General features: G+C 37.5%; 3 protein-coding genes across 4 annotated transcripts; 1 reads left to right on the top strand and 2 right to left on the bottom strand.

Moving 5' to 3' along the window:
- Nucleotides 1-28,931: 28,931 nt before the first annotated feature.
- On the bottom strand, nt 28,932-67,032 carry VTA1 (vesicle trafficking 1). 2 transcript variants are annotated; one of them, XM_066546897.1, is made up of 8 exons: nt 66,884-67,032; nt 52,805-52,899; nt 49,671-49,798; nt 48,944-49,019; nt 45,470-45,581; nt 38,725-38,901; nt 38,216-38,296; nt 28,932-30,421 (listed from the first exon to the last, which is right to left on the bottom strand). In XM_066546897.1, the coding sequence occupies exons 1-8, from the start codon at nt 66,990-66,992 to the stop codon at nt 30,276-30,278; spliced, it is 924 nt and encodes a 307-aa protein (XP_066402994.1). In that variant the 5' UTR covers nt 66,993-67,032; the 3' UTR covers nt 28,932-30,275. The 2 variants fall into 2 exon arrangements, with proteins under 2 accessions (XP_066402994.1, XP_066402995.1); XM_066546898.1 differs by having other exon boundaries at nt 38,725-38,898.
- Nucleotides 67,033-69,942: 2,910 nt separating this feature from the next.
- Nucleotides 69,943-73,606, bottom strand: GJE1 (gap junction protein epsilon 1). The gene is made up of 3 exons (XM_066545699.1): nt 73,499-73,606; nt 72,724-72,906; nt 69,943-72,325 (listed from the first exon to the last, which is right to left on the bottom strand). Exons 1-3 carry the CDS (start codon nt 73,535-73,537, stop codon nt 71,930-71,932), a joined length of 618 nt encoding a protein of 205 aa, XP_066401796.1. The 5' UTR covers nt 73,538-73,606; the 3' UTR covers nt 69,943-71,929.
- Nucleotides 73,607-79,967: 6,361 nt separating this feature from the next.
- On the top strand, nt 79,968-97,571 carry NMBR (neuromedin B receptor). The gene is made up of 3 exons (XM_066545697.1): nt 79,968-80,422; nt 94,410-94,758; nt 97,066-97,571. Exons 1-3 carry the CDS (start codon nt 80,007-80,009, stop codon nt 97,465-97,467), a joined length of 1,167 nt encoding a protein of 388 aa, XP_066401794.1. The 5' UTR covers nt 79,968-80,006; the 3' UTR covers nt 97,468-97,571.
- The last annotated feature ends 46,608 nt before the right edge of the window (nt 97,572-144,179 follow it).

The raw sequence follows: 144,179 nt of genomic DNA, 5'->3' as shown, positions 1-144,179 counted from the left end.
CAACCAAACAAAACTACCCAAGTAGTTTCAGAAGTATGTGAAAATTTGACCTGCCTTCAAAACTTAAATTCCGTTTCCTGTGCATATGCATTATGATAAGTAACAGAAGCATGTACTATCTGTTCCACAAGACAAGGAAATGAGACAGTTGCTTGAGCCTGAAGAACATGGTGGAGTGATACAAGTAACACTTTGTCTGACAGACTTCAGCTCCTCAAACTAAATGATAAGGAATTCTTTAAAAGCTGAACAAAGTAGGACAGACTCCGGTGTGAATTTGGAGTAGTGATTAAATCCATGCTATGGACTTACAGGCCCCAGTCAGTTTGGGAACAGTTATTTGAAATTAAAAAGTGTTTTCCATTAAAAGAATGATCTGAGAAAAACAGTCCAGACCCTGAAATTTTCAATGTACCTTTTGAATTACCCTCACCATTATACCTGAATGGCTGATGACACAGTACCCTTGAGTGAATACATGAATTTACTGTAATGTTCCAAAAAGGGAGCTGACAGACAGAGAGATTAAGGGCAAAATTACAGAAAAGTACCCCCATAATAACTGTCCAGCCTAAAAGTCTTTGGGTAATATTTTCCCTTGTGGTTTTTGTGCTATATTTATAACATTTCTGAAAATTTTAAAATGCATTCCTGTAGAGCTCAGTCTTCCTCATAGTAAAAATTAATAGGGAGGTGGAAGTGCATCAGTAATGATTTTTTTTCAATCTAAAACACCATGGCAGCAGTAGGAACAAGGTCTTCATATCTTCCTTAAAATGGTTTTTCTCTGCCTTCAGTTCTTTTCTCATGTGTTGGTCCCTTTTTCTTACTGGTTGCAGGTATTGCATGCAATGAAGAGGCATCTCAAATTCTAAAAATAATCGTGATTCTTGTAGGTGCATGTATAGACTCCTATCAGTGCGCACAGCTGGAACCTGGAGGAGGGTGTGGTGAGAACTGAAAAGTTGTATCACAATATATATTGTTATATGGATACTTAACCACGTCCAGCTCACTGAGCTCCACTTGAAACTGGATTACCCACCTCCAGAACCTCCAGGTAAGCCACTATATCTTACTCCAAGTTGATCTGACACAAATACAACATTCTGCAACTACAGAAGAAAGCAGCTAATCTGAAACAGGTTATAGTTTATTTACTCAAAGGAATACCACTGAGATGAGCCAAAATGAGCTCAAAGTCACTAGACTAATGTTTATTTTTCTAAACCCAAACATGAATTTTTCCATATGATGATGTAGGAATCCACACCTCTGCTGACCTCCTGGCTATTTCTTCTTTGTGTCTTCTCTTTTCCTTTCACAAGCAGAATATAATTGAAAACTAAACAAAGGTAAGAGTCAATGAAAAAGTCCTGAAAAGCAAAGGCACAACCTCATTAGGAGAGTGCTACTGGAATAGGAGTATGTTTTTGTGATTGTGGGGGATGAGAGCTATGAATGGTTCCACAAACCAGCTGCAAAACAGGGAAAGGAAGTCAGCAGTGGAAGAACAGACACCAAAGCCTTATGGACAGCTTTAATTCAGAATTGTCATGGAAGACCTAGTCCAGCATCTGAACATGTTCAATTCATTGTGAAAATTGAGCTAGATACATGGTTTTTATTTATTTCTTCTTAAACACTGCTGTAAGTCTCATCATAGAAACAAGACTTCATCTATTTGTACTGCAATGTCAATGTTCAGTCCCCTGAATTTTTTATTTAGTAAGGGGTAATTAAGACTATGTTTGTAGGCTGTTCTTTTTACTTGTCATAGCCCAAGTCACACCTAATTTTCTCTTAAAATATTTTAAATCCTGTGTGAAATTTTATGCATTTTTTTCTGTTTTTACTGTATAGTAAGACATAGTAAAAGATCATACAATATAGTCTCAGCAACAGAATTAATGTAATATTATAGTGCTGTTTCTGTGGGGCTTGTGTTGGATGGTTATATCAATACTTTTTTCTTTAATTTAAGAGAGAGTGCATGAGAAAAAGAGTTGAGGTTCATGAGGAACATGCTTCTCATATTCCTATTTCTTCATGAGGAATAAATAAGTTCTGGAAAATTTTGTGGGGAAGGGGAAAGAAATAAAGAATGTCTACTTCCCTAATTCAAAGTTAGGGCTTGACAAGTCACAGGAAAATATACAAACAGAAAAGAACATATTTTCCATTTAAACCTGTGTGAAATGTTGGTGCTTTATTCTTACAACTATATTTTTTTTGAGCCCTCTTTCCCCCTTCTTTCTTTTCCACCCTGCTTTCCTCACTTCCCTGCCCCTTCTCTCTGCACCTTTCCTCTACAAATAGTTGATCTTCAATTAGAGATTCCAAAATAAATGTTATTCAACTTCACCCTATATTAAGACTTACTTAAATGAAAAAATATGACATAGCTTTTAAATCATCAAAAATCTGTATTTTGCATGTGTTTTGAAAAATAGTAAGATTAATATAAGTTTGAGGGGAAAAAAAAAACCTGAAAACACAAACTCCAAGCTTGTATTACCTAGGTATATTCAGTCATTTCCCTGAATTGTACTGAAACTTTCCAAACATCAGAGAAAGAACAAACTGTATTCCAGAACAGTCAGTCAAAGCCTCTATGTGAAAGAAAAAAAAATAAAAAGAAAGAAAAGAAAAAGAAAACAACTTACCTCTAACTTTTTCTTATTTTTTAAGTGCTGTTTGGGAAATATGGACCAGTCCTAGCCTCAGTAGAGGTGTCTCCTGTACTCTTTTCCTGGAACCTGGGGACTGTTTACTTCCCTAAACATTTGGGATATACGGCAGTATTAGGGATTATATGTACATACAAAAGAATCCTGCTGGCTGCAGCCCTGAGTGCCAGGAGGAGTTTCAGGGCAGGTGTAGCTGGCAGTGTAACCCTCCCCACACCACAGCCCTCTCCCAGAACTGAGGTTAGAAAGGCCCAGGACAACCCTCACCGGTGAAACAACTGCAGCAAGAGATGGAGGCTTTCCCAGAGCAAACTCCAGCCTGTGGAAGAAATCACCCATTTCTTCCTACTGAAACGAGGAACCAGCTTTGCCCACAGACCAGGACACAGAGGAGAGGACAGATGCCACAGCACAGGAATTAGGGATGCTTCAGTGTTCCTGTGGCTGCTTTGTATTTCAGATGTAAGATCTAGCTAATCATGAGAACTGCTATTTCTTACATGCTCCAAATCTCATATTATACCACTTATTAGGGTTATTGTACTTAAAAGGTAAAAAGAAATGAGCAAAATCTCTCTTAATAATATTAATTACTGATTACTTATATACGCTCTTAATCTCTGAAATCTATTACAAGGAACAGTTTGACAGAGAGAAACCACTACAAATAATGTAAACATAGGTACAAGTATAAATATTCAAGATTCAGAAAGATAAAGGTGTTTGAACATCATTCCCATTTAACTTTATTATTTTTCTGTTTTAAGTTATTTTCATTAGAAGTAGGCAATCATGAGAATGCAGAGGGTTAAAGAACAAATTCAAAAGAATTGCCTTGTATGAAACTATCTGAACTTAGTTTAATAATCTTTTTTGGATAAGTCACAAACATTAATTAAAAACCATACAGTAATTCTTTTGAAGTTCACCATTTTCATTATGATGTTGAAATGTCTTCCTGCAGCTAACCTTTGTCTAATGTATCCTGAACGTACTTATTTATTTTTTCAAATGGAAAAGGAAATTCAGGCAGTTGGATGTTAGTGCTGCTTATTAATTTCACAACACTAGTATGGACAGTAATTTATTAATCTAGAGGTATTTGGCGAACCAGTTTGAGTTAATGACTCAGCACCTCAAATATGTCCCTAAAGCAATGATTTCATATACAGGTTCTTTTATGTCCTCAGTTGTTGTAGTCCAGCTCTCAATGACTTGGTTTTACCATCATCACATCATAGCTCCAAACATCTGCCTTGGGATCTCTATTTAAAAATGGCTCAGTGGAGAGGTGAATGGGACTGCAGTAAGGGCCAATCTCTTTCCTATGGGAAGCATACACCACTCACCTCAGGGACAAGACATGTTAGCCCTGTGACTGGGAAAGCACCAGTGTCTGCCCCAAACTCCTTCAGACTCCACAAGGTCTGCAGTGCTGGAATCCCACTTTCAAATAACTCCCTTAGGACTTGGGATTTAAAGTAGTGTGCTAGAAATATTAATTAGAAGAGTTATTCTGTGTATCACTACATGATCCTACCATAAAAGACTGCATTTAGATATTGGGAGTGGGTGTTCCTCTGGGTGCTGCCCTTCCTCTCTTCTTGTGAAACATGCTTCCTCCCTGCCCCCTCTCTGCCCTTCCTCACGCCTTTTCGGAGGATGAAAAAGGAAGTTGCACTATGTCCATAGACTGCACAGAGGCTTCCCAATCATCCTTCTACCCCCTAAGCATGCAGCACTCCACCTCCACCTTCTCCTTGCTTAATAATAGGCGACTGGTTCCACCCTGCACTGGAATTTCCCACAGCATCTTAGCAATTAAGGGACATGTAAACAAAGGAGTGCAAACCCCTAACCACTACTGAGGAAAAAGGGTGAGTGTATTAGGTGGCACAAGAAAAACATCTGAGGGTGACAAGATACAGAAAGTCTCAGGAGGTAGGAATTTCAGAGACAAGGTGCAGGGAAAATGGTAGAAGCACTGAAAATGAATTGGTGGAAGAAGACTGGATGGGTAAACCAAATAGGTACAGAAGAAGCACAGGCAGGGCCAGGTAATGGAGAGACAATAAGTGGAAATACAGCTACAGGGTAATAAAAGGCAAGGGACATGGCACTGAGAAGAGATTGGAAGATGATTGAAGAAAGTACAGAAGGAGAAAAAATTAAACTGGAAAACCAGAAAAACTTGAAAAATATGAAATAAGCATTAAGTTTACTAAAATTAAAATTATGAGATAAAAATAAAATGTGTGCAAAAAAGATATGTAAAAACTTGGTCTTGAAGTTCATACACTGCAAGCAATTATTTTTGGAAATATTTTAACAATGTGACTGTAAATGTACTTTTCAGACCACTGTTCTTCAGTATCACACATGTTATGTGAGAATGTGTGTGTAGAGATAATGTCCAGTACAGTAACTATTGTAAAGATGAACTATCCAAATCATTAAAAGCCATGAATTTACAATCATTACATCCTTCCTTCATTTCTCATTCCTTTCTTTTTTTATGAACTTGAATGCAGACATCCATTAAGCTTGTGAGGAAAATGGAGCTGAATTTGCAGAAGTCTGTTTGGACTGGCTCCCAACACCACTCAATAGTCAGCAAGACCTTGAATGGGGCTTTTTGTAGAGTTTCCATAGATAGCCAGCTCAGATTCAGAAAGGTCTGAACACCCCAAATTCATATGAAGTCAGTAAGAAGACCATCTATTTAAGTTGCTCTCCATATTTTCCCTCTTTATCTTGTATCTGAAGAACTCCCTCTATCATTAAAAACAATTTCCAGACAAAAACTGAGGTCGGGATTTTTTTCCTGAGTTATAATAACTAAATAACTTTGTATTATTGACAGAGACATTTCAAAAGACAAGAAGAATCATTATGATGTCTCCAGTGATGGTTATTGATGACAGGCTCTTGAAGCTGTAACATTGTTCTTAATTTCTTTACTCTCAGTAAAGTAATTTATCTGTTGAGGATTTTTTTTTTCTGGCAGCTGTTACTACTTAAGCTTCTGAAAGCACAGCTAAAAGAGCATAATAGAATCTTAAGATGTCATCAGCTTAGCTGTAACGTTGGATCTCAGGACAGGTTAGTGATCTCAAACAGTACTTATATTGCAATCAGCAATGGAAATAATTTGAAACTGCTCTGCCTACACAAGCAGAATGATTTCCCCTGAGGTTAAGGGAAAGGTTCCCACTGACTTCAACAGGCTTTGGATTAAGCTGTGAATAAGGATCTGTGCAGGGTAAATACTGGTGACAGAATCTGGGGCTCTGCCAGATAAACACAGAAAGAGATGGGGAATTTCAGAATGCTTTGTTCCTGGAAGAGAGGAGATTTTCTATCCTTTGTTTTTTAGCTCTAATTATCCCCCTTACAAAAAAAAGGTCAGGAGGAAAGAAACAGGAGAAAAGAGTGAGTTTTTCTTTTGCTCTCAAATGTTCAACAGAATGTGAGTACACTTGTGAGAAATGTTTTATTTCAAACACTCTTCACTAACAGTGACAACAATCAAAACATATGATGATTGTTGAGTATGATCTACTCAGGGGTGTTAGAACCCATGGACAATTCTTATAAATAAGGTTTGGGTTAAATGTCAGAATGTACACTGGAGAATTCCCTTCCCCATCAGCATCTAGTCTGTACTTGCTTGGAAATATTCTGACAATAAGTACTGGGACATCCTCTTCAATACAGTATGCAATGTTACTCCTCCCTTTTATTCAGCTTGGGAATATTAAGGGCCAAGGAATATCCCTTTACTGAATGCTCCATTTAAATGAGATTATAGTAAGACACCCTTCTAAAAGCTGATTTTGTGTGGGGACACAGAAAAAAAATCCAATTTATATTGACTAATGTTTCTCTTAATTTTCCACTGGATTTCATATTTTTGAATAATCTAAGTGTTAATGTTTTCTGAATCATACTAGATTTAAAAATTGTTACAAAGAGGGGGCCAGCACCTTGAAAGCAATTTCTATACCAGACCAGAATGAAATACACTGCCTTATTTTCAAAAGCATGGAGGTATGGCACATGGACATGGTCTAGTCATGGGCATGGCAGCACTGGTTTAACAGCCGCATTTAATCTTAGAGGTCTTTTCCAATCAAAATGATTTTATGATTCTATAGGCTGGCTATGTATTGAAACCATCATATTAGGCACTCCAAGCTCTTAAATATTGTATTCTTTAGATCATAAATGAATTTTTGTCTTCAACCATTTTCCGCTCAAGCCAATTTGCAGTAAAGGCCAGCAAATGTGGGCACTACGTTAAATTTAAATTTATTATATTAATGTGACCTACTGGTGGTTTTAAGAAAAAACAAATAGATAATTTTTGCCAGAAAAAAAGGTTTCAACAAAAATTGGTACAGGGAAGCAAGTAAGTTCTTACAGACTGTGAATTTTTGGTGCAGAGGAAGGCATTTGTCCTTTTCTGAGCCAGAAAGCACATTCATCTTTCCCAGTGTCAGCAAATACGTGCAATTTACACATTACTGTCTAAGCTTCTGAAAAAAATGTGGCCCTTGAGGCTTTCTTCTTCAGAAAACACAGTTAAGCTTCCCACTAACTTTTTTTTTTTTTTTTTTTTAAATTTGGTGGGAATAACTTAAAAGCAGATAGGAAGCACAATTAGAAAATCCCTTGACTGTAACCCATTTGCCATATCCCAAGTCCAGACTTAGCAGGAAAATAATTTGGTAATACAGTAGGAATGCCTTATTATGGCATGCCTAAAAAAAGTCTCTACAATTAGATTATTAAAGAATGGGGCCAAATTCAGTTCAATTTTAGTTAATAATGGAAAAGTTGTTGCAGGTAAGTTAGATGCAGGTTTTTGTATCCTACTTCATGAAATGAGCCTTGATGACACTGAAGGTTCTCTGATTTGGGTTTCATTTAGCACAGATTAGGTTTTTACTTTAAATGCATAGTAGATTTGAATGCCTGAGCTTTTGGGTTTATTTTCTCTTGAGGTAATAACTCCTTGGCAACTCACCAAGCCTTTTCTACTTGCTTTGCATAAGAAACAGCAAGATCATATGAGTATTATATGTGTGTGTGTATAGGATAAATATATATATATCCTATACACACACACATTTTATAATGTGAATATATTTTGGTCATAAAACACATTTTCTCTGAAGAGAAACTCCTTTGTACTAACTACTCACACAAATATATATGTATGTGTGCATCAATTAATAACTAATAATAACTACTTAATCCTTTGTCTGCATAGGGACTAAAAGAAACTGAGAACTCAGATGCACATTATAAAAGTAGTGCTGTATTCTGATAATAATGAGGAAAAACAATCATCTTGCTAATGTGTGTTGCTCAAGTAAAATATTACCTTAATAAAGGAGTTAAGAATCCACTTGTGTCTGTAAATATATAAATGCATTCTAGTTTATTATTTTAGTTCTAGCTTATGATAGAATTACTAATTTAAATTACAGATGCAATAAAAATGAGTCTTGCGCAGCTGAGTCAATAAAATCACCAAGACAACTGTTAAGGTATGGAATCTGAGTGAGTAATACTGTCTAACCAATAATCTATGTTCCCTCAGTTAATGCTTTATCTATGTATCTCTCCTTGTATTTCAAGATGCCTGAACCATGGAAAATGTAGCCTTTTAATCATTCTTCTCACAGCCATGAAGCACTAGAATTTCAAAACTGTCTTCTGGTTGACAGATGCAGGACTTGCTCCCCACTGTGTTGATACCCAACAATGAAAGAAATGGTCTGGAAAAATTTTGATACCTACAGTATGGTCTTATCTCCAACACTCCTCTTGACAAACCTCTTCCTCCTGTGACCCTCACTGCACTGTGGAGACTCCAGTCCTGAAGCCTCCTTCACACCCCAATTTACAGCACTCTTCCCTGCAGTGCCTAGGGCAATGAAACCTTAAATCCTCTTTTTTTTCCCCCATTCTGCTCTCCTCTTTGTTGGAGCAAATGATTTCCCATACTGTTGTTTCTTTTTTTTTTCCAGACCCCAGCATCTCTTTTTCTTCACACACTTTCTGTCCCAGCCTGCCTCACTGCCTCCCCAGACTCCACAGTTAGATCTGTTAAATGCAGGAGGCAAGCTGTCAGAAAGAAAGGTAGCTGGCAGAACTTAACCAATCTGTGGGCTGTTTTAGAGAGAGTTGTATTCATCTGGTTTATTAAACCCACATTCACAACCCTTCATTCTGGCTCTGAAATTTGTGGGGTAACTCATTTCACAGCAATGCAAGGGAGCACTCAGCACCCATACTCAGACATTTAGGAGCAGTAACTGCTAGAGGAAGAAGGAAAAGAGGAAAAACTAGAAGGGGATGATACCTAGGACATGGCTGGAGATGCACTCTTGGGAGGAGGGGCTCCAACAATGAAGGAGTTATGGCTTTGAAGGATTTTAGCTATGGAAAACCCATGTCAGAGCAGGGACACCCCAGAGGGACTCACACTGGGGCAGAGGACAGCAAGTGGACTAGAGGAAAAAGAGTGAACAAGTAGTGTCAGAAAGTAACCATTATTCACCAATGCCAGTTTCATGCAGTACCTTGTTGTGGAGTCTGGGAGAGTATCAGGCAGTTAAAATAAGGAAAATTGAAACCAGGAAAAGTAGAGAAATGGCATTTGACCGAAGGTGAACCTAGGAAAGGGGAAGGAAAATCAATTGTTAAATCAATTATTAGACGCTTATGATAACAAGCAATAAAAAAAATAAAATTGAATGATTGAATGGTTTGGGTCAGAAGAGACCTTAAAGAGTGTGTAGTTCCAGCCCCATTGCCATGGGTAGGAACACCTTTCACCAGATCAAGTTGCTCAAAACCCCATCCAGCTTGACTTTGAACACTTACAGGGATTGGACATCCACAGCTTCACTGGGCAACCTGGCCCAGTGCCTCATCATTCTTACAGTAAAAAATTTCTTCCAAATATCTAACCTAAATCTACCTGCTTTCACTTTAAAGCCATCACCCCTTATCCTATGCTCTTGTAAAACTCTCCAGCTGTCTTCTAGCTCCCTTTAAGTATTTGAAGGTTTCTGTAAGGTCTCCCTAGAGCCTTCTCCAGGCAATCAGCAGTCAACAGTCTCAATTCTCTCAGAGTGTCTTCATAGGAGAGGTGCTCCAGCTCCTTGAGTATCTTCATTATCCTCCTTGGACTTGTGTCAACAGGTCCATGTCCTCCTTGTGTTGAGGGCCCCAGAGCTGAATGCAGCACTGCAGGTGGGGTCTCACCAGAGCAGAACAGAGGGGCAGAATCCCCTCCCTCACCCTGCTGCCCACGCTGCTTTGGATGCAGCCCAGGAGACAATTGGTTTTCTGGGCTGCAAGTGCAGCCAGTGCACATTGCAAGGTCACATTGAGCTTCTCATCCACCAACAAAGACCCTCTCAGAGCAGCTTTCAATCTGGCACTGTTTTGTCTGAGACAGCTTTGGAGTCCCCTTGTTTTATTTATAAGCCACTATAAGCATTTTCTTCCATCTTACCCTTCTACTTCTCATATGCAAGAATGCTCCTCCCTATTTCAAAATAAGCCCAAGCATTTTTAAAAAAGTTTCAGGTACAATTGTGACCTCAACTAAATCTACTAAATAGAAATTCCAGCAGTGGCTAAATCACTGCTGATTTTGTTAACTGTGTGCATGCCACTGACAAACGTTGAATTTCACATACTGAGAAAACACAGACAAAATCTTATTCCATGAAAACTGGGGCTTATTTTCATGAAAAGCCAGTTACATTTATATGTACGTACGTATAAAAGCATCTAAACCCAAATTCCTATTATGCAACTGGAATTATTATGTTTATTGGCCATTTTTCAAAATAATGAGGAGCATTTTTATCCAGTATAGCACTTTAATATAAGATGGTGAAATGTGAAGTGAATAATTAAATTCAGTACTAAAGAATTCAACACATAACTCTTGTCATACCCTGTTATGAGCTTTAAGATAGGAAAATGCAATTTCCTGGTGCAAACACTTATTTTAAGCTTAATCTAATCAGAATGATCGTAAACCAGTGATTCACAAGTTCTGTGTGTACACCCTTATTACGATATTGTTCTTAGTCACAGAGTTTATTGTTCTTAGAGTCACATATTTCCTTTTATTCCAGGAGAAACTGTTCTAAAGTGTTTGATAGTCTATGGTTTGCCAGTATTTTTTCAGAAGATCCTTTCAGTAGCCAAGGGCAGTTTATGTTGTCTGCACAGAAATAAAGTGACTAGATTTCCCTCAAATGGCCACCAAATGATCGAAGGAAAATCTACTTGTAATGGTTGTCATGACCATTTATAATATTTTTTTTTAGTTTGTCATCCACTTCTACTCTTTCCTTTAAAGAATTACCAAAAAAGAGACTAGACCACAACTTAATTCAATCACAGCAAGCAAAGGATGGAAACAGACCCCACACAATAGCTGTAGTTCCTTTCTCTCTTAAGAATGATACTGGCATCTAAACAAAGAAAATTTGAGGAGGAGAAGGAATCTGGTTTTCATTTTTGGAAAGTATAACAGTATGTCTACAGAGACAATAACATATCCATCTCCACAATGGCTTTGGCAGTCATCCTTTGGTCTCAATTTCCTATTACACAGTTTCAAAATTCAAGGTACAAATGCTCTCTCTTCCTCTTTCAATCTCCCTTCCCCTCTCCCCACCTAAACAGTGAGTGAAGTCTCAGCCTTCAAGAACACTATTCCCTAAAAGAAGTTATGCATTGTTCAGACTGAGCTCTTCTGGCTTCTTTCCCCTCACTGCTCCTAGGAATCTGAATGGTTTTCTGAGCTGATTTGTCATGATCAAACCCACTTGTTTTCATGTTAGCACAGCACCAGCTCACTTTGATGCCAAGTGGGTTTTCATTCTATCCTTCATGGAATTATATCCACCTTTCTGACTAAAGTCTGCTGCTGCAATGACATGAGGCAGGGGTTGCAACTGGGCTTAACTCTTCATCTTACCTCTCTTTCTGATACTGAATCTCAATTCCTTCAATTGAAATACATATTGCTTAATCTTTCTCTCTACCAAATACCTTTGAAACCTGTTGGTTGTATGTGCTTCACTGCATGCAGCAGTCCTACCACATTTACTGAAAGCTGCATAGGACATAGCTGTCGGATTCCATGAAGGGATCTCAGGACAGCCCAAACTTCCATGGTGGATCTGGGAATGAGTGTATTGAACGTCCCAATAATACCTTCTACCCACAGTGGCATTCGCAAACACAATCTACAACCTGATGACTCTGAAGACAGGTTGTTGGATCTTGTAGATAAATTAGAAAAAGAATAAAGCATTTGAAAATTCTTTGCCCTTGCTAAGGTTGCTTGCTTTGAGCAATGGTGCAATCTTCAATTTCTTCCTCCAGGTTTTCAGGCCTGAGATACCCTGGACAAGACAAGAAGCTAAGATGCTCCCTTTTCTGCCTTCCAGCCACATCCCCCTCAAGAAACCCCACGGCACAAAGCACTCTTGGGAAATCAGAGCATCTTTCTTTTATATATGCATCTCTATGATCAGAAATTCAGATTTTTTTTAATTTTTTTTTTTTTATTTTCAGTATCTGAAAGCATTAATGGGACACTGTCTTTACTCTCCATAGGTCTTTCCAAGGGAATGGGATGGCAGGCATGTGCATACAATCTTCCACTCTGTGGTTTAAGAAATTAGAGCTATTTCTTTTCAATGAAAATCTGTATTGCCCTTCCTTCTAGGCTAAACTATTGGTATTGTCTTTCTCTTGAGATTAATTTTCTTGACTGTTGCTCCAGTCTAGGTGACTTGCAGAAGAGCTTCTAGAACTTTTGGGCTTCCTTTCAAAATTTTTTACTTTGTCAGATGACAAATTAGCACATGGGAACAGAAAATGTACTTAACTTTATCCTGTCAGTGTAAGACATTATGTTTCTGTTTTCCCTGTTGTGTGCCAAGATTCTGCCTTCTATCTGGATGTATTTGTCAGCAGGACACAAAGTTTACAACACAACCCTCCCCTTAGTATGAGCGACAGAATGCATCTGAGTGTGGTATGGATGTCCATTTCTATCTTGTCTTTTACCCGCCATATCAGCAAGAACTCTCCCTCCAACTTTATTTGGAAATAAATTAATGATATAGCAGAGAAATATCTCAGGTTTCCATCATGCAAAATAAAAGCCTGTTAATAATCAGGTTTCCTGCTGAAGGATGGTGGAACCAACAGGCAAACACTTAGAGACCACATTTTCCTGCTGAGCAGACATACATCTAATAAAATGTGTGAAAAACAGCAAGGATGAGATGGCAAGATTTGTCTTTGAGGCCTTTTTGAGGACTATAAACTCATAACACAAATAGTTTTCTCAGGAATAAATGTAAATACCACTGAAAGACAGGGTGAGAATATGCCAGAATAAACCTAATTGGTTTTGATAGATACTTCCAGACTGTTTCCTCTCTGCTGTGTTGTATTTCCTGCAGACTTCTGGTAAGTTGAAGTCCTCAACTACCCCTCTGTACATAAAATAAAAAAAAAAATTGCCAATACATCACTGTTCAGAATTAGAATTTAAGTTTTTAATTCTCCCCTAAAATGGCCAAAATGTGATGGGCCATTTTTTTATTTACCGACATTACAGAGTCATGTGGAATAATTAATAAAGTGCACTTCATTAGTCAAGAATCAAGCTCTTAAAGGTGACAGTATCTAACTTTGCAATAGATTCAAATATTTTGTCAAATACAACTTTTTCAAGTAAGTAGCTATCATTTTCTGTCCATGTTTGGAGCCTTCCCTGACTTTCTTTCTCCTTATTGCTCCAAGTCAATCCTTTTGGTATTGGTGTGCTTTTCCCTGTTGCACATGAGAATTTTTCCACTATTGGGAATGCCTGGTGCAGTCTATTTCATAGATGCATGTACTGCTTGGCTTCCATTAGAAATATAATTTATGGAGGAGAGAGCAATATTTATGTTATTGATTTTATTGCACTCCACAGGACACACAGGATCCATGTGCACATCTTGGTTTTCATTTAGTTCTTTGTTTCATTGTAAAAGACATTTATTTTGGCTAGATGCAACAATCAATCTATACCAGTTCATTTATTTGGCAGCTGCAAATTTAAAATACTACACAGTATTATTCATTAAGATTTGATGGGAAAAAAAAAGAGGGAAATTAAATATAAGGATAATTTCAGAAATAAAGAATACTCAAAGGAAGAAAAAAAAAAAAAAAGAAAAAAAGATTGTTCCATGTTGTCAACTGAGACAACAGGTGAATCATACACCTGCTAATGCTGAAATAGTGTACGTCCACCTGGAGGGAAGGCTCCCTCCAGATGCTAGTAAAAAAGCCTATTGATGCTCCTAAAAGGTTATTGATGTAACTGCTTACATAGTTTTGCCAAAACCAGTAATCATATGGATACAACACTAAGGTGTCACTGAATGCTATTATCTAATACTCTCTCAACTACACACATCAGCTACTGAATTACTGGATTTGATGTAGCAATTAGTCAATAAAATCCAGAGCCAGGACAACAAATACACTGTTCCTCCCAATATTAAACTCTATGTAAAGCGAGGATACTTGAAAAGATGGCTGTGCTATTGTCTGTGGTTAACAAGGCCATGATTGTTAGAGCCCTTAGCACCAAGATTTAATTAAATGAATACAAACAGGCACTCCCACAATAGGAAGAGGCTTAAGGAGCAGCATAGAGGCAGTTTTAAGGAAGGACTTATTTTTCTTGCCTAATTTACTATTTCCAGTTACTGTTTACAAATCTTTTATTTCAGAGCACGGCCATTAATGAAAGTATTTGTGTTTACTGCTTTTTACAGTTTCCTCGGAAACTAACATGCTATTAATCTTCTCTAGAACTAATAACTATAGCACTAATGTCCTGGTTATAAAGAGATGGCTGGACTCTAGACAAAGCCAGTTTAAACTCAATTTTAGTTCCAAGGACAGCAAATAAAGGCTAACAGTGCAACTGAGAAAATTGGGTTATACTGAAAAGTAAAGCATGTCTTAACAAGTACTGCTAAGAAGTGTAACACCTAGCAGAAATATGTTTGTTTGTTTGTTTGGTTTGTTCTGTTGGGGTTTTTATTTTGGTAAAATCTTCTACCTTCCCCATTTCTTCAGGCAACAGTCAAATTATTATTCAAATTATTATTAATTAAAATCCACCTTTTTTCACTTAAAAAAAACAAAATAAGAATCTTTTGCACTAGAATTAATTACGTTCTATGCCTAACAGGTATTCAGGCACCTCTTTCAGAGTGGATACAGCTTCAGCAAAATTTCCAGATTCAAATTTCATTCCAGGCATATTACCTGGAACTGAAGATTAGAAATGTACTTTCAGAAGTTTCACCTTTCTCAGATAAAGCTAGCTGTGACAGATACGTTTCTACCTCTATATAGAGATGCAAACGAGACGGCAGTGAGGAAAATATGGTGCAGCTTGAGATGGGAATACATTGTGTGAAATTTGCTGCATTGGCTCACTTGGCTTCAGTGATTCTGTGTGGAATTTTGACTGCATTGTGTTTGAAAATTGTGTTTGCATTTAGCTATAGTGTATCTATATGATAAAGAAATTACATTTAATATAATTATTGGTTTAGCACAATACACAGTATTGAAACACAAAAGCTCATAAATTCTCTTCTTCCTTCAAGACACAGCTCTTTTAAAAGAACCTTATCTGAAGTGCAGGAAAATTCACAGGAAAATTTTACTTTTAAAATATCTTAATATAAAAAAACCCCACTTGTTTTTTGTTACATTTCTGCTAGAGAGATCTACTACAGAAGAATATCTGATACAGAATACTTCAGAATACAAATCATATGTACACTTCTCTACATATGATTTGTTAAAAATGTTTTTGCACACACTCTTTGAAAAACAGGAAACATTTGGGCAGCTAAATTGGATTTGGTATGGCTCCAAAGGTGCTTCAGTGCACATTAGTTTCAAAATTGAACAATTATTGTACAGCAGTAAAAATGCCATTTTGATCTGAAGGGAAAAAACAGAGCATGATCAGTGACTAAATTTCTTTGCTAGAAGAAAATGCAGATTTAGTGTAACAGAAATAATATTCCTAAAATAAGCTTTTCATCAGTAAAGAGCATCACCAAAATGCTTAAAGGAGTAATTGAGGACACTGTTACTTCACAGTTCAGAGAAACCCGTTTAATTTAATGATTTAAGCATAATCTGACTACTTAAACAGAAACACACAGATACCAGTATCTTCATAAACCCTGGTCGAGGAAGCACCAGAAATGACTTGCTGCAACCACTTGCAGTACGGCTGGCAGCGAGGCACCCCAACACTGGCTGCTGCTCTACTAACACTCATAACCCCAGGCCAGGAGGGATAACCAGCCATGCTGGAACCCAAGCTGCCAAAGTTGTATGTTAGAAGTATTCAAGTAAATTAGACCATGGCTACTTTTGCTGCAATAATGCCCCTTACTTGAAGCTAAACAGCCTTCAAAATACGCCCTTGCTTTGCACATGGAAACAAAGAGCTCTCTTCTGGCTTTATCAGTTGGTCTAAATATTTGGGATTTCAACAGCATGGGGAGTGGGAAAATGATATTTACACTACCCACCTTTAAGCACTTAACGTACTTCCTTCCCCCTCCTTGTCTCCAGTGTCTGCCAGGTTTACATTTGCTGCAGCTATAGCACCTCTGTCTCCTCTGGGAACAGAACACCAGAAATGGCGTATCGCCTCTAGCTTTGTGATAAGTGGCAAGGAAACAGGATGTAAATTCACATGACAAGTACTCACTTAATAATTTTTCATAAATGATAGTCCTATTATATTTGATACTAAACAGGGCAAATATGTATACAAACAGAGCCATTAATCTACTTCAAGTCATCTGTCAAGAAATACTGTAAGGATCAGGTTCTCATTTACTTAATTGACTTTTATTGTCCACATGCTTGTGCAAGATTATGGTATAAGATGACATCAACAGTTCTGGTGAAAGAACCAAAGAGGGATATCAGAGAATACCACTATGTAAGGAATTTATCTACAGAAAGATATCAGTGCCACCAAAACTATCATTGAGATAAGGAATGTTCATATCAAACCTGGAGGGTACCTTTGGAATGGACGATGTTTGATCAGTAACTATAAAGATGCCAGAGTTTACAAATACATTTCTTTCCCTAAATTCTACACACTTATAACTGCAGTTCTCATAGACCACCATAGCTAAGGCTTCCTCATTTTGTCCTAAGAGCTGTAGAACTATATGACATTTGGTCCACAGAACAACCTGGGCAGACAGGTAATTTAAACTGAACTGGAATCTGCCTGGTATTTTACAAACAGAGAAGCTTTAATTGTCCATACCACGGAAAAGCAAATGTTTTGCTTCTCTGTGGACATTTTAGAATGGATTATGATGATTCTAAAGTTTTATTCTATATTGTATCATATTTTCATATATGCAAAAATTAACACTTACTACTTGGATATAGGAAGAGGCAAAGATATGAACAGTGACAAAAACAAGTCTTTTATTCTTGGTGAAAACGTGCAATAAATTCCAAACTGTGTTCCATTACATGATGGCCTTACAATTTATCCTTTTCTTACACATGTAGTGAGTTTAATACAGTCTGACCTTATGACATGTCACTAAAGCTAATTCTCTCCAGTGAAAATAGTCATTAAATTCTCTAGTCATGGAAGAGAGAAACTGCAGGACAATTAAAACTCCCACTTCATTGGTTTGCTTTAAATAACTATTAAACTACCAGTTGTCATTCTCAGATTATGTTTCATTGTATCTGTCCAGATACACCAAAATGTTCCTATTACACTCATTTACTTGTTTACATACTCTTTATTTTTCATTGTGATAATTTCCACTGTGTATGGTAGCACATAGCCTTATTTTGTATCATCATCAAAGCACACCTAAAATTCAAAACAGAAGCATAGCCACAGTATGAAATTAGAAGAACGAACACTAATGAAGAGTTGGTTTAGGCTTTGAGGAATAAACATATTTATTTAATTCCAGGCATTGATTACTTAGTCTCTAATGCAGTTGTGCCAGGTTTATTAAAAAAAAAGAGATTTATAAAGCAACCTTTTAATTGGACACAAATCTCATGCTATGGCTGTTGCTTGAATGGTAAGGACATGGTTTAGTGCTGGACTTGGCAGTGCTAGGTTAATTATTCTATGATCTATGATTCTCTTCCTAACATTTAGATAACTCAAATGCCATATGGAACAAGATGTGCGTGTCCTGCATAGTCCCTGAGAAATTATGTGTTTTTAGATTAGTTTCTGTAAGGCTGAATACCCATGACAGGTTATGGAAAGTAGAATTTACCCAGATATCCTGCCCTCAAATAACTTGGAGTGAATATATTGTTCCCAGTTTGTTTCCCTTCTTCACTACTGACATAATTTGTGTCTAAATTACTGCATTAGTATACTGCAGAATCAAAGGTCCTGCATTTATATAAAACACATATTTGAACTAAAATATTTGTTATACTTGGTGATCCCTCTTTTCTGGAGACAAATTAACATAATCTTTTGTACACCAATGCCATGTTCCTATGACAATACAGTAAAATATACTAGAACTTCAGCATTAATAGATTTTATGATTAATCAATTGTATCAGGTGAAGCAAGAAGCACTTGATTGTTGAACCTTTTGTGAATTTGGTTCCCTTCAACAGAAACTTTTCTTGAAACTTACTAGTCTCATTAAGCTTGTGCTACAGAAAATAGAAAACATGCTTAATAGATGAAGGGTCAGAACACGAAAGAGAATTTGCCAGTAAAATAAGATAAAACTTTAAATATTATAATATAGATCCATCATAGAAACAAAATAAAGGGTAGATTTTTTCTTTTCTCCCCTTTGGCGCTAGTTCCATGTTAGTGATCATTTGTAAAGTAATCGCATAAAACGCACAGCTCTCTCTCCCTTTAGAAGTTCAGATCCTTTATGAAGGCAGGAAAGTCACAGCTCTGTCTGATCTTCTTCTCTGCATGCCTCCTAGTTTTGCCAAGGAAGCAGTACAGAATAACTGTTGACTCCAAATCGGCAAGGGTAGGAAGTCTAATTAGTCTGCAAAGGGATGGCCATTCCTTTGTAGTTTGACACTGGATACACTTCAACACATTTGTACACTCCCATTTTTAAAAATGGGAGCTTTGTAAAACTCTGGCATGCTTACATCCTGTTTCTTTTGCAATGCATCATACTGTGGCCAGAAGTGCTGCTATTGTATATCCATTAGAGCAACTTCCAAGATTAAACTAATACATACTCAAATCTTATTTTGTTTTCAAAACAGCACTCTAGTTTGAAAGAAATTAATCCAAACTAAAGATAAAAAAAGGCCAAAAAAAAACCAAACCCAACTTCCTCCTTGGTTAATGGGGTTTATAACCTCAGGTTTTGCTGTCCAAGAATCTTCTAAAAGAAAGCAGAACCCAATCAGAATGGAATCTGCACTGCAAAATACCAATTCTTGCCCTTTCCCCCTAAACTAGTCTTGGGTCACTGGAGTGTCATTTTGGCAAATCTAGTCAAGTTTCAAATCCCAAACTGTAATTACAGAAGATAAACAATGACATATCCTGTTAAGAAATAATATTCTCAAAATTCTAGTGGAAGGAACAACTGAAAAAATAGTATTGGCCAATGTGGAATAAGGCTATATTTAAAAAAAAAATCATATGCAGTGATGCAATTTTCTCCTGGCAGTTTATTAACTGCCTGTTTTGTATAAGATGCTCAAGAAAAATACAGTAAAGGGAAAAAAAAGAAAAATCACCTTTGGTTAGTCTGCTGACTTTTAATCACTCCAGCAAGAGCTAGGCTGCTTTGAGTAAGAATGCCAACCTGAAACAAAAAGTGAGAAGTTGTGGAAACCTGTATCCGATGAGAATAAAGGCAATTCTGGAGCATGCCAATGTCATGGCACAAGCAGAACAGTGCACTCTCCACAAGTGCCCAAGTAGGGCTATGTCAGCCCCTATCAATTACAGCTTCCATTCCCAAGCAAACCCCAGAAATGGCAAACACGGGTACAGGTACAAACATGACAGAGAAAAACCTTTTTAATATATACAGTTATTTTTATACCATGTGCCCCACAGATACCAGACCCTGATATTGTAAAGGAAATGGACAAAATCATGACAATCATTGACATTTGGTCTTTCTAGACTTTGAACCTGTCTTAAAAGATTTGGAAGCAGTTTTATATCTAAAGTCTTCACAACAAATTGTCTTGAAACTCTGAACTGATATTTAAGAGTATGTTTTTATCATCTTTGCTTCCACTTAAGCCAATCCAGATAGAAGTCCTCCAGCATCCCCAAATTATAGCTCCCCCCTATCTCCATCCTTTTCTTCTTTTCTTTTACATGCTCTGCAATCACATGTCACCAAAGAATATCTCTCTTCTCCATGAACCCATCATTCCTGTAGCAGTTAAAGGGGTTCAAGGAAATCATGCTTGCAGCAACTCATAAACCAGCACACATTTGTATGACCGTGATCCACCTCATGAGAATAAAGCCAGTTATTCACCAGCCAACTCACACAATCGTTACAACACAATGTTATTAAAAATCCCCTACTGACAAGTCTTAAGTACCTGCCATTCCTGTTGCCACATTGTAGGGGTGGGATTTGGTTGCTTTCAAATTGTTTATGACTTGTTCATGACACATGGCAACAAACACCCTGGCTACATGCATGGAACAGTATTTGAAAGCAGTCAGACAGTGGTAAACAGAATAGGAAGAATAATTTTTATTCCACATAAATACTCATATTGCATAATCTTTTCTGCAGAGAAGTCCACATATTTATGGAAAGTCCTGATTTTGCCCCTATGGAAGTGCTAATTTCATCATTCAAGTCAAAGATCCCTATGGCTCTAGCTTTCTCCTCCCATATGCAGAAAATTTGACACCTAGACACTAAATTAGATATGATAGAATCAGACATTACTAAGACAGGGACCAATGTTCATACATTGAACTTTATTAGTTTTCTTTTCATGTGGAATTGGACCAAATAATTTTCTTCTTTCCCTCCCTATTTTAATGACACTAATCAAAATCTGCGGTGCCGGGGAAGGGAATCTCTGAAGAAATACTTATTTGCCTTTAACAGCTGAACGCTTGCAACAAATTCCCGTGTGATCATTGGCTTGTTTGTGAATGCCATAACACAGGTTATGAACTTGCATTTGGTGGCAAGTGTAGCATTTAAAGAAATGCCAGATAGAAATGGATGTACTATGTTTGAATGTTTATGAACCAAATAAATTTGCATCAACACTTCCTAAATTTTTTACTTTGCCTCTATCTTAAAATACAATTTTAAGTACAACAGTAATTAGTTGAGCACATTAACTTAATAAAAACTGAATTAAAAAGGTGTGTGCAAATCTCTCATTCTGGAAAATCAAATGAATCAATGGTGTAATCCACTACGAAAATTATTTGAAGAATGAGCATATTGTGTTGGTACAGTTTTTCCTCCCACTTCCAGCCCATCTTATATTCTACTACTGTGAGACTTCAAATACATAAAATTTAAGTTTCAGCTAGACTTTGCCAGAGAGAAATATTAATTACATTAAAAACTCTAATTTCTTTTACACTTATAAGAATGAAGCATATATTCCCACACAGAATAAAACCAGAAGCTCACAATATTGCAATAAGCATACATGTCTCCCCAAACACTTGAAGCAATAAAGATGTAGGCAGTTACACTTTCTACATTTGTTTTATTTTAGAATATGGGCTAATTTTTCCTTTTTTCCATCCACTTCTGTGTGGAAATTCTTGTGTGAGATGTGCTTTCCATATAAAGTCCTTTTACTGGGCACTGCCAGAGCACAGCTGGAAAAAAAGGATGGCTATGAGTAGTCCCCCTAAATTTTCTATAATTTTATTTTTTGCATGTACTTTAAGTTTGTAATTTACATTGCATATTCATGAACAAGATCTACTGTGGTTGTTTTAGTAATGACATATGATAAGCCTGTGCTTTTGTTAGCAAGTCTAACAAGGGAATGGGAGTCTTGCAGGAGGAGTTCTAGAAGACAAAGAAAAAACTGTTTCATATTTTCAAACATATCTGAGGTTACCAGGTGTCAAACACTGGAGATAAATGGCATCCAAAGTGATATTACATTAAAGTCACAACACACAGAAAATAAACAATTTGAATTGCACTCAACAAAAACTTCAGATTTGGTATTTTTTAGAGTGAAGTCCCCTAGTGACAAAAAGTGTCAAGCAGCTATCCTTATCAAAATGACCACTTCACTATACAGATGCTAAAGATTTCTCACAGCATGATAAATTTTCTTCAGGAATAGGATGCACACAGAGTAGACATTAATGCATGTGCTCTGGTAATCTCCTGGGAAGCCCAAGGAGTCACATGACAATTGCTTTGTGCCAAATCCCAGAAGAAATTACTTAGTGAGTCTTCAAATGTTACCTAGTGGATGACAGGTCCTACTATAAACAAAGCCTCTCAGTTCAGCAGTCGACATGGTGGCTACTGTGTTTGATCACATGAACAAAACAAGCCTCTTCTGCACTCTTTTGCACTTTTTGCCAAAGTTCCTGGTTTTCTGAGTATTTTGAACCTAGCCACCCAGTGAGACCCAGTCAGCAGGACCTTTGCTTTGGAGTGATGATGAAGGAACCTACCAAGATACAGGCTGATAAAGCATACTATCCCTGCAAAGCACTTCTGCCACTTGAAGCCAAATTTTCGAGAAATTACTTTAAATCTAAGTCTTAATAGAGAGTTTCAGAAAAATGGCTGAAAAAAATTTCAGTATAAAGATGATGAGATTAGAACCTCCACTCTGGAGAGCTATCAGCATACCACACTTGGACCCATTTAATGCCATTGCTATTGTTCTTGTATTTTACTCAACAGCAAGCAAAGCTTTCTGAACACAGCAAACACTTATGTACATGAGCACTCTTACTGCCTCACTAAGACCATTCAAATGGATGGAGTTACTCAGGCAAGTAAGTGTAGTATGAAGGCCAGATGTGTGTGGTTTCTGTTACCAAAAGCTGTTGAGCTGAAGTGCAGCAGTTATGAGTACCTGCATGCCTGTTCTGCAAACAAAGATTTAGAATTGACACTGAATGAAGTATTTTTCCCAAGACTGTGCAGATACACTTGATTAACTTCAGCACAAAAGAAATATTGCTGTTTTTTACAACAGCTTACAGAGATTTCAGTATGTGCTCATTCCTGCAAAGCTGAATTCACACCAAGAAATATGGATTCTATCTTGAGCAGTGCCATTTCTTAACAATATGCTACAATTATCAATCTTTGAAAAGCTTTAAAAGCTTTTCACACTGCAAATTGAAAAGGTGTTTGCATTGAGAAGGATGCTAACTGTGGGTATTCTTTCACAGTCACAAGCAAATGCACATTAGGTATTGAATTAATACAATCACTAAATATCTCTTCATTCTACCCCACACTCACTACTATTCACAAAAATGCTTACAATGCATTGTAGCAAACATAGGGCATAATACAGATAAAATTATGTGGAAAACATTTTCCCACTGGAAAACATTGGGAGAAATCAGGCCATCATGATGTCTCAAGTTCTGCAATATCTTTTTCAAAAGTAACACCTCCAGGTATTTTGGAAGATGGAGCATTACTCAGGCATTTTGGAAGATGGAGAAAAACCTTCCCAGAAGCCCTTGACAAATCGAAATTTTAACTCTAGAATAATTTCAGTCTTGCAATCCAAACCACAAATTTATCAAGATGTCTTAAAATAAATGCTTCATCATTAATACCTTAAGAAAGCCATTTTGTACCCATGGTTAACATTTTTTTCAATAAGATTTGCATCATCCCAGTAGCCCTTCTTTGCATCTCGTACTGGTAATGATCAGAATCAAACTAGTAAGTGACAATGTAGTTTTTGTACTGATATAATCTCATCCAATGCATACTAAATGCACATCATGAACAACATTGTTTCTGCTTCCAGTATCCTAATTTTTATTAAAAAAACACCATCTTTAGATGGTGTTAGAATCTAAGTGAATTAATTGAGTTTGCAGTTTCAGTGAATGTTGTGTTTTCAGTTTCACTCCATTCTAATCCTTCAGTTAAAATCACAGGATTTTCCCAGTTCTCTGCAGGTCTTCCAACCCTTCCCAACTTCATCTCATCCACAAATTACATCTGACTTAGATGGTGACCTCAACCTAAGTCACTGATATGTGAAACAGGATGTGTCCCTAGGCTGATCTCTCTCCATTTCCATTATGAAAATAATTTCGAATTTATGCAATCTCTTTTTCCACCAGCTTTAATCCAGTTTTCAATGCTCATCTTAATCTATTTCTATTCAAGTATTTTAGAGTCTTATGTCAAGCATTATTTCATTTTAAGTAAATTAAATTAATTGCATTCATTTTCTAAAAACTCCATGTCCCAAACCACTTGGGATGAGGGGAAGAATGAAAGGGCAAGGAGGAAATATACTATATGCTATCATACCCATATTTGTACTTCCAAGGCTTTTGTTCACCATCTGAAGTAATCTCTTGCTTAGTCTTGTGGTTAGAATAGCAGGTCTAAAGTTGATCACAGCTTTTTTTTTTTTTAATACAATTGTCTAATTCTATTCAAGGTTCTTATTATTGCATTTATACTTATCTCAGTATTGTAGAAAGGAGGTTAATTTGGACCTCTCATAAATTCAGTATTTTAAGATTTGCATTAGATGCTACTACTTTATTTATTCCTGCCTGTCATTTACAACTACAATGTTTCTGTATCTCAAATCTTCTAATTTCTGCCCATTGTTCCCTAAATTATCCTAACAGGATTTTTTCTGTTTCTTCATGTAGTGAGTTGACCTTGGCGGGACATCAGGTGCCCACCAAGCTACTCTATTACTCCCCTTCCCAGTGGGACAGGGGAGAGAAAACAAGATGGAAAACAACTAGTGGGTTGAGATAAGCCAAAAAAAAAAAAAACCAACCAACCCAACCCAGAACAAAACAACAACAAAAAAACCAACCAAAAAACCACCTTCTCTGCCTCACCTACAAATTCTATTTATTTGGGGAACTTATAATAATCAGCCCTTGTCCTCTCATTACTTGTCAGAATTACAAAAATCCTGACTATATTAATAAGTGTTAAATCGAAATAATCCCATTTTATAGATGGGCTAATTGAGGCAAAGGAAAGTTTACAATTGCATCAACTACTTAGCTGGAGGTCTCCAAACTTCTACCAATTAGTTTGTTGGGCTCTGACTTGTGAAATAGCTCTGAGTAGTTAATTTCCATATATCCTCCTTTAGATGTAGCCAAAGAGACTCTGAAGCTTTTCAAAGAATGGAAGTAGAATGACTACCTCTTTCTTTACAGCACATACCAGCTAAAACCCAGACCAGATAATCTTTGCTAATTACCCAAGAATGCCTAAACATGCAGGCTATCACTCAGACTTAGCATTGTATTAAACTACAGCAACCTCCTCCCAGCTCTGGGAACACCACAGATTGAACACAGACACTGAAAATGGGGAGGCAAATCAAAAGAGGAAGGAAAGCACAGAATCAGTAGACAGCATTTTAAGGCAAACAGACCTCTGTAGTTATTTGCAGATACTAGGAAATAACTTATGCAATCTCCCAAGTTCTCCAAAAGGGCACAAGAAGTCAATTTTAATTACTTAATAAATATGACATATTTAATAAGCATAAATTCTTAGGATGAGAGGATCTACTCTCCATTTTCAGAATGCTGTCAACTTGCATTTTTGTTGCTTCCCTTTTATAGCTAAACTTAATATTCTGCTATTTTGTCAACTAGGTTAACTTCCTCCTGTGCTCTAACTCACATTTGTTCCAGACTGCATTAAAAAAAAAGTTGTTTTTTTTCCCCTGTCATTCTAGTGCTCCTTTCCACCTCTTCTATTCCCCTGCAATCTTCTGCCTTAAGAGCCAGCATTTTTTCTCATCACTTTCAAGGTTCTAAAGAAATTAGACAACTTCATTTCAGTCATTGTCCTGTTCCCATTCCATGTGGGATTTTAAGTATTTCTTCTGCAATCACTTCTGTGCCCGCTCTCATTCTGTGAAGAATGCAATTTCTTTTTCTCCCCTGGCATATGCCTTCCCTCTTTCAAGTTTGTTTCCAATGCTCTTATAGATGAGTTTCCTATTCTGAGATCATTTAGGGGATTACAACAGTGTCTCTAATCAGACTGTTCCAATACTCTTGTAAGCCAAGGAGAGCTCTGCTGGCAGCACTAATACTCTTTTCTTGATTGATAGTGAAATATCTAATGGAAATTCATGTTTTGTCCAGTTCTTTTGTTACTACAGCTGTGCACTGAAAGGCGATGATGCAGTAAGAAAAAAGTATTGCTCCTTTTCCCAACAAACTTGGTTAAAATTCCAACTTTTAAAAATAAATACTGAGGTGATTGTGAAAAATGGTTGCTGTCAGTACCTGGATGCTTTGGTGGTTTAGAAACTTGGCATAAAAATCTAGGTTTTCCTAGCCCAGATATATTGGCTCAGGCTGTAATTCCATAAACCGCACAACAAAGGATATTGTAAAAGTATGCAAGAATTACACTTTATATAAGCATGGGCACTTTCCAATCTCAACCAAAACATTAGCACAAAGACTTTACAATAACAGAAACGACATTTGATCTTTTGTAAATTTAACTTCCTCTGAATTTGTGTTCTCATTCTTTTTGTATTGGGCTCCTATTTTACACTTGACTTGACATGGAAAAGAAGAAAACCGAAGATCATCCATTTGGAATACCACACAATTAAATGCTAACTTTTGGCCCTATGACAGTACATCTAAAACCTCACATTAAGAACAAAATTTGTCAGCAGTATCTATATATTTGTACCTGACATTTTCCCAATACTTGTAAACAAGGTAATAATTGTTTTTTTGAAAGGAATTCCTATAGCTCACCATTGAATTTACATGCATTATATTGTACATGCACTGATATGTCTGCACACAAACCACCTCCACCCCCCAGTTCTGCTTCAGGCAAGAAGTTTATCTGCTGTTAGTTTCTCATAGGTCAGTATTATACAGTCTCAAATATTACTGTTAAAATCACATTCTGGAATGTGATCATACTTAAGCTTGTGCTTCTTAAACTTCACTTACAAAGGACACTGTTAAATATTCCACCTGAAATTACTTCAAAAATTTGAGAACATTGCTTCCAGTATTAGTAAATCCAACTAATTTGAAAAAATCTTCACCGTTTCATAAAGGATGACCTCCTCTGCAATGCACTTTTTAAAGATTTCTGTAGGAATCCTGAACTATAATATGGAACTTTCCCTGGAGAGAAATGAAAATACAAAGAACTGCAAAAACATAAAGCCTTTTAAGTAACAAACACTGAACAGGTTGACTAAAATTCTAGCTTACATAAGTAGCAAAATTGAACATGGTATACCTGATAAAAATCTGACAGAGGCCTCCTTCTCCTTTCTTAAGCAAGACTTAGAAGATTGAGAACTCTCAATCCAAAGAATGGCCAACAAGTATGTAGGTGGCAGTCAGACTGAAAAGGAGAGTTGTTAACTGCAGCATGGAACAAAATCAGCACTCTGTTTAATATTGAACTTGTGTGGGGAAGAAGTTGAGAGAAGCTATGTATTGATACTTTATCACTCAGAATGCCTGTAAAATGAATCAGTCAACACTTAAAAACTCACACACCATTTAACAATGGGGCCATAAATTCAGTGCCTGTTACAAATTCCAATTTGGAATAGTTATAGCCTATGTGCCTACATTCTTCTGACATTTTCAAATATGTACACTGTTTGAACTGCTTGCAACAGTGGTTTGTACTTTTGGGCTATCTCCTGTATTTAAAGCTGCCCCAGAGGCTATACTTAATGGAATGGAAATGCTTTGCTATAATTTACTTTAGGCATCAGTTTAGATGATAAATATTCAGTCTGTTACATCAAAAATTAGCAGCTTAAATATGGGGTTTAAAACATGGTTTTATGAGCTGTTACAAAACTTCTCAATTAAGAATAAATTATTACAGCAAAATAATTTTATGGAAAATAAATTCAATAGGTTACGTCAGGTATTGTGATCTGAAGGTTGGTATTAGGATATGTTCCATTTTACATGAAAATTTATATAGTAATTTATTTTCAGAAAGAATGTGTCTTGTTAGCTTCTCTAAGAAATTCTTAAACTTTTGTACTACCGTTTTCATCTCCATTCCCCTCAGAAACATTTACTTTAATTTCTTTCTAGGTGGAAGAAAGATAGCGAATGTGCAAATGATAATTCAAACAAATTGCTTATGGCTTTTACATTGCTTATCACTTTTTTACTGATGATTCCCTGGTTTCATAGAGGAGCCAAAAGGTACAATATAATCACAGCCAACAGAAAATATTTTATACACTTTAAGAAATACTTAAATTTTCATTTTCAAGCGTAGTTACGTATTCCATTTCAGATCAGTTACAAAAAACCCCAATAACTTTAATTCAAAAGCCTCAAATCAATACAACATTATATCATAGTTTACTTATTTTTGCATATAATACAAAAGCTCCAAAGTTCTTTTTATTGTTTTATAAACGGAAAAAGGAAAACTGAGTTTTTACCCACAAATTCTGGGGACTGAAGCTGTTTTAAAAAATAGTAGTATGATCCTGAAATGCAAGGAACTTCTGACTATTTTATAGCAATGCTACATATACTTTATAGCAATGCTACAGTGTAAACCAACAACTATATATGCAGAAGACTTGGCAGTAATTCAGTTTGATACTGAAGTGAGAGATCTATCTTGCATGAAACACTGTACAAAACAGACTTACTGCTCAGGTCTGTACAGCATTACTGTCAAAAAAGTTTCAGATAGTTTTATTCTAAATTTCCCCAAATGATTAAAATCTAACCCAAGATTAGCATGCTATACCATATCAGAAAGCAACACAAAAAATACCACATTTTATCTTTTAAGTCTCAGTCAACTAAAGTGCTTAAACACACATTTTTAAGTTTCACTTTACCCGTGTGAAATCTGCTGTCAAAGACACTACACACTTAAAGGGATTCCACCAGCTAAACTTTAATGCATGCTTATGTTTCATTTTCTTTTCCTTTCTTTTTGCTTTGAATATAAGACTCATTTTAGTCACTCCAAAGCAGTGCAGCTATAAATAACATGGATTTGATCCAGCAGCTTGGAAAGACAGAGAGATCAGATAGAATGTCATTAAAATTTTTACATATATCAGACATGCTTAATGGTGTACTCAATTATTATGTCACGCCAGTTCAAAGACTGTATTCTTTCTTTTAAACAGCATGGGGGGTTTTTTAACAATCAGGAGATCTATAATTACAGTGGTAGACCTCATAAAGACTCAAAATTCCGTTTCCAAGATATTTTAATTAAATCCCAAGTCCAAAAGTCTTCACAACAAAGCAGACAGGAAAAATATTAGTTGGAAATACAAAGCTCTATGACACTAATACCAGAGACATAACTATAGTGTTTTAATGGATGAAGAACAAGCTTTTTTTCAGCCTCTTAAAAAGATGGAACAGTTTTGTTCTTTCAGTGAGTCTTCCTGAAATTTCAAATTATTTAGAATCTCTGCCTCCAGTTTTGGGATCATTGTTGATAAATATTAGTATTTTCTCTTAATTACTCATACAGATATATAAAATTTTAAGTGTTCACACAGAAGGAGCAAGAACCAATAATCAAGAATACATGTAGTAGCCCATACATCTGTGGGGGATTAAATTGGAACAGCATCAAAATTACTCCCTCTGAAGTATCAGGAGATTTTTTTTCCAGAACATTTTCAAATGAAATACAAATGTCCTCAAGACTCCCTCAACTTAGACTTATGTCTCAGATAATACAAATACCGAAATAATTTACATATAGAAAAGTCCTTCCCAGTGTGGACCTGTCAGCCTTCTCACATTCAGCCTCGCACTTCAGGAGGAAAGCACTAATCTTAGTTACCATTTTAAAGCTATTATATCTATTAAATAATTGTTTGCAATAATAAAACAGGAATAAGAATTTTAACAAAACATCCTAATTTTTAAGTTTTTTACATTGAGCATTTTCCAATTCTGATAGTCCAAATATTGCAAAATGAATTCTAACTCTTGAGTGGTGTTCACAGTACTTTCTTTAATATTTTGCATACATCAAGCCACTGCATTCATGTTTCAAGCTCCACTGTCTTTAAAATGAAAACAGAGATTCCTACTGTACCATTAATTGCTAGTCTGACACTGAAACAGTGGTTTCATAGTCATGAGTGATGGGATTGAGAATTTCTGTGTAACTCCACTTCCCTAACAGGTACAGTAATAAACTGTTAGTTCCTTAGGTGAAAGACATGAATCTGTTGGATTAAAGTTTCATTCTCTGCCTGTAATGAGTAACTTGAGGGCCTTCTGTAGATTTTGCACAGCAGTGCTCACATCTTCATACTGCAACGCACTGCCAGCATATTTGCAATATTTTTGAGCTCTGGCAAAGTCCTCTGGAGTCAAGCGGACTTCTCCTGCAAAAACATAAGTATTACAAAATTACTACAAAGGAAATGTGACTTAAGCTTCCTTTCTTATGATTTTTATGTTTTACTGGTGTTTGTGGTAATATTATGAAAACCAGGCTAATATTTGTGGTAGTATTATAAAGACCAAGGTACACTATTTCTTCTGTTCTGTTCTCTTTTCTTTCCATTTGTATAAAGCTTAACTTCTTTGCTATTGAAAAATGTGAGGACCTTTCTAAACACTGCTATTTTCATGACCCAGTGCCTTTCAAAAGTAAGCCAATACCTTTGAGAAAGATCTGCTCTTCATCTAAGACAGCAAAGGAAAGCTTTTATATGACATTAGGTTAGCTGTAATCATGTTACAACCTGCAAGAAACAAGTACAGTGCTTTTTGTGTTTACAGCATAATTACTCTGCTTTCTTCAGAAATAATACATAGTTAGAAACTGTTCCTTCCCAACTGGAATAACTTTTCAGAATGTAGAAGCATTTCTCACTGGCATGTTTTCACACATTTTATGTTTCTGTTTTTCCAAAAAATTTTTGTTGCCAATTTTATGTAAGATGTCTGAAAACAAGATTGATGACATGTAATGTGCCCCTTTTTGTAACATTGGAGAACACTAGCAAAAAATATTCCCATAATACAGTATAAACCATAGTATGTTACTTATTAATCAGAGTTCTCTTGAAGTAAGTTAAAATTTTAGGAATTATGTTGTGCTCAAGTACATGCATTCAGTCTTGGAGAAGACATAGTAGGGACTTAAGCCCTAAATGGCAGAAGATTTTATATGTGAATAGTATCACTGATGTGGGTGTAAAATAAACCATAACTGTGTTACTGTACCTCCTTCCACCCACAAATTCACTGTGAGTTTTAAGGCTAATCCCATGCCACTCCAATAATGGACAAATTTATATATATCCAAATATGGACAAATTATAAAATCTTTATTCAGGTTCTTTCAAAACAACTTGTAAATGACAGATTTTTATGGGCACAGATAAATAAATATATAAACCACGAAATTTTATGCATATATTTAATAACTTCCCACACAGTATGGTATAAGCACTGAATAGATTTCACAAATTAATAGAAAGTATGCTTTTAAATGCACCATACATTTTACATAAAATTTAGTTAAACAAAGATTTAGCTCTCTAAGTACATTTTACTCTTAAACAACTACATGAACATACTTAAAGCCATTTTTATGGCACAATTTCCATTAGCTGAATCCTTTCCTTCAAAATTGAACTGTTGTTAGCAATACTGTGAGAATGTTTACTAAAGAATCTCTTTTCTTATCAAAAAATGTCTGTTATATTTACTTTTCCTTCCCCCAATCTTACTATTTAAGTACAGCTTTTGAACAAATAAAAAAGAAAACCTGGGAACATTACAAATTAGACTGGTCTGCTGATTTTTAAAACAACCCTACCCAAATAAAATCCGAAACACTGAAGATTACTTTTATGAATTTTTAAAATATACTCTAGAACTCCACTTCTTTTCCTTTCAATAAATAAATATAACCATTGAGGGACATAAAAACTTGGTGGGCTCATTATGATTGCAATGTATATTAATTTCATGCTAAGTAAGGGAAACCACATTAAATCTCTTAAAATACATACACATGTGAGTAAATCCTTGCAAGGGAGTGCATAAACACAGGCACACATCTCAGGTATTCTGTAACCTCAGGAAAGTCACAGACTAAAAAGCAGCTGGGGTCAATCTGTGACCACATTTCTGAAGATCTTTAAGAAATTAAAAAGACCAAGTTTCCCTCAAAGTAGCTTTATGCTGTGATGCCAAAAGAAACTACAAAATCATTCTTTAAAAACTGGCCAGGGCATCAGTCCAGTATTCAAATAATTTATTGGAAGCAAGCCTAAATTCACCTTCTAATCTTATTTTTACAGTATGAGCTCTATTAATGTTTTGCTGGCATAAAGCCTTATTTATTATGAAATCTACCTCAGATGCTATTATGACACCACTTGAGGGAAAAAAATTATTAGTTTTAAATTTATAAACCAAAGTTTATAGAGTAAGAGGATTGATCTTTTGATGTGCTCAGTAGCCTGAGCTCCTATTGAAGTCAACACCTCACAATGGAAAAGCAAAATAGAAACAAACCAGCTCTGTGTTCTGAAGTTTTACAAATAATGTAAAACTTAACTGCAATGACTGTACTTACATCAAAGGTATAACCACAAAAGTTAGTAACCTACCTCAATTTACATAATCAAAGATTAAGCAGTTTTGGAGGAAATGCCCTGGGGGTCCTGGTGGACACAGACCTGCCCATGAGCCAACAATCCACCCCTGTGCCAGAGAGTGACAATGGCATCCTGTCCTGCATTAGGTAGAGCACTGCCAGCAGGAGGATAGAAGTGATCCTGACCCTTTCAGCCATATCCTGAGTGCCGTGTCCAGTTCTGGAATCCTCAGCACAAGAGAGACAGACTGACATCCTGGAGACAGTCCAGCAAAGGGCCACAAAGATGACTAAGGGAATGGAGCATGAGAAGCACCCAAGGAAGCTGGGACTGTTCAGCCTAGAGAAGAGAGAGCTCAGGGGGATCTTATATCAAGTACACAAACACCTGAAGGGAGAGTATCTAAAGGACAGAGACAGGCTTTTTTAGTGATGCCCAGTGACAAGACCGGAGGCTGAAACACAGGAGGGTCCTGTCTGAACATCAGGAAACAGTTTTTACTCCGAGGGTGTCCAAGGTCTGGGACAGGCTGCCCAGAGAGATTGTGGTGTCTGTCCCTGGAGAGATTCAAATCCTATCTTTAGAACTAGCAGTGACATTTTTTCTCAAACTTCTTCAGTGAAGGAAATTAAACCACAGGGAGAGTGCACAAGCAAGGGGAGGAGAGAAAAAGGACATGGTCATGAGTGACTAGTTTTACATGACCTGTGGGAACACAGGCCACCAGGAATATTTCCCTGTCTGCTCTGGGGTGCCCTAACCCCCAGGAGAACATTGACTTTGACCCTCATTCATGAAGAAAGTTTCCTAAACTCCAGAGTAGACTAGAATCCACTAGAGTGTGAAGTAGATTGTAGAGAGTAGTGTAGATGTATCACTTTGGTGGGAAATTTAGGTTTTAGGATTTTTAGTATGTAGTGGAGGGAAGCAAGATGGAGGGCACAGGGTGTCATCCTGGGCTTCTTCTTCCTTCTTTTTCCATCTTCATGAATTTGGGTGGCATTTTGTAATTGGGTGAAAAAGTCTGCATTGCAGGCTTTTGGGGATCAGTTATTGGGTTAAAAAGGGAAATAATCTAGGTGTCAGTTCTTAATTGGATAGTTTAGTCTTAAAAGACCTTGTAACAAGAGATTGTAGCCACTTTTGCGGTCCAGTGCGCTGAGCCTTGTGTGGACAGCATGCAAAACTCTAGATAAGATAACAATAAACAAGAACCTGAAGACCGAAAGATCCAGTGCGTCTCTCTTTCCTGACACAAGACCACTCCAGGAGGGTCTCCCCTGACAGGGGAGCCCCCTGGGAGGGCCCTGACAGAGTCCCAGAAGTCGGGGAATCGGCAACAGGTACGCCGACAATGACCCTTCCTTGAGCAGAAGGGTTGGACCAGACCACCTCCTGAAGTCCTTTCCAACCTCAAGTATCTGTGATTTTTGGCTCTAAAAAAGCCCAACAACGCCGAGATACAAAAGGTATACTGTATTTAATCTGAAACAAACTTGCTCCCTGTGTTAATCTGAAATTATTAGGACTGTAGTTATATTACTGAAACATGACAGGAATATGGAATCTGTAACAACAAGCATGATTCCCTTAGTTTAAGAGAAACACAAAGTGAAACTGATTTGACTAGAGCTGCTGAAATAATTTTGGGAAAAAAAAAGTTTTAGAATGAAAGTAATGTGCATTTTACATAAATACATCTGCTTCTCCCTGGAATCCTTGTCTACCCTTCAGATGTCTTTCCTTTTTACGATGCCCAAATATAAGGCAGATGATTTAAGAACATTTCAATCATACAAACTGGTGCATAAAAACAGTGATGGAAAAGGTAACAAATGGATTTTGAAACAAGATACTCTTTTTTTTCCATTAAATCACTTGAAATATTTGAAATATAAGTACTCAAGGATTTCTTTTTATGATCATGAAAACACATTCAATGTCAAATTATTATTTATACTTTGCATGTAGAATATCAAACATTATACACAGAACTACAATGAACAAATGCCTTCTTTATACTATGCCACCTGTGGAAGGGACCATATGGCAACATAAGAAGATCTTATAAAATCTGTGTAGCACAACTATGAATGCCTCTAGTGTTAGTAAAATCTAGGGGTAATAAATTTTTTAAGACAACTACATCAGAGAAGTGCACACACACATACACGAAGTTGCTGCATAATTCTACATTCTGTTGTCAGACACATTAACCCATGCTTAAATGAAAAAGTTTTGACATTTTCAAAAGTCAGTGTAAACTCTGAAATCTCTTCCCACAGGACAGGACAACTATTGAAAGATTTATGCTAACTAAAAATCAAAGAACACTATTCCTTTAACTTAATCTTCCTTTGATAAAATATTCTACTCCTCTCCACCAGAAGTTTTTCTCCTGTAACAGCTTTAAACAAATGGCTTCTCTCATGTTACAGGAAGCAAAGCAAAGATATAATTTATCTTTAAAATATACATTTGATCTTACTACAAGAAAGAGTCTTGCAGGAGTATGTGGAATATCCTGTTTGGCTATACCTATACTACCACATTCAACACTGCCAAGGAAGGCATCTCAGCACTCAAACTTGACTGTCTGCAGCATCAAACTGCTGGAACAGATTCCAGTATGGTGTTGGCCCATGAAAACTAGCACTTTCCCAAACAATTCCTGGGCATGACCTGTGGTCAGAGCAAGCTACAGACCATTCAATACGAGCAGTCTTAACAAGCTACCTTGTTTAGGTTTAAAAGTTTAATAATATAGATGTGAGAGGTTCTGTGCCAGCTACTCTCCATGCCAAATATCTTCAAGCCTGTGTAATTTGTTAGCATGGACATAGACATCGTGTGTAAGTCATGGAACAAATGTACCTTGCACTGTGCTAGCTCTGTGGATCTGTTGGATGAAGGGCAACACTGATCCCTCCTTCTCATGCAAAGGAAACCTCAGTTCCACAGGAATGGTACACACCTCAAAATGCAGCAAGGATCTAGCCCAGATACATATATTGCAGCTCAGGAACTGGAGAGGGCTCATGGGTCCCACAGTTTTGTACATCCATTAACACATACAGGCATTTCTCAATCTACTGATGGGTTAGAGAACAAGGCCACTGTTGGCATAGAAAGGACTTCTCAGCAGCATGAGAAGAATCCACAACAAGACAATGACAGGCAAGGACAAACACTTTCCATTCCTCTCAAGCTTCTTAATTCCACACATGCAAAGAAAACTATCAGTGTACCTCTGCTGACACATCCATCCCCTGTGCTCTCTGAGACTCCTGCATAACTGGCAGGGTCTAAGCTTTCAAACGAACAACCTGTATGACTTTTATAATTTCTTGCCAGCACTTTTGTAGCACTCCCTCATAAGAATGTGAGACTTTGAGCTGTTACAAGACCCAAACTTGTAGTGACACCACAGAGATGTGCAGAGGAGGAACACAGGCATGCAAATACGCAGGTTAGATCAAGTTAAGAGATTTATCATGGTGCTTAGAAGGGGTCTTAATCTTTGAATTACACAATATTACTTATTACGCATTATCATAAACACACTTAATTCCTTCTTATTTATGTACTTATTAAACCAAGTTATCTCAGGTAGGTAGTAAAAGCGAGCAATGCAATCATACCATGCAGATATGAATAATGGAATGTCTTCAACTTAATTAAAAAATTATGTTTCAATCTAAATTATGACATTTTCGACAACCAGAAACAAACATTCAAATCAAGAAACAATGATGACCAAAATTTTTTGAGTAGTTACCAAAAAACCTGGTACAATGACTATCTAGAAGATCATGATAAGTTAGTTAAACATGAAAGCTTTGCTTCCAAACATCACAAAATTTTCCTTCCAACTAGCAATTACTATAGCAAACTTTAAGTAAAGCTTTGAGCCATTTCAATTGAGGAGCTACCAAAACCCCCACAGCAGTCCCCAAAACTCAAAAACTATCACCAAGTTTAAATGTTACAGCTACAGGTCTGAGGTGTTGTTTTACAATGAAATGAGTTACTGCCACATGAGACATCAGTGCCAGCTCAGCTGGCCAGAGCATGGTGCTAATAATGCCAAGGTTGTGGGTTTGAGCCTTGTATAGGCCATTCACTTCAGAGTTGGACTCAATCCTTCTGGGTCCCTTCCAGCTAAGACTATCCTGTGATTCTGTGATTACAGTAATATGCCAGAAAAACTGTAGCACCTACAGTACCTTTTGCTCTTCAGGAGAATACTAAAGATTAGTATGTCTCTATCAAATCTTGCTATTTTTATTTCTTCTGTAAAAATGGCTTTCTAATATATTAGAATAGAAATATCCTTAAGCATTCTTTATGCCAGCAGATTAAAAGCAAGTTGAACAATGAATTCCTACTATAGCATTTGATTGAAGCAAAAATGCTTTTTCTGAACAGCTGTTTTAACAGAGTCTTCAACATAATAAAGTAACTAAGTATCTCTAAGTTATAAAATACAAGAACATACCTATCTAAACTTTGTAGTCATAACAGGCAATGTTTTACTGTGGTTAGTACTAGAACTTAACATAGCAATTACATATAATATTGTACACTAATGAGAGTATATCCTGATGAGGATAAACTGTAGGCCTCCAAGACCTCCTCCTCATTCAACATCCACATTATATTGCCAAAAAAAATCTGATTATTCCAAACAGATGTAATTTATGGAGGTTTTTTACACTTTTTTCTCTTTTCCATGGACAGAAAAATTCTTAAAAATAGTTAACTCTGTGTCCATATGTACTCATGTACCATATGTACATGAGTGTTCAAATGAAAATCTAGGATGATTCCAGCTTTATTGTCAGTTACTACTCTTCCACAAGCCATGATTTCCCCAGGGTTAGCCCTTATGTGTACACTTCAAAGCATGGGATATGCAAGCAGACATAAAATACATATATATTATGTATGATATAGGTTATCAGTGATTTCAACATCAAAGACAAATGACATCCTGGAAGATAAAAGCTTTGATTAAATGGTACATCAAAATAACATCATTAGCAGTACCTTACAAATTGATTGTTTCATTTAGCACAAGTGCTACTTCCAGTCAGGAAGCACACACTATTATTCTGCACAAAACTGCAACTTGAATGTTTTATGAATTATTTTGTGAAATTAATAAGTAACTTACATGCTGACCCTGTAGAATAAATTTCAAGTAAAGGGAATGTATATTAATTACAATAAATACAATTTGGCAAGGCTATCAGGAATATAGGCTTTGCAAAGTATATTAGAACCTCACCTGAGAAGCAACAACATAAATAATAAAAAACCTTAGGCAATGCTAGCTCATTAGTTCAAAGCAGTCAGACAGACAACACTATTTTGTAGCAGCTTTCAGAAACTACTAAAATCTTAGCAACACAATGCTTAGATGCTGTCCACTCTTTTTAAAATTCTGGAATAGCGTTCAGATAATAGTGACAATATTTCTCAAACTTCTTCCTTCAGTGCAGGAGAGACACAGAGGACACAGTATGTCCACCTACAACAATACAAATGCCACAAGCTTACCTGTAGACTGAGCACTGTAAAGGGAAGGATCAACCAGAGGAATATTCTGAGGAGCAGGCTGAATGGTGTTACTTGTCACTCCTGCAAATCAATGCAAAAAAAGGACTTTGATTATTTTTACTTATTGAGTTTAAAAGTAAGCAAAAAATCAGAACAGATGAAGCGTTCTTGTACCTGTGTTCACATTTTAGGTACACTCATTTGTTTTGATCGAAAACTGTATTTTTGCAACACGTCCAGAACATACCAGACTATCATGAAGTTATTTCTGCAACATCTGCTGTCTAGGAACATACATATATTCTGTAAAAGTGCTCCAAACTATGATATACATATTTCAAGAAAACATTAAAAAATATTTCCAATGGCATTTTTACGATTTTAGCTTATGAAGATGCTTTTGCCACACAATAATGTGTTATTTTACTTTCTATGTGATGGACTAGAATTTGGGCAAAAATTCATCTCCCATTGAAGGCATGGATTTCTCAGGTGTGATTTGGAGATACCTGTGTTATGAGGTACTTCAGCTGGAGTGTTGGCAGGTGCATGGGCACCTGGTGGTATATGTATGCCAGTGTAATTACTAGTTGGTATGTTGTTAGCTTCATATGTAGATGATGATGATGATGGAGCTGTTCCACTGTGGACAGAAGATGACCCCGCTTCTTCCCTTTCAGCATCTGCTAAAACAATACAAAATAGGAATTACTGCAACTACTATGCATAAACACTTTAAATCTTTGGCTTTCCTTAACACCTCCTTTCAAATTTTTATTGCTAAAAAAATTGCCACCACACAGTGGGACATAAAACATCAACCCAAACCACATAGGGTTGATTTGAAAAGGTAAAATGCAACATACCATACAACAAAGATCTAGACACTCACATACTTTCAAAGATCTCTTCTGTTCAACTTGAGGAATCATTTAGTTACTTGTCTGAATATAAGCTATCTGTCTCATTAGAACAATTTGTTATACCTTTGTATTCTGCATCCATAGAAGTGGAACAAGTTATTACAAATAGGCAGTAATCTACATTTTAACATATACATGAACCAGAATATGGAAAAAAGTATTTGCCTTACAAACTCTGCATAAAAGGCTAGACAGTGCCAATTCGTTTACCCCAAATCAAACCACAAATAAATAAGAACCAAGAGGAACTTTGGGAAAGTAATACCAAACAAGAAACTGAATGCAGCTTAGCCAAGTCATAATTACATCTAGAACAGTTAGAGTACATAATGATCTGCAAGAATAAGGTTCAATATATCCCACAGCATGTACAAAGAATATACATATTTTTCAATCTAGTCATGTTCTTAAGGTTCTGATTTACTTTATTTAGTACTGATTTAAAGGCTAAGGATCCAGTCAATTCAGAATAAATGGTTGATTCCTGCTCCTTCATTTGAATTAAGTTCAATTAAAAAAAAAACTGATTTTCATTTACTGTGTATGCATTCACCTGTATCAATAATGTCAGATAGAACAGGCAGTTTTGGGAATTGCTTATTTAACAGCCAGTGCTTGAAAGGGAACAAAGAAATAAGGGAGGACAAAACCTGTATGTGTGTAGAGCTAGCAAAAGAGATCCACATTGATCTTCAGTTACACAAGACTATGAGTTATGCAAACACTTCTGCTGCTTAATAATTAAATGGTCTGCTATTAAAAATATTACTATTATAAATACCTGAATTGTTTCCTATGGAAGTTCTTCTACCTCCCAGAAAAAAATTCACATGCTATCTTTAGGAAAAATATTAAAATACCTTCTAATTTACAATACAATTTACTAATAAAAAGGCTATAGAGCAGAGTAAAATAAAGTATTGTTGTTAGAGCATTTTTAGTGGACTTTAATAAATACACACTGGTTTATGGCACAATTTCTAACACATGCAAATGAACACCTGAAAAGTTTCGGGAAGACAAAAAACATCTTAAGGTGCCAGATTTTTCTTTTGCTGTATTTTTTGTTAGTAACTCATACTGCAATATTGTGTGGCTAACATGTGTGGAAATAAAATTAAATGTCTGAAACTGGCAAAAAGAAGATGAGATTCAAGAGTAAACATTGCATATGCTGTCTTTTAAATAATAATGTAATGATAGGAAACTACTGTTTGAATGCTGTATTTTTCACTGGTTTTGGTGTCAACTAAAAAAAAATACAAAACAGTTTCAGAAAAAATAATGAACAAAACCAGAGGCTTACTTTACATAAAATGAATTAGTTACACACAACACTCATCAGGCCATCTGAAGGGGAGGCTGCGAAACATTACTTGCAACACTGTTACCAATTATTTACAGCTTGGGCAAATTGTAGCCATAAAGTTGGAGTTTCCAAGTTGAGGGTCTGCTTGAAGCCTAGGATTTTGGGAAAGCTGTTGTAAAAACTACTAAGCAACTGTTGAGCATGAGGCAGTGAGAGAAAATGTGCTTCCACTGTGCTTACTATCTCAGCTATGAGAAATTACCTGTAAATTCATGCCCATATTTAAGCTGTAAATGCATTTATTCCTTTATTCTGCTCCTTGCAGCTTCCTGTTGCCCTAATCTGGTTCTCAAGGCACATTCTGATTTCCTTCTCTGCACTAGGATTACATATCCCATATCGGCAACCCTTTGCCACATACTTGTGTCCCTCTTGCACTGCCCCAATTTTCTCTCCAAGCCATTCCCAGTTTCAGCTTCCAGCTTCCTCACTGCACAGTTCAGGGTCTCTACTAACTCCTGTAACAGTGCAATGCTGTGCCCAACACTGGCCAAAGAGGACATGAACTCAAAGGGTTAAAGGCTGGCAATGTTAAAAACAACCAAAAAAAGTGTTAGAAGTGCTAACCACCAGTAATAACAGTGCCTGCAAGAGGCAAAATCACAAATGAGCAATCTGCTTTTTAATCAGGTTTATGTATCCAAAGATTAAGCTCAACTGTTTGATTTACTCATTGTGCAACTGGATAATGTTAAAACTGTATTAAACATAAAAGTAGTTTTGTTTAAGTTAACTCTCCTTAGTCTTTAAAGTACCCAAATATCATAAAAGCATTGTAACTATTCTTTCAGCAAAGCAAATATTTAAAATATTCTTTATCAAAGACTAAAGTATTAGAAACATTTTAAAATATCCACTCTCTGTATTTGTGAATAGTTTTTAACAGTAGTGCCAGATAGAAGTATTTCAGGTTGCTATAAAAGAACATTTAAGTCAACAGAGGTTTTAAATTCTATGGTTAGAATGTCCAAAACATAATTGAAAAAAAAAATCTTTTCCAGGGAATGAGAAAGAATGCTACAAAATTAGAAAATTATTTCCTCATGCAGCAGTAATAACCTAGAATTCAAAGTTCCTTACAGTTAAAAAAATTCCTTGAAAATGCTGAAACTAGGCTGTGAAACAGTGACACAATTGTTTTACATTTCATTTCAGCTCCAGCTGAGTTTTTTGTCTTGGAACCTCATCAGCTTTTTTGCTTGAATCCCAGCATAAAGAATTCACGAGCTCTTTAAATTTTCTGCAGAGCTACAGTATACCCAGACCACCTGTTTGTGTTTTTTAAAATTATTTATTTACTGAAGGCAAGATTTTGTGAAATCATCAGTGCAGCCCCACAACCAACCATCCAAAGATACTTTTACATAAACAGAGGATTCTCAAGGCTTCATGGCATTCCCTTTTCTAGTGTAAGCAAGCATCAAGCATGACTTAATTTCAGCAGCTCAGTGCACTAAATATAAAATTAGTAAAATTTTTTTTAAGGAGTCCAAACTCCTCCAGTTCTCTGGACTCCTGTTTTTCATGACTTCAGATAATTATAATCAATATAAATTTTTTTCTTTGTCTCATTCTGCTGAGTTGTTTCTGTTTTGCTTGAGATGTTGCCAAAAGATTCACAATGTAAGGTTCTATTTGAACACTGCTTTTAAAAAACAAACCAACCATGTATTTTTTTCCACGACATTGAGAAAAGAACTCAAAAATCCATCAACTTTTCCCACACTGTTCTTTTTACTAGTTGGAACTATTATGGTTTACTGAAATTCTGAAATGGAAATGTAGCCTACATATTATATATTGCAATAAAGGTGATTAAATTGAATGTATTTACTATGGCTATAGTATGGCTATTTAGGAACTTTTTTCTATTTCCATTTTTTTTTCCATTAGTGTAAAACCTTGTTGGATGACCTAGGGCTAGTGCTAAGTAACCTTTATGTGTATGCTAGGACTTGTATTCCAACTGCATTAATAAATTAAGCATGTCTTTTAAGGCTTCCATGGTGGCATCCTGACAAAAACATCCATAAATCCAACAGCAGAACTGCATAAAGCATGCCTATGTACTGTAAAAACATCTCCAAGAGTTACAGTATGGTTTTCAAGAATCACAAAAACAACAAAAAAAAAACACTTTGGAAAAAAATGGTAATTTGTTAAGCTACAGAGACCTAGTTTCACTCTGTTTAAACAGACTTTTTCCACATGCGAGGGGAGGAAGAAAATGAGCAAGCAGAAAGGAATGGGGAAGGTCCAGTCATACATTCAAACAATACTGCTTTTCTTCTTATGATGCACAAAGAGGAACTGAAACTCTTTTGTACTGATTCTTCTCATAAAAATTAATTTGCATAAAATTTTTGTCTTGATTATGTGAGACATTATGGACACCTACACCATGGAGCTAACCATAAAAAATAAACACCAATATGTATTTTTTATTCAATTTCTTAGAAAATTAGGAATGGGAGAAATAATCTCTCTACATGAAATACAATTCAACAACAAAATAAACAAACAAAAAACATATTGTCAAGTTACAGATCTTGCAGGCTCCCTGTCAAAAAGGATGTTAAAATTTTGATTTGCTCAGCATTTGTGTCCCTTTTAACATGCATGTAAGACATAATCTGGTAATGAAAGCAAAAGTCTTCACCAATTCCCATTACCACCTGTAATGAACTGCAATGTATACCAAGAATTTGAGGAAAGCCTGAATTCTGCTTTCCTTCCTACAACAGTTTCTTTTGTAGCCTTGAGCAAGTCAGTTACTTCTGTGCATTAATAAAAATGAAGAAAGAGCCTATTTGTTGCTCTATTGAGAAATAATTAGCTTCTACAAGTTGCACGCATGGATTTTTAGCAAAAGTTTTGTAATGTTTACTTAGAAATTCTATTTTTGCACTTGTTTAAAATTCATAGATCGCTTCACATACTCAGGTCAGCTTTACCACACTATGAACCAGACCACTAAAAGAGCACTTATTTAAAGCTGAAAATATTTAACTGAACTATTCATTACATTCAATATAACAAGAGATTTTTCTCTCACGTGTTGCTTTCTCCATTAAATCATTACTCTGCTGTAATTTGACAAAGATCAAGTGATGTTTGCAGCTGGAGTTGCATCATAAGTATCTCTGGCTACAGATGCATGGACAGATAAGGAAACTGCCTCGGAGAAGATGGTATGTTGAAGAAGAAATTAGTTTGCTAATGCTTCAATTCAAATACAGCTGTGCCTATACAGGAGCACATTTCAGTGGGTAAGATACCCATGCCAGTGTTTAAGTATGTAGGGTGCCTTTAGGTTAGGAAAACATAATAACAAGAACAAACAAGTAGCTTGGATATAAAACTACCATACTCGGTATTTGCTCACAAATATTTGAATTTACTTGTGTTGCAGTGTTCCTGGAGCACTAATATATAAATAGTATTTTATCCAGGAAATTGCAAATAAATTATATTTGGCACCCAGGCTCTTAGACACTATAAAGATAATAACAAACTGAAATAGATGTTCAGTTCACATTCTCCTTAAAAAAAATCATGATCATATCCTTTTTTTTTTTTTTAATGTAACACTGTCCAGGATATATAAATGACAATGTGGAGATGCATCAAAATGTGATGCATGATGAAAAGACATGAGAACCAGAGAAGAAACTAGTTTGCTAATGTTTTGACATGTTTAAAACAAAAGTACTAAGTAGAAAATTACAAGCCTACTCATAATTTATTTTTAAAAGCAATATTTATATTACTTTATATTTATTTATATTTCGTATGTGTGCACAAGTATAAATACACTGGTCATCTATATTTATATATACAATCAGAAAACTTCATGTAGCCACCCCTCTAAGGTGGCTCTACAGGTCAGATAAATACTCTACAAGGTAGATCTTTCCCTTTCACACTGTAGATTTGTTTATTGACCCTTTTAATTTGGAAAAATTTGTTTTACTAAATCTAAGATTAAGAAATAAATTAGCATCAACTGAATTGACAAGCCACAAAGTCTCACGTGCCAGCTCAGAAGAAAATTACAAACTATTTGATGGTCTCAGTTGCTCCACTAGGTATGTGAAGAATGATATACAGAGGTTGTCATTGTGCAGAATTAGTCTGTTTTAATCTGCATAGTGAAAATATCCATTCCAATACATCTTATCTCATAAAAGATCAACCTTTGAAATTTGTATTCAATCTGCACTGAGGAGAAAAGTAAAGAAACTGGTCACTACCAAAACCAATGAAACTGATCATGATGTAAAGCAAAACAACTTGTTCTGACACACATTCAGTTTGGTTAAGTGGATGTCCTTGGAAATCATCTCCTTAACTGTTAGATAAAGTGGGAACCTCAAGGAATCCTGTACAGGGAGCTCAGGTAGCCAGGGGAAGCAAGGAAAAGGAGGAGGAGTGAGAAAGAGGCAGAAATCCAACTCAGTAAGAGTAGACCATAAACCTGTTTTGAAACTGACATTATTACACAGGGAGGAAGAATTCGTCTCACAAGCAGGTCTTTGCTCTGAAGTTGAATTCACTTGCCATCAGTCCACTTTTAACTCCTACTTAACTTCTGAGAGAGGATAAACTGGCAAAGGGATCACAACTTTACAGAACAGATTTAAAAGAGGAACTGTGGTTAATGTTAAAGAAATGTATGGTTTTGGCCTGAAGCTGACAATACCTTCTTAGAGAGTAGCTGTATTCAAAATAATAATCTCCACAACAAGAAAAAGAATATTTTATTAAATAAGTCAATCACACAGTAAGGTCCAATAAAAACAACAGCAGGAGAAGCTGAAAAGAAGGCAGCTCATTGTGAATAGAACATCAAGCTGGGAAGCTGTGCTTCCTGAGGGGTGCTCCCTAAAGAACTGTGCATACCACCACTTCACCTTAGCACAGCCTTCCTCTCTCTTAAAAAAAAAAAAAGGAAACACATACCAAAACTCTCTCCCTCCATTCCAATGGGGCCAGGCTGAGGAGTCTCTCCATTCTTTAAGCAGTTATGAATGTATGCTGCCTTCCACCTGGCGTACTTCCTGTGCTGGGCGTTCTGGGGGAGGGAAAAGGCCAGCCATTTTAACCACTCAGTTCTGCAAATTAATGCATTCAAAGCAGAAATACAAACATCTTTTCCACTTCCTCTGCTGTCATTTGATACCCTTTTAAAGATAAACATGTAAAATTAATAGGTGAATTACAAAAAATAATTAAAATAACAGCTCTAACAAGATCTCAGCATGAAAGGAAAATGTGGAGATCTTCAATTAGAGCAGCATATGAGGAAAAGGAAATAAATGATACCAAGAAAAACTAGTATGAAAGACATAGCACTGTGTAGTAATTACTGAAATGAAATAATGAAGAAAGCTTCCTATCTCCATAAACTTTGATGATTATTTACTTTAGATTTAAATACTTGAAACTTTAAATGCTACTGCTGAGTATCAGAAATATGGAATTTCCTCTAATTATATTATTTAAAAATTTAAAATTTAATTTAAAAGCATGAACACAGAAAAGCTGATGTAACTGCAGAATAATGTGATTTGTTTGTAATATTCTATGGCATTAAGATTTTCCATTTTGTTTTTTAAAATATACTTTACTGTTCCTAAGTACAACTTAAGCATGTCAAAACATGAAAGGAAGATAGGCCACTTTGTATCTCCTGGGCAGTTACAATAGTGTTTAATCCAGGAAGAGCTGTCAATTGATGCAAGAAATATTAAACTGATTATGCAAATCAAATGTTTTGCCAACAGTTGCATGGGAAACAACCAGTTCTGACAGTTATGAGGTAACATAAATCAAGGATCAAGGCTGAATATAAGTGTTAGAAATGTGGGAGGATGAGTGGAATAATTTGCCCAAATGAACAATGCAGGGTGGGAGACCGCAGTTCACACCAATGCCAAAATTTTAAAAATTAATTTTTTATTTTAAAAAATTAAAAATGAATTTGAAAATTAAATCCAAAGTTTCTAAGAAATTAATAAACTGAAATTCAATACTGTACTTCACAAAGCCTATTGAACTGTCATCTAGAACAGGGTAGAGAGACACAATACAAAAGGTATCTCCAGCAAGCTCCCTGGCTCATATTTAATACATTGTATCACCCAGGATGCTCACACAGTCCAAGAGAAAGATCTGGTCTTCATTTTTGAAAACAAGATGTTCTCCAGAAAAAAAGCCTATTCTGATGACATATTTATTAAAATGCATTCACTCTACCTCAAAAAGGTAAAGTACAATTGGAAAACATAGCTCTCTGTTAAACTTTGTTTTAATAATCATTTCTGGTCAGTCAATGTTACAGATTAAATTCCTTCATTTTTAACAAACACTCTAGAAGCCACAAAATGCAGAAAACACATACCCAGAGTATGCTACTTTTAGGAAAGATTATTATGCAATATTTAAGAGCGTGTACATCTCCCCCCTATTCTAATATGGTGATTATTTATTGACAAAGTGTGAAGATGCAGCTGTATCAGGTGTCCATCCCAGGTGCTGGCAACTCAGCATAGCAGGAGTGGTGTCTGTGAGGACAGGCCAGGGCTGCCCCACACTGGATAAAAAAGCCCCAGTGAGGCCACCCTGGGGCACAGCTGAGGCCCTTGGCTATCTGGTGGTGCCCTTGGGAGAGCATGTTTAAGGACAGGCCAAGCACTGCCAACCCTGGCACCAAGATGATGGATGGAGAGAGGAGAATGGAACAAAGTGTTTGATGTCTGTCCTGCATCCCGACTGCAAAGCTTATTGTTCCAGAACTGAGAAGTGAAATGCTGTTGGTTTGGTCTGTTTTTAACATGCACTGCTGCCCCCTTTCAGAAGGCTGCCCTATTGAATGAATGCTGCTCCTGAGGTAAATGAAAAGAATGCTGCTATTGCTACTGCTCTGATCTAAGCTGTGTCTTGTAAAACCAAACCTCCCAGAAAATCCTTTTGCCTAGTTCTAATATGGAGATAGAGAACAACCACTCTTCACCTGTGACACAATCCCTTCATACTACCCAATAGTCAATCACTTGCCATTAAAAACATACATATTATGCTCAATACCCATTTTCTGATTCTAGGTGTCAAATATCTGCTTTCTATGCCTTCTGCTGTTGCTTTAAAAGCCTTTTCATAATTGATAGTCCACATATGAAGGCAATTTTAACTATCTATTGAAAAAATAGGCAGGTGGTCTGAATACAGATGTCATGCTCTATAAGCAGGTGTCAGCTGAATTCAACTTAGGCTGAAAAAAACTTCTGCAAAAGTCTAAGACAAGTCAAGTCATACTTCTCCATCATCCCTTTACATAAGAATGGATAAATAAACTGTTGAAATGTAATGATTCTATACAGAGGAGCAAATATTTTCTGTATTTCTTGTACACTCTACCATCAGTATTCTCCAATTAAACAAAATGAGAGAATTCTGCTTCTTTCCAATTACAAAGCATTTCTGTCCTTTCAGCATCAACAACAAAAAACCCCAACACACAACAGAAAATGTACCACTGCTAGCATTCTGCACTGACATTTGTAACAATTTCTTCCATCTTCAAAGCAGGATTGCTTCAGGTACTCTGAGGAGTCAATTGATCAGTGCACTGTCCTGTGCACTGGATTCCGACAGACTAAGATGGTTTTTTTTCAGTCCAATTCAATGTGCAAATATGCATTCACTCTCTGGCTCTAGGAAATGTTATTACTGGATCTAGTAAAGGATGTCAGGGCACAGAGCAGACAGTTTTAAGAGAACACATCAAAAAGCAAACTTATTTGTGCCTCTCAATAAGATGAGTATTTTGATAGAGTCTCAGGCTAGGGAAGATGGAGAATCTTGCAAGAACTCTTCACCAAGAACTTCTCTTGGGTAAAACCTATCTTTAGTATCTACACTTACATCCTATAGTATTCCAGAAGTGCATCACTATTAAGACCATGCCTTACCTTCTTTCCAATATTTACAAATGAAAGTAGTCACAACAACTGCATTTTAAACTGAGCAAGTACAACTGCACTTTAGGCACACTTACCAGATTGGGGATTTACATACAGGATGCCACGCCTGTGAATTTCAAGCAGGACATGGAAAAAAGTGAAGGTGCTAGGAACCTTGCATTACTTTTTCCCCTATAAGCATTCCCACTTGCTCAATGAAATGCTATATGTCCCACAGTAAAAATTAAACTTTGAGTTTCTAATTGGTACTTGTCATGAAGCATTTTCTAACAGATGTCTAGTATTTCTATATAAATCTACAATTTATTTGAAATACTTAGCATGATTCTTTATGGCTTTCTAAGAAGTATTTGGCTACACTGTTCTTTGAAATTCATATTCACGATGTATAAAAGTGATGTCCGTGCTTGGAAAAGCAATCAGATAATACACTCATATACCTGACACTTACCTCTTCAGAGAGCTCCCCAAATACTGTTAGAACATCTATCAGGAGACTTGCAGTATAAAAGGACTTTATCATGTTTCTGCAAAAAAAGAAAGCATTTTTCTAACTTGGCAATGTCACTCTCTCAGAATCACATTTTATGCATTGTAATCTTAGATCATACTGGCTTATTTCAAGCCAAACATCGCTTTTTTTTCTCTTTTAATCTGATGTTACAGAAGGTGCTTCACAACATTTAAATCTAGCAATATTGATTAGTCTCCTAACTACTATGCAGAAAATATTCAGCATTTTTTAAAACTGGTTACATGTTCTGCACTTAGTTTCTAGCTTGGAATTTGTAGGACATCAGAAATCCTGTATTAGCTTAGAAAAATACATGAACATGCCATAGTAATTGCTGTAAACCAAATCATATAATGGATCATCACAACTATTCTACTATCACTGGTCAATAGAAACTATAACATGCTTGATAAAATAAAGCACAGTATTAGCATGTGGTTTTAGAAGGCTTGCCAGTAGGTAAGCAACTCCCTAAGGAATATAAAGAGGAGGATACCAGTTAATGTGCGATGCTAGAGACCTATTAAGTAGTAACAAATTGGGTTTTCCAGAAGAGAAAAGAATGTATTAAATCTCAATTCTTGCTTCCATTCAAATTAAAGAGTTTGGATATTCACATTCCCTGACCAGTATCTTCAGATAAGAAAAAAAGATTTTCACCTACTTATGAAATTGCCCAGCTCTGTCTTCATTGTCTGCATACAAAAACATTTTCAAGGCATAATTCTCCACATGAGCAGAGCCCACAATTTCCTGAGTAATTGCTTCATTATCACCAAATTGCTTTTTCATCTGAAAAATGTTGGAAAAATACATTAATTACTTTATTAGACCTTAGCAATTCTGCAAACACAGAAAGAACTGGCTGATTTACACAAAGTCAAGTACAATTTAAAAAGAAACAACTTATACTTTGTTTTACAAATCTGCAGCTTCTAACATAACAAATGCTAAAAGCAGCATGTGAAAGAGAACGCACATTCTTGGGGAGAGAGAAATATTACGAATAAGTAGCTCTGAATCTTCAGTCACAAAATGCTTAGAGTAACCACCAACACCCCAATATCTTCTTCACCAAGGTTAAAAATAAACACAAAAAATAAACTACAATGTCATGAAGGAACAGCAACAGATATTTTTCCCCTTAGCATCTTAAAGACCCAGCACTCTGAAGCTTGTGTCAAGATTCAACACAGTTCAACTGGTAAAGTAATGCATGCTTTATAAAGGTGCAGTAGATCAGAGTCATCATGTATCTCCTCTTGTGAGGTTATTTCACTGCAGTTCATTACATCTTTCAAAGTATCTGAGCTCTGCCTTGACCTGCCTGGTGACCTATGGATTTACTGGAATTTTCAGTGTAAGCACAGTATTTCAATTCAAAGAACTCTTTTCAAAGATGTTAGACTACCAGAATCCTCAGGTTTCCTAATAAAAATCAGTAAAGCACACAACCCTCTAACAGTTACAACAGGTGGATTTACAGCTTCTGAATAGGCTTACTGTTTGCACATAAGGAAATCTCAGGTTATCCTTAGAGAACAAAAACAGGAACACTGCATGATACTAACCTGCAGCCTTTATTTTGCCAAAAGATTTAAAAACAATCTCTGAATGGCAGTTATTTTTCACTGTGCGTGCGAAGAAAATTTTAATCATGCAGGCAGTATTTCCATAATTTTTAGATTGCTGCCAACTTTCTAAGACACAGAATGTTGCCAGAAATGTGACTTCATTTCAGTAGTTAAATATAAGCTTTCCAAATAGAATTTTAAATTTAAAGGCTTTAATCAAACTACTCTATGTAGTTTTCAAAAAGTATTTGTTTTACAAAGTGTAATTTTCTTGTGAAAGTACCAAAATTCGTGTGTTCAAATGAAACATTCAAAAGACACTGAAGCTAACTCAGGAAGAAAACTGTTTGTATACACATATATTTCCCTAACCTATCTGTATACATCACTCTCAGAAAAGAACTGATTACTATACTTGATCTGATGCTCAATTACTTCAAACACACAACTGACACTTACATACACTTCTAAAAGTACTAAAGTTAACCAAGCTGTATACTGTTGAAATTATGCTTCACACAATCTATGATTCAATATAGCAGTATTGGTGTTTTAAACATCGATACAAAATTTCAAACTAAAACTCAAGGCATTTAGGCTTAATCTTAAAAAAAAATTAAACCGCACCCCTCTGCGCCCCCTGGTGGTTATGGGCAGACTCAAAACAGCAGTTCCTAAATTACGGCAGGAGCTTTTCCATAAAACCCCAATTTCTTAGCCCCAAAACCACTCTATCAGACTTGACTAGGAGTGCTCTCTCCATCCTTCACCCACCCGGATACATAGAAGAATACTCAATACCTTTGCATAAGTTGTCACCCAGACAATCTTACCAGTAACCAAAAGGTGAAACTATAGATTTTTGATGCTTTTTTACTCTTTTCAATTTTGAAACAGAAGGGGTAACTGAACGCTGCAGATAAACTGCTGCAGTACCACAAGTAACCCAGCAAATCCCAACATTTCTTAGGAAACGAACAGCAAAATCCTTTTGAGTTTTAATCTCACTTCTCCTGCTATCTCTCTCTCCCTTTGAACACAAATCCCTGTCCTATTTAAAGATGTCAAAATCTGAGTAAATAACACACCAAGAAATCACTGTACACTGAATTTTCCATTGCAAAAAATCAGTGATAAAAAAGCAAGAAGTACAAGTTATGAAAAAAAAGACAAATGGTTCATGTTTCAATTTTTTTCTGAAGAATCACAGAATGGTTTAGATTGGAAAAGACCTGAAGGGTCATCTAGTTCCAACTCCCCTGCTGTGAGCAGGGATGCCATTCACTAGAAGAGGTTGCTCAGGACCTATCCAACCTGGCCTTGAATACTTCTGTGGGCAAGTGATCCACCTTTCATAAGTGAAGGCTGTTAATACTAGTTCCACACAATCTCTTCAGGCACTGCTAGACTTTGGATGGAATCACCAGTACTGAACAAAAAAAGAACTGCTGCTTCATTTTTCAACACTACTTTCTGCTTCCAAATGAGCGCTTAGACCTTAAAATCAACAAACTTCTTCCTTCGAGAACACTGAAAACTACAGGGTATGAACATAAACAACTCCTGGAACTTTAACTGACCATCTGTACCACAACTTTACTTTTCTTAAACTCTCTTCTACTTAAGGCTTTCAATTAGTATCAGGTCCACTTAGAAGAGCATGGCATAGCTATCCCTTACCCACACAGAATAGACTGTGTTTACAAGATTTTATAAAATAAAATCTTCAATCTCTAACACAGGATACAATCAGAAGTATCTTTATCTTTTAAACAGTATTTTTAAAAACTCCCTGGATACAACAGTTTAGGTTAGAGATTTCAAAAGCATCCCAGGACTAGGCTATTAAGTCCTACAGCAGTGAAAATAACTGTACAGACTTCAAGGAATCAAAGGTAAATTAATTTTAAAAAGTCTTCTAGAACACCTGCATTAACTTCCTAATGAATTAAGATTTTTCATGAGAACATGTATAAATAAATCATTTCAATTTATGCTGTCTACACAAAATCGTATGGCAAAATTTCAATTCCGTTTGTGCATGCATACGCACATAGAGCTTTATCTCCTTCCACCCTTCTGCAATTTATTACATACAACTGAAGTTCATGCACTATGCTTGCATGCAGAATAGCTGCAGAGAAGAGACAGTATTTCCAGAAATTTAAATAAAAATTAATTAATATTATGATAATTTTTGGGGAAAGCAATAAATTCTACTTACAGCTTCCAATTGATCCATAAGTTTGGATAAAAATTTACGGCATTCTGGCGTTTTACTATCAATCTTCATCCCTGTCTGCATTGCATACAAACGACCTTGAAATGATACAAAACACACAAAAAACACGGCAAGTCATTATCTGAAGCAGAACTCTTAAGCAAACAATGCAATGCCCCCCAACATACATGAAGGTCAAACTCATCATTTAACCATATACTGACTCCAATAGGAGTGAGCAGTGACAGCAAAATGTAAGGTTTGGCCTTGCAGAGATACTAGGAGATAGTTTGGGGAGATTTACATTTTATTTCCCCCAATGACTATTCCTACTCATTTTAAACTGATGTTTGTACCGCTGTAATGCAGTATCAAGTGCTTTTATAAACTACCACAACCTCACTTCCAACTCACCCAAATAGGAACTTGGAAGTTATTTGAGAGAGTGCATGGGTATGAATGGAACTTCATGTAGCAGGAGCCAGTTATCCTTAAAAGCCTTGAGCAAATGGTACTAAGCACCTACTATCTCCATGTATATGCATACATAGCATCAAACACTGATCTTTACACAAACCTGATCTTTACATCAGGCAAGACAGACTTTATCAAACTTCCCCTCCAAGTAGAGTTGCCAGTTTTTAGTAAGATCTTGAACATGAATGAATAACATCTTCTGATTAATAATTATCTTTTTACTACCAAAAGACTGTGAGTTTTAGATTTGCATATGGCAGAACTTTATAGGCTTCATGAAACTGTGAGCTAACATGAGCAAGCATTATTTGCTAGGATTAACACACGTGGAGAAGGGAAAATAGCCAGAAACATTCAGTAATCAAATGCAGAACATTTCCCACAAAAAAAAATTCCTCTCTCACTTCTGACTGTTAAGGGAGTCCTACAAAACACTTTCAAATGCAGAATTTAAGAATCAAAAGCCATAACTCCACCAAATATTGTCCTGAGGTAGTTATTATGGAATACCCCATGTCCTTCTTGCAAGCAATCCTAACTTGCCTCACAGCTTTAGCATCTTGCTCCTCCCAAGCACCTCTTCATACACTAGAGAGAATCTTTTCCCTTCAAATTACCTCAGTAAACATGAATATAACACAATTGCTATCACATTGCACTTATCCTGATGTTTGCTGCAGAAGAAAACATTTTATACTCACAAGCTTGTCTGCCTTTTCCATCTATTAGCAATTTGTCTAATAAAATTCAATCTCTTTCTACAAAACTTAGATTCTGCTGGTGAGTGCCATAATTTAACTAAGTTTTCTTGGATTTTTAAAGTAGTATTTTCTATTTTATATACAACTGAGTGTTCAAAGCAGACTAAGCACACATTCCTTATTTGGGACTGCAAAGCTCACTTATTTTTGAATGATGAAGCTGTTGGGTTGCCTAACCATTTAAAGACGCTCTCCCTGAAAAACAAAATACTTGTGCTCTCCAGTGCCTCTCTATTTTTACTATTACAATGTATAGAAGGATCTAGCATATTCGTATTCAAGTTTTCAATAAAGAACAACCAAGTGAAAGTCCGAACAAAACTGAAGGAATTAGTAAAAACTTAAGAACAACTACAATACTTGAACATAACAAATGGAAGAATTTCTATGTGGGTTTCATCAAGTGACACATTACTACTAAGCTAATTACTGATAAGGTTACTCTTAAGCCCACCTAATTTACATTCAGGATGCTGACATGTTGATGTTAAACATTACAAAACTAGCACATGCAAGGTTGAAATTAGATTTCAAAGACAGTCAAACACAGAGAGAGACAGAATTGCATCTAAGGCATTAAAATTAATATTAAAAGCAGTCATCAATTAAAATACCATCATCACATGACAAGGAGCTAATTTGCAGTCTTCAATTAAAGTGATTTTAAAGTACATAATTGATTGTAAGCTCCCCTGAACCCATTTCATGGTATAATTTGACAATATAAAACTTAAGAATTAACGTAAGGTTGCTAAACCTATGAACCATCTTGATCACTTATTTCTTTTTGATGAATGTCAAGATCAGATATTTTCAGAGGCAAATAAATTAATTTTAGACTGATACGCATTAGAGTGACAAATTCAAAATACATTTGTTCATTATGGGATATAGATTTACCTTACTTGCTGAAGTATGCATCTTCAGATCTCGTCCATAATTCATTTACATAGAAAGAACTCTGTTTCCATATAAAGGGACCTTGAAAATGTCTTTAGCCTTGATCAGTTTAAAAATTAAAAGATCTTCTACATTGTAACTGTTACTCTTGTGTTATCTGTATGTAGGGTTTTCCACTCTCATTCCAAATGCATCCATTTAAATTGTGAAAGCCAGATAATTTTTCCTTCACTAATATCCCAAGGGTTGTATTTACTTGACTGAGACATCTGTACGCTCTGTATAAAGCCCTAAAAAACCAGCCTTCTCCCCTCTTAGGATTTCAACAGCTGAGAAAGACTTTAAGACTCCTTCAGGCACTCCAATGAACAAATGCAGAACAACTCTTGAACACACAAAAATAACATGTCAGAGAACAATAGTTACAGAAACAAGAAAAACGTTTTTCTTGTCCATATATAAGTTTACACTGTGGGCGACACCAAGCAATCCTCCCCACCAACACCTTCCTCCTAACAGGATTCTAGGACCAAGGTACCCAAGGCTCCTAGGTTGCTAAAATCAAAGTACTATTATCCAAAGCACAGACTGTCAAGAAAGAGTGAAGGTGCTCTTGCAGCAGCAGCTCTAAGATGCCAGGAACAGAGACATCCTAGAGACAGACTATTAATGTCACCTGAGATAAGATTAAACGTGTTCCACCTGTCACAGCAGTTACCCTTCTGTGCCACACAACTGACCACAGTAGACAGTTACCACATCCAGCCATCAAGTCACAATTTGTATCACTGCCTATAGAAATTAAGATTTCCTGAATGATCTCATGAACTAGCAAAGGGTCAAAGCACACTTAAGTTACCCTAACAAGAGAGTATACTGTGATCTTAAAAAGCTTTTGGAGTCTGGAATTTTTGCATACTCACTTCTTCACATAGATTTATATGTTTGAAAGAAGGACTAACCTGTCCAGAGACAGGCCTCTGATGAGGCCATCGTTGAGATAAAGGCAAAAGCTATTCCTTTTTTGTCAAGCAAGTGGTGATCAAGAAAGAGCACGATGTCTGTGAAAACAACTATTGACAGAGCATCACTACCTAGAGGCATGCAGAGCCAAGAGGTAGTCTTGGCTCAATGCTATTGATAAAACACTGATAAAACCTGATTGCAATGAAAGATGACAGAACCTTCACGTCAGGAAATGCAAAACAGACACAACCAGTCAAAATCTCCACAAACATCAGTTTCAGTTGATGAACTGAAGAAACAGAAGAAAAGTACACTCTACCAGTTTGAATCTCATCAGTGACACACAGAATGTTGATAAGTATGTTTAGGTACACTTACTGCTTTACTCAGTGCTGCTCTAGTCAAAAGTAAAACTTTCGGATTGAAAACCTCTACCATTAAACTTACCAAACAAACAGAAGGTGAAATAGTTGAAAAACCGAATGAACTAGAGATTTCTAGGAAAAAAAACCAAAATTGGAAGAGGAGGAAATAAATCGGTATTTATCTTGAAAGACAATACTGAAATAAATTTAATAACCTTTTAATGTTTTAAAATTTTAGTTTTGACTATGATAAGCAATATGGGAGTGAATCTGAAAACAGTAAGCAATCCTTTGCCTTACTGCTGACAACAGGAAAAAGCGTCTGCTAGTTATACTTTTTCCATTTTTGAGTATTACTATATCATATTCATAAGGAAAAGAAATTAATTTATTTCCAAATGCAAGTTTTTCCACATCTGTGTCTTCTGTTGTCCTCACTGCTCTAATTTTGAAATGTCCCAAGTATTTTACAAGAAGGCTATCTGTAAGACTGTGCTGGTTTTATCACTACTACCTTTGCCAGTTAAGGTGTTCTCTTGCATATCTTTTGTGCATGCTTGATCACACAAGTATTACTTATTGTAAAAACACACGTTTTTACAACTGAAAAATATGTTTTCACCTAGTGAAGTAAATCTATTAATGTCCTTTTCCTGCCTAACTTGCAGCAAACAGACAAATGCATCTCATTACTAAATTTTCAGCAGCAAGAGCAAAACATACCTTTCCTTTGTGAATATAATCAGACAAATTTTAAACTAGCAATTAATGGTCAAAGAACTCTCCTCCATATTTACACTGACAAGTAATCTCAGTAGCAAATAACTCATGAGTGAGAGGTCAAAAGTTTATCACCTCCAGGATCTCCACTAAGAAAGTCAACATGAGTTCAGTTGCCCCCTTTCCCCACATCCAAAAGAAAACAAATTATTTACATTCCATTAAATACAGCTGTTCTGATTTCTGTTATATTGCAAAAACAATAGACAGTATTATTACTATGTTTGCTAAATCACAAAACTTTTGCTTCAATGGAAGTGGTTCAATTTCTAATAGGTGGAAAGTAATCTCCTGAACAGTATAGATGCCACAAAAGAAATCCTCACAGTGTTATGTATTACAAATGCATTGGTTTACCTTATAGAATACAACACTTGAAAGGCCATTTTACATCAAAATCATTCTGGCTTTCTCTTCAGAACTTCTCTAAAAATTGAACAAAATGTTTAAAGTGCATGTCCCTAATGACCAGTGACACACTCTTAAAACTAAAGAACTTGACTTAGAGGAGGCATTTGTTTAGGAACTTCTAATAAAAGAAAATCCTCTGTGAACAGCCAAGCTTCTGAAAATGTTGATGTAAAAGAAAACTAAAACCATACAATGTAGCTGCAAAAATTTTCAAGTTTCAAAGCCTAAATGTATATGAAGAATGTAGACAATCTTGGAATTAAGTAAGCAAGACCTGTATTTTTTATCTCTCTTCACTATTTATGATTAAGATCTGGAATATCTGGGATCAAACAGATGAATGAACTTATTCCTCCTTTTTGTTTTATGCACTCAGTTTTATAATAGATACAACTATTTTCTGCCCCTCTCTATTCAAACTAAGTAGCAAGAAAGACTTTTATGTGGCCAACAAAGTAGTACTGTATGTGCAGAAATTAAAGTACTAAGGAGGTAAAGGAGGCTAGAGAGAACTAATGTTTAAATATTAAATAACATCAGAAGTAGAACTAAAGTCACTTGTAATTTCACACACAAAGACACAACTGTTTTGCCAATTATTAACTAAGAGAGTTTGCTCAGAGTTTGTAGACAGGACATTTATCTTCAAATTCATAAAGACTTGGCAAGTAATCATTCTCACAAAAATGTTTTGCCAAGACAACTACAAAATATACATCTTGATTTGCTGCCCTTAATCTTTGTTCAGTAAATACTAAGTGTGGGTGTGCTGGCTGGAATTATACAGTGAGTTTTACAGAAACTTCTCTGCCTTTATTTATGTCACGTAATACCATGTTATTTTTCCTTTGCTAATACATAGCACAATTTCAGAGCAAGTATTTTGTCTCTAGTATGTGCCAGACATTCATTCCTCATACACAGTAAGTTACTCCAGATTTATGTTTGGATAACAACTGAAACTCCCCTCACTCCCATTTTAAACTAAATTTGTGCCAAGTAAAAAATACCAGAGAACAAAAGTTCCAGCCAGCAAGCATGCACAATAGGTTTATTCTCTATCTTCTAAATTCTGTCCTACTACCCATCTTTCTTTTTCCTGGCCTAACAGGATCAAAAGATTACACTTCTTTTTTCCTGTGTGCATTTAATTATCTAGCATAGAAAATAAATTATTAGCAACTGAAATATTTTTGACATTTGATAGTAAGAAACTGACATAAAATAGTAACAAATAACATTGCAATAAATTTTAGTAATATTTTGATTCTGATTAAGGGATGAAAGCTTTACCAGGCCGTAATTTATTACTCATTCATATTCTACATCCCTTTGTCAAACCACTGACAGAAAAACGTTTGTTAAATGCTTGGTACAGGAATCCAACAGCTGGAATACAAATGTGGGAAGCAAAGGGCACAAAGACATTAAATCGGATTCTACTCAAATCCAAAACTACTGGAAACATTTTCATATAAAAATGTTCTTGCTCTCATAAACATTAGTGTGTCATATTTCAATCATGTAATTTCTGCATGCAGGTAATAAATATATTTCTACATGGCTGAGTCCAAGCTGTCTGAATTCAAGGACTTTTACAAATAGATTGAACATACTGACAAACAAACTTGGAAGGTCTTACACTGTCTCTTCATTACATGATGCCAAAGGAAACTTGCAAAAGACAAGACGTTAGGCGAGCAGCATCAACTGAAAATCTAAAACATTCCAGAGAAACCAAATTACTTTCAAATACTTATTTTCAAGTAAAATTATCTTAAAGAAACCTGCAAGAAAAAAAATATATAATGCAAAAGGGGAGGAAATGAAGACTAAAAAAATATAATTAAGAAACTCAAAAGAAGATAGCATCATGACCCTCTTGCCTCACAGATTCTTTTACAGTATTTTAAATCTTACTGAAGAAAATGAGCGGGTAACAGTATAGTATGCTACATGCCAGACAAATTTTATTAAGTCAAAATGATCTCAAATGCCTCTTAAACTTCTGAAAGTAAGGACTCAAGTAAGTCCCCTTACAATTAATAATAATAATAATAATAATAATAATAATAATAATAATAATAATAATAATAATAATAATAATAGAATGTTATAGACAAGCTAAATAGGCAAAACAAAATTTCCAATGACAAACATGACTGGTAACTATTAAGGTTAGATAACAAAACAAATAACATAGCAATACCTACTATGAATCTCAGGAAATAATTGTATTCCACATTACCACACTTCTGTGTGGTTTAAGGACTTATTTTGGTCTTGTAAAATTTGAGCAAGAGTTATAAGTACAATTCATAAACCTCTTAGCTTTCCTACAATATTTAAACTATGCATATTTTTAAAAGCTGGTCTCTACAGTTAAATAAAGAAAATAAAGCATTTCCAAATAAAACAGAAAAACTACATTAAACATAGGATTTATAGCAATTGAGATCTCTAGAATGCAAAAAGAGTAGAAGGCAGCTACTCTGGATTAGTTGTGGTCAAGTTACGAGGATAAAACAGCTTTTAGTGATTATAGCACAAATCTGAAACATCATTTTGTTTAGTTTAAACTGGAAGAAGCCTATTTCATGTGTTTAAACTACTGTGAGGTGAACCAAAGCACCCTAGATGACCAGGAGCTAAGCTTCCAAAGTGTACTCCTGACCTTATTGGCTACCAGCATCCACAGCTGAATTAGGAGACGTGTTGCCAGCAGGTTGAGGCGAGTGATCTTTCCATTCTACTCAGCACTGGTGTGCCACACCTGCAGCCTTGGGCTCCCAGTACCGGACATGGGAAGGGCCACAAGGCTGATGAAAGGCTAGGGACGTGTCACACCAGGAGAGGCAGAGCTCAGATTGTTTAACTCTTGAAAAGCAAAGAGGGTCTTATCACTGTGTCTAAATACCTGACGAGAGGAGGGGATCAGTGGGGAGTGAAGACAAAGCCAGACCCTTCTCAGTGGTGTCCAGCAGACAGGATGAGAGGCAATGGGCTCAAAATGAAATACAAGAAATCCCACTTAAACATAAGAAAAATTTTCTACTGTCTGGGTAATCAGACACTGGAACAGGTTGCTCCCAACAGTAGAGTCGCCATCCCTGGGGATGTTCAAAAACTTCCAGCAGAGTCCCGATCAACCTGCCCCAGTGGTTACGCTCTGAGCAGGGCATTGCACAAGGTGATGTACAAAGGCCTCCAACCTCAACAGTTTTGTGATTCTGCAAATCAGAACGTTGATGTTGATGCACCCCTCCTTCAAAGGCAGCAGCATACCTCAGGCAGGAAAAGACAGTTGTTAATTCTACTTCCAGAGGAGTAAAAAAAGATAGATATAAAAAAAAAAAGGTGAATTATATGACGGAAAAATGCACCTTAGTATATTTACACTATACAAGTTTAGGAGTTTAACACAAATACATGTAACTCAGAAAAGGTTTCAATCTCTGAAGTACACTTGTTCTATACATTCTCATTCTCTGTTAGAACAGATTATTTTAACATATTACCTACGTAATCAAAGCAAAGCCCAAAATACTACACAACAGTTAATATCATCCTAATTTTTGCCACTACCCACAGTCTGCTTTAAGGATCGTGGAGTTTATACAATTATCTTTGTTATTCCCACCACTTTTTTAGTTTTTCTGTCTCTGCCGACAAAGCAGTTTTAAAAGCACAGTCTTCCCCAGTTACAAATCTTTGAAATAATCAGAGCAAACAAAAGACTTAAAACAGAAAAAAAAATAGAAGGCAAAGGGAGAAGTTTAAATTGAGAAAAATTTTTAGCTTATACTCATAGCAGAATCAAGACTCACAGTACACTATGAAACTGGTATTTACTTAAATACTGACTTACACATACTAGTTTACCCTGAGTAAAGAACAGATTAAATCTATTCTTTTGTATGCCAGCTCTAATAAAAACCTTTAAAACATTTGTTGTATTAGTAGTCCACAAAATAGTTCTCTGCCACAAGCAATATGAGAATACAGAAAATGTACTTTTACAAATGGACTAAATCTGAATATTTAAACTGGAAAGCTCAGGGATTTGATCATATTAGATACAGAATTCTACAAGCACGCTTTTTATGCATTTGAATTCCACAATGTCCCAGTAGAAATGAGGTTACTAAGCATGTGCTAAATCTCTCCAAATACAGCAAATACCACTTACTTTTAATTTTATTAATACTTCCTAATTACATGCATCTTCTAAATTTATCATTCAGAATGCACCAAGATACAATTAAAAACTGAATAATTTAAAAGATCAATTAAAATATTTGACCATTATTAGTAATTCCTATTAAGAAGGACTAATTGGATAGGTAAAGGATAAGAATTGGTAAAAAATAATGGTATTTCAGTTGTAAAATTGCACAGTAACTGTATTTCCCAAATTCTTAGTCTGGCCATGAACTTCACAGTCCTTTTTTTCTAATAATAATACTAAAAATCTCTTATCATTTGTATGCAGAGAGAAGCTTGTTTCACAGGTGTCTGACTGCACTTGAAAATGACAAGCCAGTCACATTTAACAGATGGATATTTCTGTTAAAAGCTGAATGACTTTTGGTTCAAGAGGTTGTCAACTAGTTGTGTAATAAAAGTTGTCTCTTGCTTTTCTCTCTTGCTTGATCTCACAAAAACCACAAATGTTAATACAAGAGTCTGGAAGCATTTCTCTGATGCTTTTCTATCTCAAGAATTAAAAACTGAAGATTTTTTTCATGCCTCTTTTATATAAATCATATCTACTTACCTTACATTATTTTTTTCTGATATTTAGTAGACTGTGAAGCAAAAATCACCACACTTTGCTTTTTGAAAGTTACTAGAAACATAATTTCTCACATGAATTCATTGATTATCCAAACACTGTTCATGAAACATCAGTCCTTTTCTGGTAACCCACTGGCATTCTCTCAAGACTTTAGAATTAAAACATTAATGTTCAGTAAATACAGACTACCATACATTTCTGCAAAGAGATTAACAATGCAACTGGAAGGCTGAAAACAACAGCCATTAATGAAAATCTTGCTTTTAACTCTAAACTTTAAGTTTTTGGAAGATACAGTTACCTCTAAAACCTTGCAATTTGTAAAAAAACCCGACAAAACAACTCATCAGTCCAACTGCTTATGCCACAGTTGGAGACAAGATTTCTTCAGTTTTTACAGGCCAGAGATTTTTTTATTGGAGTCTGCCTCCTTGTGTCTGCAAAATAACATCTCAAAATGGTCAAACAGTTAGACTCAAGTACGTTTTTAACATAAAAAGTTATTTTATTGACCACCAATTGCATATTTGCCCTTTGCTAGGCAACCAATGTAGCATACTTTTCAGGTATTCCATTATACCTGCTGAATAAACTGACCTTTACTGAACCTGGAATAGCTACATACTTAATGACAATGATGAACAAATAACACAAAAATGAAAAAAGTATCATATGGGGAAGAAACAATTTTAAAATAAGGCGGTAGATTACCAGAGTGCTGGACACTTATGTTAACCATTAAGTGTCTAATCTCTTTAAAAGGAAAATTATTTTGTGAAATCATGTCCTACTAAAAATTTCTAAAAAATAAACCTGGTTTCTCTACAGCCTGTGTTCTAGGTAGAAAAAATGTTACAACCATGTGAATATATGGTGAACACTGGCAGGAAAAAATATTTTAATTACTTCAATCAATTACATCCATCTACTAATAACAGGGCTAAAAAGGTAATGGTATACACACAGCATATAAAGCTACGGATCATATTCTGCTTTGAATCTGAATCATATTCTGCTTTGAATCTGAATCTGAATAAAAGAAGGTTAAGAATGAAGGTTTTGTAAGGATTACACAGGATTACCAGCAACAAACCAGTTTTTAAATTTTTGCAATGTGGAAGTACCACAACAAGAAGTGTTGTGTTGGAGTGTACAAGAACATCAATGTTCAACATTTTACTTTTCATGTGGAAAATTATGTGATAGTTGAAAAAGACAAATAATCCCTGCTGTAGCTATTTATATTGTGTAAAACAGATTAATGTTAATTAAATTACAGTTTCTGTAAATCAACATACGTCAGCAATACCAAAAAAGCAGGAGTCCTGCCTTTGCCCCCAGGCACTGTGTCTTGTTCTTTTTCTTTGTCTGTGTGGGAGCACAGCTGTTTAGGCAGCAGTGCATTGGCCTGGCTGAAAAATAGCTTATTATTGTCTTTCATCATACAATTACATCAACATTTGCTTCTAAAGCAGTCCAGGGTTGGGAATGAGAAGCTAGAGAAGGACTACAGCATTTTTTTTAGGTGGCATTCTGATTTATGCTAGCTTAATGCTCAAAATGCACAACACAAGAAAAAAAAAAGGCAAATACACTATGTAATTATCACATAAATTTCCAGCTTTAAGAGTGCCCCTACAGCACCTATGATGAGAGACAAAAACATTAACAAGAGCAGTAAGTAGTTTCTCGGAAAATTTTATTGCTAAGCTATAGAAAGCAATGTTATGTTGCAAACACATCTTGCCAGAGTCCACTTGCATCCGATCCTCAAATTAATTTGCATTATTATTATTATTAATAACACATTATACAGCTCTTATTATTAGACATATAAAAATGCAATTTAACTAAAATTACCATAATTAAAACCTAGCATACATATGCCCATACTACAAACTACTGTGCCATGGCAACATTAATAATATTGTGACTGAAGCTTTTTTCTGGGTATGACCCATTTACGGCAACATTCCAAAGCTATAAACACATCACTGTTCAGACTGATGGTTACATCCACTAGCTAACCAATGATCCCTCTCACAGAGTGGCTGCATAAGCAGCTTTGTGACGGAACACGGCCTTTCAACAACACAGGGTGCACTCTGCTGTGCCTCACCAGCCCCCTGCTCCTGGGACACGCAGGGTGCCAGGCACAGGCCACAGGAGTCCCAGGCTCCTGGGACACGCAGGGTGCCAGGCACAGGCCACAGGAGCCCCCTGGTGCCAGGACACGCAGGGTGCCAGGCACAGGCCACAGGAGTCCCCCACAGGCCACAGGAGTCCCCCGCTGCTGGGACACGCAGGGTGCCAGGCACGGGACATGCAGGGTGACAGGCACAGCAGCCCCCTGCTCCTGGGACATGCACGGTGCCAGACATGTGCCTCAGATGAGGCTGTTGGGGAAGCACCAGCTCAGAGAATACCACGCAATCTAGCACACAGCATTTTCTGCACTCTATTCCTTGCATACAATACATTATATAAAATGCATAGAGCTCCTCTGAAACCCATTTCAAAAGCTCCAGAAAGAGATGCTCATTTTTTTCAGTGAAGCATCTAATGAGAAGTGTTACTTTAACCCTACATAAATCCACATGGCTTTCAAAACATTATCTGAAAGGAATACTGAAATCTTTTTGTATCCCCTGCTCTACACTTCCAAAACTCTACCTTTTTAGTAAGGCTTTTACTTTTCATAGCATGCTAGGAGTATATACAGTATATTTTTTTTGACAAGTAGCAATATTAATAATTAATACTTTGGGATTCCATGTAATTATACCAAACCCCTGATGTTAAAAATTAATGTTTCATAAACCTTACTTTTGCTTCAAAGCCAGAACTAAATGAAGGAAAAAACAACAACTATGGGGCAGGAGTACTGCATTTTCTTCAATCAGGACAAACTCATCCACCATGGGAGGACGTGTCATCAGTGGAACACTGGTGAAAACACATTCTTCTCTGTTGTATATTTAAAAAAACAAAGGATCTGAGCAAGACCTAACTTGAAAAAGAGCTTCAGTGGTTTTTACTTTACATAATACTGTAATGAAACAGATACCTTTAGAATACAGTCTTTGCTATATTCAGTAATGAACTAGATGTGTTGAAGTACTCAGATGAAAAAATAAAATTTCCGGACTACTTAGGACAGATAAGGCAAGTGACTTTACAGAAAATAGTAATTATCCAACACAGGCTTTTTTTCCCTCTACACTAAGATGTAAGTTTCAGAATGCAGAAGACAAAGAAAAGTAGAGACTGAACACTAAAACATTTCTGGTTTAAAATAGACTTGTATTTTTTCACCTACACTAATGCATGTCTTTTTCTTGTATAGGCAGACAGTGTGCTACATCTGGCAGAAAAATCCAAAGAAATAAAGAGAAACAAACAAAAAACCCCTCAGTGCAACTTGACCTATCTGCTGCTTCCTGCCACACACAGTGTCACTTGTCCTGTGTTCTTCCAGTAAATAAAGAGTGAGTACTCTTTATTGTGGGTGAGAACATCCAGTGTTCTAGTATGTGGCTACCTCACCTTCCTGGCTGCACTTTTCCATGTTAGCACACTATTCCTGTTTTACACAGGAAAGGTAAAATTATTCTTCTGTCACTCAGACAACAGTTTTTTCAGAGCTGTCTGAAACCTGAATTTCACTAACTCATTCTTCTAAATTAATATCACCTTACAAAGAAAAAGTACCAGTTCTTCATCTATTTTTTATTTCATTTTTCTTGAAGACAAGACAAGTAAACCCCTCCAACGACCTCCTATCTCAATAAAAATACCAACACTGTGATGACCCATCTTCCTTCCCTTTAAGGGTGAGTTGTCAACAACATAAACATACTTTTCTGGTGACCTGCTAGTGTTAGGTCCTTTACCAGTGAGGCTTAACTGTAAGAGGAATTTAAGACTAACAGCAAGCTTGTATTTCTTAATTCACTATAAAAAGTCTTTTAGAAAGACTCACAGTCCATGCTGACAACCATTAGACAACCATAAGCTTCTTCTTATTAGAAGTCATATCAGCTTGAAAAATCTACATATCAATTTGCAAGTTTTACCAGTAAGGTTTTGCTGTGCTCATTTCAGCGAAAGAAGCAGAAAAAGAGCAAACCTCCCTTTGAGAACTCCGAGAAAGTGACAAAGGCTCACAGAGGAGAAAATGAAAGCTTCTATCAGCACTAAAGATTCTCAAACTCAAAACGCTTATTCAGGTTTACACACGACCGAAGGGAGATCTTTTCAGGAAAACAAAAAACTCTGAGAAACTTCTTAAACGTTATTTTTTGCGGTGCTTATTAGGACCGTCCCATCAGGACCACTTTACACGGTGTCGTACGAGCCGACGGCGGGGCAGCCGGGATGCGCGCTCCGACCGCCGAGGGGCTGGAACTCCGCAAGCACGGAGCAGGGGAAAGGCGAGTGCGGCTGCCGCGACCACCCCGCACCGCCCAGGGGTGGGGCTTCCCCCCCGCCCCCGCGTCTCCGCGCATCCCGCGGGCCGCCCGCCCGCCCGGGCAGGGGAGGAGCGCTCCGCCCTGTGCAGCAGCGGCCGGGCCGGGCCGGGCCAGGCCCGGCGGGACGGCGCCGCGGCCGCCTCCTCACTCACAGTAGTACGCCACCACGGGCTCGCGCTTGTCCAGCTCCTGCGCGGTCCGCAGATGGTGCTGGATGCTCTTGAGCTGCGGCGGCAGCGGGGGCAGCGCCGGGGCCGCCATGGCGCGGGCGGCGGCGGAGGCGGCGGCGAGCAGGTCTCGCTCCCGGGGCTGGCGCGCGCCGCTTCCGCTTCCGGCTCGGGCGCCGTGGGCGGGCGGGCGGGCCGGCGGCGGGGCGAGGGGAGCGCCCCCTGCGGGCCAGGAGGGGGCGGGCGGGGCTGTCCGTCCGTCCGTCCGTCTGTCTCTGGGGACCTACAGCCTCGAACGCCACCTGCGTGGCCCCTTGGTGCTTGAAACGCATCCCACAGCAGCCGTGAGGAAGGGCTGGAGACTTGGGGGCGGTCAGGGCTGCTCCCTGGCGCAGCCGGCCTGGCCCCGGCTGCCCAGGGCTGAGCAGAGACGCCCTCCCCGTCCCTTCTGCCTCCCTCCCCTTGGCAAGGCCAGCCCAGAGAGCTGTGCACACCTGGCATGTGTAGGTACACCTGCAAGTAAAATCGCTTCTCAGACTGAAACTTCTCCTTGGGCTGCCCCAAGGCTTCCCAAGGTCCCTGAGGCCCTTGGGGGCTGAGGTGCGCCTTTTCTTCTGAGCCTCTGCCCTTCATCCCCAAAAACTGTTGTCTGCAAAAATCGCATTAGTTACCCGAAATGCAACAAGTCAATAAATACACATTCGAGAGAGATATTGATTATTCATTTCAGAGTTGTACGAGCCTGGGTTCCGGGGTATTCCATAAATCAAGCACCCCAACTATCAGCACTTTGCTATTTATACATTTTAGCAAACAAAGGCTGCTTTGTTTTTTAATAAGAGAACAATAGTTCTCTTATTAATTCGTTTTCTGTATTCTGTTAGTTAATGATTCTCTTGCTTGTTCTGCTAATTGATGACCATGTTTAGTCTTTCTCGTTTGAGTCACTGGGTTTCTTGGGTCACTTGTCCATGAGCTGGTGGTGAGGATTTCCCCCTGCCAGAACTGCCTTTTACCTAGTTGGAGCTGATTGCAGCACAGTAACTGAGTGGCCTCATTAGTTTCTTCCTTATTTTGTGAGTTCTGCCAAATGGCCCTGTGGCCTGTAAATTCTGCATTCCTTGTGTCAGCTACCAGTGGGCATCCCTCTTTCCAAGCTTTGTTAACCTCCCCCAGGGTCTGAGATGGATGAAGGATGTCAAGCTCTAAACCTGGCAAACAATGTAAACCTGGTAAACAAGGCAATTCTACTACCAAGTGATTTGTTTTTCTAACACTTGGAGATCAGTTAGAGCTTGCTTGTTAGCTGCTGTCTGTTTTCACAGATTAAATCTCCCTTGTTGATTAAGCTTGAAAGTATTTGAAGATTAAACAGCAAAGAAAATCCTTCCTTAAGAAAATTTAACATATTCCACATTTTGTAATACTACCATGGCCTGGCTAATAGGACTGGGCTGCTTCCTGATGGCTATCAGAAAGTCTGTCAGCTCTGGAGCATGCATCTCAGAGGATCACCACTTCCCAGATAACTTTTTCTCAGAGGAACTCCCAGGGCTTTCTGGTTTTGCAGAGAGGGGATAAGAACAGGATGAGAACTGTTGAAGCAAAATGGTTTTAAATGAATCTCACAAGTTATTGCAATATAAATTTAGTGTCTATATACCTCATTCTGATGGCATAGTTAAAACTATTTTTACATTTCTTTTAGGTAGCCCTTTTGCCAAACCTCAATCTCAAAGTGTCTGTTTGCAAAGGAAGGGAATGTATAAAGGGCATAAAGAAGGGTGCTTGCTGGAGGGAGGCACAGGGTAGGAGAGGTGGTTGTGTTGTCTCATTGCCGGCATGGGAGTGTGCCAGAAAGGGAACAGAAGGGAAATGATGTCTGAACAGAAGAGAGGAATCCATGAAAGGAGAGAACAAGGAGTGGTTACAGGACTGGGATGCTGTGGTGCTATACTAGAGGCTGTCTGGCCTAGAGCAGCTATACCTTTGATGTAAATGCAATCATGTCACAATTACGGCTCTTTGTTAAGTGAGAACTGAAATGGTCATGATGTCTGACTAGAGACAAAACTGACTGCAAACACATAAGCTGGGGATTGCTTTGAGTGCTATCTGTGAAAATTAGGTGGCTAGAGTATGGTGGAAAACAATGAAAAAGTCAAAGAAGCACTTACAGTGTGAACCTGATGTAAGCAACAAAAATGCTTCCTCAGTGTTCTGGGAGACAGGACTTCATGTTCGCTGTGTAAAGAAATAGAATTGAATCAAAGAATCCCCAGCTGTATTATAAATTCCTTTCTTAATGGCAAAAACAAACAAAAAAAAGCCTTCTTGATTGTCTCAAATACTTGCTAAGCCTTTGAGCAAAAATCAGCTCAACACTGAGAAATGCATGAAGGCATATCAATCTCAGAGGGAGTAAGGGTGGTAGGAAGCCAATAGAAAACATTGTAAATGAGAATGAAAGTGGTGGGAGTTTGGAAGACTAAGCAAAAGAAAAGTTTATAGACATTTGAGAATACAATGAGCGCCAGGAAAAAAATGGCAAATATAGGAAAGAGAAGTGTTGACATCCATGGGGAAATGATTTCTTTACATGGACATAATATCTCCATCAATGTGTTCCAGAAACTAATGGCAGAATGAGGCACAGAAAAACATTTGCACTAAAAGGCAATAATGCACTTTTTTATTTAAATGAAAGACTGAGGAATTTGACAATTTTAATTCCAAAGGAAATGCAGAAAAAAAATCAGTGTATCTGATTTGGAAGAAGGGAAATTTTTAATATGTTCCAGAATGTGACCAGAAAGAAAAAGGCCATGGTGATCAGTAGCCCAGCTCCTAAATCACTCTATGCATCCTCAGAGAGTCCCATGCTAGTACTTGTTCTTCAAGGCTCTTGATGTTAACAAGGACTTAAAGAACTCCTGAGGGCTTGGGGGTCTTGGCACTCTTCTGACCCTTCTGAAGTGTTTGGAAATTTACAGAAGAACAACAAGCAATGACATATTGAGCACCAGGGAAAATACTGACAAGGCTATGATTAAGTTATTTTATTATTATACAAATAACTGATGAATTGGGATTCCAAGTGTACCGTTGGTAACAACTGTTCCTAGCACATGAAAGTACATTCTTTTTCTTAGTAGTTCTATATACTGTATGTTTTTCTAAATATTTTTTTTACCTGAGATTACAATTTTCAATTGGAAAGAATAATTCCAGATGGATATTGACATATACAGAGAAAAATTAGACATGTATCAACCAAAGAACATGGCATATTATGTAAACAAGAAGTTAGCACAGTGATTTTTATTTCACTTGCAATGCTTGCAAATATCAAATAACTAGTTTAATATTGCATAAATCTGATAGCTTTGACTGGACATTTCTTTAAGACAACATATAACTTATTTTCATAGGGAAAAATAATATTAATGCTTTAATATAGCAAATGTATTGAAATATATAGTTTTGTTCTTGATCAGCATATTTAAAAAAACCACACATCTAGTTGTAGCCCACTTTGTTTTAAACGGCCCAGATTCAATCAAATCCAAGACACCTAAAACTTGCTATTCCATTTATTTATCAGGTTTACTTTTGTGGGCGAGAATTACAAGGCTATGATAATTCAGCTGTGCTTTGGACTAATTAGCTAACACTTGGTGGTAAAACAGTTGTTAAGATTTTTTCCAGAATTTTCTAAATATTTCTGAAATTACCCAGATTCTGTTATCAGGATCTCAGCTTTTTATGTTTGAAAAACAGATGGAAAATAGTTGATTGTTATTATAGCTATTTGCTATATATAATAGCTATTATTATAGCTATTATAGCTATATAGATATTTTATACAGGAAACTTCCTCCTCCTTTCTTTCTGATTCTGAAATCTGTTTTCTTTCCTTTATCTCACTTCAGCACAAGGAAATCACTTCTAAATTTAATATGTTTATTAAACCTTAAGAAGAAGCTGTTGCACACAAAAATATCTGATGCCTATAAAAGGTTTAAGACCTAACCTAACCCAATACACTTACTGCATAGAATAATTTTAATATGCAGAGTTCTTTTTCACTGTTACTCTAGCAGCTTTAGTCAGAGCAAGAAAAAGTTAAACCTGACACAAACATCAGAAAATTCTGTGGGCCCAATTCTGCAGTCACACACAAGCAAAACACATTGAAATCAAATCATGATTGGGCCTAGGAAAGGCTTTTCTCTAAGATTTTATTTTGACACTTTGAAGCCGCTTATGCAAAATTGTTAAAAAGCCCTTTTCTTCCTTCAAAATGTGATCATACTAAATTGGTAAAAGTCTTCTACACAGTAAGCCAAAACATAATGAGGCATTGCAGTCAGCACAAAGAATACCATGCTACTCTTTCACTTTTAAAAGGGGATTCTGAGGAGGCAGGTGACAGTAGCTGAGCCTCTGCAAAGTAAGCTGGTATCCATGGATATGTTGTCACCACAGCCTAACCAGGAGCCTCTGCCCCTGGGGGCTGAGTTGCAGGTTGCATCTCAGTGGCACTTCTTGGGAAGACGTTGGAATGCTTTCTGGTACACAGAGAGCATCCACTATTATTGCTCAATTCTCAAGCCGTAAGAACATGTAAAAAATTTGCAATAATTTTTCCTAGAAGAGCAATGGCCTTATTAACTCAGATAGCATGTGTTCAGAAAAGCTGTGAATAGAAGTGTGTTTATAAATAACCATCTCCTCACACACAGGCACTCCTCTGGAGGCAGAACTATAATAGGTGGCAGGTCATGAAAATATATTGCTCTTGGAGATCTTAGTGCCTTTGACCTTGACATGGAAACAAAGATTGTTCTCATAGTGTGCAAGTTTTTAGATGAGGAGTTTACGTCAAGTGACCATTCTGCCTCAGTAATCCTGAGTGTGGTTCTCTTTTGCAGCACTGCATAGAGGACAGGAGATGTTTTTCTGCTGTGGTTTGAAACCATTGTTACAAAACTGCAGGTGGACAGAGCAGTAAATGAGTGCGAGGTGACATCACTGAGTTTTTAAGATACCTAGCCTTCTACATGAGATTTCAAAAATTTCAGCAACACACAAGATCACTGTAATCACAGTAAATGTGTACATTGCAATAAGAAAGATTGTCTTTTCAAAGTGCTCTGGCACCATGCACCGGGTAATGTTAAACTTTTTATCGAGTGCTCCCACATCACACATGTAGATTGCATTCACTTTGAAACCAAAGAGCTGAATCTGAAGCCAAAAAGCCACAACTTCAAGGACAATCCTTAAGAAAACAGAGAAGATATAAAAACCAGTGTATGATGACTTTTGGAGAATATCTTCCTGTTTGATGCTCTTACAAGCAGCATAAAGGTGAAAAAAGGCTCCAGGTACAAGTACAATCACCAGCTGTAATGCCCAGAATACCTAAAATGTAGCAGAAATGTACCTGTCAGATCATTTACAACTGCTTTGGAACAGCTAAAACACATGCATATTGGAACATTTTGCAAGTCTGTTTTTAATATATATCAAATGTATAAAAGCTTAGATGACAATAAAGGTAAAAAGCAGTTATGTTTTGATTTGAAAAGTTTAGTTGGGATCTGAAACGTGAGTATTATTTTGAAGGACAGGAAACACAGCTCCATATTTAGTCATAGCTAAAGGGATAGTAAAAGGAAAATATTAATGAAAAAAAGCTAGTGATAATTAGCCTAGTCAGTTAGTACTTATATGGAAAAATCATGCTTTAATTTTTGCAGTTAATTTGCTTTACATTGGATTTTTACCATGAAAAAAAAATAACAGAAAAAGATAATTACCTGAGGAGTTATAGGTCTGAACTGGTTGTAACAGAAAAGATTAACCTCTCTCTTGTCTGGGTCACAGCTGAAATGCAAGGCCTCATTTCCATAAACAGCAAAGCCCAAAACACCAAGGAAAAACATTCGAATTGAGCCAAAAAAAAGAGTGTGGAATTGTCCAATTACTGTTGGTGGCCTGAGCTGCAAACCAGAGGGTTCATTCAACACAAAAAACAAAAATGAACAGTGTTATTGTTGGAGGTCTACTTGCTCTTTTTCATTATCCAGAATATTTATTTTATTCTACTTGTTTTAAAGGAGACAGTTTGCCTATGAAGGGTGCAGTAGCTCTCTAACAAAATAATGTTCTTACAACACTTTATTGTTCCTTCTAACTTTATATAAACGTTAATTTGTCTAGCACTTGCCAGTTCATTTGTTTCACTGCCTTTATCTGTATTCCGCTGCTGCAGAAGGCGCCAGACGGAGCTGAGCGCTTCGACCCAAAGGCTATTCGTTTTGCTGTTGTACTGATTCATTCACATGATGTCAGGTGATGGCAAAGCACGGACCGCCGTGCCACCATCAAACCTAACCATGCTTAGAACCATCCTTATTCCCGTAAATTAAAGTTCACTTTCCCCAAAGGGGCGATTGTCAGCCCGCTCCGGCCGCCTGCCCCGCCGTGCCCGGGCCGGGAGCTCAGGCGGGCGGGCGGCCCCTCCGGCCCGTGCGCGCTTTGGGGCCGGACCCCCGGCTCCGGTGGGGCCAGGGGCGCGCCCCGCGTACTCACACATCCCTCCGAGAAGCTCCGGATGTAGTTGGGGGACATGGCTGGGGAAGGTGCCCTGTGTGGGCGGCGGCGGCCGGAGCCGGAGCCCGCCCTGGCCCTGGCCCCGGCCCCGACCCCGGCCCCGGCTCGCTCCGCCCTTTGTCCCCGGGCGGGCCCCCGCCCTCGGGTCGGCAGCGGGCGCAGCAAAAGCGGGGCCGGCCGGCGCCCGCCGATAATCCCCGGGCAGCACCGTCAGCAGCGCCGGCCGCCACCGCCGCCCGCTGTGCACCGGCCCCTGCCCCTGCCCCTGCCCCTGGCCCTGGCCCGCCGGCCTTTCACCGCCGCGCCGGGGTACCCGCTGTACCGAGCGTCACCCCCGCCGGGCCCCGGAGCCGCTCCCCGCCCTCGCCCCCATCCCCGTCCCGGCTGAGGCCCTGGCGCAGCGCTGCTACCCTGCTAGCCGGAGCATCTAGAGTTTATCAACTTTATGACTAAATCCAATAAAAAAGGATGCTGCAGGACTTGGAAGCTGTAGTTCCACGATTCTGAATTCAAAGAAACAGAAATTGAATGAAAACAAATAGTATTACCCACTTCAAAGTTGCAACAAATAACTTACTGGCAATAATTGCTACTAATAGTTTGCCAGCGTACTCGGTATGTGGAGTTGAAGCAGCTCCAGAAGAGCTGTGCATGCGAGTCCATGCATGAGCCAGACACTCCTGTTGGTAGACTGCTGCAAGGAAGTACTTCAACTCAGTAGTTTGAACCCAATGGCGGTTCTATGGGAAGATGGAGAGTGGAAGGATGGAGATGGGAAACCAGTAAAGGGGAAATGCTAATTTGTCATTCACTCAGTGGTATGCAGTAGTTTAGTTGGCGTGTGTAGGAAAGTGAAATCAGGTCACCAAATCCAGTGAGGGGCAGTTATTCTTTTGCCTCTAAACTCAAAAGAGAGCCTCCCTTGTAACTGGCTGCAGCATGACTTCAAGCTGATGCATCAAAAAGCATTGTTCCCTCTGTCATGTATGCTCATAGGTATGGAAACATAGGCAGAAGGGGGGAAGTGATGGAAATTGGTGATTATTTTATTTATTTATGGATTTAGCTCTTGTGTCTCTAAGAGGTGCCTCAATGACTGTATTAATGATATGGTTGAAATAACTGTTGGAAGACATCAGAACAACCTTTGTAAAGGGAACCCGCCCTGCATCTACTGAAAGAAGTTGAAAAGTGCTCCAATAAGTGCATGTTATTTACTGCAGCCCCTAGTTCAGGCAATTAATTAAATGTCTGTCTCCTGGAGTACTGTAAAGGTACTGTATCTGTAGCACTCAGACTGGGTTTCCAAACGTTTTTAATGCAATCTGCTGCTCTGCTGCATAGAGAGAACGCTGAGGTTCATGTATGTCAAATGAACTAAAAGCAATAATGTCTCTCAGTGGTGTGTGATCTGCAATAAAGTACTGTGGTTCTCAGTGTGGTGACTGACCTTCACCAAAATGCAGTGATTTTGGTCACAGTGAATTGTTTTTCAATACATATGCAACTTAATTATCATCCAAATGCAATTCTAGTGCTCCCACAATACTATGAAATGACTAAATTAGTTCAGCATGTTTAGTATCAGTAATATCTCAATTATTTAATTATTTTAAAATGTGAAATGCCTATTGAAAATCTGCTGTTGAATGTACCTCAAAAAGTAGTTGTGTTTGTGTTTAGTAGGATCTCTTTAAATAGAAATGTTTAAAAACACCAGAGAAAAACTCAACAACTCCTAGTTTCTAAATGAAGATAGATCTTTCAAAGCTTTTTGTCATGCTTGGTAGAGTAGTGATTATTTGCACATTAATTGATGAACATGAACCCATAAAGTTTGGTCAGCATTTGATTCCACTATAAATAGAAACAGTATTTCAGAACACGTTTTGGGTAAAAATCAGCACAATACAAATGTTACTTTGTATCTTTTTTAATTTTTAGGTGAAAATCACATGATTACTTACCTGATTGGATTGTCTAATACAAGACAATCAACAATCAACCTCAGTAACAATATAGAAACTTGAATTTCTGTCATGTGATAAAGATGCTAAAAGACTTAGCTGGCAATGCTCTGATTTTTTTCTAGGAACACATAAGGAATACAGCTGCACTGAAATATAAAAAACAAATTAATTCTGGAGAGGTTGTCAGATAAACCAAATACAAACCCCATGGGTGTCTGCAGTAAAACCCCACTGAGTGTGATGAATGGGCCCACAATAAAATTGTCACTTTCTCTGAAGTAGCCCCAGTGTCATGTGAGCTCAAGCACAGGAATCCCATTATCTTCGCACTAGGAGGAACTAATAGCAATGTTTTTCTTTTGTCATGTGTGTTCAATAATGTGCTTCTTAACATCACATTAGGAAGATAACTTGAGACGGGAGTAGAGTAAGCTGGCATTGTGCAGTCCTTTTGAGTGCAGAGGGAACTCAAACCATCCCTTCATACTTCCTTTGACAGAAAATCATTATTTGTTTTGAATCTGTAGGAGCAGCTGTCTGTTAGTTGTCTATCATGAACAAATGGGATGGAAGATGTTGATATCACATTTGTTTCTAAGTGAGTCTGAAGCCTGGATCTTGACTCCAGTTGGGAGCTCAGCAGTGTGCTCTTTAACCTTTCAATAAGTTGAAGTCCTACTGAACGAATACAGTAAAATAAATAGAATGTAAATGCATGCATAAAGCTACAGTTGTGCTTAGAGGGATGACCTGTGTGTTTAACATTAAGAACCCAATTCATTCCTTTATTAATGTGGTTAAAGATAATGGCATCTCTTACCCTCATGCCATAAATAAAACCAGCACCATGAAAATGGTACAAAAAAATTGAATTGATATAAATAAGATAAGGTTTTGTTTCCCAAAAGAGAACTTGCATGAATATTGGAGAAAGCTACTCCTGCTGGCTTTCCAGCTTTGTCTAGTGCTGGAAGCACCCGATTTCCATTTTGGTTTGCAGAGTTCCCTCCATCAAAATAAGAAAGCTTCTATTGAAATAACAAGAAAAAAACCTGTGAGTTACTTTAGGTTATTGTACATTTGACTGCCTGGAAGAAGTCACTCTCTGCTACAATGCATGCCCACTTTCCAGCTGTATCTACTGGTGTAATGAGTGATATTACAAAATTTATTGAAGGTTTGGTTCCTAATGCTCAGTGTTTAAATTCAGGTAGTATTTGTTCCTTGGTTGTTGCTTTGTTTCTTTTTAAAATTTGACTGACAATCAGGCCTTCAAACATGATCACTTCCAGGGCTCCATTTGAACCCGGTTTTCATTTAATGTGCAAGTACACATACTTATTTAAAGTCTACTTACTGCAGATAGCTTTAGTGGCAGATATGCTTGGCTCTTCATGGGACTACACATGTTGTGATGTGCAAATCTGGAATTAGCCCTGGAATTATCAAGTGCCTTGAGCTGCATAAATGTGTGAAAAGAGTGTTTTTTCCTGTCAGACCCACTTCTCGGTAGAGGGCATTTATGAGATGTGTGGAGCTTCTCATTCCTACATGAACTGATTATGAATTCCTACACTTGGGAACTACTGATGAAATTTTCCCTCTCATGTTTCCAAGTTGTTGTCATTTCTCCCCTATGGTGTTGCACTCCTTCTATGGTGGCTGATTGTGCCTAAGCAGTTTCTTTCCCACTGGGGAGATTCACCTGTGGCACTCTCTCCCTCAGTCTTGTGCCAAGTACTGTGTCAGAGCTCCACAATTAAATTGTCTCTTGGCTGTAATCTGAAACGACATCTAGGCATGGGTGGACTCTTGTTTGAAAAGAGAATGATGAACAGTTTGTATGTGGAGATCTGAATTCCAACTGGTTTATGTCAGGGTCTGTGGATCTTCCCCACTCATGCCTTTTTGCCTATGCAGGAAATTATATTCATACTGGTTGAATATGATAGCTGGATGAATTATATTTATACTGCAGTAGAAGCATTATCTGACTGTCCGTCTTCCCTGAGCTGGAGCCACTTACTTTCTTCAAAGCTTATTTCCTTGCTGTTAGAGTTCTAAAAAACATGGAGTAGATAAAATCAAGTACTGATAAAAATCAGTAATATAAATTTCCACTGAAAATGTTTCTGATTCTTCAACCTTAGGAATTCTATCCTGTGGACTAAAGGACAGATAAAATTAACTAGGATAGAAGAAATTCTCCTGGAAGGCAGCAGTAGGAGTGGTAGTGTTGTGAAACAAAAAGCAAGGGGTCTCACCTCTCTCCATGCAAACTGCACCAAGTTTATATCAATAGGAGTTTCTAAAGGGTTCTTTTGTTGATATTCATGCAAAAAGACTCAACTTCCTCTTGTCCCAAGAAAATCAATATTAAAGACAAGTTGAATTTAAACTATTCTCCCAGTGGGAACCATATTGTCTGTTGATATATAACCCATTTTGAAACAAATTAGCAAAAGGACCATACTCCCAGTATTAAACTCACAGAGTTAAAGACTTATGTTGGATCCAGCCAATGGGAACCAAGAAGAGCGATTTGGAGTGTTAACAGAAACATGACTATAGTTGATCTTAGAAAATTTCACGTATGCTCAACAAAATAGAGGGTCACAGCAATTTATGTATGTATGTATGTATGTAAATATATGTAAGCCATCAGTAAGGCTGCTTCAGAGGGAGCATAGCTGAATTTAAAGCTGTGTGGAAGGAACTTGATCAGTAACAAGAATCACCTCCAGAGGAGCTCTGTGATGATTCTGATAAGCTGCTTAGTGGTAAAGGTGAAGCATCTAGCCTGATCCTTTCTGAGGTCTAGCACTGGTTGGGTTCAAAGAAATTACTCATTTATATGAATCAGTAATTTACACAACTTTGACACATTTATATATTCAGGGACCTGAGAAGAGTCACAACGATCAATGAATAGATACAGAGAAGTGTAACTTTAAAGAAACATTATTTAATTCTTTAATTTTTTAATATAAACTTAGTAAAACTTAATATTTAAGAAGAAATCATTGATTTAATTCCTGTACTAGACAGCATGCCATGGATAGGCCATGCACATGTGTCATGCTTTGCTTCTGATATTTCAGTGGTCAGATTCTCCATAGACCTGTCATAAACTCACAGAGCTTCTAGAGAACTGCTGTAGTAATATGAACAAGCTAGTTCTCTACAAGCTCATGAATCCTCTCTTTTGAGAAAAAGAAATAAAGGAATTGGTCTGCAGTGCATGTTACTGGACAATGCTGTTATTCTACCTAAACATTTTATCTTGGAAACTTCAGTCCAAGGCGTCTGCCTGTCTTCCAGCATATTTACATGACTACCTACATTCATGACTTCTGCTGGAAACAGATGGAGCTGTTTGGAAAGCCTGTACATGTGCAGACACTTGGAAGTAAAAGACATTACCTCACTGAAAATCAAGAAGCATTAGAGACAAATTCTACTCTTCAAAGAGGCAAACAAAATTCATTCTCCACTGTGTTATACCATTTGCAGAGTAAGTAATAGATAAAAACACATCACCTGTCCCCCTTTCCATAGTCAAGATCACTATGAAATGCAGCTTCACAAATCAAACCTTAAAACTTTAAACACAGCTGATGTCTTTAAGATCTATGCACACCCCACAGCTGGATGTCAGGAATAAAATCTCTTCATTCTCACGCCCCTCGCTCCCTGCCACCCTGCGTTTCAAAGCACTGTGGTTTCACCTGAGTAAGATGCTGGAAGACGAGTTTCCGGAGGCGATCCTGCGATCTGTCCGACGTGTCGGACAGCTCTCCGGTTTGCCGGGCAGAGCCTGGCGGGGGCTGCTTTTGCGGTGGGCAGCGGCGGGGAGAGCGGCTTCCCTCTCCCCTCCCGCTCACCACGTCGTGCCCAACCCCGGGCTGGGACCCGCGGGACGGCGGCAGCTCCGGGATCCGCCTCTCCCTCCCCCGCAAGATCCACCTCGGCGGCGCGGGGCTGGGGCGAGGGCACGGGCGCTCGCAGGAGGAGGGCGGGGCGGGGCGGCCCCTCGCCGTGCCAGGTATAAGCCGGTGCTGCCGACTGAGTGAGGAGCGCGCTCGCTCGGCGCCTCGCCCCCGGCAGCCCCGGCAGCACCGGCGCCGCTGGACAGCGCTGGCGGCTCCGCGGGGGCGGCGCCCGGAGCGCGCATTCGCCGCGGTGGCAGCGGCGGGGCACCGAGGGCGCTCCCGGGGGACGCGGGCAGGGGGCGGCTGTCCCGACGGCGTCCTCTGCCCCCAGGCTCAGGATCTCCTGCCCACCGGGAGAGGCTCGTCCGAGGGGCAGCGCAAGGGAGTTTTTATTTCCCTCCCCGGCCACTGCTCCGGCAGACATTCCTCTGCATTTCTTAAGGGAGAAAACTCGGCAGAGAAGGAGTAGGAAGAAAGGCAGTAGAGGAGGGGGAGAAAGTTGATTGACTTGCAGAGAGGTGAAGCTTTGCTGTGGCTCCCACTGCACTTTGCCCTGGAGACCTCCAGTCCACGCGAAGCTGTAGGATGGAGCCAGAGCCCCCGCCCGAGCTCACAGCAATGCCCCTCGGGGAGAATGGGAGTGTCCGCCTGGTGCCCGACACAGCCCTGCTGTCCCCGGGGAGAGACACGGCCGTGTTCATCATCCGCTGCGTGATCCCTTCACTTTACCTGCTCATCATCACTGTCGGCTTGCTGGGCAACATCACCCTCATGAAGATCTTCATTTCCAACAGCGCCATGAGAAGTGTGCCCAACATTTTCATCTCCAGCCTCGCTGCTGGTGATCTGCTCCTGCTAGTGACCTGTGTGCCCGTGGATGCCTCCCGGTATTTCTCTGAAGAGTGGCTTTTTGGAGAAGTGGGCTGCAAGCTCATCCCTGTCATCCAGCTGACCTCTGTTGGTGTCTCTGTCTTCACCCTCACTGCCCTCAGTGCTGACAGGTAGGAAAGTTGGGCTGCCACTTCAGCTCTCTGCAACTTGGGCTAAGGCTGATGAAAGGTAAAGCACCTCTCTAGATAAGGCATCCCTGGTTTGCAATGCCCTCTTTCCAACCTGTGAGGTGCCCATGCTTCTTCTTCCCTAGGTGGTAATAATTGAAGCTAAAGGATATCTGGAAATGGCTGTGCCTGGCCCCCAGCTTCCAGGGTATCAGATGCAAGAATTGACTTTAGCCCTGTCTTCTGCACCTCTGGGATGGTCCTGTAACAGTCCATATATTGAAATTTTATTAATTAGGTTAAGGTTTTAGATGCCAGATATGACCCTTGCCAAGTCACAGTGTTGTGTCTACGGGCAGTGAGTGACTTAAACCAGGTTAGGCACAGATGTATTTTTAATCCATTTATTTCTTTCTGCTGAGAAGCTGTACACATGTGTGTGCATATGTGTGCCTGTGCTTAGTAGAAGAGGAGGTTACCAGAGGTGACTGCCAGAACTAGCTTAGCTTCTGGGAATTCAGGGACACCAAATTGCTCTGTATTAATTGTCAGTCTTAAACTTTTGTTCAATATTCTTATTATCTTCTGAACTTTTAGAAAAGAAGGAGAAAAAAAAAAGGAAATACCCCCAAACAAACTAGAAAGTAATACTTTTATCTCCAGTACTTGTCAAATTAGGAAAAACAAAAAGCTGAATCCCCATTTTTTCCTCCCAATTACTGTGAATGGGTACTTAAGGAATTTATAGCAACTGAGTGGCTGTAGAACTATGCTTCAGGCTCTGAAAGACAAAATCTTGCAGTGTAATTGCTAACTTAAATTATATGAAATGATCTTTATTTTTTATCTGAGCAATTTTTTGGGCCAGAAATGAAAATGTTTAATTCTTTCTCCAGAGACATTTATCCATTTTCTTTTCTTGGGTTTTGAACTGAGCCACTGCATTATATTGGTGCATAATGTGGAGTTGAATTTAGAAATACATCTTCACACTTAGAGTAATGTTTAGGATGTTAATGTTTAAAACTTTTAATCCTTTATTTTCTGTTGATTTTTTTCTTTTTTTTTTTTTTTTTTTTTAAGCTAATTCAGTCCATTGTTTGATTTCACTTGAGGGTAGTTTTCAGTGAACATTAATTTCAGCTCTGTTTGAATCAGGACCTAATGTATTTGTCTATAAAGACTGTAACTTGTGAAAATGGGTTATGGTTTTGAAGAAGAGATTGCAAAACATATCTTAAAGTGAACACCTGTAGCTCTGTGATTATCTCAGTTAAATAGTATTTCAAAATCTGTCCTTACAGATCCAAGGAAACCCTGCAGTTCTCTTTCTGCTCTATTTCCACTCCTTAATATCTTGTGGTGTACATCTTGTTTGAAAAGGGAAGAAGTTAGTGGAGATCATTTCTCTAGAGAAATGTAACATGAGAGAATGCTGTTGATTTAGTGTTTAAGGATTCATTCATTTGCTTTTTATATAGCTTTGGAACATTCACTGCTTGATTTTTTTCCAGATAATTTTATATCCCTCTTTTTATATCAGTAAAGAGTCAAGAATTTAAAATACTGACTCTGTTTATGCTTTATGCATCTAGAATTGCACATACTAAAAAACAGTTACAGTTGGAGTGCTGAGACCAAATAAGCTCATAATAAATACATTTCTCCAGTATTTTAGACTCCACAGTATATGCCAATGTCAGAAAGGGTTATACTAGGAATTTACAACATTTCTTTAACATTTGTAGTTTTATTTTAGATCACTGAGATAAAAAAACTTTTATTTTCCAGTCAGAAGATCTTCCACTGACTTCAGAGACCAGTCTCCTAGGGTCCAGGAGATTGCTGAATGAAGCTGGCTGAACTTTCAGCTGTGTCTGGGTTGGAATCAAATCTACTCTTTGTACAACACTTGTGTTGGACTAGAGGGGAGGCAATTCTGTGGAAGGGTTTCTGTGACACTAATCTATAGCCAGATTCTAATGTGTGTCGTAACTAGATCTGTTGTGGGTAGTTATGCTGGCAGATCAGAAGTGTTGGCAGCATCCTGCACCCAAGAGGTGCTGAGAGGTGAGGCCTGGCTGTAGGCAGTGTTTTCTCCAGATAAGTGGATCTAGGGTAGGATGTTAGCAGTTTGTAAGCAGTGATGCCACCAAGAGGGCTCCATTACAATCCAGTATTTGGTCTGGTGCACAATGTCTTCTTAGTGGCCCCTTCTTTCACAGATAATGTTCAAAGTACATTTTAATTAAAGCCCTTCATGCTTTTTGCTCTTGTAACCATGAGGCTGTATAGAATGCCAGACACTGATTACACTACAGAACAGATTTAGGAATACTTAGGATTCTTTGGAGCATGCTTGTGTAAATTAGGATGAGGGAGGTTGTCTTGGTTTCCACAGTCAAACTAATACTTATTGTTTATGTGGAAATTCTGCATAATGATTTCCTTGTGTGTGAGACATTTAACAGAAGTAGCTACAGAAGCTACAAACTCTGAATGATTGTTGCCAACAAACTGAAGGGAGAAAAATTATATATTATACTTTTACTTCAGTAAAAGTAGTAGTATATAGTTGCTTATGTATATATTTTGTAAAGTTGCTTGATTTCATACAGATTTTTTTTTTGTCACAGAAGTCCTTTTCAGCATCAGTAATGCTTTTGGTGTGACAAACATGCACTTTTTATTTGGAAGCTTCATTATCTTGTATTGAGGTTATTTGAGTTTTAGTTTGGGGGTTTTTATGTGCGTGTACAAATGTAATATGTGATTTTTAACACTTTCCAGACCTCCCTTCCATGCAGATGGGATTTAGCAGGATATCTGCCTGAGGTTCCCCATCCCCATCACAGGAATAGCAGCTGGTTCTTCCCACCCCTGAGCTCCTGGAGGTCTGGCTGCAAGGTGTGGGGAGAGGTGCCCTGCTGCAGCCCTACTCTGTTGGGGCAGAGAGGGGTGGGAGGTCAGTGGTGCAGGTGGGGATGGTGGCAGCAGAGATGATGCAGTGGTGGCGCTGGTGGTACAGGATTTTGGTGTCAGAGCAGGATGCAGTCTCCCTCTCCTATGGGATGGAGAAGGCAGCACAGGAGATGTGCTGCTGAGCCAGATGTCCCTTCTCACTGCCATGCAGGATGCGTAGGGACAGCAATGCTGCCCGTCATGGCCACTGAGTTTTCTCTGTGGTGGAGAAACCAAACCACTTTTACAGACCTTAATATTTCTCTTGTTTATAAACCAAAGGAAAAAGAGAGAGTGGGCAACAGAAAGAGAAAACTTAATAGACTGGATGACAAATGAGGAAAAGTAAGAGGGCTGAAAGACAAAAATGTACGAAAAAAAAGAGGGGAACTAAGGGGAGTGTAGGACAGAACACTCCTAATGGCACTCAGCACACCCTAAAAGTGCTCAGAGCTGGTGCATGGTGACCAGGGATGCACTTCCTAAAGATGTGGTGGGACAAGAATTGATAAATGGGGCCTTGATGAGCTTGTTAGTCCAGGGCCCATGGACTGCAGTTTTGGCAAGGATGTTGATGAGAACATCTCAGGACTTGGTGTGGTCTTTGGTAAGAAGGACAAAAGTAAAGAAGTGAGAAATGTTTGCCAGAGAGACTGCAGCATGGCACACATGAAGAAAATATGTGCCAGCATCTCCTCACTGCAAAAAGGGCAGAAGCCAGGGATGAACCTGACTTGAACCATGCAATGAACTTGCTTAAATGCTGCATGAAGTGTTCTTCCAATTTGTGTCCATGATGGACCATACATTTAGCTCAGAAGGCAAACCAGGCCCCTAGGGATCGTCATCTTATTCTCAGGGAGAGGGATCTTGCTGTTTTGTGCATGGGAAGGAATCTAAGTAGGGTAAGAACTTAAGCAGGGCAGTATGGAAAGGTGTTTCCAGGATGCTTTTCCGAGTTAGAGGTCTGGATGACATTTTAACCTTGGTGTGGACAGCTCTGGGTGCAGTGAATTAAGACTGGATGCTACAATGTGCACCTCTGGCATTACTGCATTATTGTGTGGTGCCCACAAAATGCCAAGACATCTGCAGTGAATAGCCTTTGGAGGAATAAACAGCAGCCCCTGCAACCAGCTTTAATTTGTCCCACACAGTCTTTACTTTTCTCTTTGGCTGTCATTTATGCCTCATTTTTCAGTGATCTGTAAAAATAGGATTAAATTTAATTATGTTTCTTTTCTTACACTGAATTTTATTTCTAATGAAAAATTTAAATATGTTAGATCTAATGCAGTTCTGCTGCACTCTAATGGAGACAGCAAAGCTGAACTCACCCTACTACAATTGGAATTGCATTGTATTTGCTTTCTTTTTAAGTAATGTGACATAGACACCTTTGATGAGACAAATACTTGATTAACATGTAACAGTTTGAAAATTTAAATTCATACTTAAATAGCTAAATATAGTGCCTGAGATGCTTAAAATGAATTCTATAGATTTTCATATCTAAACTATTTGTTCCATCTATTTTTTTCTTTATATTTGTTTTAGATTTGGGAGACTGCACTCTGTATCTAAAAAAAATCAAAAATGTTTTTTGCATGTTTGCACTCTGTGCTGACTTCTGATGACATCTGATAGCAAAATCTGGTTTGGTTCAGTTTGCTAGTCTGTCTATAATCTCCTTTTCTTTAGGAACTTTGGAAATATTCTGAAGTGTGAAAAGCTGCCCTACTACCTTCTGCTAAACCCCTTCTTTGGTTTTTTCATTAGTAATATCACTTTAATGAAAACTTCTTTTTACTTTTCTCACACTTTATTTTTAGTTTCTTCTTTTATTATGGCAGATGCTGATTCAGGCTGAAATACAGTGATTGAAAAATATAAAATCTTCATTTCTTATTACATGTAGTGAAGCAGGTGAAGCAGAACAGTGGACGTGATTTCCTTTTGAGCTCTAATAGCTGATAGTCAGGAACTAAGGACTTCTTATGAATAAAATAGTAATAAATGACATATTGAAAATTACTTATAATTAATCAAATAATAAATAAAAAATAATCAAAGGTAAAATGGAAGATTATAAGTGAAAAACTATTCCTTAGCACTATACAGTAGATGGGAAAACAAAAATACACGGACCAAGTAGAACTATGATATTCTATAAATATTTATTTTAGATACCGTAACACTTGAGGTAAGTGTATTGAATGAATGAATTAGCAAAGTACATTAAAATAAATGATGGTCCAGATGTTTCTCTCACTGTAGGCTATAGCAGTATGGTTATAATTATGCAATAACAGGCAATGCAAAAGAAATTTAGGAGAGGTTTGGCAAGCTTTGTCTGTCACATTTTTTCAACTTGCCTTTTAGTTCATATATGCAAATTGACTCTCAAAATAAAGCTTCCCAGAAAACCTTTGTCAAATGAGACAATGAGGCCTGTCCCCACCCAATAATTTTCCAATTAATTTATATCTATCTTATGCAGATAAAAGGAGTACGATGTAAAATATTCCAGAAAAAAAGAGAGATAGCAGAACCACCACCTCCCCAACATGTTTAGACCTAGAGATTGCAGAAATAATTTTATGTCTGGAGTAGATTAAGGAGTTAACTATTATAGGGTAATATTGTCCAAGCCAGGCAATTCAAATCAGCCGTTGGAGAAGTTCCTCTTGTGACTGTCTTTGCACAGCTGAAAATGATTTCTCAGCAAATAACATTTTCCTGCCAAGTTAGGCAACTGTTTCTCAAACTTCATACAGACACATGCATCTGTTAAACTCCTGCCTTTGTGCATGTCCTGTGTGTACTCTCCAACCCACAGAGAAACAGCTCAGGTTGAGGATGGTGAAGTGAGAAATGGCTGTGGTGTTTATCCCAGTCAGTGATCAATGCAGTGCCTGTGTTGAGCTGGCAGAAGCCACTTTGTTTTAACTATTGCAAATGGTGGTGTTTGGATTGCCTTTTGTAGGCTGCAACCTAAACAGGGAGAAACAGCTTCAAAACCATCCCTCCTGTTTCCTGCTGCTTTGAGCTATTCAGTAAAAGCCTGTGTCTGTGACAGACAAAATAGCTGCTAAACAGCAGATCCAGCCCAATTCTTAACAAGCATGGATATCACCATTTATTTATTTTATTTGTTTGCCCCTCAGCATAATGTGGTACATGATTCCCTTATCTATTACACTGCAATGGGTTAATATGAATTGGAATGCTGGAATTCTCAAGTCAGCATTTAGCAGATCCTCAGAAATGATGTCAAAGATCAAGTATGCTCTACCAAAGCTTTGTCTAGGGAAAAGATTTCACATTATAAGTTTGTTAGAGAACAAATAATACATCTCTGCAGTGTGATGGAACTCTTCAATATCTTCCTGAAAGGGATAATTTAATTGAATCTTCATTTTAAATTGTTTAATTACAGAAGAACTTGTGTATTTATGCTATGAGTTCTGCTGCAGAACCAGACTATATATTTCTGGTGCTAAATTATTTTATGGGTTTTTATCTGTATTAATGAAACAAGGTATACGTAGTCACAATCCCTAGGTCTAAACATGCAGCTTCTAAACCATGCTGAGATTCAATGTAATTTGACAGTGTAATTACAAATAGCAAGTAAGTTCTTCATTAAATTTGTAGAAATAAGAGGAAACCTACTTTGGTGTCCATTGAACAGAAGCATATTTTGGAACTAAGTTGACACAACTTTTCAGGTGTCCGAGATAACAACAAGATAAACAGTCCACAAAAGCTTTTCATAATTGCAGCTGCTGCATGTAGATTTGTGTATTTCTAGGTTTGTATGAGCATGTATCAAAATAAAATTGTGGTGTGTGTATAAACATAAGAGAAATGGGTTATTCTGATATGATGTAATTGTATCTCACATAATTTTATCTTTTCCTTCACATGATTATTCCAAATATTGTTTCATTTTTTTCCAACTGCTTTTCATAGTGTTTTTTAAGAATAGTTTCATGCTTGTGTTTTGGCTCCAAGTTTATTTGATTAAATGCATTTTAAGGATTGCTACATTAACTTTTCCCTCTATAATGTTTTTATATTCCTTTTTTTTTTTTTTTACCATGGTGTGTACTTCTGTATTTTCCATCTACACTGATTACAGGGCAGCCCAAGATCAGAAGTTGCAAATAAAATTGAACTGGAAATGTGTTTAAAAGAGAGAAAGTAGAGCTTTTAGATGATAATACTGGAGCAAATAGATGAATTTGCTGATTTTTGAATTTAGAAATTAGAGATTTAGGGTCTATATTCTCAAATGGGAAAATCTAAGTCTGTTCTAGGTATATTAATAGAGGTTTGGTTATTTAATTCTTCCTGGCCTGTAAAATTTCTAAAAATTATCTGACCATGTGATGTTCTCCACAACAGTATGTTATCTGCTGTGGCCTGGATTATAACTGAATTCATCAATGAAATGGGAGAAATTGTTTTGTAACAACAAAAACTTTATAAAGGTAAAATAGCACTAAGCACATTTTACACTTGGGATTTCTTCTTTCAGACACTCTAGTTTCTGTAGTTGATATTTTTATTGGCCTTCTGATCCAGTAGTGATAATTTTATGAGATCTTTTTCATTCAAGTATGTATAGATATTTTTGCTGAGAGACATGCAGTAAGCACATGGTAAATATGCAGACAAGCATGCAACTCTGTGTCATCAGTCTAAAGGTTGGGGTATCAACGGGATTTGGATCAAACTCATTTGGAGAAATGTATTTCTCTTTTCTCCAAGTTCTTTGACCCTTCAGGACTGAGACTATAAACCCTGAAAGACTTAAACAAGGTTAGTTGTGGTTTCCTAAGCTTTTTTAACAGGAGAAAAGAGAACCAGGGGACAAAGCCAAAAAGTACATAAGCTTGTCCAGGCTGCACACATTGCAAGGCCTAATATCTAGCCTAGGTACTGACTTTCCCCTCATTCCTCCACCCCTCCTGAGCAGAATCCAAATCCAGAGTTAGCACTGGAATGAGATAAATAGTCGAGAAAGGTGATAGAAGCCAAGAAACTACTCATGCTAAACTTCCTTATACTTTCCCTTGGGAAATAGTATATAGAGTTGTTTGTGTGATGCAGCAGGCTAAAAATAAAGTTCTCTCCTCACAGGTGAAATTTTAATTTTGAGTCACTGTCTAGTGGCCTGGGCAATGGCTCCCGGACACCCTGGCTGCACCATTTTGTTCCTGGAGAGCCACATGCCAGAGCTGCCTTTGCCGTGGCAGTTTTGTGAAGGGTGATGACTTTGGTGTACCCCAGCCATTATTTAAACATAACTTTGAGATCAGACCCCTTAACTTTGGCTGTGCTTAATGCACTTAATTGTGCATTACAATGGATTGTAAATGAAGCTTAGGTGCAAACAGAGTAGATGCAATCCAGGGAGCTCCTGGCATGAACAGCAGGGGAAATAAGCTTGCTTAGTTTAAAAGTCAAGAATGGGCACAGTGGGTTGGGATGGGCCAGCCATTGTGTAAGGCTGCTGGATGATGTTTTCAGGCATCTGAAAGTGTGTGTGGTTTTTTTTTTTTTTTAATGAACATACATATGTCTGTGTATATCTATCTATATATGCACAAACCCATATTCAACAGTGCCAGGGCATGGAACTGAGGACTGGCAGTCAGACACTTGTCAAACTGGTTTTGTAGAAGTCCATGATGTGGTTTTGACCTGGGTCAATCAGTATTCTCTAAACAATTTCTAGGCATGATTCAGGATTAAACACAAGCCCAGTGGCCATTACCAATAGAAGTGTAAACTTCCTAATTTGTTTGGATGTGGTGGTCTTGTACTGGGCAATTAGAGAGATTAATTAAATAGTCATGGATGTTTGGCCTCCAGGCCTAAAAATAGACTGTGGCACTGTTGAGTTTGCTCATATAGATGTAGCATGTTTATTAGATTTGGTTCTCCTCTGTCCTCTCCTCCTTTTCACAGTAGAAACTTAGAGAAACTGCAACTCTAATGAAGACCTATTAGTCTGTCTTAAGATATGCTTAAGACATGTTCATCAGTGACTTGAAATTATCAGACTTAAATATAAATTTACTGGAAATACTGACATATATGAACTTTTTTGAATAATAGCTGGTGAAACAACTTACTAATATTGTTTTCAGGAGCAGAATTGAACAAATTAATTATGGTACTTTTAACTCGTGCTTTTAACTAGTGCAGGTATCAATGAATGGCTTTAGAGAAGTAGAAGTAAAGTCCAGATTGCAGGCAATGAGCTGGCATTGCAAGATTTGCACAAGCTCATAAGAAGCATTAGTTAGCTGATGTGAGGCAAATAGTAAGTAGCAGAAGTAGAAAGAGAAGAAAAAATGAAAAGGAAAGAGAGGATTTCTCCTCTGAAACACTGGGTGGACAGGACAGGTAATACACTTCATACAGAAAAAACCCCTTCCACCATCCTGGGAAACTTCTGGTTTGATTCTTTTCAGGGTGGAGAGATCATCAACAAGCGTTGAACCATTATTGATAGTCTTTGGCTCAACAGAGTGTATTTTTACAGAGTGGAAAACTTTTTCCACTTAGGAAAATCTTAAGATTTCCCCCCTGAGAAACATAGAACACATGTCATTGAAATTGACTTTAAGTGTGTTTGCACATGGTCTTCTAGTCTGCATTTCAAATATTGTTCATTGTATTCACTATCAGACCTCAGAGATGCTCATTCCTGAGTAAATGCAATTCATTGCTCTCAAGAGATAAACAATAATATTGACATTACCTGGAAAAAAAAGAGAAATGTACTTTACATTGCAAGCATTTATAAGAATAAAATAGAACAATGCACATCTCAATTCCAGTGATAAAATGATACCACAATGTTTTCAGCTAGATAAATTGTTGTGCTCTTAATGATTCAGCAGGAGTTGGGCCAATAGAACTGCCCATACAAGGAAAAGGGCTTTGGAACATCCAAAATTTCATTTTACTGTAGAGTGGACTGCAACTGGACATGATATGAGTATTTTTAACAAGTACTGATTACACAACGAGGTTTCCTTTTTGGATATATTTATAAGCTTTTATGTTGTTAAAATTTTTGTGTTTGAAAGCACCATGCAGGGACACAATAAAAGACTAACATATGAATGATTTTGATAAATTACTCTAGTTTGCAGGAAATGCAGTACAATGACATAACAACATCACTTTAAAAAGCTTATTTATAATGAGGCAAATAGTACCAACCTCTCCAGCTCCAGGATTAAAATGAAAATTAAAGCAAATTAATGTGAAACTTCCCTGCCTGGCTTCTGACACTTCATTATTATATTTATTTTCATTGTGATGTCATGTAGGAAATTAGGTGGTAATTTAGGGTACTATTTGTGGTAGGTACTATATAGACAGCAAGAAGTCCGTGACCTGAAGGGTTTTTAAAAAAGGACAAAAGACCATGCAGAATCAAAAGGGCAAGGAGATATTGAGGCTAATCAAGTTAGAATGGTAGGCTATTTTCCAGTGGCTGCCTAAGTATTGACTAGTTATTTTGTGGTTTTCTGTTTAGTTTTCTTTAAGGTCATCACAACAAAGTAGTCTAGAAGAAGAGGTAGGAAAGTAAAGGAAGGACAGCGCAGGTCTAGTAAAGGAGCACCTTCTTTTGAAATCAGCTGTGTGGGAGGGAAACAGCATTGTGGATGCAGCAGAAACAGGAGTAGAGCTTTCCATTCTAATTTGGAGCTGAGAAATACCTTTAGAAAGTCTTTGAAAACAAAGGTCAGGAGAAGTAGATAAAATAGATTAGAGTTTAGAAGGTAGCAAAATGTTCTATCTCTAGAGAAAGAGGATATTCTTTTCATGAATTTATTTTGGGATTGTGTAGAAGGGAGGAGATTGGTTTTTTTGTATAATGTTTTTTTCCCATTTTAAAGCAATCTGTTGAAAGAGAGTGGGCAAGTTTGTGCTTGTATCTGTTGGCAGAAACCACAGCTTCAAAGGCAGGAAGAGTTTCCTGAGTTGGGGTTGCTTTGTTAACAGTGATAATGACAGAAGATATAGGAAGACAGAATTTACATGACAGCTTTTAATTAAAACCAAATGCATATTTATAATTATTTCCTGAACTTCATGGCAGCCTACAATTTTCTCTTTTTCATCAGTGAAGTAAAAGAAAATATGAATTTACTTACTAATTTGACTAATTTGCACTGTTAGTCTAATTTACTGACTTTTTTTTTTATGGAAAATAAATGGATGGTCTTTGTAATTTGAATGGTTAGTGGTATGTTTTAGCCTTGCGCTGGTTTTATACAAAGGAAGAGGTTGGGTTTTCACTGTGGGAACACTTCTCATTCCACTCAGTTTACATTTCATTTTATCTGTAACCTGTTTCTTTTCACTCTATAGTTTTTTAAAGATATAAACAAGATGACAGGTTTTTTGTAAAACACAGTGCATTTTTCTTGACACTGAGTACTGTGAAGGGCTGATCCTAGGAAGAGTGCCACCTTGTAGCCACTAAAGTAGCAAGTGGAATGAAAGGAGGGATTTGTTTTGCACTAAACTCATCTGTTTTGTGAAAAGGGGCACTCTGCTTCAATGCCTTTCCACTTGGAGTAAGTTATGGCTCAGGGAAAAGCATACTATTTGCTGAAACAGCAATATATGCCAAAGTACAAATATATGTCACATCTTCTGCTAATGTAAAGACTTCTGAAAAATTATTCCATTTAGAGATTAACTAGGCCAATTTGCTGTTAAAAGAATTATCTATGATGTGGTCATTTACTTGGGTCATAGGACCGTGGTCAAAATATTTTGAAGCCATGAAATGGAAAAGGAGAAGAAAAAAAAATCTGTACAACAAACATTGCTTTTATCGAATACCCCAAAATCCCCAACTGGCTCTCTCCTAAGAATGCAAACTTTTTAAAAAATGAACAGATGTAAGGACTTGACATCATCTCAAAAATAGAGGGTCTGTCTTTATGTAATGAAATAAAGGCAGACAGCAATAGGAAGCAATTATTGAATAATAAGGTCACAGTTTGTGCTGGGGAGTATTCATGCTTTGTGCAGAAGCTTCTGTCCTTCCTATGGCAGTATAAAGCCTTTCTTTGCACCTTGGTGTCCAGGGAGTTTATCTCTATGTGTTAGCAGAAATGGTAACTATAAATTAACAGAGACAGTTTGCTGAATTGTGTTTTCTATTCCATGATAGGGATGAAAATACAGTAAAAATTATCTCTGAATTTAGAGAGGATATGAACATTAATAGCCATTATTTTTAATTATTTAATGATCATATGATTTATCACAAACCTGAGAAAGAGAACCCCAACACACATTTTGACTGACATATTCTGTGAAGGAAAGGTTTCCTTGGGTACCATGATAGTGCTCTGCTCCAGATGTTTTCATGGCATAGCCAGTTGCAAACATCTGCTTAAGGTGTTGAAGGGCTATGAACTACCTGTCAGGACCTGCAAATTAGCTCTGAGGGGTGTTTGGGATCACAGTTCCATTTATCATCATTCCCTTCAGCAACCAAGTTATATTTGGGTATAAACTAATCCTTGGTAAGTATTTAGTCACTTGCTCATACTTGTATGTATTTGTACATCCATAGGCATGTACATCTATCTACATACATGGATATGGAATTTTATCACAAAGTAGAGGAATCTAACTTACTCTTCTCCTTAATCTAAGTTCATTGTGTAGCTAGCAGACAAAAAACCCAAGCAACCTAGAGGGTGATTTTATAGAACTAAAATCTGAATCACTCGTTGAAAGTGATTCATACTTCTTCACAGACTACAAACACTTGAGGATGAGCAAAGTTATGTACCTGAAGTATGAACCTGTACTGATGCTGTTAAACTTTTCCTTGAATATTAAAGAAGAATCATTTTTTCCATTTCTCAAAACTTTTGTTCTTTCAGAAGAAGTAACAGCCATCCCAATTGAATTGAAAGTAGAAACAAGAAAATTAATGCAGTTAAGAAAAATCCCCTGAGCTTCCATATTGCCACAGCTTAGACAAAATGAAATGTCTTGTATAACCTTTGTTTAAGATTTAGTTTTTAATAAAAATATTAAAGCATAATTTACTTACATTTAAAAAAATTAAAATAAATTAAAAATGTAAGTGGAGCTTTAAGGCGTCCTTGAAATATTTTTCTCAAATTCTATTTTTCCTTATAACAATTACATTTTCTTGTGGAAAGTTTGACTTTGTATCACCTCCTGAAATTATTTTTTTTAAATAAAAAATTCCTGACCAAAGTCTACTTCTATTACTTTGCTTGCTATATCTACTTCTATTTTACTTTGCTCTAGAGTGATATTTCCATTCTCTGCAATTATTCCTGTTTCCATTGCAGAGGCTATGAAATTATCAGTTCCACAAAGGTTTATATGCAATCATACATTATGAGACTGTTTTCCAAAATGCAGTGTAGAGCAGCAGCTTCCAGCTATTGATGTGGAAATGTTTACTTTATGTAGGAGTTTATACTTTCTGCACAGGCCATTGGGAGTCATAAATGCCTGACTTTATGAAGATGCATATATTCCTTTGAGGGGGGCTGGGAATGTCCTGGAGTGGGAAAGTTGTGGTGGCAGCAAGAGAGAGTCCTGGGCTTCAGGAGCTGAGGAAAGTGTGCACTAAGTGTGCATGTGCTGGTACACGTGGAATATAGAAGTAGGATGCACATGTGGATATTTGGGTATTTGAAGAAGGAAAGGGTAGAGCCATAGCTGATTCTTCACTTCCACCACACTGGCACAGAATTGGCACCTACAGACACAGGTTGTATCCAGGTTTTCTTCTGCCTCCTCTGATGAGTGTATACAAAAAAAAAGGTGGAGATTTAGAGAATGCAAGTTAAAGAAAGATTAAAAGCCCCTTGACATTTCAAATTAGAAAAAAATATGACATTGCTTTAATCAAATATATGAAGTAAGCTTGTGAATTGCATGTTGAATTTGAATACCTTTTAATTTTTGTCTGAATTTTGGTCAATTTCAGGTACAAAGCAATTGTAAATCCCATGGACATCCAGACCTCCAGTGCAGTGCTGTGGACTTGTCTCAAAGCCACTGCCATCTGGGTAATCTCCATGCTCCTGGCAGTTCCTGAAGCAGTGTTCTCTGAACTGGCTCACATCAATGACACAGATAATGCCACTTTCACAGCATGCATACCATACCCCATGACAGACGACATGCACCCAAAGATCCATTCTGTGCTGCTTTTCCTTGTGTATTTCCTTGTCCCTCTTGTAATTATCACTATCTACTACTATCATATTGCAAAGAGTTTAATAAAAAGTGCTCACAACATCCCTGGGGAACACAGTGAGCATTCCAAAAGACAGGTAAGCAATTTGCTTTTTACATCCTGGTAAAAGACTTGTGTGCTGTATACACTTAAGAATGAAAGTAAAGGAATTATAACATCCAAGTTGTTGGATTTTGCAGAGGATTAGTTCAGTTTCCACATGAAATAAGCCAAGGATTATCTCAAGATTTTTCACAATTACTCAATATTAAGCCCAGTATGTAAATGAATATGAACAAGGAAAATTATAAATTCACTGCCATGAATGCACATTCCTAACAGCAAATGAGATTGGTTTGTATGTGCTGTTACTGTAACCACTACTTGTATTCTTACTGAGGAATGATGTTTTTTTTGTCAATGATGGTGGCTTCACCTGCCTCTATAGGCAGTCATTTTAGAAAAGAAATCTTACATGAATGTTTTGAGAATTGTCCTTTTTATTTGTCCTTGGAAATGAGAAAACTGACATAGGCAGGGAAAACTTTATTTAGGGGATCTGAGATTCTTTTCAGATTAAGGAGTGCTGGAAACATGAACATAGAGCATTAACTGATTTTTTTTACTTGGATACAATACTGAACTTGCACTTTTCTAATATCTTTTCTGTTAGAGATGCTATAAAACTCTTGGTATAGATTTTGTATATCTTTGAGACAAACCATTTCAAAATGCTAGACAAAGCCGATCTTCCCCGTAAGGCACAGGAAGCAACAAGATAGTAAGTAACATTAGCAGGAACACACATATGTACAAGCAACCGCTGTTGCAGTGAAAGTACCTCAGCTGCTTTGCAAAAGCATTAGTACTGATAGAGAAAAAGAATTATGCCAATTTAAACAGTTTTGAATTGTTTTCTCTGCCAGTAACTTAGACAACTACTTTCATACTCAGAAATTTCTTTGCATGCACACATTCTTTTCAAAAGATTACATTCCTTTACATCCTTTTTGAGCTACATTTCATTTCTACTCTAGTCTGTTTCTTGTCAAAAGTGCATATATATTAGCACTTCATGTATTATTTTATTTCCCTGTGAAATATAGAGAGCGCCTTTTGGCTGAACCCTCTGGATGGAAACAATATTTAATTTATACCACATTTCTAAATTCACATGTATTTTCAAAGTAAGAACACATTTTTTCATTCTACTTAGTTTTTTTTCTCTTTGTTAATCTATGAGGCTCTGAAGAATAGAAAAGTCTGGTGGACTTACATATCTCCCAGCAAGAGGAAATAAATTCAGACCATTGCTTATCAGCTCATGTTTCTTTAAGCCAAGTGTGATATTCACACTATACTTCTGCACCTTTTAGTCTGCTCTTGCAATCTGTCTGAGTGCAAATGCTACCAAATTTGAATGTTAAGAGTTTTCCCATCTTTTTTTGATTTCGCCAGTTTTTTGTTTAGATAGACCTAAGAAAATAATTAATTTCACAGGTTTTGAAAAAATGTTAGAATAAATTCACTTGTTTGTTTTTTCTTTTTTTCCCAGAAAATTGAGCAGAGTACAAAACTTTCCTTCCTCTGCAAAATTTCATACCTGATATACATAAAAAATCTTTTAGGAGGAATATGAGGAAATTTTCTGTTTCTCTTTGGGGCCTTCTACCCAGCCAGTTTATCTCCCTCTCTCAGTTTGAAACCTCTGTGTAGGCTCTTATTGTGCCATCTTTCCAGCCACTTTCAGTATCTACAATGTAATCTGTTATGCCTTAGCACTGCAATTAAGGTACATTTTGTGATGTTATTGCAATTAATGGAACCTTTCACCTTACCCTGGAATTAATATGCTTCAGATGGTATAATACAATTTTGGTGGTTTCCCCAGGAGAGAGGTGCAAGCTGAGACCCTCAGTGAAAAACAACGGGATATGAGTACCACTGTGTAGCTAACACCCTAGTATCTCATGATACGTCTATATTTTGAAGCCAGAAGCTATTTCTAAATAGCTTTCTAACTAAAACTTAAGTTTTGAGCCAAGCACTGAGATCTCATCAGAAAAGGTTCCTTTTCTAACACCCTTTGGTGCATGCTTACAGGCTAAAACCCAGTGCTTCCTTGGGTCATGAATCACCCTTGCTGTGTGTATCATATAGAAAGAGCAACCTTCTGTAACTGCAAACAGCTAACAAAGTTCACTGAAAGTTAACTGAAAGAGGAAAAGGAAAGTAAATGAGATAGCAAAAGTAATTCAGGCCCTGAAGGAAGCATTTTTGCTGGCCTTACTCATGATAATTGCTGAAGCTAATATAGCAAAATGCTACATATTTTAATGAAACCTGTTATGTGGGATAGCTCTGTGTGTTGTTGTTCATTTGGGTTCTCTTCATCTTTTTATAGATGGAAACTCGGAAGCGTCTGGCAAAAATTGTTTTAGTTTTTGTTGGCTTCTTTGCTATCTGCTGGTTTCCTAACCACGTGCTATACATGTACAGATCCTTTAATTACAATAAGATTGATCCATCAATGGGACATATGGTTGTTACCTTAGTGGCCCGAGTGCTAAGCTTCTGCAACTCTTGTGTCAACCCATTCGCACTGTATTTCCTCAGTGAGAGTTTTAGAAGACATTTCAACAACCAGCTCTGCTGCAGGAAGAAAGCTCAGAAAGAGAGATCTGCCAGCTACTTGTGCAACTCTTCTGCCATTCAAATGACTTCCCTGAAAAGCAATACCAGGAACACAGTAACTACCATGACACAACTGAATGGGCACAACTTGAAACAAGAAATGTCATTATGATCTAATGAGTGTGATTTTTGACTGTGAAACAAATCTGAACTTTTCCTTTGCAGCTTGTAAGTCACTTTTGGCTCTTGTTCTTAGACACTCCTCAGAAGAGAGGGTCTGTTAAATTCTGGCCAATATGAGGTTATTTCACACCATCTGACTCTTAGAAGTGAAGAGTATGTTTTATTGAGAAAACAAAACTGACTGACATAATATTGTACTTTAAAGGAGATGCTGATATATGTTTTACATAAAGGAAAGCAGTGTATCTGATAAAACATTGCTTTAAAAAGTATAGATTTTCTGATATCAAAATATGTATTTTTAACTGAATATTGATCCAGGCTCATGTTTTGCTTTAATCGAGTTTGCATGACTTTAGCTCTGTGGTGTGCGTGCTAGCTTTGATGATTAAGATTGTTAGGCATTTTGGATTCCATTAAACTTTTATTTTTAATTTATATTTTCTTTATTCAGCTCACATGTCAGCACAGGTAGTCAAATAGACACGATGACTGAAGCTTATTGCCGCTACTTATACAAGGCTGTTCATATAAAAGTTTGAAGAGGGGTGTCAGAGCTAAATCCCCCCCTTATACAGTGGCATGGAATCTGACAAATAATCATTCCCAAGCCAGGTGAGAGGTTAGCTTTCATGTCTGAGCTCCAGAGAGAAGGTGCTCGCAATGTCTTTCTTAGAAGGGGCAGTAATAGCAGACAAAGGCACCTTGTGGAAGTAATTTATTATGGTCAGTTCATGAGCCAAATGTAATTTTAAGTATGTTTTTCTTTACAGTTGGGTGGAACTGCTCCAGCACAGATCTGTCTCTGTCACAACACTGTATCCTGTTCTTCTGCAGTGACTTCTCTAAGGTGAATACTAGAGAGTACACTAGAAATTTAGATTGGACTTTGGAATTAGTTGCTAGTCTTATAATTTCAAAAGATGAAGTGCTAATGCAGTGTATCCATTCATTTTTCCCTTTGTCCTTAATAATACACTTGCACTTATTTAGTTCTGTTTGTAACTCTGAGAATCACCTAAAGTTCAAAATTTCTTTTGCAATTTCTCTTTTTTCAAGACTAGTTATATCCCTACCCAAATTTTAAAGCAGTGAGAATTTATATTGATGTAAACTGTAAGTGTTCTAGCTAATTATCTAGGAAAAAAAAATCCCCAGTCATAACCACTCAACAGGGAAAGTAACAGATTGAAGTTCTTAATGTCAAGCAGCAAGGTCTATCTGGTGAGACCTATAGGAGGATGTAATGCACTTAAAGTTGTGTGCAGCATTCAAATGAGAAAAGTTACTAAGTTCAGTTTAGACTGACTCCATATAGCCTACCTGAGCTGGTTGCAGTTGCCCTGTGTCTGCAGTGGCTCCTTAGAAGTCTTTATACAAAGGAGATGACTGACATGAATTGTAAATCTATGTGGAATGGCTTAGAAAGTTGTTGTTTTGTCATAGTTTAGGAATGGAATTCCCCCGTTTAGTGTTCCCACTGAAACACTCCAAACCATGTGCTGCTGTCTCACTCCACACTTCCCTCTCCCCTGTAGTGGGGTGGCGAGGAGAAATTGGAGGCACAAAAGGTACATATCAAGGGTTAAGATGATAACAATTTACTAGAAACAACAATGAAACAACAAACAGTAGCAACAATAATATTAATAACAGAGTGTTATTAAAATTAATAACAAGAAGTGAAGGATTCATATGCAATCACTTAACACAGGGAACCTGGCACTTCCTGGACCACTCACTTCACCATTGGCCTGACTAGAAGGAACCCATCCCTCCCCTGCCCCCTGCTTTGGCATGAGGTGGTATAGAGTAACCCCGAGGTCCTGGTCATGTCCCCCCTGGCAACTGCAGAAATGAACCCTTTTCTGGCTGGAACCAGGACACATCCATAACTGCCTAACACTGCCTCATCCTTCTTTTTCTTCATTTTGCCTCTTCTCTTTCTTCTTGCCTTACTTCTGAGAACATGCCCACATGTTCTCAGAAGTACTTTTTAATTTTATATCACTAGTTCTTCCTGGATGCCAGACATGGTTTTGGATCCTGCTCTTCTGATCAGTCTTAAGTCCTTTTCACTCACATATATTTTACACCTGCAAAGCACTAATGCTTAAAGTCTTCCTTTGTCAATTCTTGGTGTTTATCATTGACTGTGATCAAGTTTTCTGTTTATTTCTGCTGGGGTTTTTGTGGTTCCCTGCTCCTCATTTTGTTTGACAATCTTTCTACACTGCATAGCCTTTCACAGAACTTCTAAATCCACTGTAGTTTTTATTTCCAAAATGAATTTTTCTGATGTGAACATTACCAGATGATACAGGTGCCCTACTGGAAAAATAGTTATTAATTTGTAGTAGATTTGATGTTTCTGTTTGATTCATGGTCTCCCTCCCAATGTCTTAAATTGCTGTGTGTGGTATGGACAGCATGAACCAGCTTTCTGGCAGAATGGAAAGCTACAGTCTGTTCCTTTTTGTTGTGAGGGGAAGGTGTTCAGAGGTAGACTATAACTCCTTGTTGTCAGGAAATCAGCACGGTTTTGCTTCATTATATCCCAGACCTAATATGCAAAGTCTGTTTCAAGTAAGTAAACTAAATTTTATATACCTCCTTTCAAATTCTTGTAGCATGGCATGGGGGAATGAGTTAATCTGTCTGGAGATTTACTAGGAGTGTTGCTAACCCAATGTGCACATTTTAGAAGTGTCTGTTGTTGTGTTTTTGTACATGTTGTATATAAGCTGTATGTATAAAGCTATTTTCAGACAACTCTGCTTGCTAACAATTAAAATTATAGTAGAATGCATTTTATGAAGTATTTTCTTCTAACTGTAGTCAAAGGAACAAAGAAAATCTGCAAATAAGATCATGTCAGCTTTTCATATACCGCATTGAGATCTATGCCAAAATAGTTGTTAAAATGCCATCTGATTTTTTTTCCTGTTATAAAAATATTCTTATTTCAGGAACATCAGTTCTTTTTTATCTTCCTTTCCTGAGTTTTGAGATGGCTTCTTTCAAAAATATTTTTGCAACGATTGAGAAAACTACCATTCTTTCTTAGTCTTTGAAAAATGAGAGAATAGAGGTAATTACTGTTTCATCGGTGTAAGACATTTATTTTTTGTAGACTAGAGCTAGTACAATGTAAGTCTGATAGCATCTTCTCACTTCACCCTGTCAATATTAGAAATATAACATACACCTACTGAATCCTGAAATGTCAGTATGGTTAAATTCTCAACCAACCTGAGAGATCTCATTTAGCATTACACTGTGATGTGATAATTATCTTCAACAAAGGCACTTCACTTTGAATACAGGACAAATTTTTACAACACATCTACCCCATAGATATTTTTCTTAACTCAGTCAAGACAGACTCACAGAAACTATGGCCCAGGAATTAGCAGGGCTGATTGAGAGGTATTAAACCATGCTCAGAGGAGGAAAGGGGTAAGACCAGGCTACTAGAGATCAGTCTGGGGATAGCAGGCTTGTGATGAGGGCAAAACCATTAGCCCAGCTGAAGTGCATCTCCATCAATGCACACAGTATGAGCAGCAAGCACGATAAGCTGGGAGCCATTGTACAACAGGAAAGTTAGGTATTTGCTGTTATGAAAACGTAGTGGGATGACTCTCATGACTCGAGTGCTGCGATAGATACCTGTAAGCCCTTTAGAAGACACAGGGAAAGCAGGAGAGGTGGTGGGATGTGCCTGTGGGTAAAGATCAGGAGGAAGGAAGCAGGGTGGACAGCAGGGTGGTGGGAGTCTGGTTTATTCCACCCAGCCAGGATGAACAGAGGAGGCATTCTACAAGCAGCTGGCAGAAGTCTCATGATTGCTGACCCTTGTATTCATGGGTGACTTCAACTTGCCAGATGTCTTCTGGAAACACAACACAGCAAAGAGAAAACAATCTAGGAAGTTCCTGGAGTGTATTGAAGACAACTTCCTAACACAACTGGTAAATAAACCTACCAGAGAAGGTGTCCTGCTAGACCTCTTGTTTGTGAACACAGAAGGACACAGTGGCCAGGAAATGTTAGTTTCAGTAATGGGTGAAATAAGGAGAGGTACCAGCAGGACTTCCACCCTGGAAGAGAGGTTGGAAGGGTGGACTTTGGCCTGCTTAGAACATTGATTGACAGAGTCCCTTTAGTGGTCAGTCAGTTCTCAAGAGTAAAGGAGTTTAGAAAGGCTGGATGTGATTTAGAAAGGAATTGTTAAATATTTAGGACCAGGCTGCCCCCAACTGTAGAAAGACAAGTCATCAGGGAAAAATACCAGCCTGATTAAACAGAGAACATGGGCTGGGATTTTGGGGGAAAAAAAGAGAATCTATCATCTCTCAAAGGAGGGTCAGGTAATTTGTGAGGACTATAAGGATATTGCAAGGTTATATAGGGAGAAGATTAGAAAAGCCAGAATACAATTTGTATTTTTTGAGATGTGAAAGTCTGGAGCAAAGGGTAGATGATCTCAATATAAGAAATATGATCTAAAACCACTGCCAATTCTAAAATTGCAAAGTACTTTTACTTTTGAACATCCCAACGTCTGCAACTAAATGTTGCTGAGCCCCCATCAGCTTTACCTGTCTGAGAGCAGATTTAATTAATCTCTGTAACAGTGCACACATTTCTGAAAAGCACAGCATAGCTTTAGGTGGGCTCGTGAATCTACAGCAGCTTTTTCAATCTGATTCTGTGGCTGTGGAGAATGGAACTGTCAGTAGCAGAGGAGGTATCTACCTGTAGAAGAGAATGACAGCAATGGCAAATATTATAGCTTTCACTGTGCACCAGCCTCTGTTAAATGCTTTCTCCTATGTCTACACACTGTTTGCTTTATTTTCCTCTGATGGCAAAAGCTGATGTGTTTGACACATTTCAGTATTACCACTTTCACACAGATACAGATCAAATAAAACACATGGACTATAGTAGATTTCCATACAGTGAAGGAATGATTGTGTTCTGACAGTGTTCGAAAACATTTTTGTTCCCCCAGGAGTGATATGAGCATCATTATAACCTCTTGATCCAGATAGTAGTCCTACCAGAGGGGATGTCACTGAATCTGCTGGTAACCAATGCCAGTGAGCTAGCTGGGGATATCAAGATTGGAGGCAGTCTGGGCCACAGTGGTGGAGTTTGCTGTCTTTAGGAATATGGGTGAAATAAGGAGTAAGGTTAGACTCCTGAACTTTAGGAAAGCAAAATTTCAGCTTTTCAAGGCGATAGTCAGCAGGATACCTGGGATATTGCCCTCAGGGACACTGGGCTAGGTGCAACAGAGCTGGTATATTTTTAAGGATGTCTTCTACAGAGCGCAATTAGTTAGCAATCCCCAGGAGTAAGAAATAGGGCAAAGGAGGTTTTTCTCCGGGCAACAACAGACAGAACAAGAGGACACAGTCTCAAGCTGCGCCAAGGGAGATACAGGCTAGAATTAAGGAGGAAGTTTTTCACAGAAAGAGTGGTCAAATACTGGAATCATCTACCCAGGGAGGTGGTGGAGTCAACATCCCTTGATGTGTTTTAAAAAAGACTGGATGTGGCACTTGGTGCCATGATCTAGTTGAGGTGTTAAAACATGGGTTGGACTCGATGATCTTAAAGGTCTCTTCCAACCTAGAAATTCTGTGATTCTGAGGCAAGGGATCAGCATGGCTGAGTTGGGAAGTGCTTGTCAAACTACAGGGAAAGAAGCACATACATAGACGGTATAAATAACAACAGGTAACCTTTGAAGAGTGTAGAGATGAAGTTTGGTTGTGTAGGGAGGGGATGAGAAAGGCCAAGGTGAAGCTGTAACTGAACTTGGCAAGGAACACAAAAATAACAGGAAGATCTGCTACAGGTATATTAACCAGAAAAAAGAAGTCAAAGAAGGTGTACTCCCCCTGATAAACTCGTAGCAACAGATGAGAAGGCTGAGGTACCCAACAACTTCTTTGCCTCAGTCTTCAATGGCGCCTCTCTTCCTGCACATCTCAAGATGACAGAGAGCAAGATGAGGACTGGGGGAGTGAAGTAAAGATCACTGTAAGTAAAGATCAGTTCATGACCACCTGAGGAGCTTGGATGTAGGTCAATGGGATCTGATGAGACACATCCCAGAGTCCTGAGGGAATTGACTGATGTAGTTATCAAGTCACTTTCCTACATTTGTTTGAAAAGATGTTTCCTTTTCAAAGATCTTGTTTATGAAGATATTTGAAAAGTTATGGCAGTTTGGTAAAGTCCCAGGAGTAAAAGGGAAAAAGCCTGCAAGAAAGATGGAGAGACACTATTTACCAGATCATATAGTGACAAAGGAGAATCGGATCAAACTGAAAGAAAGTGGTGAGAAAAGGTTTCCCAGAGAGGTTGTGGATGCCCCATCCCTGGAATTGATCAAGACCAGGTTGGATAGAGCTCTGAGCAACCTAGTTTAGTGAAAGGTGTCCCTGTCCATGGCAGGGTGATTGGAATTAGATGATCTTTCAGATCCCTTCCATGATTTTAAGATATATGTTTGCTCTAGCAGTCTGGCTCAGCTTCAGATCACAGCACAGCCAATAAGAAAAGGTCAAAATCAGTGGTGTGTCTCTTTTGAGTGAGGCATTATTGATATCATTATTTCTAGGACCACAAACTCTTCCACTCCCACAGGACTTTGCTTTATGCACTGCACAGGGAAGGAGATAAACATAGTAAGGATCACTGTAAATCCATTATTTACTTATTTTGGAGATCTTTGCTTTGCCACTTGAAAAATGACCTTTTACTATGATTTTCTTGAATGCTCTGTATGCTGTTTACAGAGAAGAGTAGCTTTTTGGGTTTAGCCTGTATTGAAAAAAAAGTGTCTGCATCACCCTGGCAGTTCGTATCACAAGAAGTCAGGCTGCATTTTCCAGCATACTGACCAGTACTAGCAACAGGCTCAAAAATACATTTCAATTAAACATCAAAGCTTCAAATCAGCTTATACCTGGAAAGGATTTAGCAGCAGCTGACCAGAAAATCAGCTAATTAAGATATATTTTGGAATAATATTATTAAAACCTGAGCAGATGGAAACTCCCAATTTGAGTCTTTTGCCCACAAGTGCAATAGAGAACAGAGACTACGTGCAGAGAGGAGGAAATGATCCTTTTACACAGTATGCATGGGAGGACCAGCATGATGATGATCACACCCTGTGAGACTCCCAAAAGGGCAAGCACATGCTAGGAATTTAACCAACTTCTGAACTGCTCTTCAAAGATGTAAAGATGTTTTATGATTATTTTATAATGACAGTAGCAGCCTGAATTGGGCTAAACAAAGGAGCATGTTGCTAAGGAGTTTTTGGTAGTTTTTAACAGTATGTAATCAAACACTGAATTGAAGACATTTAGATAGTAGACCAAGGTCCAGAGAAGAGCAACAGAGCTGGTCAAGGGCCTGGAGCACAAATCTTATGAGAAGTGGCTGAGGGAGCTGGGGCTGTTTAGCCTGGAGAAAAGGACTCAGGGTGGACCTTATCATTCTCCACAGGTATCTGAAAGGAGGTTGCAGCCTGGTGGTTGTTCGTCTCTTCTCCCTGGTAACATGTGACAGGATGAGAAGAAATGGCCTCAACTTACGTGTACCAGGGAGGGTTTACATTGGATATTAGGAAAAAAATTACAGAAAGGTTTGTAAAGGGTTTGAAACAGACTTCTTGGAGAAGTGGTGGAGTCACCAGACCTGGAAGTGTTCTGAAAACATATGGCTACAGCAGTTCAGGACATGGTTTAGGGGTGAACATGGTGGTGCTGCTGAGTTGACAGATGGACTTGGTGATCTTAGACGTCTTTTCTAACCTTAACAATTCTATGGGGGTATGAATGCTGTGGATCAATTATTGTTTACATGGTGGTTGTAGAGTCTTTCCTCCTCTTTAGGAACACTCATCAGCTTTCTGTGGCAGTGCTTGGATTGTAGATGCAAGTCTGATCTGAGAAGTTATGTGGTGATGTACAGTATCAGCATTCAGTGACATTCAGCTGCCAACAAGCAGAGCTGTTGGCAATTCCCATGGCATATTAGATCTGCAATCAGATGTGTAACTGGAGAAAAATAGGTAAAATAAATATGTTTTTAAGCTTCTTATATGTAAGAGAATGACAGAAGTCAGAGGAGCTTTCCATTATGGAGAAGAAGGGAAGTTTTTTAGGTCATACCACAACACTTAGTACTTGTTACTTTACTGCCATTACTGCCATTTAGCTAACCTGCCAAACCTTGTCATCATTTTGATCATCCAAAAAATTGTTCTTAAAATATAGATTATTATCCTACAGAAACCATTTTGGAAACAAAAAATTATTTTTGGAGAAAAAAGCTTGAGCTTAACAAACTAATCTAAGTCCACATCGAATTATCTTATAGGAAATGCTAATCAGGTAGGTAATTAATTGTTAACATTTCCTGTTAAACATTAAAAAATAAGGAATGTCAGCATTTTGTGACTCCAAATTTCACCAAAAAATATTAGAGCATGAGTCAAGAAGGGCCATTTGTTTAGGCCTCTGTTTCTTTACTGTTTTTGACCCTCCTGATCCTCCTCCATAAGGTACATTGTCTTGTACCTTATGTTGTGCCTTATGTAGAGAGAGCATGAGGATCTCTGCTCATGAAGATTTCTGCTCTAAATTCTAGTCATATAATTAATTAGAAATCTCAGATAAAATCCCTTAAAGGCATCAAAGAAAAATGGTGGAGGTAATAAAATAGTCTGGATCTCTGTGTTATTTCGTTGTTGTTGGGGATTTTTTTAATAAATTTTATTTTAATGGATTCACATATAGCTTAAAGATATTTGTTAAAACTTCATTTTAAGTCTGGAATATCTAGAAGTCATGAGTTTAGAAGTATTATTTCGGGCTCACATTGGAGTGAGTTCAAAATAGGAAACCTTATTTTGTATTTTCTCTGAAGGTTTTTTTTGTACAAAGGAATATTAAGGTGATACTGGTCTTCCTGAGAGATTTTCTCTTTATCTTTCCACCAGAAACTCTCAGGTCCTGAAATATAACATCAATTTATATATGTTTATTCTTAGCAATGTAAAGCCATAGTAAATATATAGTAAAATAGACATTCTTATATAACTTTATTTTAAAATTTTTCTCAAATACATGCAAAGAAGCCATGCAATTCTAATGTACATTAATAGGAAATGCATATAAATATAGAGAAAACAATACGGTAGTTCTTCAAAGTTCTTGTAGATTATAAATCAGATCATATGGGACTGAGTATCCATTGCACCACCTCAGCAGTTACCTCAATTTCAGTATAATTGGGTTCTAATTAAATTTTACTTTTGGAAAAAGGCAGCTAAAAATTAAATCTTAAGAGCTTTATGTTTCAAGCTGAGAACATGTTGGCAAGTGTTCATAATAAGCCTGTTGCAAATCCATTTATTCATCTCATTTAGCTTCTATAATTCCCACAGAAGCACAAAACTAACAAAGAACAACTAAAATCCAAAGTGTCCTGTGTGATGCTTTCCCTTAGGATTGTCTTAAAAATGGAAATTGCTCCCAAGAAAAGAAATTATGCAAAAGATATCAATAATTTCTTCTTGAAAATATCACATTTTATGTAAGAAAACCCCAAATTATAAACCTTCTAAGAAAAATTACAGTATTTCTTATATCCAAGCAAAAATGCAGAGAAAAATCAGGTATTTTACTAATGACAGAGATTTTCTGATTTTGAGGAGAAGAACATTTCCATTTAGCTCAGTTGGTCAGTGCTAACTATGTGATGGTTGTGGGTTTGATCCCCAGATGGGCCATTCACCTAAGAGCTAGACTTATGATCTTTGTGAGTCCAGCCCAGACTATTCTGTGATTCTGTGAACCCAAACTGCCCAGTTCAAGCTCCCTGGCATAAATCTCAAATCTAGGGAACTGTTTGGCAGTCCTCATGCAGAAGTGATATGTGTAAAAATGATATGTGTAAAATATATATATCCAAAAGTGATATGTGTCAAGTCATGTATACTGTGAATTTTACTAAAGAATTGTCTTCATATTTAGCAACATTATGTATAGCTTTTATTTAATGTGAAAGATATTGGTACGAACAAGCACAGCACAGTAATTTGACTGAACAGCAGAAAGCAAAAGTGCTTATTCCATCAGTCTGTCAGGTGAAAATAAAGATATTTTCTGACACAGCCTAATATGAGACACTGAACGAGGGAAGCCATGGCACATCAGAACACTTCAGTGTCTTCCCAGAGTTTGCACTACGGCAGAACTAAGAGAATGTTTCAATGCAAAAGCAGTTTCTCTTCTTACTGAAGCAAGAATATACACAGCAGGTATAGTTCTTGGGTACACCCTTCAGACATGTCAGATAGATTAAAACTTTCCTTTTTTGTAAGCTGTCTTTCATGTAATCCTGCTGGATCAATGGCTGCATGCACTACTCATAAAGAATAAGAGAAAATGTCAAGTCTGTGACTTCTACATTCTCTTGTGCTTTTGAAAATGCAGCAAACAATGTCTGCTAAGTGAGCAGAAAATACCTCAGGGGGTGTAATCAATGGGAAAAAACTAATTTTGCAATGCATGTGCTTTTGCACTTTTTTTGCTAAGTGACAAATAGGTTTGAAATGATACAAAATTGTCACAATCCATAATTTCAGGGAACCAGAATAAATCTCATACCTGATACTGCTGAGTAGACACTTCCATAGGGCTGCTGTGGGCTTCTGTACCCTTCAGAGAGTGTGTTTATGGCATAGGTCAGAAGCAGAAATGGATAACAGCACTGGACTCACCATGAAAAGGCACTTGACAAAACCCCACAAAATCAGATCACTATCTGTCTTCTGATGAATCAATTAAGATATTAAATGTTAAACATGTTAATTTAATGTAACAAAGTTAATGTAAAAATTAAGTGTGCTTCATCTGGCTGTAATTATTCATCCAAATGCAGTCAAGACATGTCTTCCAGGATTAGTGTTCATTTTACTTTCAATCCACTCCACCTGGCATAGATGTGTAATTCACTTTCTACAGAGTGTGCTGCTCTGATATACAGAGTCCATGCCCTCGTTCAGAGTTATGCACAGCCTGAATATTTATACAGTCCTTTAAAAGAAAGGTGTTTGCTGGGCACTCATAAGTGAGACCACTTTGTTTTCCATACACAGTCCTTTCTCAGTATAATCAGAAGTTCTACAGAAAAGAAAGTGGAAAATCCTTCTTGCTTTTGAAGACTCATTAACAGAAGAATCCCATAATCTGCAAATCATGGTGCTCTGCCAGGACAGAAAGGCATAACTTCTGTAAGACCAGTGCTGAAAGCAGAAGTGGTTGAGTATCTCAGAGAACTCTGTATCACTACCATAGTGCATGCTTCACTGATAACCCTACAAAAGCTCCCTTCCATGTCTGCGTAAGAGATTGATCAGTCAGTCCTGCAGCCTTTCCTGTGCAATTCAAGAGCTGCTCAGCATGCCCAACAAGCTGAGCATTACATGTGCTCTTATGAGGGTGCTACAGTGGCATGCTCACCCAGAAGGAGGAATTCCTCTGTATGGGATGAGGAAATAATGAAAGATGACAATAGGTGCTTTTATACCTTCACTCTCCTAGTCACCCATCTAGTCTTGGGTAGTTTTAGATGTGTGACAGTGCAGGTCACTGCTGAGAAGTCCCACTAGTGCAGTGTAAGGAACACAGACACAATAATTACACAGAATTGTAGAATGGATTGGAAGGAACCTTAAAGGCCATCTAGTTCTAACCCCTGCTAACGGCAGGGAACCTTCTACCAGAGAAGAAGCCCCTAAGGTTCCTCAAAATAGGAGACATTATTCTGAAAACCTGACTTGGTTTCATTCTGGACTTAGAGTCTAAGTGGAAGCATACTTCAAGAATCTCATTGTATTTTCTTAGGTTATGGGGAACTAAAACAAGTTGATGCTATACATGCCTATCTTCCTGCAGCCATAAGAAGCTGATTGAGTTAAGGGTGTCATGAAGAAACAGGAAAAATAGCGATACATCATTGGGGATTTTGGACAGAGATGGAGCTTCCTTTGCTTCCCTTCAGCAGGCATTTATAAGTTTGTATTGCAATGTAATGCCCACACAGACTTTCCATTCTGTCAGGCATTCTGATTATTCACATCATGAGAAACATCTGGACAATTTAATATGCTGCAGTTTGTGCTGTAGCTGTTAAGAGAACTATTTTTTATCTTCCTATTTAAATTCAGTAAGTTTTTCAACTCCACAAGAGAAAGAAAAAACCCCAAGCTAGAAATTAATCTTTTATACAGTAATATTATGATAGAAATGCTTTAAAAGAAAGAAAGGAGGAATATGATAGTCTCAGTCTGTTTTTACACCCCCAGGCTATGGCGATAAATAATATTTGGCTTTTCCTCTCCTTCCCCATTCCAGTGGCAAAGTTAGTGTTGCTCTTTCTGGAAAAAACTCCATGGTGCAAATAAGAGGACAAACTTACTGTCACCATGGTGGGAATTGAAGACAGAACATTAATTTGAAAAATTAATGGTTCTCATAAGATTATAACTTTATGGATGGAGAAAGGAGGCATCTGAGGCCAGCCTTTAAGTCTTAAGAGGTAATATATGAAACTTCACAGGCTATGCAGAACTAACTATACCTCCAAGATGTTTATGGTGTTTAGGAAGGAAAATTCCTGAAGCTGTCTACAGCCTTCTGTCTGTGATGTGCTGGAGGATGTAGCAAGTACCAGAGTCTTGTGATGATATAGGTAGGACTTTCACTCAGGCCTGAAAATTGGAAAATGCTTAAAAATACAAGACATTCTTACTGCACCAGTAGGCCTTCTAGGAAGAAAAAAACATACAAAAATATTAAGGCTGGTCTCAGAAACTCACCACACAGAAGGAGTTTTAGTAAAAAGGGAACTTCTCCTTTTAGCCATTTTTTATTAGGAAAAAAAAAAAAAGAATGGTAGGTCTTTGAGGTAGGACCCTTACTGCGATCTAGATGAGCGCTTTATTAGAAGTATGACAGAGAGAGAGAGGAAAGTACCTGAGAAGGAAGGCAAAAGGACCTTAAAACACTATTATTTACTTTTAAAAGTAAATCCCAGCACCCTGTATTGACTGAAGAGGTCCTATATTTGTTTTAAAAGCCTCACTGAAATAGAACACCGTTACTTTACTGAGACCAGATAAAGGAAATTTCAAGGGCAGATCATGCCTGGAAAAATTCTCAAACTATTGTAGCCCCAAAGAAGATTGAGAAGCATCAGGCTCCCAGTGCATGAATGTGCCTTTTGTGCTGACTGAGCCAGCCTGGTCTTGCTGCAAAGAAAACAGCCTGAGGAGAACTGGCTACCACAGTACATGTCCCATTGCGGACACCAGCTGAGCAGTCTGACGTAAGGACAGTTTGTACTCAGGGCTCTCAGGCATGCAAGATATGAGGGTAGCAATGTTCTGGTGCTCTGGTCCCTCCTGGAGCTGTGTAGTTAGGCTAAGTAGACCTTATACTCCCTAAACATATTCTATAGCTTGTCTTATACACAGATTGAAAACTGCTGATGGATACACTACACCTCCACTAAATCCTTTATATGTACACCTGTCAGTCACAGGCTCTGTCTCTGGGCACAGTTCAGCAGAACAGAATCATGGCCCATGACAAGAGTCCAAACACTCCTTTAACACACACACACACACACAGACATGAAGTACTAGTAATAATTAATGCTAAATGGATTACTGTGATGGTGGTCACAGGGGTTTGCAGGTGAAGAGAGAGATGAGAATGTTGACTCCATGATCAGAAGGCTTGATTTCTCCAGCTTCCTTGTAGAACCCCTTCAATACTGGAAAACTGCTACAATTTTTCTCCAGTTTTATCTTCTCCAGATTGAATAACTCCAACTCTCTCAATTTTTCTTTGTAGGAGAGCTGCTCCAGCCTGCTGGTCAACTTTGTGGCTCTCCTCTAGACTCAGTACAGGAGGTTTAAATTATTCTTAAGTTGGGCCTCCAGAGCTGGACACAGTACTCCTGGTGGGATCCCTCAAGAGCAGAGTAGAGGGCAAGATCCCCTACCTCGACTTGCTGGCCATGCTGCTTTTGATGCAGCCCAGGATCTGGGTGACTTTCTGGGCTGCAAATGCACACAGCTCATGTCCAGGATCTTGTCCACCAGCACCCTCACATCCTTCTCAGCAGGGCTGCTCTGGACCAGTTCTTCCACAAGTCTGTACTGCTATCAGTCCATGACCCAGGTGCAGGACCTCACACTTGCCCTTGTTTAACTTCAGGAGGTTTACACAAGACCATCTCACGAGCCTCTCAAGGTCCCTCTGGATTGCATCCTTTCCCTCCAACATGTGGACTGCATCATGTAGCTTGGTGTTGCTGAACTTGCTAGGGGTGCACTCAATCCCACTGTCCTTGCTCCTTACAAAGATGTTAAACAGCGCTGGAAGGGGGCAGCCTTTTCTTGACATGATGTGTTTTAAGATAAGTGTCATCTATTTTATTTCCTTTCATTTCACCAGCTTCTCTATTTTTCCTGTAAATATGTGTACATGCAGGACCTTTGAAGGCTTCCACTCTTTCTTGGTGTTTTAAGCATTAGCAGAATGAAACTAGTGCTAATAAAAACAATATCATGTTATCTATTTCTTAAATCAGACTGTAACGTTAGAAAAATATTTTCAGTACATCCTACTCAAAATACCTGCTACATAACTCTTACTCATTTCTATAAATGCTGGTAAATAAATTGGTTACTTTTTATGGTCTCTATTAGTCTCAGTGATTTAACATTCCAGAAATAACACTGAGGTTTGAGAGCCTGAATTTTGCCTGTCTTGTGGTTTATTTCTATATGAACATTTTATAAACTTAGACTTACTGTCTCCTGCACTGAGCTGACAAGTAGATGTACCATTAAACCATATAAGGATTAATTTATGAAATATTTTCCTTCCCCCACCCCCTTTCTTGGCATGGTAAATGAAATCTTAGAACAAAAAATGTTGCTATTAACAATGCCTCAGCTTTCACTTGAAAAATATCTTTGATGAATTGACAAAAAATGTGTTGCTTGATTTGTCATTCCCTATCTATAAAACTATTCTATTCAGCCGTTAAAAAGAGAAAAAATAATATGCAGAAAGGCAGTTATTATGCAAAAATGAAGGGGGAAAATCAGAAGCCTAGTCCCTAGTTTGCATATATTAACCTTAGTCCTCTCCCCTAAGTACAATACTCATTACCTAAACATATAAATTTTTTTTTTTCTCAGACAAACCTTGCATTTCCAAAAACTGCCAAGCAATTTCCTTGTTCCCAGACTTCATGCTCATTCAGCTGTTGCCATATCTGTAATGACTCTCAGGAAGAGGGTTGATTAGTACGTACTATGGTAGCTTTTAAAATTAAGGCTTTTTCCCCAGGAGTAAGAATTTCACATTTTGGTAGGAATCCACAAAGGATTAAACTTTTAGTTGACACAGCTGAATAGAATTTGAAGTTACTTAATCCCTAAAAACTGGCCTCTCTATCTTTTTGCCAGTTCACTTCCCCAGAATAGTATTTCATAATCAACCTCAAACTCAATGTTTTTGTTTTCAGAATTTTTTGATGTAGTACTTTTAAGCAGAATTGTTGCTTTTTACCAGTTTTTGGCAGACATTCTGGCTCTGAAGAAAAATAATCTATTTTGATGCAGATTTCCAAAGTATTCATGTACTCAAAACTGACCAAAAAGGTGTCCAAATCTATGTTTCTCTCTAGTAATTAATGCTCTAGCTGTTTGCCTAAAGCCAACTCTTTTGTTATGCTGATGGTTTTTCATCAATATAAGCAATGAGAAAATTTTTCTTGGGAGGAAGAAATGAAGAGTCAACCCTGTAAAAAGAGTAATATTCCCTGTTGGGCAAAGGGGTGCTCTTTTGGTGTGTCAACAGCTGAAGCGGTCCAGCTGGAGAAAGATTGTCCTTCTCGGACATCCCGGCTAGCTATCCAGCACTGCTAGCAGTACGGGGGCACTATCCCGATCTCCGTGGTTTGGGACAGCACCTAAGGCAAACACTCTGTGCTATGACAGCAGTGCTACCTTGTGGTACAATGAGGCTTGGCTTGTGGCTACAGTCAGCAGAAAAAGATACCGCTCTCCAGCTGTGGTGCATCCAGGTTTATTGGGTCCCAGGGGAACCAACAACCAAGGAGGAAATCAGGGAGGTTGCAACAGCTTATAAGGAGGGAGGGAGACAGGGGAGGAGTCGGTCCTCTGGCAAATAGAGTTTAGAGGGGAGTGGGATACAAAAGATTGACTTAGGGAGAATACCAATGGGGATAACTTGAGGGTGGGGCCCCGGCCCCTGAACCAATCACTCGACACTCCAGCTGGAAGTTTCTAGAGAGAAGGGTGGGAGCGCTGAATGATGGACAGGGCACTGGCGGGGGGAATTTGAGAAAGGATACATTAATCTCCAAGACAACTGGGGAGGAGTTGGGATAATTGGCAGCACAAGGGAGGGAGGAGAGAACCAGGGCAGAACCATTACATAAAAAGGGGAAAAGGAACAGTCCAACTTGTACAAACACAATGCAACAAACAGCAATGTTATGGACCAAAAGTAGCTGTGGTTTAGTCCATCACTCACGACTGAAGTGACTGCAATTGTCTAAGATACACACAAAGACTATTGTCATCTTTGAGAGGAAGTATTCCCTGAATGCCCTTTTAGGGATTTTAAAAATCAGAAAAGCATCACAATGGGCACTAAGGTAGTAAGTAGACAAGGAGTTAAAACCTACACAGTGAGATTCAACACTGAATGTTTTTCAATAGCATACTCTTCCAACCTACCAGTTCCTCTGGGGATTCACAATGAAGTTAAGTCTGATAATTCTTCAATTAGTTTTCTGATTAACATGCCTATGACATGCTCTCATCTTCCACCCTTTGCTTTAGCATGTGTTCCACTAAACCTGTCAGAGAAGCCAATAATCCTAGCAGAGTATGGACCATGAGCAGTTTCCACACATTGTACTGAATCGTAGATCCTAAATCTGAAGCAAGAGTTGCCTGCTGGAAAAAAAAATAGCAATCTGCTTGTGACCATCTTGGCTTGGGTAAATGACAAAAGTGAATGGGAGAGGAAGGAAAGAATGATTAAGTGTCTTTAGTTTCCAGCATTACTTAGAGTGAAGTAGGTGTCAAAAGATAGACCAGCTGTGAAGAATAGGGAGATGCCAAGAGGCTGTCACACACTCATGGGAATGTGAGAGGACACACAGGAAAGATTGGGATAGGCAGGGTCAGCCTGAAGGTAAGGAACAGGCAGCAGTGATATCTTGGAGACTGGAACCTGGGTTAGGGGAAGCTGGAGCTACCTGGTGAATGTGTCAGTAGCCTGCTGTCACATAAGCCTTTTGGCCATGCAGAAGCTCTCACAGCTTCAAGGAAGACAGCTGCACTAAGAGATAATGACTCTGTGATAAAACCATGCAGCACCTGTGCTACTTCTGGCAGCTGCTGTATCAGCATGATTCATTTTCAATTTACTGTATACTGTTTTCTGGGGAAAAGATCTAGCTGGGAAGCAAGGAGGAAGGTTGCTTATTTCTGGATCATTCTGACACATGCAGCACTCTCTGGAGTCTTCATTCCCTGGAAGAAACTAGGAGGAGAGGAACACCTGATATCTTAATTTTCTAAAAGTGATTAAATATGTTGATTCTAGCAGTGGATACTGTCATCTCTCAGTATATGGTCAATGAAAATCAGTCAGCCCAAATCCTCCAGGACCCATGCTCCAGGGAACATCTAGGTATTTTCTGCAACAGCTTCCATGATATAGGCAGAGAAAGTACTCCTGAGACTATCTTTTGAAGAGTCAGGCTCAAACAATGAATAGGACAGAAGCCTTGTGTGCCTTTGCTGAAAGCTCCAGATGCTGGTTCATTGGCAGCTGCTCACTGTCACTCTAAGTTTTTTATTATTTGCAGAACAAATTGGTTGTCCTTCAACATATGTCTGCCTAAAGAACACCTGCCAGACAATTAGCAAATTGGTAGCCAACAATTTTTGGGCAGTGTGTTGCAGGGTCTCTAACATTTCAGCTCATTTTTTGAGGCAGTACAAAGTAAGAGAAGGCTGCTTCAGATGAAAAACTACTTTAAAGCTGTTCTAGGTAATGTCCCTGTCACTCCCAGTTGCAGTGCAGGAAGGGGTCTGGCACAGAAGGACAGGGTAGACTTATCCCAGAGCTGTATTAATGATTTTGTAAGGAGAACTTTCTGCCTTCATGGGCGATGGGCTTCATCTCTTAGTAATGAAAATATACATTTTCTTGCTCTATTTCACTCTAGGTATTTTATTAATTTATTTATTTTCCATGGTGGACACTCAGTTGTGCCCCAAGGCAAAACCTCCTGTTAATGATGGTCACTGAATTGGTTTCCTACCATTCTTTACCACAGCCTGCTAACTCATATGAGAGCTACAAGTATGCTCTTCCATCACTGGGATTAGTTGCTCTATTTCAGCTGCCACACCATGGAAATGCCTTTTTCAAGCACCAAGGAACTTGAAATTGAAAAGACAGTTTAGGCATTCTTTTCTTGCTGAATTGCTTGCAGATGATGACAGAAACATGAGCATCTTCAGTAATGTGGTAAGAAAGAGCTAAACTAAGGGATGTGCAGTTGTAGAAAAGAAAGGATGGTTATAAATGAAGTATCTTTCATTTAGATCTGAATATGTAGATCCACTTTGATGAGTTAACAAAATCTATTGCCTTTTCAACACAGTATTAGTTCTTAATAATATTAAAGGCATTTGATTTCTTTGACTGGGAAGAAAGCCAAACCTAATCACAGGCACTGTAAATACTGGTCTAATCTCTTTCTCTGATTTATTTTCCAAGTATTAGTACAACAATATTTCTATGCATTTCCATTTCTTTCTATGCATTGCCAACACATGACAGAACAGTCCTCCAGGAGGTAGATTATTTTATGTTCAAAAAAAGATTGCTGCAACTACTCTTCTAATCTCCTGATTCATTACAGGGACACCATGTGGGTTTTGAGAGCATGAGTTACTGTTATTACAATTATTGTAGCCAAGAGTGAACAGAAAAAAAAGAAAGCAGGGGGAAGAATAGTAGAAAGAAGATAGAGAAAAAAATACAGAATCATTATAGTGAAAGGAAAATAAAATCAATTTAAAAAATCTGTTTTATCTAGTCATCATAGTCCCTTTACAGATAATAGACTGGTATAATTTTATGGGAATTCAAGCACAAGATTAAATCACAAGGAAGAATGTCTTGCTTAAACACATTTAAAGAACTTTGTTAGCTTCCAAAATTTTTAATTGTTAATAAGTGATCTAATGAATAGCTCTGGGGAATAATTTGGACAAGTTAAAGGAAAAGCAAAAAGAAGAAGAATTGAGCTCAGCTATTTGTTCAGGTCACCGGCACACAAAATAGAAATCACAGCCCTAATATAGGCATCTTGTGCAGATACATTCTTTAATGCAACACATGGCTAAACAAAAAAAGAGAGGGTTGATCCCATCTGTCTCACCCATCCTTCTTGCTCTCAGTATTCCCTTCTAGTGTCACAATTTCATTTTAAAGCAACCTACTCCCAAGTATTTTATGCTTTCCTGGGAATTTATTACATGTTTTGTTGTTTTGTATGGTATATCAACTGTTAATAATTATCATCTACTAATGCAAAATCATGTTCTAATGTTGTGTAACACAATTCCTTGATACCATCTTCAATATACTGATTTATTCCTCTATATTAACATATGTTTTTAACTTAAATCTTCATAGTTCTTCTTTTAAATAATCTTTTGACTTAGTTTAATGTTATTGGTGTTAGAATTCTGCACTAGCATTTGTTAAGACTTTGGCTTTGCAAGCTAACAAAACATGAAAAATATATTTTTTAAGGACTATATTGAAAAGACCTATATGCTTATGTACATGTATAATTACTATGATGTCTATAGAATATATTTATAAAAAGAAAAGAAACAGTGCCTGTTTAAGTGATAACTCTCTGGTGGTATAAGCATAACTTCTTTCACTAATTTCAGTTTTGCAGGTGAAATTTGTTCACAGCTCAACAGAGTAAACATTGGGAGTGGTTTCTTTAGGTGACTTCTGTAATCAGGAATGCCAGGTGAAAATAAAAAAATCAGAATAATTTCTGACATATTAAGTATGGCACAGGGTTCAAAGACTGCTACAGGCAACAGGGTGAAGGGTATATTGTATGAAGTGAATTTAATGACACTGTCACAACTGGCTTCAGAATTCTGCAGTAATTATGATAACTGAGATAAAATAAACCAAATGACAAAAGCCACATGTACCTGCTCATGTTTCAGTAGTGCAATATATAAGTACATGGTTAATGGTGGTGTCAGCCTCTGCTAAGGCAAGTGATGTTCCCCCAGTGGCCAAGATGCCACACAGCACTGATTCAACAGGTTCTGCAGATGGGATGGGCTTCTCTTCCACTGACACCTTCTTTCCTAAGAGACAGATAGTAGTACCTAGATATTTTCTTGGTTGTAAATATATGCTTGTGTATCACAGTTATGTAAATACAGTATTGCCATTTCAGTGTGTACTCAATGTATTAAAAAAAATCATAATTTATTTTTAAAAATATTATTTTTCAGTTGTTTTATACTGACTGGGACTACACCTACTTGATTCCTTTTAATAATGGATGTGAAAAAAATTAGGCCTATTTCAGTGTGAATTTCCAAGGAGAAAACAGGACTTTTAAATATTACACGTCTGTGGTCTTACTACATGTTCATAGGAATTTATTTCAAGCACTGAGCGTAAATATAGTATTACACTCAAGTCACAAATTAAGGACTCTACACTGATTAGGACACCTTTTGTTGCAGATGTTGGTAGCCTGTTGTACCATGATTTATCAGCATTCATGCTTAAGGACATCTCTCATGATCAGTTATTTTTGTCTTAGATAATTTAAACCTATTTTTCTGTACAGATGAAGAATAAATGATATTAAAAAATTCACTTTAAGAAGACATAATTTACAAATTTCACAGAGTTGCCTGCATTAACAGTATTAGCTTTACATCCAGTGTATATCTATGAAGTAACATGTAATTCAAGAATGAAGTGAACCAGAGTTTAACTTAGGAAAATTAGAAATAATTACTTCACAAAAGCTGAGGTTCAAAGACCTAACTTGAATATTTCAGGCCGGAGAAGAGACAAATCATCAATTTTGCATTGCAGGTGCTAAATGGATATGTTTGACTTAACTATCACCCACAACAACCTATCAGCTCAGTGTGAAAGAAGTGCCTTCACCTATAATTTCATCTGTACTATATTTTCCTGAAAGAGTGTCACACAAAGAGAAACATAAGGATCTGAAAATTAACAAAAAAGATAAAACGAAAGTGAATTTATAAGGTTAGTATGGGTGTAAGGAAAACCTACGTGATCACTAAGACAGAAAAAATTATACAAATGTATTCTATCAGATCCCATTCATAAAATATTGTCTAATTAATGGAAAATAAAGTTTTCATAGCTGCTGCCACTGCCTAAGTTTTCATGACACCTTTTTTTTTCCCAAAAGTTACAATACTCAGCTGTTGAGTGACAGGGATTTATTTCTCATCATAAAAATGGAAAATAAAATGTTTCTTGGGATGTAAGAAGAACAGTACCTCTCCCTGATATTGTCCTAGTAAAATAAATAAAACAGGAAGAAACAGCTCATACCTTATTATATTTTTAACTGTACAGTATATTTCCACTTCTAATGTTGGGTGACCAATTGTATCAAGAACTTTTTTCCCAACTAATTTGCATATTTACTGGAGTTTTTGAACATTTATACAAGTAGTTAGCCTTAAATGAACGAGAAAGAACTTCATTAAAAGTAAATTTCCAGACAAAGAGGTTTTTATTCGGTGAAATATACTTCAATCAAATCCACCACTGAACAAATCCATTATGGATCCCTTCCAACTCAGCATATTCTATGATTTATATGTTCCAGCAAGCTTTGATCCCTTTGAGAAAGTTGGAAACGAAGCCTTCTGATAGGCAGAGTGCTCTTTCTTCTTTTACTGTGGACTGCAATGGGCCTGATGAAGTATCATAATCCAATATATTTGGGTCTCTGTTCATAGTTAATAAGCACCAAGGCTGGTTTAGAAAAAGGATTAAGTTGCTGCCTATATACCTCCTTCCTAGCTCCATTATTTCATCTGGAATAATCAGAGTCTCCAAACCATGACTTACTAATGGGGAAAACTAGGAAACACTAAGAGCTACAAATAAGAGGAACATGCCATCCAGCAAGGAAGGGTGTTACCAGTGCTAGTCCCTTCCACTATTGATGGCAAAACACTTGGAGATGGAAAACAGTATAAAATGGAATGAAGTATTTCAATTCCACAGCCACTCTCTCATCAAAGAACATACTAGAAATATTTTTTTCATAAGCAGCTTGCTATTGTAGTATTGGCAATTCCCATGTTGACACTACTGTCAACAATATTTTGTCGAGTAGGAATAGATAAAATTGGTCTGATTCTCAGCCCTTTCAATGAGGCCCATTTCACGTGTTAAAATCAGGTTACAGAGAGATTCCCCTGCCTGAATTAAGGTGCAAAGGTAACCATATGATGACAAGATACAGATTTTATTTAAGATAGATTTTATCTAGCAAGAAATGTGAGGGAGAGAGATAGAAAGAGGAAATAATACTAATAATAGTACTAATAATATCAATATAAATATTTTATTTACTACTACTATTTCTTGATCTTATTATTCTTATTTTTTATTATTTTTATTATAATTCTTTTACTTCTTTTAATTATTTCCTGCTATTACTACTATTTTTTCTTATCTTATTCTTCTTATTATTGTTTTTTATTATACTTATTCACATTTTCATTCTTGTCCTTTTTCTTCTTCTTCTTATTTACTACAACTAATTTTTTTTTACATCATGTGATTCTGATTCAGATTCTGATTATTTTTCTTTTTTTCTTTTTCCTTTTTCTTATTATTCTGATTTCTATTCTTCATCCTTTTATTTTTCTGTGTTTTTTTGGTATATCAACTGTTAATAATTATCATCTACTAATGCAAAATCATGTTCTAATGTTGTGTAACACAATTCCTTGATACCATCTTCAATATACTGATTTATTCCTCTATATTAACATATGTTTTTAACTTAAATCTTCATAGTTCTTCTTTAAATAATCTTTTGACTTAGTTTAATGTTATTGGTGTTAGAATTCTGCACTGTCATCCTCTGGGGCCAACTCTGGCTCACTGCAGGCTTCCCCTTGGTATACTTCCAGGTAGCTACCAGCATCTCCTTCAAGTCAGCTGTGGCTCACTGCAGGCTTTCTTTGGGATATGCTCCGGTATCTACCAGCATCTCCTGGGGACAGCTCTGGCTCACTACAGGCTTCCCTTTGGGACACTTCTGGTATTGACCATCATCTCCCTGGGTCAACTCTGGCTCATTACAGGCTTCCCCTTACAGCTATCTACCACCATTCCCTGGGGACACCTCTGGCTGACTGCAGGCTTTTACTTAGGATACATTCTGGTAGCTACGAGAGTCTCTTGGGGTTAGCTCCCGTTTAATGCAGGCTTCCCCCTGGGAAGCTTCCTAATAGCTACCAGCAGCTCCCTGGGACCTCTCTGGCTCACTGCAGGCTTCTCCTTGGGACATTTCCTGGTAGTGACCAGCATTTCCCTAGGACATTTCCGGCTCACTGCAAGATTCCCCTTTGGATTCTTCCAGGTAGCTAGCAGCATCTCTCTGGGGAGTGCTCTTGCTCACAGCAGGTTTCCCCTTGGGATACATTCTGGTACTTCAGAACGTATACCTTCTGACATGAAGTGATACGTTCAGCATTTCCCTGGAGTCAGCTTCTGTTCCATGCAGGCTTCCCCTTCGAAATTTCCTTGTAACAACCAGCATCTCCTGGGGTCAGCTCTGGCTCTGTGCAGGCCTTCCCTTGGGTCACTTCTTGGCATTTGTTGCTTTCTCCTTTGGATAGCTCTTGATCTTCTGCCTCATCCAACTGGGAAAGCTCAAGCTTGCCAGCCAAGGCGGCTCCTTGCTGTCTTCCTGTGGCAGTACTGTGGGGTCCTGTTTCTGCCTCCTCCTGCTGCTCACTGAGGGCGTGCACTCCCAGGGGGCTGGGGGGGCAGCAAGGGCTGTGTGGGATAGAGATCTGGGTCTCTTCCTTTTATCCTTGAGCTGCTGTTTCTAGTTGTGCAGCCATGCTCTGCTCCAGGTCCCTGTGTTCTACTGGCTGGTGGCCAGATGCCTGAATCTCCAGCACAGCCTTGCTCATGCTAATGTTCCACGCTAAGTCCAGCAGAGCCTGGCTGCAGCCTGGGGTGCTGTGTGGGGCAGGGAATGGGCTCTCTGTCCCTGCTGATGGCACCTCCTCACTGAGGGCAGGGAATTTCCTTCTACTATACCTTCTTCAGCATCATTTTATTCTAATTGTTATTCTGATTCTGTTATTCTTTTATTCATTTCACGACATCCCATTCTCCCAAGCACACACACACTTTTTTTTGCAAGAATAGTTCACTTGTTTTCTTTAAAGGGGGCTGGAGAGGTAGAGACTGTTTTTTGAAGGGAACTAGACATGTTCAAAGGAGAAGCAAGGTCTTAAACAGACACAAAATTGCCTTTTGGGAAGCCTGTTGGTGAGTAAACAAACAGCTAAATGCAATCCTACTTGCAACATGCCTAAGGGAACATCTGAAAGGGAAAGCATGCATAACCCACATGGGAGCACAGAGATACAAAATCTCATGTTATCTGATTGTTCTAAGTGTATTCATTTGTTCTTGTTCTTTTCTGTTACATCCAAGCACTTTCTATGCTATTCTTTTCTCCTGAATCCTATTTCATGTTCTTGTATTAATTGTGCAAATAGCCAGCAGCACGTCTGTAGAAGGGGCCACAATGTTTAAATTTTTTTATTGCTAAGGAATCTCCAATGAAGACTTTTCCAGGCTTAAATAATACTGTCTCTTGGGGTGAAAAAAGACATGTAGCAGAGAAGCCTGAAATCACATTAATTGAGAAGAACTTTAAAAGCTGGCTTTTAGTTTTTGAAGTCAGTTTTCTATAACAGAAAATTTAACCACTTATATTTTGTCTCTGATAAAGAGATATAAATTCTTACTTTAAATAATGGATGATTGCAGTCATTGTGGCTCCACAATCTGCCTTGCCAAAGAGTACCATTGACCAGATGTTTGATACACTGGCATTACTGAGCTTTCCTTCTGCTATTTAAAGTTATGCTGGATTATACTTAATTACATTAATCAGTGTAGTTCTATTATCATCTCCCTTAATTACAAAATCTTGACTTCTCTGCTTGAAAAATTGCTGGCTGTGATCAGGCACCTGACAGCTTTTGAAGAAGAATGACCTTTAACATGAAGCCAAAGAGGATGTTTGCTCTTATTTATGCTTGGGTGAAGTTCAGCTCATGTGCTCTCATATTTCTTTCTGAGAAGGAAATTTGTGTTAGACATAAACACTCTAGCAATGTTTTCTGATACTGTAGAGCTTGCAGGTGTTATGAATCTAAGTCTAGCATCAGGAAATAATTCTGATACCACACATGGCTGTTTTAGTCATCAGCTTTTCTCATTTTGAGTTAAAGATGTCACTATCTTCTGATGCCAGAATTCTAAGCAGCTTCAAGCTGCTTAACAGATACTACAAAGAATAACTTAAAACATTTTGAATATTTTGGAATGTAATATTAGATCTCAAATTATGTTTGGATTAGGTTCATTTTTCCCTATTGTTAAAATAGGGAGAAATAGTGTATTGTCACTTATTAATACAGCCTTTCCTTTCCCAGAGATCCTTGGAGCATGCTGTCTACTTTCTTCTGCATGATGGCCTGTAACAAATAACTTTTCTCTTTCTGACAAAAGTTGCAGCTCCACGTTATCACTTGGTAACACCAGAAAGAGTGCTACCACTTTACCATGTGAATACCCAGTTCTTGCTTCCCTAGCCCCAGGGGAGGGAGGATGAGGGAAAGGGAGTGTCACGAATGTGAGCTCCTGTCACTTCAAAGTCCATGTTTCATTAAGGCAGGGAATTTAAACTCTTCCTTTCTGCTTTGAAAAGCATTTAATTTGCCATAAGTTACACTAGCAACAGCACTCCAGTGTGTGTGGCTATATGAGCAGAAAACCTAGAGTTCTGAGGGCTCCAGTTCCAGATTTTGTCAACTGTTTGCCTACTAAGAAGAGGAGCAAGCCACATATCCTCAAAACATGCAGCTGCCTTTGCATACTCACATAGTTCCTGGCAGTAAGCATCATTTAGATTTTTGGGGTGCAGTCTTTTCATTCTAGACTGATGCAGTAACAAAATCATACCCCTCCATTTTCAGTAACCTGGCAAACTACCACATCATTTTGCAGTTACAGTATCTTTATTTTTTTTTCCAAAAATTCAATCAGTTCAGAAGATGTAGATATTTTGTGAGTTTTATTCCCTAATCCATGGCTTCAAGCACTTTAGTTAGATTATATCAGTATTAAGTATGTCCGACAGTAGCACAAAATGTTGGCTTACAAAATTTATATGGAAGCAATAGCTTATTTCTATTTTTGCTCAATTTTGGGGTTAAAACATAAAATATTAGAAGGTTTTCTTTGATATATGACTGACCTTTTTCTAGTAGTTTTATTTTCTAGAAAATGAAAACAATTTCAATTTTTCTTTACTTTCTTGCACCTATTTCAGCACCATAGTTATTTTCTTTCTGTTTCTAATTCTAAAGAAAAAAAAAAAGAAGAAAACAATGTTTGAAGTGTCCTTTTAATTGAATTATAACAAAATATTAAGTACAGTGTCTTCTTGTTTTATCTTGATGAAATAATCTTTGTTACACTTCAACACAGGAGTTTGATAAAAAATGGTATTTACTTTAAGAATAACCACGTATATTTTTTGTTATTATCATCAAATAAAAAGCCTAATTCTCTTCAATTTTAAGACAGTGTTCTCAGCAAGAGACTGCAATATCACAAAGAATGATCTCCTGGTGAGAAGAAGCAAAAGACAGATTTCTCTCAGCAAAATGCAAATTAATTTCACAGGGTTTTGCTCAGCACAGTAAAGGGAACCATAGCAACATAGGCAAGCATATACATTCAAAAGCTGTTGTTGACTGATACAACTGAGACAAAAATTAAAGGGCAAAATCAATAGTGATCAAAGTTTGCAAGCAAAGATGTGATCATCATTCAAATTTTGTACTTGGATTCAGAGCTCATACAAAATCAGGTATAAAGGTCACAGATAAGTAAATTTGAAACCTCTGGGTTGCATTTCTACTGATATAACAAATTTTAGTAACTGGAAGGGTGCCTTGTGAAATGCAAGCCTTTGTACAGTGTGTAGGATGTTTGGTGGTAATTTCCCCAGTTCCTGGAGATTCAGTGAATTAGAAAGACAATCTACTGTGCTGGTTGCTGCTGCATATATTACACTGATTAACAATCCCGATCTTTTTCTGTAGCTGGCCTGTCATGACACCAGCATTAAATGCTGTTTTACTTCTCCTGCAGACCTGACATTATTTTGTTTGGAGAGTCACAGTCTTCTTGGGAATAATAACAGAAAAATTCAGACTGGATTCAATCCATAAAGAAGTGATGGGAGACAAGATTATTAATGCCAGCCACTGTAGCCTCCTTTGTGGGAAAAGAAAACAGAAAAAACTCTCCAGAAGCTAAAAAATCCCCCCAGAGTATATCTGTTTTACAATATATAACATCAATTTGAATTGAGATAATGACTTTGGCTGATAAAGGCTCTGTAAAACACAAAGCCTTTGAGTAAGCAGTTTGATTTGTACTTTATGACCTTCAGATTGAAATCTGGCATTTATGCTCAAGATAATTAGATGAGAGCTGACCTGAAGCTCTCAAACCTTGTCATTAATAAGAAATAAGAGGTGAATGGAGTACCTAGTGCAAGAACTTCCATTGAAGATTTTCAAGGAGTAGTTTTCAGTGCAGCATGACTCAATATACTCATCAGTAACCAAGAACCAGATTAAAAAAAATACCACTGTACACATTAGACAAAGAGTCTAGTGGTATCCTTATTTATCGGGGGAGGGAACTAGAAAATACAGGGCTTTACCTCTGTAAATGTTTTTTTTTCCTATGGAAGGAACACACTGAATCCCATGGCATTCCACATTTTTAGAAGGATTGTGAAAATTTGCACATAAGGAAGGTATAAGACTAGAAGTGATGAATGATCTGTAAAACATGTCTTTCTTCCAAAGAATTGAAGGCTTAACTTTTTTTTTAGTATGTTTAAGGAAAGTAAGAGAGGCAGTGTGATTCAATTGTAAAAGTATCTTCAGGAGAAGAAAATGGTAGGTATTTTAGGATTTTTCCAGCTCACTTAAAAAAAAGTAATGAAAGTGAATGTTCTGGACTTAAAGCTGTATAATTTAGATGAGGGAAAATAAGTACATTTTTCAAAAGTCATAATTGCTCAATTAGCCAAACCACCAAGATAAGCTCTAAATATTAATGAGAACAGTATTTTTACTATCACACTTATTCTTGAGATCTTCAAATGAAGTTTGAATTACTTCTGAGAATACATGTTGGTTGAATTCAAATTACTGAGGTTAATATGAAAATAATGGAGAGAAATTCAAGATACACTAGAAGTCAAAGAACAGGCTAGCTCTTCCTAGCTTGCAGGTTTTTCATCAGCATTTCCAAATCCACCTTTTTAAGCCAGTATACTGTGTATTCAGTAGCAATACATAGAACAGACATAATGGGTATATGTGTGTGTAAATTAGTAATGGTGAAAAGGGGAAATAGGTTTCTGTACATCTCCTGCAATACTCTTCTCTCACCTTTTCTTTCTGCCTCCAAAAAATCTCATGGTCATTTCCTAACAGTCAGCTTACACTGAGAAGGATTTATCTCAGAAAGATAAGGAAGGTTGATGGAGTAATACTTAGTAATATGGTTTTATGTTTGAATTACCAGCAGCACTTGCCAGTTCAACTGATCAATTCATAAAGCTTATTGAAGGAGATGGGCAAAGGCTGCTTCCATATACAAATATGTATGTAAATATCCTCCAGCTATATAATCTGGAGAGTGGTAACACACCCCACTAATTTCTGCTGCAAAATGCAAAGCCTGAGCAGATGGACAGTCAGAACATCACTGTAGCTGACATCAGGACTTTCCTTATAGCACTGGAATTGTGACTGTGTCTTGCCGAGCAAAATATTTGCAGTGCAGAGTGAGCTTGTATTCCTTCATGCTTTTAAATCAGCCATGGGCAGTCTTTTAAATTTTTTTTAAAAGCACAGTTGCATCATTTTAAGGCTCTGATTTTCAAAACAACAGCCTAGGATTAGAAAACAATACTAGTCAAGCAAATACTCCTTCATGCAGAAGGTTACCTCATTTTTTTAGTAACTGAAGGCTTTGAACAGATAGAAGGGAACTCATTTTGCAATGGACAAACCTGAGCAGACTGGGAGCAGCCAGAGATACCCGGAACATTTGTGCAGTTGTGATGAAACCTTCTGATTAATTTAATATCTTCAGAAGCAGCAGATACCATGGATTATTAATGCTCCTGAAAGCATGCTTGTGGTACAAATGGAGACCAAGGCAGGTAGTCCCTAATTTATCATTGGACCCAAGCTCACAGGGTGCAGGCACAGTGCCTGGCAGGTGTGGGAGGTCACATCCAGCAGGAGGTGATGTCTGGAGGCAGGGTGTGTTGGTTCAGAGGCAGTCTTGGGCACACAGAGCTTCCAGGCTGTCAGCCTCAATGGGTCAAGTCATGGTAGCAATAGTCTGAGGGGTCTGCTGGCACAAAACTCGTCTGGGAAATGTTACCTCATCAGTGAGCTATACTGAAGCATTAACTGAAACAATGTACCACTTGCAATCTGGATAATTTTGCTGAAACTTCCCTCCTAAATGCCTGTGCATGTAAAATTGATTGTTTATGATGCAGCTTTTACATGAGAATGCTTTGTTACCACATGCTGTGTCATGTATATGTTTTCTTTCTAGATCAGTACCAACAGTATTTTTTTTCAAGCTAATTTTCCTTGCTTAGATTATTTTTCTTTCCTGTTTACCTATAACAGCTATTTCCAAGCTGTTTGAAGTCAGCAGAAACACTACTAGAGACTTCAAAGGAACGTGAATATCAGATCAGAATGCGCCTCCTGTGCTGGAGGATCAATTAACCTAGGGAATGTGAAGTGCAAGCAGAGACAGCACCAGGCTCGGTCATTTCCCACGGAAAAGCATAATTCTTCTCAGCAGAGAAGATAATTTATGCAAATTACCTGTCATGTTTGGGGAGGTGTGTTTAGGGTGGCATTGATCAGTCTAAGGCAGAAACCATTTTAATTTGTGACTGGTGACAGGTTTATAGAATTAAAAGTTTGCTGGTGGAAATAGCTATACATCTTGTTTCTAACACATCTTTGCGCTGAAAATGTATCCTGATTTAAATCTGATTTGGTCTGATTTCAGTGAATCTGCTAGTTAATGTTTCTATTCCAAAGTCCCATGCTTCCCCCCCCACAGAGCCTGATTGTTTTTAAAGCAGACACAGTGCATTTCTCTTTACTCCTGACCCACTTCCTAAGCCAGGGTCTTGACTTAGTCGTGATGTCTTAAATAATAGGACATTTTTAGTAAGCTGAGGTTCTAATTGCCTCATCTGGAATGGCAGTAATTATTGCCAAACCAGCTTTCTTTTTGGTTTTTTTAAAATACTGTTCCAAGAATGATGGCCACTTATTTCTATGTGCTTTATGATTTCTTAGTGTATCCAGATATCTCAGCTGGTTTTTTCTTGTGGAAGGGAAAATGCTCTCAGTCTGCTTTGCAAAATGCATCTACATTAATCCTCCCTGCAGGGCTAAAATTCATGAACTTGGTGGCATTGGTTGATTGTCAACAAAATCAACTCAATGTATCTGCAGTTTTCTATGTTTATTGTTCTATTAATTATAACTCATATAATTGGCTTTGTGATTTTTGCATTGCAACTGGCTTATCACTCACCATTTAGCTTGTCTTTTCCAATAGAATACATTTGCTGCTTAGATTTACAATTGGTTTACAAAACAAGATCCCATTCAATCTGTGTGCATACTGGTTTCTACTTTAATTCTTATCATGCCTCCATTTCATGATAAACAAGCACTGACACTGCTCAGGGAGTGACTTTCCAATTACAGATATCTGAAGAGAAATTTTTTTTTTTTTAAATTTACTTGGGAGAAAATTTCCTCTTTTAAGCATAAATAGGAACTTATACCGAAAGGATAACTTAGGCAAAGTTAGCGATTATTTATGTTGTGAACAGAATTATGGTCTAAATTGTATGTACAGAAGCCCAGCAATTTACTTGAGCAATTAGCCTGAGGCTAATGTGCTTCCTTGACTGGTGATGTGACTCTGTGAGCTCTGTATTTTAAATAATATTATCCATATAATTAATATAGATTGAGGAGATGTTCAGAATTATAATGAATATGGTAACTCTTCAGCTAAACAGATAATCATATCTGGAGGAAAGAATTAGCCAAATTGTGTTGGGTTTTGGCAGACACTAACATTGGATTGCTATATTCAGCTTCATTTGTCCCCAGCTGATGCAGGCGACCCAGTCTCCAGAGTCAGATGCACATGGTTCACTCTGTCACCTGGTTCACTATCTTCTTGTCTGTGCTGTTCTTCTTATAGCAACAAGCTGCTGCTGGTAGAAATTTGGGACAGAGAATCATGAGCAAAGCATATAGGCATTTATCTAAGCACACAGCAAAGATTTGGAATACTGAAATATTTTTTAAAGTTCCTTCATGCCCACCCCCTTTATTTTGTGTGAATTTTGATTAATCAAAGCTCTCTGAAGCCAAAGCACTAAGGTTCAGAGGAAAGTTGTTATTTTGGATTCAGCTACTAGAATTTTAGCTTCTTGGAAACAGTTAAAATTAATCAAAGTGTTCTTAATTTTGAAATATTTTGATGCCAATAATCTGCCTACTGTGTCTTACTTTGGTCTTGGCTGTTTTAAATTTCACTGCACACTCGTTTAGTACTTGCTTATGTGCCAAGTTACTAATAACTGGTGATAATGTTGATAAAAATTACCTAAAACTAGGCCAAAAATGTTCCTCATTTGGCAAAGAAAGTATGCATACATGTTATGAAACTATAAAGGTTTTCCCAACACTATAAAATCCCAAGAAATAGGGAGTTTTTACAGAGGCAAGTCTTTCTAAAGAAGAGTCCTTGCTTGAAGTTTCAAAGATGCTCAAATCGAAAAAGTCAATATTGAAATGTCATAAATGCAGAACATATGTATGTGCATGTATATGAGTGCCTCTCTCTCTCTGTATATTAGATTGTAGCATGTTATTTCTTTTTGGTATGTTATATATCAAGCAATAAAATCAAATTATACGCATATGTGTATATAGACATGCTTGTTTTATATATGTAGTCTTTAGGAATAAAATATAATATACACATACTATATAAATACATATATATAACCATATATAGTATTATGTACAAACTATGAGGCCCTGAATATTTTTATACTGCCTGTTTATTGACTGCTTTCTTCTTAATTCTGTCATTTCCTGACTTTACTCAGAATCACCTATGAAAATGCTGTTTCTATAAAACTTATTAAATCTATTATATTGTTGGAGCCACTACATGACCTCTTCAAATTCCTGTGCATCAAAAAATGTTATTATTGAGGGATACAAATATAATATGCTTGGAAAAAAAATTTTGTCCCTTTTACCCACGTCTTCTGCTGTTTCTACTTTCACAGCTTGTTTGGTAAATTAAAGGATAGCTTCTATGGTGCTAATTTTCCTGTAAGCATTTTCCTGTAAGCCCTAGTGAGGACTAACATCTTTCCTTATGGGGGGAGATAGTGTCCCAGTACCCCAGGGAACTGGGTTTTTTGGTGGATTCATAGCACTCATTTTCAGTAGTGCCTAACCAAAACGTATAGAGACATAGGACTGAAAACAAAAACAAAATTAAAATAACTTTGTATTTGGTGCGTGCAAAGAGTCATTCACCCTTGGTAATTGTAATAACAACTCTATAATATAGACCGTAATCATGGCCCCCTTTTATGGCATCCTCTGTTTTTATCAGGTTTCTATCAGAGTGGTGTACTTTCACTTTTTGTAGGCAAAACAATGTGAACTCTAATTTTTCTTGAAGAGTCTTCATCTTACTAAAATTGTTCAAAGAGAAAAAAGAGTTTTATTTTTTTCCATACTCAAAGAATATTAGGCAGGAATATAATTCAGAACTATAAATACAGTCCTATTAAACTTTTTTTTTCCAATTAAAATGAAGTTATAAAACCCTTCTGTATTTATCACAGAGCCATAGAGGAAATGACTCATTAAGGTTGGAAAAGACCTCCAAGATCACTGAGTACAACCTTTGAACAAATACCACCACACCAACTGAAAATAGCACTGAGTGCCATGTCTAGCTGTTTCTTGAACATTTCTGGCAATGGTGACTCCACATCCTTCCCAGCCAGCTTGCTCCAATTCTTAACCACCCTTTCAGTGAAGAAATCCTTCCTGGTGCCCAACCTGAACTTCCTCCGGTGCAGCTTGAGACTGTGTTCTCTGTGTCCTGTCGCTGATTCCCTGGAAGAAGAGGCTGATCCTGTCTCCATTCTCCTTTCAGACAGTTGTAGAGAGGAATAAGGTCTCCCCGGGGCCTTCTTTTCTCCAGGCTTGACACCCCCAGCTCCTTCAGCCACTTCCCATAGGACTGATTCTCTAGACCCTTCACCAGTTCTGTTGTCCTTCACTGGAGTTGCTCCATCACCTCAATGTCTTTTTTTTCAGAGAGGGGCCCAGAACTGCACACCTGACTCTAGCTGTGGCCTCACCAGTGCTGAGTTCAGGGGGGAAATCCCTGCCCTGGCCTTGTTGGCCACACTGGTTTTGTTATTAGTTCCATTGACCTTCTTGGCCACTTGGGCACTCTGTTTAGCATTGTGTTTAGCTGCTGACCAGCACCCTCAGGTCCTTTTCTGCTGTCCAGCTTTTCAGGCACTCTGCCTCAAGAGCTGCATGGAGTAGTTGTGACTCATGGCTGATGACCAGCACTCTGTCTTGTTGAACCTCATACTGTTGTCCTTGCCATACTGATCCAGCCTGTCCAGATCCCTCTGCAGAGCCTTCCTGCCCTCCAGTAGATCAACAGTCCTGTCCAACTTGGTGTCACCAGCATTATTGTTGTAATGTCTTAAACTGTGACATCCATTAAAACTTCCCACTGATTTTAATGACCTTTGAATCAAACCCCTGGTGTTTTACTTGCTTTTAATTTTGATCGATTTTCGCTGTTTCAGAGCATTTTCAGCAAACAAAAACAGACATCCAAATGCACAACAGAATCCCAGTAAATTCTCTAATAGGAGATGAAATTTATATGTAGTCTACCAGTTACACTACTCCATGACTCATGGAATGACATGCATGGTGAGTTTATAAAATCAAGCTTGTAACAAAGAGGCCAAATGGGAGGTTTAATTAGTAAGACAAATAATTGTAATCCCTGTGCATTGTTCTGTTTGTGCAAAGTATTTGTGTCATCTTCCCACTATGTAATTAAGCCAAACAGAATTTTTACCTTAAAGAACCCCCAAAGTATCTCACTGACTTCCAATGACTTCCAACACTGATGTTGTCCAAACACACACAGAGCTGAATATTAAATAAATAATGTAAAAATATATAATTTTTTTTGCAGCTGCATCAGTAAAAACCTTTAGTGGCTGAAGTATTCTACAGGCTTGAACTCCTTTCTTAATGAAGTAAACTCAGACAGCTGCTGGGACTGACAAGTGGTCTAGCTAAAAATCCACAAAATTCTTTGGGACAGATTGTTTGTTCCCATTATCAACTTCTAATATTGCATTTTGTTAAGAATAAAGGACTCCTGACAGGATGAGTTTAGGGCCAAAACATCTTTTGAAGATGAGAGCTCAGTGTAAAGCAATGTAATCAGTGTAAGTGATAGATAAAATCCCTTACAATTTAAAGCAAACAGAAAATTGCTTATATATTATTTATTTCTATGGTTTTTATTCCTTTTAAACAGAAATTATTTTCATTTTTTTTTTAATAAAATCCACAGGAGACAAAAATTCTGTCTTATGTAAGCCTATGATTTGTAATTTAGTAGGAAAATTTCAGTGCCTCCTCTCCTTTTCTCATGTGTGCATTGCAATCACATCACCTCCCCTCATTTTCATGTCAAAATAGTCAGGGAAATGAAGAAAAAAAAACCTCATCATGTCTTCCTTGTCAACCATGACAAGTAGGAGGCTCTACAGCCTATATAAATTATCTGCCATTTTCCTCTGGCCAGGAAATTAATTTGCAACTGTTTTTAAAACTTTTAGTGATCATCAAAATAAGTTAGCATCCAGAAGTACTAAAGTACAACAACATAGAAAAAGAAACCCTATACTTCTTATCTTCTTATGCCTTATGCAGTAGTTGCAGTCTTAGTCCTAGCTAGAAGGAAAAATAGAGATTGTAGCCAATAATGAGTGAATACTTAGTTCTCAAATAACAAGCTTGAAGCTACTTTTGTTGGTTTTCCAGTGGTGCAAGGGAATTAAGATCTGAAGCCTGAACAAATTTTCTGCCTTGAGTCTTATCTCACTGACCTGAATCTCTGTCCATTGCACAGTGCTGACCATTTACTGTGACCCTGAAATCCAATGCAGATCTGTGAGACATAAGTTTCTCATGAGGTCTGCAGCATATGCTTGGAGATTCCTTTGGACATCATAGCAGCCACTGACATCAGACTCACCAGCCTGTGCTTGGCTCAGCTGCTCCCAAAGCTGGGAATTTGAACTGCTTGGCAACCTTTAGACATCAAAAACACATTGCTATTTGTGTGACTTTGCCTGGGAGTGGGAGCTGTTCTGGAGTTGCTCACAAACTGCAGGAGATTTAATGGCCACAGATGAGTTTTCTTGCACCACATCACTTGGTGTCCCTAAATCTGCTTTGCTTGGTGACTGTCAATGGGAAAGGGGAGCGTTTCAATACAAACCCTCACTTGATGCAAATCAGTATCACCCATGTGAGCAGAGGGATAGCACTGTATGCTGGCCCATGCTGAGCTTTGCTCTCTTTTTTTTCTTTTCCTCTCCATTAAATGTTAGGGACTCTCACAGTCCAAAAGTATTACTTTACATTATCAAAAGCATGTTTTATTCATGTGTTAATAATGTCCTAGATAATTTAACATAATGTATCCTTAGCTTGCTATTTAATGCAAATAACACAACTATCATAAAGAAGCACACACAATTTTATGCAAAGAGCATTCTAGCTGTCTATTCCTGATATCCACATGAAAAGCTGTTACTCTAATATATCTTCTGGGCTAAATATTTTTCTACATTTCAGATCTACTTGATTGAATTAAAAAAAACCCAAGAAAATATATTAGCTAAATTTAGCCAAATCACAAAACTTTTTCTTGAAAATGTTTCTTTCAGAACATACATAGAATCTGGGCTGTTTAGCATTTCATAAAGAAAGAATGTTCTCTAGAAACTTATTTCTCCTTTGTTGTTTTCATTTGTAAGCCTATTGTTTATCTTGAAAACATTGTTCTGCTGTACAGGAAATTATTAATTTCCTCTGTCTGTTTTCATTTTTTATATTCTTGCTCTGTGATTTTCAGGCTCTGTTGCTTCCTTTTAGCTGCTCTACCATTTGCAGGGGAGAGGGGAAAAATGCTGCCCATTTGTATTTTATACTTCTCTTCCATTTTCCCTCCCCTGTTACATTTGTGCAAGGCCTGTCTTACCTTTTTCTAGCTATTTTCTCTCAGAATTCCATTGATATGAATTTTAAGAGAATTTAAAATATTTTTTTCTTGACACAGTTATTACATTTTTCTAATTTCACTTGTGAAGAAACAGATTTAACTAATAGGATCTGATCATCAGACACGTTTTGTAATGAAAGGATTATACTGAGGGCAGCACCCTCTAGGGAAAGCTGTAACACTGACTTACACTTGCATTTTACTAACAATGCTATTTGTAAAGAGAGGGGAAAGGGGGGATAATTTAATACATTTCCACTTACACATTCCCAGTTTCTGCTATAGATGTGCCAAGGATCTGATTTTCAGAAAAGGAATGGGGATGGGGGATACATTTAGTCAGGAATCCTAAATGAAGTGCACCAATGTGCAGAACACTGGGTGACACTGAGCAGACATGGAAAGGTATTTTACCAGGGTTCTGGTTGGATTTTAAATGACTACACATGGGAAAATGTGTCAAACCCTTGAAGATGAGGTCAGTGTGTCTGTTTTCAGTTCAATCATGTCACCAGCCTTTGATAATGCTGGCAATCCATGTGACTGTATTTTGTGTATTGCTCTATATTGCAGCTATGTGAATTACAACTCTTTATTTACCACAAAACCTTTTCAAGAATCAGAAAGAAATTGCCCTTCACATTGTATCTGTTAGCAGAGAAAAAATAATGAATACACATGGGAAGTTTTGCTTTGCAGGGTATGGCAAGGCAGGAGGCATATTAGGGATATGGGCTCAAAGGAGCCATCCATGCAAGAGCCATATGCCAAAAAAAAAAAAAACTGAGAACCTGCTTCAGAGGAAATTCAATAGCACATGTAAATATAGATAATTAGGGAAAGTATGATAACACTGGCTTTGTGTAGAAGAGTAAAGAGGGAACAAATGAGTAACATTTTCAAAAGTTACACTCTAAAACTCAAGGAAACCCCTTCAAAATCTGCTCCAACTCCAATTTCAAAGTTCGGAAATCACAAAAGGAATGTAATTTCTGTAAATTTTCTTAATGCTATTGACTGTTATTTCATTGTCAGGCATGGGGAATGTCAGAGGTGTGCTCTTAATTTGGGTATATGGGATGACCCTTCCCAAAGAGCTTTATACTCCTTGGTGATGTGTTTCTGAAGATTTCCCTCCTGGTCCTGCAAGGCCTCAACCAGCCCTCTGTATATAGAAAGAAGTTCCAGTACTAAGATCTTTTTCTTATCATGCCTGGAATCTCTGGCCACTGAAATTTATATTCACCAAAGGCATCATAAAGTGTAGTGGGAATTATGAAAATTTGGTACGGGAAAGAGTCAGTAAATATATGATAAAAAAATCATAAGATAGCACAGAAGATCCAGGCTAACCAAAATGTAGTCCTTCAGAAAAAGCTGGTATTTGGTTCATGTAATGCCTCTTATGAAAAATTTCTTAGCTTGTGTGTGTATCTTTTTAACATTCCTACTGCTTTACCCTTTTTTTTTTTTTAATGAAATAATGAGCCTGAGGGAATGTCAGCATGCTATTGATCTGCCCTTTTTTTGCTGTAGGACATAGTGTTCTGTTATGGTGAGGTACAAATATTCTCATCTGTAGTGATATCAGCTTATCTTGTAAGGCTGTAAGTTCGTGTTCAAGGCTGCTTTGTAATTAAAGGTGGTTTAAGTTATTGTGGTTACCCAGCTGTGTCTCTTGCCCTTAAAACAGTGACCTAGGAAAAAAAGATCTGAGCTTGGACAGAAGTGTGATGGCAAGGTGAAAAACAAACAAACAAACAAAACCAAAACCTTAAAAGTTTCAGTTTACAACTAATTAAAAAAACAAATTTAATGCTCAACCTCAAGAAGGACAGAGCTATTTCTGAATGCTCTGCTTACTGAACTTACTGGAGCCAGTAGCAAGCAGTGGTACTCCATATCAAAGTCACACTCAATGCATTACTTTGCCACAAAGCTGTCAGAACTCCAATAGCTGGAAATACTGAGTCATCTTGTATTTTCTAACACAACCTGTCATATCAACAGGTTGGTCAAACCTGTGGGTTTTATTGGCCTCTGTCAGTTCTTATAACACTTGTGCTTGCATGGCACCAGAGAAGAGTGACAATCAGAAGCAAGATACTTCCGTCCTCTACACCAAGGATTGCATTTGCTTATCCTGTCCTGTATATATGGAGCTGGAAGATGCAGTAACACTACAGATCTCCCTGTCTTCTCATCAAAATGCACTCTTCTATTGTACAAATGTTTGACTATTGTATAAATGTTTGACTGTTACTAACAGTCAAGTTTTGTAATATGTGTAAGCTGTCATTAAGCACACTATGCATTTTAAATGCATTTGTAACTTGCACATTTATCTTGGCTTCTTTGTAATTGCTATGAAATAGAGTTTCAGATTGTTATTTACCTGCTGTGTTATAATTAGCATGTTTCTAATAGCTTCAAAATGGGAAACTAAAGCTGAACATCTGAGTCTAATTAACAGTTCATGTCACTCTTTAGAGGAACTGATACTTGTTACTTCTGGCAGAGTTAAGAGCCACTAAAATTACATTCATAATGGTCATGTTAGGGTGCCAAACTTTAAAATGTAATTAGTAAAAAATGAATGTAATTTTACTTCTGGAGAGACTGCTGTCTGAGGAAGAGAAGGATATTACATTATGTTTTGGAGATTGATGGAAAAAAAGAGAAAATAAAACTGCATTCTTCACAGTGCAAATTTGCCCCCAGTAGAAGCTGGATTCATTTTCATAGGCTTTATAATGTATAACAATTACACACAAGGGAATGACGGTTTAGCTGTCTCTGACCCACAGTAGTTTGAGAATAGCAAGTGGCATCCAGTTAACGTTGTCAGGAAGGCATGAAAATCCTCATTTGTACTTCTCTCAGCACTTCCTTGAAGGGTTAATCTAATGGTATCACTGAAGATCCTCTGAATTCTGTCTGGGAATTGTCAGCCTTGTTCTAATTAAATAGGAGCCTTGGAAGAGAATTAGTCTTGAAATTTATTACAGAGTGAATTCTTCATTGCTTTTCAGAAATAGGTGTTCTTGTCCCTGGCAGAAATACTTCCTTCCTGTCCTTCCTCCAGTAAAAGGTCTATGGTTTCTCACATAAATCTGCCTGATTGTGACGCTGGTATTAACCTTCAGTCCTGCTCTTTATGTTCTTCCTCTTGCATTCATTTTTCAAAATGTTTTCTTTTATTTCCTACTTGCCATATGATATCCTTGAATACTGGTCTCTGCTTCACTGACTTTTTTTTTTTGGAGGGATGTGCAGCCCAGGAGTCTAATTAGAATTTTCTTTTTTCCCCCCTAGCATTCTTACAATAAATGGTTCAAGGTTCCTATTTAATTAGATACCAGCTAACTATTTTCAGAGATTTAGGTGAGATTCAGTGATGTTACTAAACAAACAGTGAAAGTGCTGAAGAATGATGGTTTAAGTACCAGGAATAAGAAGGAGATTTTGGTCTTTGTAACTGAAATGTTTTCACAGTAAGAACTACTCTCGGGAGATGGAGACAGTGTGAGTACTGGAACAATAAATGTTTAGGTCTTTCATGATTATAGGGGAGCTCTATTAAGGAAAGAGTTTGGGAAGTTATGTTGGTACATAAGAAGAGGAAAGTCAGTTATACAAGAAACTTAAATGTATGAAGGACTAACAAACAGCAGGAAATCAAACCAGGAAAAGTGCAAATTTTCATGAGAATAATAGAAAACTACATAAAGACAAGACTTTTTCCATGGGGAGTATAAAAGGGATAACAATCAAAAAAATACAGCTGCAATGCTTCTAAAGCTGCTTTAAAAAACAAGACACTTCTATTCATCCAAAATAATGCTGCAAAATATGGTAACAGAATATAGTGAGACTTGCAAACCCACCAGTCTTCATGCCACTGAAGACAACAGAAGATTTGTGTGTATTAGTCCAAGAGTTTACATTGTATAATACCAGGAGGTATTATAATATTTTTAATTTAATAATATTTAATTTAATAATATTAATATTTTAAATTTAATTTAATATTTTTAATTTAATTTCCAAAGAAGTCCACCTTCGTTTTGGATAGAGAGACAAAATCTTCAAATGTTTTTAGATGGAACTCAGTCCATTCACCAGAAAGATTATTGTCACAGCTGCTTCTGGGAACTATCTGGGACTTGTTCTATTTTTGTTGTTGCTGTTTCCCACAAATGTACAACAAATCCACAGTCATTAAAGCTAGCTGTTGGAAACCCATCAGATTTTTCAATTATGTGCCCAGGAAACTCTAGGTTTATCACTTAGCACATATTTCATCTTGGTCTCAAGACTAGACTCTCCAGTCATTCACCACATTAGCACATACAACTGGCATAAACTTCAGTAGAGATTTTTTCCTGGCTTGGCTTGCCACAGAACAGCTATCTGGTACCTACCTCCTCATGAGCACAGTGTTAACATTTTAATCCTGACCTACAGACAGGTCATCAGCATGAAACACAGGACACTTGAGGAAGGAGATTCTGACCTGATAGCTCTAGACAGACTCGTTTCCTCTAGAATTTTTCTGACCTTCAGCTGCTGTTCCAGACTTTCTGTCTCCATCTCATCCATTTTTCCCTCTGTTCACGCTATCTATCCTTACACTTTTGCAACTAGGCAAATCCATAAATGTACATGGCTAACCTCTGACATACCATGCAGACTTACTGCAGAGATCTGCCCATTCATCTTCCTTATTATTTTAAGGAGCACTAACTGCTCCATCTCCTGAGTGAAAAGCAAAATTCTGATGTGTTCATTGTGTTCCATCTCTAATCCTCATAGATACAGATGATTCTTGGATCTCAGTCATTAGCAGCTTTCATAATAGTATTATTTGTATGAATGTTTTTTCTCCCACTTTTTCCTCTCCAAGAAGTCAACAGTGGCTGATTTCTATGAAAAAATCAAATCAGACTAGAACAGTCCTGAAAACAGTTTAAACATTCATTGTTTCTTAATGTGTAAGCTTACTTCGATTGGCAAAATGGATTAAAAGAGCACATATTAGTTCAAATAGCTCCTAGAGAAAAGTGGAGCTACTCCAAGCCTCTTGGCTTTCCTGACACATATGGCATTCCTGGCTGACAGCTTCTACTAACTTGTTTTTAATTGTACCACAACTGTTATTACAAACTGTAAGACTGAATTTCTTCTGTGTTACACTCACACAAATTTTTAGCAGAATTGCTTTGTCAAAAAATAGGGATTTAACATCTGCAGCAATTTATCTCTGTAATCAAGGGACTCTATCCTGTACCAAAACAACCATGGCAACCTTTTGCAAAATGACTATTAACCGATAACATCAACCAAAGGTCAGTTGTTTGGACACATGTGCTTTGGTTCTGGCCATGAAGTACACGGAGGCAATGGAGAAAATGCAGCGCCTCATGGTTCAGTTATAAATAGCACAGAGCTGGAATTTTGGTCCAGTTGCTGCAGAGGTGTGCAAGCAGCTGACCACTGGAGGGTTGCACTGCCAACCATCTCCAAATGGAGAACCGCAGTGAGACTGTGCTCTGGCTTTCCCTCCCTGCACAGATTCAGACTGGCAAAGACTGGTGGCTGCTACAGACTTCTCTGGGTGAAAGAAAGGTGGCTTTATAACACCGTCAGAGAAGAGCCGGGCTAGAGCCAGAGCATCCCAGCGCTGTGCCAAGTTGTGGCAGATTTCCTGTCACACTTCTCCAGAGTTAACGGCTCACTTGCACTGTGGGAAAGAAGCAGATGCATTCTGCTTTTATGAAACAACAAAAAGGCTTTTATTTTCCCCCAATGTCTTTTATCACTATATTACCAAATCTCCCCTATGAGTTCTTTCTCTGAGGGACCATTTTTCAGCTCCAGAGGCCTCTTATGTCATACATTTTCCTGCTATTCAGACATAAGAATATAATGTTTAATTCTTCTCACCCTTTGGGATTTAAAAGCAGCAGAGACACCACTGTAAAACTCATTCTTTACCTTTCAGTATATAGAATATCAGTCTCTCTTTTTCCACAATGGAATCCACTGAGGATTCATTTTCTTTTAAAAGATGGCTGCTTATGCTGGCAGATCTGTTTGTATCCTGACACCTTTCTAGAGACAGAGGTATTATTTTTCTGATAATCTTTCAAAAGTTCTTTGGCAATTAAGTATGCCTGAGTTAGTTCCATAACTTGCAACTATATATATTCTCTCTTTGCAGGTAGAAATGCCTTTTAGAAAAAATGATCCTAGTACAATGAGCGGCAGACCTGTGAACTTTACTAAGATCCCCCTTACATATAAGGATGTAAGATGCTTCCATTTAAAATGGAAGTAAAAATGGAAGTTTAAATGGAAATTTTAGTTCCATTAAAAGTAGATACAAGTAAGATTTATTTATTTCCATTAATATTAAGTTTAAAGTAGTAAGATATTTCTTTTTGGTCTGGCTTTGTTTTTGTAAAGAACCCAAATTTTCTGTCGTCATTTCTAATTCTGAATGGCAATAATGCCTATAGTACAGGACCCTGTTCTGAGTGCATACAATTTTCAGAATTATTTTTATAGATGGCAAAGATCATACCTAACATATTTTCTTCTGTCATAGTTCCTTTCCAGACTAGAAAAGCTTTTACTGATTCCAAAGCTTTTAAGGAAAGAGCCAAGACTCCCAAGGAAAAAAATGAAGTGAGAAGATATAATTGAAAACTGTGCACACAAGGAAAAAATTAAGATTGCATAGATAATCTTGAAGTTTTGTAAGATATTGTTAGGTAAGATTAAATTTCTGTGCTAATTCTAGCAAAAGTTAATTTAAAACTTTCCTTGGAATGTGACTTTAGAGACAGCTGAAGTTGTTCCACAACACTAGAAATCCAGCCATCCAGTCTTTCCACACATATGATTCCATTATTTGGATCCACGTAATTGTCTAAGAATGAGAACTCTGGACTCTGGGTTCACCGCCGAGACTAACTTCAGTTTTGAGTGGCTGTGTACCTCCTGCCCCTCTCTTGCTTCCTGTACAATTTACTTGTAGGACAGAAGTACATGGCTCATTATTAGGTCATAAAGCAGTTCTATACCTCATGCTGGAGCAAGAAATAAGATGTGTAAATGCACAGGGCTGCACAGACCAGCTTAAGTTTCTGGAAAAGCAAAAAGGTGTTTTTGGAAGAGAGAACAGTAATTATGAATGTGGCTGTGGCCTGAAATGAATCTTGATGAAGAGATACATCTCTTAGGTAGAAACCAGCTCAGGAGATAAATTTGCCTCTCTCTTCTTATGCAGCATGGAACAGTACTATGCAAATTTATATGCTTCAGGCTATAGGCTATGTACTTGCAGATTCATAATCACAGTGTAATATGTACTGCACAAATGTATTTATACTGTATTCACACCATGGATAGTTTAGGTGTTACTAAAGTGGGTATCTGCACCAGCATCCCCATTTACTGGCTGTATGAAAAGTCAAACCTGTTGTATATGGCTGTGTGATTCCAAGCAGAGCCAATTTGTTTGTTGTTTTTCTTCATCATTTATTTAAATCTCTGAAGGAATCTGTGGTATTTTCTGGAGTTTCCCGTGGCAGGAAGGAATAAATCTGACTCCATGTTCTTAGAAGGCTAATTTATTATTTTATGTTACTATATTATATTAAAGAATACTTTACTAAACTATACTAAAGAATAGAGAAGGCTTAACAAGATACTAATGAAAAACCCATGACTCTCTCTGGAGTCCCGATACAGCTGGACTGTGATTGGTCACTATGTAAAAACAATTCACATGTTGGATAAACCATCTCTAGCCACATTCCAAAGCAGCAAAACGCAGGAGAAGCAAATGAGATAGTATTGTTTTTCTTTTTCTTTTTCTTTGAGGCTTCTCAGCTTCTTACGAGAAGAAGTCTTGGCGAAGGGATTTTTCAGAAAATATGACAGAGACAGGACTCACAGCATAATAATCCATGAGAATTACTAACTCCTTTTATTTTTATTTTTAATAACTTCCATAAAAGGAACTTATCTAGATTTTAGGCAGATAGAATGCTGTCATTGCACATGTAATTACACAATCTGTCTCTAATACTTTAATTAACACAGATATAATTGCTGACAGTGCACATATTTTCATTTTATTAAAAGTGAAGCTTAGGATTTCCAGAGTGACCCAGAAAATTTAACGAAACAGCTAACTTTTGTAGTTTTAAACTGATCAGATTTTTCTGCATCTAGCTATCTCAGTTTATTTTAAATAGATTTAAAGCAAATTTTACATTCATGTAACAATTTACTTCAAAAGTGAACTGCAAATAAATACATGGTCCAACATCTCATTCCCAACAGATTTTATATTTGGTCAACATCTGATTAAGAAGTTCCATTTCTGCTTAACAATTGTTAACTGCCTCTGCTGAGTGTCTGCCTGGGAATATACTGAAAATATAATTTTTGGCGCTGGTACAACAAGAAGCATCTGCTTAGGTTTTGACTAAAACAAACACAGCCAGAATTTTTGATGTCAAGATGATGACTTTGGAACTTTAAAAAGTACAGTAAGGCAAACCTTGCAGCAGTTTTCCACATTAGCTTTCAATTCTCTGAGTTCACAGGTATATATAGAAATCTCTCTAAACCATGGGCAGAAAAGGGAAGGAGATATTTCATTGCAGAAAATCAATATTTGAAGTCATTGCAGATTGCAATGGTTACATAAAATACTGCTCCAAGAAACCTAGGACATTGTAAACATGACATTGTAAATAATATATGGTGAGGACACCATTAGCTTTCAGAACATTATATGTACATTTGTTCTAATAAGTTATTTTTTTTCTTGAGTAACAACATTGTTGATTAATGAATAACTAATTGATTGAACTGTAATGAATCAGAAAATTCTTAAGATTTATTCTTGTTTTTTATAAATTCAGCTTTAAAAATTGTTAGTTTGAATTAGCTAGTACAGGAAATCTGTCTATATTTGCTCATTTAAAATATAAATAAATTAAAACATTTAAATGAAAAAAAGAAAAAATTAAAACCATGCTGAAATAAAAAATGTCTATATGTCTATTTTACTTTCATAAAAGAATAAGACAATTTTGAAGTGGTTCATATAGATATAGGAAAAGCAAAAAGCTTTATGCAAAAGCACTAAAGTAAATAATTTTAATAGAGCTAAAGAGGAATTTTATGATGAAAAGTAAGGCTAAATAAATATCCTTTACTATTTGAGCTGGTTAGTAAAATTTTAAAAGGACAATTTGAGTGATACTAATCTTCTTTCCTCTGAATGTCCAAAAAATCCCTCTATTTTTCTATATTTTATATTTCACATTTTTTCTCTTCACCTTGGTTCACAAGACAGGCAAGGAACATAAATGTAAATAAAGATATCTGTCAAGTTAAACTGTGCCCTTTGGAATATGCATAAAACACTTCAGCTGGATTTCTCTGCTGTATTTTATAGTATATCCATTTAATGCCAGTTTTTCAGTGAGGTGGTAAAATCAAATACGCTTCACAAAATTCCAGCAGAAGCACACAGTCCACACATGCAGTATTACAAAATGTGCACACTGAAATATTAATACTGCATAGTGAATTGCCAGAATTACTAAAG

Source organism: Molothrus aeneus, chromosome 3, assembly GCF_037042795.1.
Source record: "Molothrus aeneus isolate 106 chromosome 3, BPBGC_Maene_1.0, whole genome shotgun sequence".
Lineage (NCBI taxonomy): Eukaryota > Metazoa > Chordata > Aves > Passeriformes > Icteridae > Molothrus > Molothrus aeneus.
The sequence above is the reverse complement of the archived record's forward strand: the minus strand, read 5'-3'. Positions and strand labels throughout refer to the sequence as shown.

Bases quoted from the DNA above. Each gene is read 5' to 3' on its own strand.
- VTA1 (XM_066546897.1), bottom strand. From the start codon at position 66,992: ATGGCGGCCCCGGCGCTGCCCCCGCTGCCGCCGCAGCTCAAGAGCATC. The intron at 38,902-45,469 runs GTATGTGTTTCC...GTATTGTTTTAG, and splicing joins AATGGAGGGAGAGAGTTTTG to CAGATGCTGAAAGGGAAGAA. The intron at 30,422-38,215 runs GTAAGCTTGTGG...ATGTTTTTGCAG, and splicing joins TTACAGTGCTCAGTCTACAG to GAGAAGTCCGCTTGACTCCA.
- GJE1 (XM_066545699.1), bottom strand. From the start codon at position 73,537: ATGTCCCCCAACTACATCCGGAGCTTCTCGGAGGGATGT. The intron at 72,907-73,498 runs GTGAGTACGCGG...TCTGGTTTGCAG, and splicing joins GGAGCTTCTCGGAGGGATGT to CTCAGGCCACCAACAGTAAT. The intron at 72,326-72,723 runs GTAATTATCTTT...GCTACATTTTAG, and splicing joins TCAGACCTATAACTCCTCAG to GTATTCTGGGCATTACAGCT.
- NMBR (XM_066545697.1), top strand. From the start codon at position 80,007: ATGGAGCCAGAGCCCCCGCCCGAGCTCACAGCAATGCCCCTCGGGGAG. The intron at 80,423-94,409 runs GTAGGAAAGTTG...GGTCAATTTCAG, and splicing joins ACTGCCCTCAGTGCTGACAG to GTACAAAGCAATTGTAAATC. The intron at 94,759-97,065 runs GTAAGCAATTTG...ATCTTTTTATAG, and splicing joins GTGAGCATTCCAAAAGACAG to ATGGAAACTCGGAAGCGTCT.